The following is a 121,009-nucleotide window of genomic DNA, read 5'->3' on the forward strand; positions in this document are numbered from 1 at the left end:
TGGCACAGATGCCAAAAAGCAGCGAAATGTCAGTGTTTTCCTGCCTCAAAAATTGTGGAACTTACAAACAATCGTACCAAAATGGGTAAATGTTGTGTTCTCAAATATCTTAAATGTCTTCCCTGATCTAAAAAGAAGTTTCAGGCGTCTTACTAATAATTTTTTTCATCTACAAACTTTGAACTTTTTCAACTTTTGAGAGAAAATTAATAACATAATTTCAACAGATGAAGCAGTGCCAGATGACTTTGGTATAGATATTTATGTATTAATTTCCACTTTGATGTCTGACTGAAATGCTAGAGAAACACTGACATAGTCTATTTAAACAACGTGTCAGATTGTAATGTTGTGATGATACCATAAATAGTAAAAAAAAAAAAAAAAAAGACAAAAAAAGTTAAAATTGTATGATCTAAGTGTGGTACTGCATTTTTCGTCTTTGCCCTGTAGAGGTCAGTAGCGCTGTTTTCGAGAGGTGCGTGTGTTTCCTGTTTAGTGCAGAAGAAAAATAAGGAGGCGGAGCTGCGCGTTTGAAAGTGGCGGGCAGGAACTCTTCTTATATTTTGGTGACGGGAAATTTCCTGTAATATCAACGGGGTTTAAAACGGTGGACGGTGGCATTATCGTGTCTTATGTGACAGTAATCCGCTGTCAACGTGAGCTACCGAATGCAGTTATCGTCCTAAGTCCTGGGTAAAACTTGAAAAAGGTACGTTAATGGCAACGTCTTGCTAATAACTGCAGCTAGCTGTTTGACTTCAAGCTGACGCTGACTGTATATAGTTAGCAGACAGCGCAACCCAGCCCTGTTTTATTAATAACTCAGTGCGATGACGTTAATGTAAAAAAAATAAATAAATGAGTTAATTGTCATTCTCTGCCTCCACACCCCACAGTTTATGTCCGTTAACTAGTTTTTGTATTGACGTGTAAAAGTAAAACATGGAGTCAGCTGAGTGATACCTTGCAGTAATGTATTGTGACAGGTTTTTTTTTTTTTGTACATGAATCACATATTAAGAAAAAAGATATTATATAAAGATATAATATTAAGATCAAAAAGCTCATTCTGAAGTGGCCAGAGACAGTTTTTACTTTGTTGTCTTGAAGTGACTTGTTGCAGCTGTTTTTGGCTCTTCATTTTAACCTTATACGCAGTCTTCCACTCTCCTTTATCTCCACATCTGAGAGATTTTGGTGAACAAGATCCTTAAAGCTCAGGAAGAATGTGGGATGATGGAAAACAAAAAGACTAGCGACTGATAATATCATGCAATTTTATGGTAGAACATGAGAAACTTAACTTATGCCACAAGACTGTGCTGGGTAATTAACCGCTTGGATTTAATGTTCATTTCCCCTCTACATTTGATCAAATAAAGGGATTAGATTTCAAACAATCAGTCGGATTAATTGTGATTAATCAATTATTGAAATAATCTTCAATTGATTTAGTAAACAAATAATTGTTAACTGGAGTATACAGTCTGGAAAGAAAGGCCCACTTGCTGAAAAAACAACATATTCAGAGCAGTAATTAAACAAACTGTACAAAATATACATGTACATTCTGTATTTAAGATGAGAAATCTTCTTTGTGTGTAAAATGTTCTACCCAAAACTCCTCAAATGGACTAGTTTTAGCTTCATCTGGTTAATATTGTGCGTAAAAAAAAAAAAAGAGTTCAATTGTGGATAAAATGCTGTTAGAGATGTTATGGTTATACACTGCCTGGCCAAAAAAAAAGTCGCCACCTGGATTTAACTAAGCAAATAGGGACAAGCCTCCTATTGGATAAGTACTGCATAGGCGATTATCTTTCAGCTGGCAACAAGTTATTTAACCGCAGCTGATGCAATGAGTAACTCCTCATTTCTTAAACAACCATGGCAAAAGACACATCCTGTGGTCGTGGAAAAGACGTTAGTCTGTTTAAGAAGGGTCAAATCATTGGCATGCATCAAGCAGAGAAAACATCTAAGGAGATTGCAGAAACTACTAGAATTGGGTTAAGAACTGTCCAACGCATCATTAAAAACTGGAAGGATGGTGGGGAACCATCGTCTTCCAGGAAGAAATGTGGTCGGAAAAAAATCCTGAATGATCGTGATCGGCGATTACTTAAACGTTTGGTCAAATCAAATCGAAGAAAAACAACAGCAGAACTCAGGAGTATGTTTAATTGTGAACGCAAAAGCATTTCCACATGCACAATGCGAAGGGAACTCAAGGGGTTGGGATTGAACAGCTGTGTAGCCGTAAGAAAACCTCTAATCAGTAAGGCTAAGCAGAAAAAAAGGCTTCAGTTTGCTAGGGAGCATAAAGATTGGACTCTGGAGGAATGGAAGAGGGTCATGTGGTCTGATGAGTCCAGATTTACCCTGTTCCAGAGTGATGGGCGCATCAGGGTAAGAAGAGAGGCAGGTGAAGTGATGCACCCATCTTGCCTAGTGCCTACTGTACAAGCCTGTGGGGGCAGTGCTATGATCTGGGGTTGCTGCAGTTGGTCAGGTCTAGGTTCAGCAACATTGTGTGCCCAAAGAATGAGGTCAGCTGACTACCTGAATATACTGAATGACCAGGTTATTCCATCAATGGATTTTGTCTTCCCAAATGGAACGGGCATATTCCAAGATGACAATGCCAGGATTCATCGGGCTCACATTGTGAAAGAGTGGTTCAGGGAGCATGAGACATCTTTTTCACACATGGATTGGCCACCACAGAGTCCAGACCTCAACCCCATTGAGAATCTTTGGGATGTGCTGGAGAAGGCTTTGCACAGTGGTCAGACTCTCCCATCATCAATACAAGATCTTGGTGAAAGATTAATGCAACACTGGATGGAAATAAATCTTGTGACACTGCAGAAGCTTATTGAAACAATGCCACAGCGAATGCGGGCTGTAATCAAAGCTAAAGGCGGTCCAACAAAATATTAGAGAGTGTGACCATTTTTTGGTGGCGACTTTTTTTTTGGCCAGGCAGTGTACATGTTCTTTAAAAAAATAATTATTTAGCCGTTTCTGGATTTGAATACATGGACTAAATTATGTCCATTATACCAGAAAAAGATGTTAAAGGTTTGGCGGATCGGTTTCAGTTTCACATTATTAAGATCGGATTAGCTACTTTCCACTTTGTGAATGTGCTGTAAAACTGTATCTGCTTCAGTCACATCCATGTTTTTCAGCATGTTTGCTCTTTAAATGTCTTAAAGCTGCTGAGCGGAATCTTTCACCACGATGAATGAAAACGCTAAGCTGATCCCGGTGCGCGTCGCCTTGAGATGTCGCCCGCTGGTGCCAAAAGAGATCAACGAGGGATGTCAGTCCTGCCTCACGTTTATTCCTGACGAGCCACAGGTGCGGCGGGTTGTATTAAACTTGAATAATGGATTAAGATGAAGTTCTGTACAGTGTGTTTGTCTTTTACTCAGGTGATCGTCGGCACGGAGAAAGGATTCACATACGATTATGTGTTCGACCCCGCTGCCGAACAAGAGGAAGTGTTCGGCACCGCCATCTCACCGTTACTGTGCGGACTTTTCAAAGGTAAGGCCGCTTGGCGATGTGCATTTTTATCACACTTAATTTTTGAATGCAGTGTACTATCAGCTGCATACAATTCTGGTTATATTAGCAGTTTTTAGGAAAACAAAGTCAGGCGAACAAACGTTTTATTCTGCCAAACATTTTCTCTGTAAGGCTACCATGCCACTGTTTTGGCGTACGGACAGACGGGGTCGGGAAAAACCTACTCGATGGGAGGAACGTACACATCGGCGCAGGAAAACGACCCTTCAGTCGGAGTTATCCCCCGAGTCATTCGGAGGATCTTTGAGGAGAGAGAAAAGAGAGCAGACTCTGAATTCTGTCTGGCTGTATCGTATCTGGAGGTTGGCTGTTAACCAAATTCTTAGATTTGAAGATTTCAGTTTTGGAAAATTCTGTAATTTGTAGATTCTGCAATTTCTTTAAAACAAACAAACAAAAAAAAGATTGAAATCAGATCTGGTATGAAAAAATCTAAGATTATCGCCCCCCCCAGCCTTATTTTGTATTGTGTCAAGCATTTTGTAATTGCTTTTTTAAAAAAATTTTTTCCCAGATATATAATGAAGACATATTAGATTTGCTGTGTTCCTCTAAAGATAAACCAGCCATTAGCATTCGGGAGGACCCTAAAGAAGGCATTAAGGTGAGTGTATTTCAGCCAGCGAGACGTCACAGTAATGCTATACTGTGTATGTTTAAGGCTCTTTAAGTCTTTTCTGGTTTTACTTTTGAAAATGACACAATTTTTGCCCCCAGATTGTTGGGCTGACTGAGCGGCAGGTGTTCACCGCCCCGGAGATGGTGGGTTGTCTGGAACTCGGGAACTCTGCGCGCACAGTGGGGTCCACGGCCATGAATGCGGCCTCTTCACGCTCCCATGCCATTTTCACGATCACACTGGAGCAGCGGAGAGGATCAGACAAGTCAGCTTCTTACACTTCTCTTTTTTTTTTCATTTAATTTAATGTAATTTAAAAAAAAATACGAATAGCTCCTCAGCAATGTCCACAAACAGTTTATTAATATGCTCTCATTACAACACTACAGTGGAATAATACGTGGCCCTTAAAGATTCTGATTACTTTTCTTTATATGTATTCCAATTTCAATACTCAGCTTTTCACACATTTTCAGTTACTCAGTGTGATTTTTTTTTTCTTTCTTTAAAACACATTTTCTTTAATATCTGCTACTTGGCCTGACTCAGTGTTAAAACGTTCAGCAAAATTGCCACAGTTTCACTCTATTGACAGGAACTGAAAACAAATGTAGATCCTGACTGATTTATTAATTTTAAGCAAGAAAATAATAATAAAACATTGATTATTTAAGTTACAAGTGGTTCTCAAAGTCATCTTTTTAGAGCTGAGGACAACAGAAGTTGGACTTTTTTGGATTAACACAAATATAAAAAAAAGGTAACAGAAAAGAGATTTTAAAAAAAAAGTTATTTACTCATACCGCATGATTAGTTAAAACATGCAGCTTAATTATATCCTGCATTTTTCACTCAAGAAATACAGAATATCAGATTGATGTTGAAGGAAAATGAGCAGAAAAGGTCAAAATTGAATAGAACAGAATGTGAATTCTTAAGATTTCAAGATTCTTCTACATAAAATATGTTTTGGATTTCAGATTCTGTTCTCATCAGCATTTCTTTCACCCATTATGACACAGACAATACACTTTATTTATCCGAACACGCAATTAATTGCAAAAACTTCAACAGTACAAAAATTAATGTTTCACCTACTGTTTGTTGTGATTCTGACGTGTCAGCCTCCTCAAACTATTGTTGAAAAATTTGTTATAATAATTTTCCAGCAAGAAAATAATTTGAGCAAACATTAGCCCAATGAAGACAGTCTATGCAAACTTGTGTTGCAGAGTGGATTCGATTGTTTCAAAGCTGCACCTTGTCGATCTGGCCGGCTCAGAGAGACAGAAGAAAACCAAAGCAGAGGGAGACCGTTTAAAAGAAGGTAATCACAATACCTTTTTACTTATTTATTTACTTTTATACCTCTCTCTCACTCATTTTTGTAAAAAGGTTTTCAGACAGCTTACAGTGTTATTGGAAAAAAAATGTTTTTTTGTTTTGTTTTCTTTTGCTTTGGAGCAGTTAGAAAAAAAACAAACACTCTTTTGTTTTTATTTATTACTCCGAGCAAACATTGCAAGCCGGGGATGTCTAACTATTTGCATGCTATTTAATGCGGCGTCTTCCAGTGTTTAAAACAACTTTTCTTGGAGCACTTGTCTTGTGACGCTGTTTATTTTTATCCACAGGAATCAGCATCAACCGCGGCCTCTTGTGTCTGGGTAATGTGATCAGTGCTTTGGGTGATGAAAGCAAGAAAAACACCTTTGTTCCCTACAGAGACTCCAAGCTCACCCGTCTGCTGCAGGGTAGGCTTTGATTTAAATGTTCAAAAGTCCTGCTGGTCATTAGATCAGGGATAAATGCCGCTTTTTTTCTCTCTCTAACAAAAATAATCCCTTTTTTTTCTCCCCCAAACTTGTTTTCTGAAAGCATTTCATGCAGGTTCTTCTGCGTTTTAATTAATAAAGGATGAAGGCTGTTTTCCAAAAACAATGCAGTTCAGAAATGCGATGCACTCTAATTGCTTTTTTCATTCAAAAAAAAAAAAAAAAAATCAGTTCTTGTATGCGTTGTTTCTTTCCTTCAGATTCTCTCGGAGGAAACAGCCACACTCTGATGATTGCATGCGTCAGTCCTGCAGACTCCAACATGGAGGAAACCATCAACACGCTGCGCTACGCCGACAGAGCGCGCAAGATTAAGAATAAACCCATTGTTAACGTCGACCCCAGAGCAGCAGAAATGAGCCGACTGAAACAGCAGGTATTTAAAAATAATAATCAATATGAAGCTGAACGCTCCATATACATGTTATGTTTGAAGAATCGTTACTAGTTACTCTAATTTAGTTGGAAATCTATTTCTCTGGCAGCATGACTTTCTTTGTAACTATTTTGTGGTTTGTTTTTTTTTTCTGTATTTTCCAAGATGCAAAACCTGATTCTGGAAGTAGTGAACAAGTGAAAGCCTAAAGAATATTTTCCTTTCCAGGTTCAAGAGCTGCAGGTGATGCTCCTGCACGCGCGAGGTGGAGTCGCTCCTGTGCTCTCCGGGTAAGAGGTCGGGGGTCAAACCGGGAGGATGAGTTAATAGATCCAGTCAGAAAAACACGCGCGACGTGTTGGTCACTGCTCTCTGTTCCAGGCCCAGTTCAGCTGAGGACGTGGGCAAGCTGCTGGAGAAGAACCGCACTCTGCAGGACGAGAACAGCAAGCTGTGCCGAGAGCTGAGCGAGGCGGTGGGACAGACGGCCCTCATGTTTGAGAAGATCATCATGGTAAGTGGGACCAGAATTATCTCCAAAATGATATTTATGAAGTTTCAAATGGATCAATAGGGGGGATTATTGGTTTATTCCAAACTAAAGTAAACATTTTAGGTTCTCAACTTCACTGTCGACTGTTTTCTTTCGTTTTCAGACGGAACAAACTAATGAGAAACTGCAAAGCAAACTGGAGCAGCTTCAGCGCCATGCAGCGTAAGTTTTCAAAATGGTCTGATTGCAGTTGTTTCCTGTTCTGGATAAATATGGGAAAAATAAACATTTCAAAATATAAAGACTTCACTAATAACTTTCTAAAAAAAAATAGGTTGCTTCATCAAGTTTGCTTCTTGTTTTTAAACCAATTAGAAGCATAATTAGTGTCCTACTAAATATGCCCTTTTAAGTTCAACGGTTTTAAACTCTTTATTTCTTTCAGCTGTGCTGTCGATCTTCAGAAAGTGCTGCAGTCACTGGAGGACCAGGAGTTAAAGGAAAATGTGGAGGTGATGAAGAACTTGCAAGAGCTCATCTTGGAGCTCAAGGTAAATGAACCAGCTTTCATCGGAATGAAGCAAACAGCTTTTGCAGCTGCTGCAGTTGATGTGATGGGGAAAATGTCCATCTATTAATCTGAGAAACGCAGTGTGAAAGCATTGTTGCTTTTGGCAGCCATTTTAGTTTTAGTCTTAGTTTTTTTTCTCTCTCTCTCAAAAATGCGTCTTAGTTTTAGTCGTTTCTACGTGATTGTTTTTAGTCGGCAAAGTCTTTACTTCCAAAAGAGCCAAAAAATATTCTCTTTGCCATACATTTAGTTACATACTAACATTTTCGTTTCGTTTCGGTCATCATATGTTTTTTTATTATTATTATTTTCGTCAACAATAAAATGTTGTCATCGTTAACGACAAACAATTTTGTCTATCAGAATTGTTACCCCACACCTCTGTTATAGTGAATGTAATTGTCTTGGCTGACACTACAGGTGTTCATTGTTCCGTTTTTGCTTTGCCATGTGTTTGCTTCGTAAGAACGAGAGCGTCTGCATATCTGCCTCCATTGACGCCATGTCTGCGAGAGAGGAAGTACCAGAGGCGGCAGCGGGCGGCAGCAAAAATCCACCTGAGCAGTCTGCATCAGTACGGTTTCTGTGCAATTAGATGACTTCAGATGGTTTGTTGTGAAAGCATGAAATTGTTTTAAACAACACATATACGCTTTCTAACGTTTTTTTGTGTTTTTTTTTTTTTCCCCCGCGTCTGCAAAGGATTCCCCGGAGGCTTTCACAGCCAACCATGCTCTGAGACAAGCCCAGCTCTCCAAAGAGCTCATAGAGCTGAACAACGTGTTGAGTTTGAAGGAAGCTTACGTGAGGAAAATGTGCGAGAACGACAGCCAGCTGGAGCCCATGCAGTCAGAGCACCACGTAAGACGACAAGAAGAGCAAAAGAGCTCAGTGTTAGTTTGTCCAGGTCATTCATTCAGATCGACTTGTTCCCCAGAGAAACGTCCAAACTATGCAGTCGGCCGTCGATTCTCTGCAAAAGGAAAAAGAGGAACTGGTTTTGGCTCTTCAGTCAGCCAAGAAAGACACCAACCAGGCAAAGTACGACAACTTTATCCTCCCTGTAGCAGTGATCTGATTTAAAATCGTACAAGTACAAAATGATGTTTCCATCGACTTCTGACATCCATGAACTTATTGTAGACTCAGCGAGCAGCGGAGGAGGAGACTACAGGAGCTGGAAGCTCAACTTGTAGATATGAAGAAGAAGCTACTTGATCAGTCGAAGCTGTTGAAACTCAAGGAATCCTCTGTTCAGAAAGTCAGCAAGCTGATGCAGGAGATACAGGTAATTGGTCTTTTTAAAACATATTTTAACTTGAAGTGATCTGTAAAACTTAAGATGCCCATCTTGACTTTTAAATCAAAAACAAGTAGTAGTTGGTTGTAAATATTACTGTTATTTCAGTGTTTTTCCCCAGTGGATTATAAACCTGGCTGCAGTCTGACTTCACTTGCCCCCTCAGGCCAGCACTAGCTTTTTTTGCACTAGTGACGTTTTATTTAACAGTTATCAGACAGGAAGGAGGGAAGACTTGTGGTAAAAAAACCGAGGACGGGAGCCGGACTCGGTACAGCCGCGTATACGACTGTACCGAGCCGCGTGACGGCCCTAAATATTTTTTTATACAACAGAAACCGCAATAGCAAACTGGTCTGCGCAGTTGCCAACGTGTCGTCCTCGCTACCGCACGTCGGCCTAGGTAGTATGGCGGCTTGAGCTGTACCAAAGTGGGCGTCAAGTATAAAACCCTCGACTCACGCGCGACAATAACGGCTGAGGTATCCACCTTATTCCAGGGAGGCTTACTGGGGAAACGAATATGGGTCTTACTTCCCCAGTAAGCCTCCAAGGAATAAGGTTGGATAGTCGCGTTTTTAAAAAAAAAATTTTTTTTTACGTTGAGCGCTCAGTGAACAAAACAATGTGTGGCGTGCGTTTACGTCTTCTGCTTAATACATGTTCTGACGCGCTTTAAACGTCACAAAGTTTAAGCGTCATTTTCATCCAATCGGAGTGTACCTTGCAAATTTTGGTTAGGCTTGGATTAGTAACCAATCACAACCAGGAAATGAAAATATTGCACCAAACCGTAGGATTTAGCAAAGTAGAAGATAATTTAATACAATAAATACCCAAATTTTGAACTCCCAGGATACTTAGTTAAGCTTACAAATACTTATTATAAATATTTGTTATAATTTCTTTTAATTTATTTGCTTTTAAATGTGAGTTTTAAGGTCCAATGGCTCATTACTTAAGGATTTAATTGAAGTTCAAATAATTGATATTTATTTCCTGTCAACTTTTAATGATGGCCTTATCAGGTTTTCTGAGGGGAAAGCTGAACTTATTACATTGAAGTTACATGATCACAAACTGAAATAACCTGGTGTTTTCTCTTCCAGGCTATGAAGTCGCAGCGAATACAGCTGATGAAGCAGATGAGAGAAGATGCTGAGAAACACAGGCAGTGGAAGAACAAGAAGGACAGGGAGGTCCTGCAGCTGAAGGAGAAGGTCTGGAACTAATGAAAGTCATTTTGAGAAGCTGGAGAGAAGAGGCCATCCTCATGTGTTTGCTTTTTATTCCCCAATCGTGTTACAGGATCGTAAACGGCAGTACGAGCTGCTTAAACTGGAGAGAGATTTCCAGAAACAAGCCAACGTCCTGCGGCGTAAAACTGAGGAGGTTGGTTTCTTCTTCTGTTGTTGTGTTGCTTACTTTTGTTGTGCTGCTCCACAGCACATTAACCCACTTGTCATTTCGTCACAGGCAGCAGCTGCTAACAAAAGACTGAAAGATGCCTTGCTGAAGAGAAGCGAAGCTGCAGAGAAACGCAAAGATGGCCATAACCGAGGCCTGGAGGGAGCTGCTGCGAGAGTCAAGGTAGCTGACCAGGTTTCTGTTTCACTAAATAAACACTTATTCATGAAAGAGTTTGACTTAAAGTTGCGGCTCTCCCTGCATCAGACGTGGCTGCTGAACGAGGTGGAGGTGATGGTGAGCACGGAGGAGGCGCGCCGCCACCTCAACGACCTGCTGGACGACAGGAAGGTCCTGGCTCAGGAGATCAACAACCTCAAACAGCAGATAGAGGCCGGGGAGAGACCTGCTCCTAAAATCAGAGTAGGTGGAGACATTTGTGCGGGAGTGCCTAAAAATGTAAAAGAAATCCAGGAAAAAGGAAAGATCTTGACTCCTTTGTTTTGTGGGATATTTTAATGCAGCGTCGGACTCTGATCATCTCTGAGTTGGAGACCCAGGGGGCGCTGGAGACCCCGCTGTCCAAGCAGGTGGAGAACCTGGAGACAGAAATGGGCCTGAGGTAAATAAAACCGTCCACTCACAGCCAGTATGCAATAGCTCTTAAATCACATATACTTCAGACTCGACTCTCAGTTTTAAAACTTATGAACATGACTTTATTTTTAATGGGTTTTTTAATGCTTTGTTTATAATCTCTTGTCTGGCTAATGGCCTGCCTGCTTTGGGTTATTAATTTCTCTTTACCTAGTGCTAACGTAGCGCTAAGTGACACAAATACTGCATGCTAACTATCACAAACATGGCGGCGCCACCGTTCTAGGTCAAGTCTGTAATAACACCAGATTACATTAAGAAACAAAAGTTGTTACTGTAGAGCTTTTCATGTTGGAATTGCTGTTAAATTGAAATTGTCTTTAAATTTGATTTAGTTTTTATTCATATATCGCTAGCAAAAGGCAGGGTTTTTATTTTTACTTCACAGCCCTCATTTTCCTTTTTTGAGTAAAATATAGCAGACGCTTACTGCTGCATCCACTAATAAGTTGATGTTTATAAGAAAATTTGAAGCTAATAGTCATTTCTTAGGCGTCACAATGCAGTGTTTTACGCTAACCATAAAACGGCAGAAATATGACTGTTGTGCGACTGAGACTTGACTTGGACTTGCAAGAAATAACTTGTGAACATCTGATATTGGCAGCAAAACAATGTTATAAAACAATGTGATAAGATGTGCTAAATGGTTTGATTCCTCACAGAAACGCTCAGATCGCTGACCTCCAGCAGAAAGTCCTCGTCGCCGACGGCGAGGGGCGTTTAAAACAACGAGTCGACGGCCTCACCAGCATCGTGGACGCAAAGAGTGTGGTTCGGGTTCTAATGGCCGAGGTAAAAACTAAAAATAAAGCTAATTAAACTTGAATGCATTTCACACACAAACGTCACCGACAACTTTCATTCCCAGCTGGTGTCGGCTAAAGCGGCCTACTCCAAGCTGGAGAGCGAGCTGAAACAGGAGAAAGGAAACGCCCAGGATTTAAGAAAGATACTGGCCGATGAGCGGAACGTGATGTCCACCATGGACATGGAGCATCAGCAGCAGCTGGTGGAACTGGAGCAGAGGCACCAAGAGAAGGTGATGCATCTGTGAGGGGAAAAAATAAAAAAACAACTCCTCAAACGGGAGCGTTTTTCCCGGCGCTGTCCGTCGAACCCTTTCTGTTTGTTTTCTCTGCAGGTTCTTTACCTCCTCAACCAGCTGCAGAACAAACCCATGTGCGAGGAGCCGGAAGAAGCGAAGCAGGAAGAGGAGACGAGCTCAAAAGAGAGAGAGCTTCTCCAGCGCCTCAAAGTCCAGGTTTGTTTATTCAACATCTAATGTCTATTATTTATTTTGTTTTATTGTTTTACATTTTTTAAATGTTTCGCAAGTGTCTTCTGATGAAGTATTTAAGCTTGTATTGTTTTTAGGAGGAAGAGCTCGCAAAGTTACGAACATTAAGCGAACAGAACCAGAAACTAATGGAGCAGAACGAGCAGTACAGACAGGTAACATCCCTAATCTTTGTTTTTTTTTAAAAGTTTGTAGAGTAGATTGATGCTACATAAGATTATTTTAAAATAATTTCACTTTTATACTCGGATTGCTAGAGAAAATCAATTAAAGTGGATCTAAAGCCTGAATTATTTTCTTCTCATTGACCAATCAATGGTCAATGAGAAGGAAATACCACACTTTTTCCTTCCACTCAACCTTTCATGAATGTGGTGTAACCTTCACAATATTTAAACGTTTTGAGACATTTTATCATCTGTAAGCCATAATAATCAGAATAACAAGAAATAAATTCTTGAAATATTTCAAGCCTTTATTATGTGTAATGAATTTCTATAATATGAGTTTCAATTAACAGTATTGAGCTTTTTCATGATGTTCTAAACATTTTAGTTTTACTTGCTTTCATCTTGGCTGATTTCTTATCAATCAGAGATTTTGACACATTTGTTAAAGGTGGAAACTAATCAACTGAAATAATGATATTGTTTTAAAATATTAATCAATCTAATTTATATTTGACACCTTTTTACTAACTTGTAAATAAATTAAACAGAAAGCAAAGAACTACCTTTATTTATTATTCATTAATAAGGCCATTTCTGAAATGATAAATTAATTTTCAAAATATTATATAGGGTGGTCGCACATTCTTAAAAAGTCATAAATGAATGTATCTAATTTAAGGTCTTAAAACTGTCTTGAAATCATTATAAAAAGGTAAGTCAGCCTTAAATACATTAATTGCAGGTCTTGAATTTTGTGGTGGTAAAACTATTTTGTCCCGTATATTCTACTTAGTTTATTTTTCTCGTGGGACTTTTCTGTCGCACGCAGACATCTTCAATACGCTCCGTGACTACAGGCGGTTGAGGCTACCGCTAACTAGCTGCTAGCATGCCCTTGCTAGCTAGCTATCTTTTTTGCACTTATCATGGTGGGTCTAGCGTAAACCTAGAAAACCTGGACTTGTTCACTTTCACTTTGGAAATGTTTGCTCGGCGCTTTGGATTTTTGCTGTTTGGGGAAAAAAAATATGACAAACTTTGATGTATTTTGATTTTAAAATGATTAAGAGAAATCATCTGCTTGGATTAGAAACCCTTCTGGCTACATCTGAAATGTCAGTGATGACGTTTTAATAATGAAACATAATAAAGAAAATAGTAAAAGTTGGTGAAAACTCACATTTGTCCATACGAGTTGATAATTGCAGGTGTTTCATGTGTTCTTGCATTTGTAGTTTTGTATGTTGTGTCTTAAGCCAAAAAGATAATTTGACAAATCTAAATTATATTGAGGAAATGTACAGTAAAATAATCAGTTTAAAAGAAAACAAGGTGGCTTCATTACTTTTGTTGCCTGAGGTGAAATGGATTTCGTGAAAGCGTGACAGGCAGCGAGCTGAACGGGGATGAAATCCCAAAGGCAGCTAGCAGGAGTTGTTCCCCCCCTAATCTAATGAGGCTTTAAAAAACTTTTTTTTCCCACCATAGAAACTCTCGTTGCTCCACTTGGCAAGTGAGAAGAAAGTTCTTGCACCTGCCATCAAGAATGAAATGAGCCTAAACGACTCATTCGAGTACGTTCCTCCAAAAGTAAGTTTTTTTTAAAGATGTTTTTGCCATTTTGAAGTTTTCCCAGCCCACCTGAATTCCCAGATATTCCGGCATCTTGCCTCATGACTGCAGCTGCTTGTCGTCTGGCTCAATGTTTAGACTCACAACTTGTAATCCCAATTTGATTCTGTTTACTTTGTGTTCTCCCGAAAGCCCAAACAGAAGAGGCTCACCACCGCTAAGGCAGCTCTGAACACGACCATCAACGTGACGGAGCTGCTGTCCCCCAGCGAGGAAGAGGACGAGGACGAAGTGGACGAGTGGCTTCCCGAGAAGGGACCGAGGGCCTCCAAGAAACCCAAACTAACCGGGGTAAGACCAACCTGAGTTCTCCAAAACGGAGACGGGATTCACGATGTGGGAAACGCTAAATAAAAATGAAAACCAAGATACTTACTTTTTAAAAAAAATCAGCTTCTCAAAATTCTGCTAAATACAAAAAGAGAAAGAAATGAAAAGTGTCACTAGCAGTGTGTCCATATCTGAATAAATATGTAAAAATGGTTAGAATTTAGATTTTAATCTTATGCCTAATTTCTGTTGGCTTATTTCTCTTTTTATTGTAACTAAATTAGTTACCACATCACAACTTGATTTGCTCCCATCCACCAAATATTTTGATGAGTTTACTTTCCATTTTAATATAACACATTTAGTTTAATGAAAAGGGAAATTTCCATGTTTTTGTGGCTTTTAGCTCCTCCTGCTCCCACTTTTCTTGAAATGTATCAGGTTCAGAATACCAAACATTCACGCCTGTAGGCAGAGTTCTGCTCCTGGCTTTTTGCAGCTTCTTTGCAGTTCCTTTCATTATCTGATTTCACATAATTATTAACTGTGTTGGCTATTAAGTTAGCAAAGTTGTTTTTATGATTTGCTCAGGTCTTAAATTGAAGCCTTTAAAAATCTTACATTGAACTCAGTGGAATTAGTAGAAATCCTGGATTTATGACATCATTTCTTAATATGATGCAACCTTTCTGTGGACTACAACTCAGGCTTGCAACCTTCATCAATAAACCAGAAAGAAAGCACACCAGCTCTCGCCTAGCATTGCTTTAATCCAATAAACCAGTCCAGTAGTTCCTAAAGTTGAGCTCTGAGTCAGAAAAGTGTTAACTCCAAATTCTGTGCCTTTGTTCAGTGTGCGTGCAAAGGTCGCTGTGGCAACAAGCAGTGCAGGTGTCGCAAAGGGAAGATGACGTGCGGCGAGAACTGCCAGTGTGATCACGAGAAGTGTCGAAACCTGGACAGCCAGGCGGCGGCCGCGGTGAGTCCCTGCCACTCCAGAGTCCAACTGTGACCTCAAGTTGAACGAAAATGGTGTCAAACGTTTTTTGTTTGTGCCGCCATCGTTTTAAAGGCAAGTTTTTCCAGAGGTCTTCTAAGGTCAACCAGCTTATCCATATTAACACTATTAACTAGTAAAATACAATCAACCGTGCTACGTTTTTGCTGGTTTGTGTGGCAAAAATTTTCATTTGTGCCGTCATAATTTTTAGCATTTAAAACCAAAACTTTTCCAGAGTTCAACCTGCCCCTACACATTCACATAATCAAACAAAATTCATATAAATGATTTTTTTTTTCTGCGTGTTTGTGCAGCTAAAAACTTTGTAGCACAGTCAATGTGTTTAATTTTGTAAACGTGGGGATGGAAACTGGTTGATTTTTGACCTGTGGAAATATTTATTATTATTATTTTTAAAATGATGGCGGCACATGCTACAGTTTTTTGCTGCACAAACGTTTGACACAAGTTTCATTTGATTTGAAGAAAGTGCTCTTTATGTTGCACCCCAAAAACCAAGCATACAGGAAAGATTTCACATTTTCAGGAAAACAGGAAATGCATTGAAACACATCTGTGACGCGTAATAGATTTAATAATGGAACAAGTGACAATGCTGCACAGCTTTTTATTTGTTTACCTTGCAGCAGAACCGCTTCATTTTGATCAGTCCCAAAAAAACCAAACCTAAAATCAAATACCTTTCTAACGATGAAAAACGATGACCTCTGATCTCCGTTTCAGGACGGAAGCATCGCAGACGGCGCTTCTAGAGACTCTGTGTCCCTGCAGGACCCGTCCTGCGACAGCCCCGACAACGCCACCTTCTTCAAGCCTCCATCTTGCACCCCAACTAAAAAGGTAGCGATGGACACGGGCACAGCATTTTCCCGGAGTCGCAAACAGAAACTCTGTTCATGCATGTGCTTGAAATCCTTCAAAATGTTTAAACTTCGTAAAGGTGGTTTTGAGATTTGCACGGAACTTGATTCGGTATAAAGTGCTCGATATTTTTTCTGCACAGTTTTGTAATACACTTTGACAAGACTCTACAGAAAGTCAAATGATTACTTATATTGTGTTTAAGCATTTAATTTGAGTAGGAAGCTCATTTAACTTCACACAAACCAATCTGTTCAATGCTGTGAATGTTTTTTATTCCTAATGAACTTTATAAAAAAAACAACAACACTTTAACGTTTGTAGGTGCTGAAGGAAATTGGAGACATGGGCCAAGGCACCGCTGAGCTGAAGTTGCTAAGGAAACCCGCCTTGACAGAGGAGGAGGAAGGCGAGGAAGAGGATAACGAGGACAGAACGACGGTCAGCTTCCTCAAGAAGAAGAAGCGACTCCTGACCAGCTTCCAGAACAGTTTCTTCTCTGGCTGCACTCCCATTAGAGAGGAATCCTAATCCTAATAACGTCTGTTTTTTTTTGTTTTTTTTCATGTAGTTGTCAGTGTTTGTTTTTGCCGTATCTTTTGTCTATTTTTATGTCCTCTACTGTACCGTGGAAGTAGCTGTAGATTTAAACTCTTCTGTTGATAGAGAGAAACTAATGGACGATAAATAGTTTTGAACCACCGACTGGAATTCTTGCTGATCAAGAACGCCTGCACAGAACTTTCATTGTCTTTTCCTTCACTGGCGTTAAAAAAAAAATCCGCTGCCACTCATCGCCTTGTATGTGCTTTTAGTATCAGAGCTGAATAAAGTCTTAAAATCACATCTAGATTTGAACAAAGATGACTTTTCTTCCCCTTTTTTATTGTTCCAAAAATATTAAATTTCTAAGCATTGATAAAGAATATTTTTATTTATCCAAATTGTAATTTCATGTCCAGTTTTTCTTCTGTTCCAGAGACGTTTTTCATTGGAATCCGTTTTCAAAATCACCATTTCTTACAGTTGACTACATTAATTAATCCATTTCTTTCACATTAAGCTTGCACAAAATTAAGATAATTTTGTTTTTTCGTTATTAGGCAAGTTTATTCATCTTCCACTAACACTTTTAGATGTCCCATTTTCTAGAAGTTTTGTGTTTTAATTTTCTGGACTTCACATTGGTCATTTCTTTGACCCCGTCTCCTGGCGGACCTTGAAGCTCAGCGTCACCATTACTTGAAACCATTAATCTCATCACCTATCTGTGGAATAACATCATTTTAGAATGAATAAAATTGTAATACTTACAAACCTGTTGTGGTTTCTTCCGTCATACTTGATACTTGATTCAGTTGCATGATGGTGAATTTCCTAGCCTCTTAAAAACATTAGCTACAAGTTGCTAGCACTGTAAGGCTAACACCAAACGGACTTTGACTTTTCAAAGTTTTCAACCCAGACATGTTTCCTATTGGGTTGGAGACCCAATAGGAAACATTTGGGATGAATTGGAGGGGAGAGTGCTAGTTGGGTTTTCTCAGCCAACATCAGTGTCTGACCTTGCAAATGTTCTGTTGGAGGAATGGAGGAAGATTCTCATAAACATACGCATTCCCACTTCACATATCACTTTAGAGACATTTGCTGCCAATGCATACAGAGTGTGCTTATTAATGCAGTTATTTACTTTAATAATTCTGTAGAAATTTTAACCAATGAGTTTGGTTGTGGGTAAATATTTAAATGTTTGTTTGATTTAACTTCCACCATTATTGACACTTGTCTCAGAATGCACATCTATGGCCATGTTGAGTTCAGTTTTCTACTGTTGCTCCATATGGATCTGGAAATGTGTTGTTTAACAATATTGTTTGTCTTATTTTGAATGCATAATAGTAACTGAAAGCAGGTCCGGTACTCCTCTCTCTGTCTGCAATGTTTGCTGCCACCAGCAGAGGGCGAGAGAGGTCACAGTAACCCTAACCCAGCTGGGTGAAGCTCAACGTTTCAGCACAAAGATCTAACACATTTTTGTCTTTTTGCCACAAATTAACAGCTGTAGTGGCGAGAGAATGTGGGAGCATCATGTACACCCATTTTAAATCATTAATTTCTGTTTGATGCCGATGCTTAATGTCGCAGCAGGGAACGGTTTGCTGTTTTTCGCTCTGCTTAGACAAAAATGAGACAAGTGAAGTTGTAACATTAGCATCCAATGGTGTTGTCAGGCAAACTTACAAAAATGTGGGTCACTGGTAGTGTATACTTCTAAATCCAAAATTGCTACATTGGGTCACAATGTATGCACTAAAAAAAAACAAGTATTTCAGAAGGGCACTTTTTTGTTCAGAAGGAAAAAAGGGCAGTTGCTCTAGTAGCATGAGACAGTGTCTACGCCTGGGTGTTAGCATAAAAGGCACTGAACACAGATGCATAACCACACTTTTCAGATTTATTTATTTTTGCGGAACATTTGAATTTGGAAACCATGCGTCATCCCGTCACTTCGCAGTTTTAAACTCTGAATAAAATGCATTAAAGTTTTGTGTTTGTAGCGTGATTCGCGGCGGGGAAGAAGTGAAAGAGTTGATTCAGGACGACTTTTGTTAACACTTTTTGCACGGAGGGCCGTTTCCTCTGCGAATACAGTGGAAACGGTGGGCAGATCCCACTTCCTTGCTTCGATCAGTTGTTTCACACAAATTCTTTTGTCTCGAGCATCTCCCGTCACGTTCACCGCAACCAAACTGCAGTCCATGACCAATTTCATGTCAGGAAATCTTCAAAAAGCTGAGGCGGCAATCGCCATTAGGAACAAAACCTAGCTGCAGATAAAGAAAGGAGCCACAGGCATGCTCTAAACTTGAATTAGTCATTGAACTCACGGAATATACAACCCTAAAGAGTCAATCATTTCTGAACTCGGCTCATGGAGCGGGTACAGGCTGGGGGGCGTGAGGGGCCCGCATGTGACAACGTGCTCTGGGCTCGGCGAGCGGATGCAGCTATCTGATCTCAATTGCTTTCGGAGTTATCACGACCTTCGTCACCGTCGACTCCAAGCCGCAAAGAGAGGCTTTATCTGCACGGCAAGAACTGCTGTGTGGATATTCTCTCTCCTGAGGACACTGGACTCTGCTCTAAGGTGTACCGATCCCTCAGATAAGATAGCTCAAGTGTATGAATATAAAAAAAAAAAAACAAAACCAAAAAAAAGGTTAAAATGTCAGGTAAAAGGAAAAAAAAGAACCATAATTCATGCTTCTTCTTATTTAGCAAGCGTGTTGCGTTATTAAAAAAATTAGACAGTTTAAAAGAAGGATTAGTATGAAAAGGTGACAGAAAAACACAAAATTTATCTTTCTTTTATGGTTTTAGGGTCGTTTCATTGTGACTCAAATCAGAACAAACAGACCTTTGCCCGTTTGATTAAGAAGAAATAAGACGAAGAAATGCAGGTTATAATTCATGAAACGTTTTCGTGATACCGATACGAAACAACATGTTTCAGTATTTTATGATCAGCTTTTCTTTTCTGCGAGAAAATACAGATGGTTCTACATCTGTATTTTTATTTTTTTTAATAACTGTCGTACAGTTTGAACTTTTCCACATTACAGCCGCTAACATTTCATGAAAGGAGATCAGAGTAACCTCCCTAATTCTGATACCCCTAAATGAAATTCAGAGAATAGAGTTCGTCTCGGTACAGTGAAATGTCAGTGTGACTCCAGCTGCTCTGTGAACGCTGCAAAATGATCTTACCAAAAACTTTTGGTTTAGTTTCAAATATGTTGAAATAGGACAAAAGCAACTTTTTCAGCAAGATATGGGAGCTCGTTTTAAGCCAATAATTTCTCAATGTTGATATAAAAAGTAGTTCCACTGGCAGATTATTTCACTCATAATATGGGGAAAATATCTTGTTATAAGTGAAGTAATCTCCCAGTGGAAGTAAAACTTTTAAAAAAAATTAATATTAAGGAATTATATAAATATATTGAAAAATAGACAATATATTTATATAATTCCTTAATATTAAGTAATTATTAATTAATTGATAAAACCAAATAAGCAGTGAAAACATCAATAAATAGCTGTTCCTCCAAGATTTTGCGATTGCTTTAGTGTTTGGGATTTTTTTTGCAATCAAAATTACAGATTTTGTGGCGCCAACTTACAAATGTTTGTAAGGGACTTTTACGACATTCGCGCTAATGTATGATGTTAAATGTGACTTTTTATTACTCGTGTCAATTACAGACTGTAAAATCAAGTAAGGCTGAGGCAGCAGTCACTTAAACCCGTACAGTTTTTGACCAATTTTGAGACAATTTGCAGTAAAATCAGAAAACAAATGTGGAGATTTGTTGATCATGTGTGAATCTTTCAGATTTGTGGAAAAACTGGAAGGACTTAATGATGTAATTTGGAGTCTAGAGGGCCACATGAAAAGCTGAGGCGGGCCAGATTTGGCCCCCGGACCTTGAGTTTGACAGCCGTGTTCTAAGATGTTCCCAGATCTTTTTTCTACTGCAGCTGCCAGGCTCTTATTTTAGTCTGTGAGGTCTGCTGGAGCTTTAATTACAATTACAATAAAAAATGGATGAATTAATGATTGAATGAATGACCAAACACAAGGCAATCATTGGGGTAAAGACACACTAAATTTGGGTGCTAGGACTAAATTTGGGTGCTAGGACCTAGACATCCTGACGTGGTTTGAGCTGATTTGTAAAAAAAAAAAGAAAAAAGAGGGCAAATATTTTTTTGTACAAGAAAATTTGTTCAACCATCAGAGCAACATTTGACAAATCAACATGTCAGATTTCTATTTTCTTTATTTATTTGAAAGCCATGTGTCGTCGTCCTTCCACTTGGACATTTAAGCATAACTTTGTGCCGCATGAAATCTCAATAAAACACAGTTTGCGGTCATAACGTGATAAAATGCGATTAAAGTCCGCGAAATGAGTACTTTTTTTGCGACGCTCTGTAACCTGCTCGCACCAAAGAGGCCTCCACCAATCTTTAACGAAGCCTTTAACCTTTTATTGTATTGTAACGTCGTCTAATCGACAGAGATCAAGAGTTATTTTTGTTTTTTTTTGCTTCCTCATGTGAGATTGCTTCACACTTTTGAGTTTGTCTTCTGATCAAGCAACCTGTAGCTAAAGCGGGTTTTTTTATTCGTTCCAACCAAAATCAAGTCCTCTGTAATCTCTACATGTAAACGTCTATGAAGTAAAGGTTTCACCATCCACAGTTTAAGTTATCTATTTTTGTAGATTTTGATTCCAGAGGGCCATAAGTGGTGCTGAATGCATATTTTCTGCATGAGGGACAAAAGAGATGTACTTGAGGGCCCGGCCCCACCCTCAGTGCCACTCAGAGTGGAATCAGGATGTTGGGTTGAGGGGCAGGGCGCTCGGCCTGTTAAATATTGACAGCAGATGTAATAATTAACCCTCCAGCGACTCCCGATGACTTAAACTGGCCGCCGTGCCTCGCTGCCATTGCCATCGCCGTCTTTCCTGCTGCTCGCATCGAAACGCGGACTCCCCCTCCCCACTCTCTCTCCCTCTCTCTCTCTCTCTCTCTCTGTCTCGTTCCGGCCGATCGCCGTGGGCAACGCTCACGCCTGACCCGGTCCCGGCAGGTGGGCTTCGGGCCCCTTTTCCGGCCTTCACGCCCGCCCGTGGGTCATGACACCCTGCTGCTCTTCGAACCTTTGGCCTCTTCTGTGAAATCCGCCGGGCCATGTTGAAGTTGAAGGTGAGTAGAAGAGAGAAACAAAAACACCAAAATGGTTTCCTGACAGGTAAAAGCCATCTTTATCTTCTTTGGTGTTTATTCCCTCTTTTAGTACTTTATTGATCCATGACGAATGAGTTATATTTCTGTGACTTCTTTTTTTTTTTTTTTCTTGCAACTTTCCAAGCTCGAACAAAAACTACAAAATATCCCAAATATTCTAGCTCAACCTACAAAGCAGGTTAGTTAGCAAGAGCTTATGAAGACAAATGTCAGAGTGAGCAGGAAATGCGGGGCCTGCAGGTACACAGGTCAGACACACCCTTATACTCGCCTTCATTGTTGACAGCTGCCATAAAATCTGTGTTATCTACACAGGCCTTGGCCCTTTGGCCGTGCTGTTGGAGGAGTATGAGCAATGATGCTGTTTATACTTCAGGCTATAAAAACTGGGAGGAGGAAATTGTCAGGTCAAAGTTGCCTGGGAGCGGAGCAGCGTCGGCCGGCTACTAAATCTCGCTTGAGCTCTTAGCTTTCTTTTCTCTCTCTCTCTCTTTGAAGGGAAGCGGACGTGTGAGGCGATCTTCATCCTCCGTGCCACCGACGATCCCAGTGGTTGTCGCTGGATGTAACAGCAACTCCATGTGGAAGCTGCTGTCAGTTCCAGTGGAGGTGCTGTTACCTGCAGAGACCGACCGATTACCAAAGGTTGCCAAAGGTTGCCGTTGCCGATTGGAGAAAGTATTTATTTATTAATTTATTTTGACGCAATGGGCCACAAGGTGATGACCTATGAATTGACAGCCAGTGATTTCAACCATCTGCCTGTCAGTTCTGTAGGCCACTGCTGCGTTTGTTCCTCTGAGCCTTCACAGATTTGAAGCCGGTGACGTTTTAACTCTTTTATTTTTGTCTTTTGTTTTTGTGAACTTACAATAAATAAAATATACAGTTATTTGTCCACGAGTCTTTTGTTTGTACGTTTCCCTTTTCTTCATGCAGTCTTTGAATGATGACTGATTATTAACCTCAGAGGGATCAGGTGACATTAGTGGAAAAGGTCTTATCACATATGGGCAACCTCACAGGGCGTCATGTCCCACCGGGGGTGTCACAAGAAAAAAGATCCGTTGCGACTTGAAATAGTTTCCTATCTCCTATGTGAATGTCCTCTTAATATTAAACCTACTTAATGATGCTACAGCTGCAGATTGAAGGCTACACTAAAGGGTTTTTTCTCTATTTTTAAGTAATCTTGACCGTATTTAGTTCCTAAGACTATCTTGAACTTGGTTACTGTGCACTAAACTTTGATTCTTTCCAATACTGTTTGTTAATATAATTAATTTAGTAAAGTTAATTTTAGTTTAATTAAAAATATATTTTTAGCTTTGTCTGAGATAAGAGTGGGACCCACGGCACCACTCATGTAAGAACTGCCACCGGATCCTCCTGGATAGCACATTTGTTCAGTTCCACCTAGAAAAATCTCTCAAATGTTAACATCGAGGATAACAGAGTATTTTTAATTTTGTTTTTCTTCATTGGTGAAAGAGAAAATATGCTAACAATGATTGCTATTGTGCAGACAAATGTTGTAAGAACTGATTCAAAAGTTATCATTAAAAAGTAGCAAGATAAGCGTGAAAATGAAACTCAGTTTCGTATCAATTTTATGTCGTGTTCTCATAATATATGATGTGGTAATAATTCAGCTAATGCGCTCTTTCTTTTCAGCCTGCAAACAAATCTGCTATCTTCATGAAGCAGCGATGATTTATGCAAACCGTCGAGTTGCTGCTTTTGCCCTCTGTGTTTCAGAGAAAAAGTAGCCACTTTAAAGCTGTCACAACTTTATTGGACTGCTCAGTCATACTCTGGATTATTAATAAACTGTGGGCTTGTTGTGTTCATAGAGTGCTCTCTGCAATTACTGTCACCCCCTAAGCCTTAATTAAAATCCTGTTGTTGCAGAAGGAACACCTCACACTCTCATGCTGGGGATTTTACAAAAATACAACCTTTAATTTGAGTCCGTTTGATCAAACGGGGAGGTGTTCTCGCTTCGAGAACAAATTGATTCGTCAAAGTTTCTGCCATATTTAAGGTTACACTTAACAATTTCCACAAAAAAACAGTCATGGGAAAAAATAAGGACTTTTCTACCCTGTGTGATTTTCAGACATAGATGCATATTTAATAGAAATTTTAACAATTGTGCACAAGGACGATCTAAACAACAGGTGTCAGACTCCAGTCCTCAAGGGCCGCTGTCCTGCAGTTTTTAGATGTGCCACAGGTACAAAACACTGGAATGAAATGGCTTAATTACCTCCTCCTTGTGTAGATCAGTTCTCCAGAGCCTTAATGACCTAATTATTCTGTTCAGCTGTGGTGCAGCAGAGGCACATCTAAAAGTTGCAGGACAGCGGTCCTCGAGGACTGGAGTTTGACACCCCTGATCTAAACAAACATAAAGACATACTGTATGTCTTATGGTTTTTGGACAAATCAGTCTAAATTTGAGTTATTTGTACATCAGAAGAGATGTCATGTCTGGTATAAACCCAACACAGCAAAACAGGAAAAGAAAACTCACACCTGTGAAGCACAGAGGTGGAAATGTGATGGTATGAACTCTAACACGTATCACAAACCGTTCAAGGAAAACATGACCTTGAAACATGTGTTGGACAGGATCTTGTGAAGTGACTTGAAACCAGATGTTTAAGGTGAGCCATGTTTATCTGTCAGAAGTCTGAATAGGTTTCCAAACACTTTCCTGCATGATCAGCCAGTGATGGGTTGAGTGGAGCGTAGGGTGATCAAACCCTTCACCTCATATAGCTTGAGTGTGTGTTTAGCTGCTACCACCAACCTAGGAAACCTCAACAAATTCCACTTTCACAAACATTGGCCATTTTTATGGATGCAGCCAGCGAAAATACAGTTGTAATAGAGTTGTACAGTTGAGTATGAAGTGTGAAGGGAGGGGTACACTGGCCCCCAGTGGAGCAACTTCCGCCCTGCACCTAGATGAGTGTAACCTGCGCAAAATAATCAACCCGTGTTTTATTTTGGCGGGTCAAACTGACAGCACACTATTAAGTTCCGGGTCAGAGGTGAACTCGGATCTCTTCAGGAAAGCATAAAGTGGGTAAGTGGGGGATAGAGTGGGGTTTTAAATGTTCAGTTGAGAAGACAAAAGTAATGTTTTTTTACAAATAAAAAATTTGGGGTTGATAAAAAGTTGTATTTATATGGGAAAGAGTTAGAAATTGTTGACTGTTTTCGTTTTTTGGGAGCAGATTTTGATAAGAAACTAACTTGGGAAAATCACATATTATGGAGAAAAGTAAAAAGGTTCTTAACATTATGAGGGTTGACATGGGGTGCAAGTTTTCAATCACTTAAAAATGTTTATGTGTCACTAATTCGGTCAAGAATAGATTATGGGGGTGTGGTGTATGGTTCAGCTGCTAAAACTAGATAAAAAAAAATAGATGATATTCAAGCCAGAGCATTGAGAATTTGTTTAGGGGCAGTTAAATCAACTCCATTATGTGCTTTACAGACAGGCCATTATGTATCAGAAGGCAACAAATAACGGTTAATTATTGGATAAATTTAAAAGGACATAATCAAGATCATCCAGTTAAGAAAGTATTAGAAAATTGTTGGGAAAGAGGCATTAATAACTTTGGGTGGGTTGGGGACGACAGAGCAAAAACATTTAATGTATATAACAAAGAATTTAGTCCAACAGTATTGTGGCCTTTGAGACCTACATGGACATGGAAAAATATTAATATAGACAGATCATTAAGGAAAGAAATATAACAAATATTTTATAATCAAATGCAGAATAAATATAATGAATATTTGCAGATTTATACTGATGGTTCAAAAGAATGTGAACAAAATAAAAATGTAATATTATTTTGGACTCCTGCTCATGTAGGCATTTTCTGCAATGAAAGAGCAGATAGGTTGGCTAAGGAAGTTATTAAAAAAGAAGATGTTGATATGCCAGTAAAGTTATCTAAATCTGAAGGCAAAAGTATAGTTTGGAGAGAAAGCAAGAAAATATGGAAAATTAGGTGGGATAATAAATGGAAGGCATTTATATAGGATACAAAATGTAGTTGATGGTTTAAGGATTAGAGGAAAAATCAGGAGGGAGGAGATAATTGTAAATAGAATAAGAACCGGTCAGAGTTTTTTTAAATGGGACTCTTTTTAAGATGGGGAAACATCTTACTGGTTTATGTAGTTAGTGATACTGTAGAAACAATGGAACATGTTTTTATTAGTTGTAGAAAATATGTAAATCAAAGAAGATTATTAAAAACGGAGTTAGGTTTTAATAGGGAATTGAAATTTGAGAATGTGGTCGATCAGTTAAATAGTATTGAGAGGGAAAAGAAGATTTTTTCGTTTTTTTAAAAAAATACTGGGATCATTATGAGAATTTGAGGTATAGATGTTAGGGTCCAATAGATGGCAGCAGTGCAACAATAATGGATGCAAGCTGCTGTTAAAATCTGAAGAAGAAGAACTCGGATCTCCTGTGGCTAGCTGCTTGTGCTTGGCGTTTTCCAAAATCGTTGAAGAATACTGCTGGACCGAGCCAAATGAACACAGCCGAATGATTATATTGTGTGTTTTCTGACAACCTCTCGACGGTGAGTCGTTAATTTTACCTACTTTGTGTTTTTTAACAATAGAAATGCGGTAGCGACACGCCCACTCAAAATCTATGCATTGGCGACTTAAAAATGGTCTTATAGATTAAAAGATCATTCTCCTTTTCTTTATTTTGTGGCCGAATAGAAGATATATTCTCAAAGTATTAAATAAGCTATTTTATTTTTGTAAATTTGACCTTTTTAGGATACCTTTAGTTACTTTTCAATGATTCTTTTGAGGGCCTATAGAACTCTGGAATTGGATCATTTATTTGGAGTTGCGCAGCAAACCAAAAAAACAATTCATTGTTTATTGAAACAATACTGTCAGTTGTTTATTGAAACAATTGCCATTAGAGTGTAATTGACTCTAATGTCAGTTAAACTTAGATACAACTTGAAAGTGCACTTTAATTTGATCTGCAACTTAAAATTCATTTGAATTGAAATGCTTTATGGAATTTAGGAATTAATTTTATTTTGATGAATGTTTAGCTATTTTGGATAGCAGTAAAATATTTAAATGTGAATGCTAATTATGTTTTTTTTATTTTTTATTTATGACCTTTTTAGGTCAGGTTTTTTCCCCCCCACCACCTGTTTCAACCCAGGATGGCGAGCTACTGGATCACCGCAGCTTTGCAGTAGTACTTTATTGAACCAAACTACTTTTCTTGTCCGGACCTATTGCCTTGGGTCATGGACTTTAAAACATTCTGATTATTGATTGATGGACCATTAATCACCCTGCATCAAAAAGAACGGACTTGAATAAGAGAGAAAAAAACTCTTGGGTGTCATCAGGGTTTATTTTGTTGTTGTTGTTGATTTCTTGTTGTGCTTGTTGTTTATACTTATAGGAAAATATTATTATTGCAAAATATATGAATTTGAATACAATAACTTAAACTTACGTCCTGTCTGATGGTGTTTTATTCACACACACGGGCTCCTCAGCCGAACCTTTCGGACTGAATTTTAATGTATTTGGCCGTAGTCAGGTGCCTTGCCTTAATTGGCGTTACATGAGCTCTTATTTAATTATTTTTAATGTTTTAAGTTCTTTTTCCCCCAAAATTATTAGCTTGTTGTGCTCAAGGTTTATTCAGGAGACCTGGAAGCTGTAGATAGCTAAGATAAGCCCTAAGTAGTTCATCTGTATATCATATGGCTCAGGCAAAGGCTGGTAATTAAAACCCTCAAGTGCACATTTACCATTTTAAAGTCATTAAATCCAAATCAGAAGGTTTCTATTCCCGTTGGTTAGTGGCTACCATACCACTTGTCAGGGAAAGTGGTATATGAATAATGCAAACACAATTTGTCAAGAATAGTTATAAATAACCCAGGTTACTTTTGATGCACCACATTACTACTAAATTCATCAGTCTAAAACTACTAAAGCAACTTATTTTGCTTTTTAACAGAAAATGTTTGATATAAATGTTACAGAACTAATGGTGCCCAGGAATAGCTAGTGAAAGCTGGGGCTATTCAAAAATACAAACAATATATAGAGAAGATAAGGATTCATATGTAAAATGTCAATATGTAGCCAATACTGCATGCCTGCATGAAAGAACATCACAAAGAGCGGCCTGCAGTGGGCCAGAGTGTTGAATTAAGGTCAAAATGGAGATTTGAGCTGAATGACACAAGAAGAAGATTGTTCTGTTATCATGCACCCTAAATATCAGTGTGATGTCAAAGAGAAAGAGTCCACAAAGCTGGTTATAAGGATGGTTTTGGAGTGGCCTACTCAAAGTCCAGACCTAAATTAGCCTGAGATGTTGCTGCATGACCTTATAAAGGTTGTTCATGCTCAAATCCCTTAAATGCAACTGATGTAAAACAATCCTGAAAATGGAAATTGGGCTAAAATTGCTCCACTGCGATGTAAAATATATGTTAAAACACTTATAGCACCATTTCTCAGTCTTAAATGGTTAAAGCTCGATGATCAGAAACCATGAGGAACTACTGTTTATAAGCTTGCAAGACCAAATTATGAGTCTTATTACCAGGTTGGTTCTTTGGTATTTTGTGTTTTATTTGTTTTGTTTTTTTCATTAGTAGGTCAGACAAAAAGACAAGAATTCATGCTGTTATTCCTATGAAGTGGGAAGTGATTCATGAATTATCCTGGATCATGTGAGATGTGCACTTAAGGGACAGGTTACTGCTCCTCATATAGGACTTCGTCTATCAAGACATCACTGGAGCCCACAGGAACCTTTTGACAGAGCTGCTCTTTGAAAGCCAGGGCGATGGTGTAAGGCTTCCCTATAGGGTGTTCGCTGCAGCGTCTCAAATAAGTGTCGTAGAAGCCCTTTCCTCGCCCAAGACGTCCTCCGTTGAGGTCAAAGCCCAGGCCTGGCATCAACATGAGATCCAGCCCTCCTGAAGACAATGCTTCCTCTCTGCTTTTGCAGTCATCTGATGGCTGCCGGATATTCCAGGATGTCAGAGGCAACTTCTCCAAGTCCTGCAGACTGTTGATCTTCAGCATATCCATATGGGAGCTACTGCTCAGATATCTGGGTATGAAGCAGCTTTTGCCCCGCTTGAAGATGTCTCTGATTATTTCCTCAGTGCGCACTTCATCATCCATATTGAGAAACACTGCAACTCGCTGTGAGGAGATGTACTTGGGATGTTCCAACAGCTTGCGTGAAAGCACCAGGGACTGTCGCTGCTTCTCCTCGGCGCTAAGCGCAGCAAGCCGACCCTTCAGATCTTTCCTCAGGGCTTGTTTGGACGCTCTCAGCACAGCCATGCTCTCTATCAGGGACATGCGCTCAGGAAAATCCTCTGTCCTCATGTGCTGCGGGAGCTGATTTAGAGATCTACAGCTTGGTGTGCAATTCAGCAAGTTAAATATTAACAGGCACATGAACACCTAACGGGACAAGAGACTCTGGTCAAGAGTTCAACAACATGACCTTTTTCTTCCCATATCTCAGTGCCGAAGCAAAACAACCGGAAGTTGTGAAAACTGCGTCATGTAACGTCACATACCTTCCCGTTGCCTACTCGCGATATTTTAATAAGCTGATAATCTGCTAAAACTTAATATAATTACTCAATTACATACTTTCAAAGTCATTCACAGCCACTAGATAAAGGTATCGACAGAGTAAACTAAAAACGTCCAATAATAATTATTTTTACCCAGAACAATGAGTGAATTGAAGGAAACAGCGCCACCTAGCGGCGCAGGACGCCAGGACTTCCCGTGGAGCAGCGAGAGAACGCGGTAAAACGAGGAGAGAGGGCAGCATGGCGTCCGACGACAATATGGCTAACGTTAACGGCCAGGAGGCTGCCTCCCTGAACGGAGAGCCGGTGGTGAAGCGGCCGAGGGAGAACGTCCAGCAGGACGTGTCGCTCCGCGCCCCGCGGGAGCCCCAGAACAAAGTGACCGTGGTGCTCGGAGCGCAGTGGGGCGACGAGGGGAAGGGAAAAGTTGTGGACTTGCTCGCTATGGATGCGGATATTGTATGCAGGTGCCAGGTATCAAACCACACCACCGTGTTAGCGCAACAGTTTTTACTTAACGGCGTCTATACGTTAGCCCAATGTCGTTTTTATATTTGAACTAACAGTTATATTTCCACTCGTGAGTGGAAGTCGGACTGTTTTTGTGTGTGTGTGTGTGTCTCCTTTACATATTCATGACCGGGTTTGACGTCATCACCTTCCCTGACCTCCCGGATGTGGAAGGGCTAGTTTCATGTTAGCAGTCATTTTTGTTTATTTCTTCCTTTTTTTTTTTGTCATAGTCACGAGAACGACACGGTTAGAGAATGAAGCTCGTGACCTCCACACCGATAAGCAGAGCCACTGAATAATCCGTTATGTAAGGCATCGACCTTGCAGAAAGAAGCTGTCCCTGTTGCTCTGCACACTCTCAGCTTCAGAGACTATTACCCCAAATGTGATTCCCCTGCCTGTCGAGCAGCAGAGCTGCCACGGCCTTTTTGAGGCTTAATCAGAAAATGATATTACAGCTTGCTAACCTGATTTTGCAGGACTGTCTTGACTGAACGGCTGCATGTTTTGTGCTGTTTTGCAGGGAGGAAACAATGCAGGTCACACGGTGGTGGTGGATTCAGTGGAGTACGACTTCCACCTGCTGCCCAGCGGCGTGCTCAACAAGAAGGCCATCTCATTCATCGGTAGGCTTTTATTCGCTTTCAGGCCAGAAGATGGCGGGATGATAAAAGCATCAGTAACGAGGGCAGCATCCGAACTTCAGCGGGCCTCCTTTATCTTTTCCTCAGTGGCGCTTGAGGAAGAGATAAGAAAGCGCCGTAGTAAACAGAGGGCACTGAGCCATAGAGACAGTACAGGTTGGCAGAAAGCTGAACTGAACGATGACCCAGTTTACCTTGGGTGGAACTGATGAATGGACTCAACATACAAATGTTTCCCCACCTCCATGATGTCTGTTTTGGGCCTGCGAGTGATTTATTTATATATATATTTTTTAAACCTGGATGCACATTCTCAGTCGGATTGAGGTCTGGACTCTAAATGTGCTCTAACGTAGCAGTCTGTATTACAGAGGATGTGAAGAAGCCTCTGACTGAAGACACCCTTTCATGAAGAGGATGTTCAGGCAAAAAAAAGGTCAATTTTGTTTTTATCTGACCAGAGTAGGACTGTAACTAGTGATTATTATCATTTTTAGGGGAAAAACTGTGTCTTTAGTCAGAGGTTTTTTTTGAAACCCGCTGTAATACAGGCTGCTACGAAAGATTTTTCCTGCCCACAGCGTCGTCATCTGCAATAACTCTTTGAAAGATTTAGAATGAAATGAGTTACAGCAGCATTCAGTTTCTCTTTGGGATCAGTAAAGTATTTTTGAATTTGAATTTTAGTGATCGATTAATTGGATTTTTTAAAAAGTGGCGCATTCTTCAGATTTTTCATTTAACCACCTAAACATTTTGTACGCAATATAAGCAATACACACAAAAAATTCAAATGAATAATTCACCTCCTTTTTAAAGTAAGAAAATTAAACATGTTATACCCTGAAATGCATTAACAAGTTGTGGCTTTTTTAGCAGTCTCATAAATGCAATGAGTATTAATTTTGTAGGCTATTAGATGTATTAAATAATTTCTCCTCCTTGTTTGTAAACAGGCAATGGAGTAGTGATTCACCTGCCCGGTTTGTTTGAGGAGGCTGAGAAAAATCTGCGGAAGGGGAAAGGTAAAAACCGTTTCTCCAGTCAGATCAGACGGATTTGTGTAAAAACACACGTGAGTTGAAGTTTTCTCGGTTTCCTGCAGGATTACAGGGATGGGAGGAGAGGTTAAAGATCTCCGATCGGGCCCACATCGGTGAGTTTGCTTACTTCTCTCGTTCTCTTTCATAATTTTGAACTGGAAACATGTTTTTTTTGTTTTTTTTTTTCCTCACGGTTCACTCGGTCCTCTAGTGTTTAACTTCCACCAAGCTGTCGATGGGATCCAGGAGCAGCAGCGGCAGCAGCAAGAAGGGAAAAAGTACGTCTGTTAAGTTACCTGAACGCGACGTGAATGTGCTTCTCTGCAACTCCTCTCAAATTGTGAATTATTTCTGTGTTTTTTTTTCTTTTATCTGCTCTCCAGTTTGGGGACCACTAAGAAAGGCATTGGACCAGCCTACTCATCCAAAGCCGCTCGCAACGGTCTGAGAGTCTGTGACCTCGTCTCGGATTTCAAGGTTTTTGAAGAGAAGTGAGTGCCAACTGTGTCCCAAGTTCCAACCGTCCAGCCCAACCTTTTCCATTCGGAGACGATTTTTTTCCCCTCCTGCTGCTACAAAATAAAACCCAGCCAGAGTAAAATGTTTTATTGCAAAAAAGTAGAATAAGGTGAGCCTATCGATATGGAAAATTAAGGAGGACAGGGAATTTACTTTGTGAAAAGCCTGTTGTAGCTATTAATAGAAGATTTGACATCTAAATTTATGGGGAAATCTCCTAAAATGACAATTTTTTGTTGCATCCATATAGTGGTGGGCGTTTTATCGTATAGTTGATAAATTTCAATTAATGTTTAAAAAAAAATTACATCTGAATTGTTATTTTACTACTCTCTCCATTGTTTGTTCCACAAAACCGTCAGCAAATAGTATTATGAACTGGACTTCCCATTCTTTAAGAAATGGGAAGTTGTTTTCAAGTGCATTATTTGTGTTTCTGGTGCCTTGAATGCTGTTCCAGTTAGCTAAAAAATAAGTAGTAGATACTTTTTATCATAATTTTTTAATCCTTATCACAATAGTACCACAAAATATTGTAATAACATTCTAAATTCATATCATCCACAATTTATTTTAGAGCACTACTTTATAAAATCTCTTTTAGACTGGAAAGTCTACTTTTCAAGTAAATCACCAGTTTTATGAATATAACAAAAGGCTGTATGTTCTTTGGCCAGCAGATGGCAGCACCTCTCTAAAGTCTAGAATCTGAAAGAACCTTGTCGTCTCCCTGCTCATCTTTTTCCTGTTGTGAATTGAGTCTTTTTTTTTTTTCTTTTGTTTTTTTTCTTAAGATCTGCTCTGGTTGGGTTTGCAGGTTTCGAATGTTGGCCGATCACTTCCTGGCCATGTATCCAAACCTCAACGTCGACATCAAAGGGGAGCTGAAGCAGCTCAAAGTAACTTATTATGTTTTTCCCTTTTTACATTTATATTTAATTTTTAACCCAAACAAAATCATTTGAAATGATGCTCAGATGAATTTCTGAGTGCAATAGCAGCGCTGTTGTTTTGTAGGAATATGCAGAGAAACTGCGCCCCCTGGTGACTGATGGCGTGTACTTCATGCACAAAGCTCTCACTGGTCCCAGCAAGAAAATCCTGGTGGAGGGAGCCAACGCTGCTCTACTGGACATCGACTTTGGTGAGCGACAGAGACTCGACTCCAACACACGAGGAAGAAACGTCTTTTGTCTTTGTCCCCGTTAAAGCCCTAACAGACGTGTCTCTGTTTAGGGACGTACCCTTTCGTCACGTCTTCTAACTGCACCGTCGGCGGCGTCTGCACCGGGCTCGGTGTGCCTCCCTCGTACGTCGGCCGGGTCTACGGCGTCGTTAAAGCCTACACGACCCGGGTGGGAGTTGGCGCTTTTCCAACTGAGCAGGATAACGTGAGTGAGAAACTGTGACCCAGCTGGAGTCGCTGACAGATTTGTGGAGCAATGCTTCCCATAAAAGCCGCAGAAGTCACTGAGATGCTCTGCAAAAATAAGTCTGACGCCTCCTGATTCTCAGACACAGCTGGTATAAATATTCATTTGAGGCTTTTAATTATGTTTTTGAGTCGTTCTTCCACAATGCTGGACTGAATGTACACCAGATAGTTTGGATGATATTATAAAAATAAGATAAGTTTGAATTTATTGTAGATTTACTAAAATTTATACAAACACTCGCTCTAGTATTTGAATTAGAGCTGCAACTAATGATTATTTTAGTAATTGATTATTCTACCAATTAATCAGATAAAAAAGGCACATTCTGCAGATTTTTTATTTAACCACTAAAGCCTTTTTAAACAAAGTCAGAAATGCATTACAATATGGAAACACACAAGTAATTCACTTGCTTTTTTGAGTAAGAAAATAAAAAAATTTCAGCATTCCTTTAGTGAAGGCTTGATCATTTGTAACAAAGGAGGCATCTGCACCAAAAAAACCAAATGCTGCCAACATCAACATGTGAAACTGAAGGATTTATCTGCTAAATTTTGGAAGAGTTAATTAATTGGACATTAAAAGGTGCTTAGTAGGAGGTTTTGTTTTCTTTTACAGAATTTGAACCAGGTAAAGCTACCACTCGAGGAGTCCAGGACAGAAAATATTTACAGAAAAATATTTTATTTATTTATTTTTTTTACCATAAATGCAAAATGTATATATTATTTGTACAGTTTTGGATTAATTTCTACTCTTAATGTGTTTTTGAGTCTTATACTCCAGTTAATGATTGCTCAAACTAAATTAGTTGACAATTATTTCAGTCATTGATTAGGCCGATTAATCGTTTCAGTTCTAATCTGGATAAATGTTTCTTGGCAAGAAGAAAACCCCACTGGCATATTCCAGGCTGAATATTCGACCACTCTTCTTGGCACAATTGGAGTTTATTTTATAGTTGGTTTTCTGGCAAAAACCTGACTTTCATCCATTTTCGATGGGGAAGAGGTCAGGGGGCATTCCGGATTCTTCATTGTGAGACAGTTTTGCTCTTTCCAAAAGCAGCTTTAATGTCCAACCAGTAAGTGTTTGTGCTGTTGTGTCTAAGTTTGACTTACTTAACCTCTCCTAGCAATTCAAGAACCAAATTATTTAGTTTCGTTCTCAAAACCCTGAACGTGGAGCTCTCGACGCATCTTCTGGGTAGAACTTTATTAAAGGGGCTTCTGACCACAGCTGCTGTGTGATTGGTCAGAAATTTCAAGTGGGAGGAGCCTAAAATGACTCTCTTGAACTGTGTTTAATAATCACACCCAAACCAGGAAACCGGTCCGTTTAAAAAGATCGATGCCGTTTAGTTTAAAATCCAAAGTCCTTAGACGTATATAAACTTCCTGCTTCACTGGTTTAACTTCCTGTTGGCTTTGCAGGACATCGGCGATCTGCTGCAGAGCAGAGGGCGAGAATTCGGCGTGACGACGGGCCGGAGGAGGCGCTGCGGTTGGCTGGACCTGATTCTGGTCCGATACGCCCACATGGTCAACGGCTTCTCGGCGTAAGGAACCGTTTTGCTCCGTCCTCTCTCCGTCTCCTCTCTGCGGCCCCCAGCGCTCAACACAGCTATGTTTCGTTTGTGCAGAATCGCTTTGACAAAGTTGGACATCTTGGACACCTTGCCAGAGATTAAAGTGGGCGTGGCTTACAAGGTTAATGGCGAACCCCTGCCGAGCTTCCCAGGTGAGCACTTCCTGCTGCTCGAAGGTCTTCCTGGATTATCAGGGTTTTGTATCGGCTGCTTTAAAATCCTTGAAAATTCTTGAATTTCAAATAGACGTGAAATTCGAGGTTTGGAAAGTGCTTGATTTAAATTTGGGAAAATGTTGTTTACAGTTGAAACCAGATATTTACAGAATGTCTGAGGTTAAATCAGCCGATCCGTTTCTTGTTTTCGAATTAACAAAATCATTTCTATTTGAAATTTGGCAGAAAACTTGGTGAGAACCTTTTTAATTTTGTGACTTTCTCAGACCAATCAGGTGTCTAGACATAACATTTTTCATTATTTTAGTTTACTTGTCCTTGATGTAGAATGTAGAGAATACTATATTATTAATAACAGTAAAAAAATGATATAATAGTGAATTGAAACTGTCTTCTTTAGTTCATTTATATTAATGGAAAAGTTTGGGAACTTTGCCGGTTCTTATGTGTGAAGTAAATGCGATGTATTGAACTGAATTTTTACAATTTAATATTTAACTCCCGTAAAAGCCGTGAAGTGGGCATGTCTTTATCATTTATTCATAAATTAGAAGACACTTTATCTGTTGCGTAGAGATTCTGGGCCCTGATGAATAAACATGGTGCTGGTTTTGTTTGGATCAGCTCCTCCAGGCAGAAAGATAAAAATGACACTTAAAGATAAGAAACCCATCCATTTTCTGCCGTTAAACTCCTAAAAGAAGCTTTTTGTTTTTGTTTTTCTCCCACTTTCGCTACGATATCTGTCTCTCGCGCCGCAGCGAACATGGACGTGTTGACGCGGGTGTCGGTGGACTACGAGACGTTGCCCGGCTGGCGCTGCAGCACCGAGACGGTCCGGAGCTTCGAGGAGTTGCCTCCTGAGGCGCAGAATTACATCCGCTTCATCGAGGACTTCCTGCAAGTGCCGGGTTTGTAAAGAGATCTCCTCGGCTAATGGAGAAACCCGAGCCGGGCCCGCCAGTCGCGTCCTCAAACGCTGTTGTTTCTCATTTCAGTGAAGTGGGTCGGAGTGGGGAAGTCTAGAGAAAGCATGATCAAACTCTTCTGATCCCCAGCAGCAGGACGAGGAAGAGGAGGAGCTTCACATCAGCAATCATCATTTCACACAAAGTGGAGGTCAGAGGTCAGGGGGTAGAAACCAGCAATGCTGCTTGTGTGCCACAATAATAAAACATCTTCAGATCTAATTTATGCATTCCACATGCTGACCTCTATATATATATATATATATATATATAATTATATATAGGGTGTTCATTTTAAAAAGTTGAATAACGATAATAATGGTGCAGCTCTTCCCCGTATCAGTCCAGTTAAGCACAGCCTGTTTTAGCCTTTGAACGTCAATAAGCAGATCTGACATCTGTTTAATACGCAAGTCTATTTTTACATTTTAAGATGAGCAACTTCCAAATAACAAAAAGAGATTATATTTGTTACATGACGGGGAGGGGAAAACAAGCACTAATTCTTGGGACTTTTTTGTTTTCTGCTTAGCACATTAAATTTTAGAGTAGAAATGCATCTCAATTCTTAACTTGTAGATAATTTGTGTGATGTGTGAAAGAACAAAATTTAAAAAAAAGAAAAACTCCTGAAGATTGAAGGCAACACTAAGCTGTCTGAATCAATGAACTGCTTTTCACATTTTCACAGAGTCGAGCATTTGAAGTTTGTGTAAATGTTCCGATGGTGGGTGGTGATGTACTGAGTGCAGCCCAATGTGGCGAATGTAAAAGACTATTCCAGAGCTTGCTATTCATTAAAAGGAACCCATCACATGTAGTTTTTGTTCTTTTTTTAATTTACGTTAGATCATTTTGTCTATGAACCATTTTTGTGAGAACGTAAATTGTCCTCCCACTGGGTCGACGGGTGATTTATTGTTCCTAACGGGAAATTGATTTGGAGTCTCTCTACTCATCAAACGGGAAAAGAAAAACTGTATAGTCAAAGTCTGATCTGCCAGCATCAGCATAGTGCAAAAATACTTAGTTTTATGTTATTAAGGCTCAGGAATGAAGTTGAAAATCTATAATGAGAGGCTGGCCTGGACATAACATGACAGATGTAGGCGTCTCCAGCACATGCCTGTCGTAAAACCCGACACGCCGGATCCGAGTCCGCCCTTAAATCTTTGTGAGATTTCACAAAAGTAGCTGTGCATCCTGCAAATTGTTTATGTGATCTTGTGAAATTAACTGGGAATATCACAAAAACTTCTGTCAGATTTTGCAAAAGCAACACGCAATCAGATTTTTCTTTTTTTCTAGAGAGAGATCTTATAAGTTTTATTGTATTTATTCATTTACAGTTTAAAATAAATATGTCACATGTTGATATAAACAAAGGTTTAGAATGAAAAGAAGTAGTTGGAAGAAAGAAATCTTGTAGCATCTACTCTTTCTCTCAAAAATCTATTTACTATCCTATAAGCAACTAAGCATCAGTCAGAATGCATCCAAAATGTTTAATTTGTTGTTTGATCCGTACCTCTTGCATCAATAATACATATTTAGTATAATTCATAATGATTTCAAGGAACTTCATTGTCATACCAGCTCAAATTTACATGTTTATGCAACAAAATTCAGACTAAGTCCTAGTTTAAGAGGCCTAATGAAAAATACTTATAAAAGCACTTATAAGAGAGTTAAAAAAATAAAATGAAGCTAAAATTAGCTTTGCTAAATGCTAAAAATAGACCCTTTTCTAACCTTTAGTAGAAATGACGTTTAATTGTCCCTCAGTGGAGAAATGCAGGTTTAAAGCGACAGGCAAGTTGAAACATGTAGATTCACACAAAATAACAGTAAGTATAATAGACTGAACAGTGAGGACTAATGTACAGAATAATTTTTAAAAAATGCTTTGCAGCTCCAGTTTTCTGGGAGCAATGATGGCTAAAGTCTAACAGCAGCTGGGAGGAAGGAGCTGTGATTACGCTCCTTTGTGCACTTAGGACACAGAGACGGCGTCATTCTGTTAAGACGGAACAAAGATTTAAAGACATTTGCAAACATTTTAGTTAATTTTGCATCCTGTGTTTGTGATTACTCAACATTTTTTTTTTTATTCAATAGAGAAGATAGAAGATACTTTTGGAGTCTTTAGTTATACATTATGAGGAGAAATATCTGTTTTTTTTTTTTCAGGAAAAAAGATAATGTGCCTTTGTGTGTGGAATCGTGATTGTGAATAAAATCCAGAATAGCATTTCTAAAGGACATAGTAATGTTCCATAAAAATGTGTTCTGGGCAAATGAAACCAAGAGTAAATCTGAATCGGAGTCATGATGACCGAAGGACGTTTAAAACTTCTCATCGACACGACTGTCGTCCCACACCTTTACTCACCTTACTATAGTTCCTGCAGAGCGCTCCTTCCTTACTCATCCTGATTCCTTCTCAGTGTCTAAAAGCTTTCTCCAGGCATTGGATTAAAGTGTCAAGTAGATTCCTGGGCAGATCAATAAGAGGTGTAACAGGACGTGTCAAGTGCACACAGCTTCGAAGGTTTGGCTTTTCACTGTGCAGCTGCTGTGTCAGATGATGAGTAAAAATGGGGAAATGAGGTCACACTTATGTCCTTTCAGTTAGTACTAACGCGTACTGTGGTAGATGGAAGATAAGTTTGTTTTAGCACATTAGCTCACCTGTCTGCACTTTGAGTTTCCTGGCATTTTATTGATATAAATTAATGGATTTGCTTCAAAATATTGAAATGTGATTACACTGATTTGAATCCAAGCTGGCTAATATTTCAGACAACGTAGTCGGAGGTTCGGCGTCGTCATTATCGTAAAGAAAAGTCCAATATGAACTGGAATTAAAGGTGTGGAGTGTTCAACCAGATAAAGTACTCAGACGTCTGCAAACTAATGAGCCATTTTTTTCCTCAGTCCAGGAAAAAACATCAAATATTGCATTATTTTCTGAAAAAAGTAACTTTTTTCTTTTCTACAAATATCTACTATACAACATTTGCTGTAATTTCAAAAAGAAATTGTATTTTGGGTTGTTGTTTTTTTTAAATGTTTTCTTCTTTGGGATTTTGACATTTTGAGGAAAATTGTGTAAAAAAAAAAAAAAAAAAGCTTCAAACCTAATGACATGAAAACTTGATTTAAGACATTACTGATACTTTTAATGTCATTCTTTTGTGGAAATTCAACGTAATTATTCCAGGAGACAGAAAAACTTCTAAAACTTGGATTTGTTATTTAATCTGCATTTAAAGACATAATTTCATTGATTACCATTTCATCCAAAGTTATTCACATCCATTGTGGAAGGTCCTGGTCCGATTAGTCAAAATCATTTCTTGATGATTCATGCATGTAATCATGTATAAAAAAAAAAGACATTACTAGTTTTGGGGATAAGTAGTGATTTGGGGAAAGAGCAGCAAAAATTCTGAACAAAAACAAAAAGCTGTCCTTTGCTCAGTGAAACAGCTTTCTGCTGCATTTCTGGATCCCTCCCAGTTCTGTGAGCACTTAAATTAAATATGTATGCGATGAATAAGCAAATAATTAAAAGGTGTCGATGCTTTCCTTTTCTGGGTCAATTTCAGAGATGAGATATTTCCGTCTTTACAACGAGGTTTTATTAAGAAAAAGAAAATTGATTCAGGCCTACAGCTGCTGCTGATCACGTCATCGCTTTACCCTGTAAAACTTTTCACACGTTAAATACTTCCATGTCAGTGTTTCCCCAGAAAACTTGCTAAGCCCGGCCCGTCGTGTTTTTGAGTTAAAAAAATATTTAAAGTCGACAGGAAATATCTCTTGATAGCTGTGTGTTATTGGAAGATTTGAAGATTAATACCTGGACATCAACGGTAAAGTCTTAAAATGCAAACATAAAAAAAAAACAACTTAAATAAGCAATGCTTAACCTGGCGGGACACAAGTAAAGCCTGGTGGCCTGCCAGGCTTATAATACACTGGGAGAAACCCTGCATGTATACTGCAGGTACAAGGGATGCCGCCCAGGCCCCATTCAATCACGGGGCGCCACTGACTGAGAATTTATTGAACATTTTATTAAATAAGTATTGAACATTTATTTATTTATTTATATTTTACAAGATTAAAAGTATAAACATGAATAAAATAAAATGTAGACGCAAATACATTTTCCAGTTGTAATTCCATCTTCGTTTTCTGTCCTTTCTTTCATTTTGTCGTGTCCGATAACGCGTCTTCCCTCAAACGACCAAAGTTGCCGACGTTTGCGAACCACGCAGCTTCCAGTCGGGAGAAAGTCCCCGCATCATCAAAAGCTCTGTCAGAAAGTGAGCTCGCTGTGGAGGCACGAGGGCTTAATTGAAAATAAAGTGCTCATAATAGCAGCGTAGCTCTCCTCTCCCTCTGTCTGCTTCTGTTTTTTTTATTGCCGTCCTTTTCATGTCTACGGTAATTATGAGCGCGTCTGTCGTCAGGTCAATCAGTCTGAGCAAACTTTTGCTCCGGTGTGGGTCTCGCAGATGTTTTATTGGATCTGTCTCCACTGCTCCTGCTGGATGGACATATTTATCTGGCTGCAAGGAACAAAACGAAATCACTTCACTGGAAGAACATCTGGAGGTGTAGTCACTGGTCCACAAGAAGTAAGAGGAATTTCAATTTCTTTGTTTAACTCTTTGGTTTGTTTTACTGTTGGTGTGGCTTGTGACAGGAAAAAAGTTATTTTTTCTTTTGTTTTGCAGAATAAAATGCAGCCCTTCTCTAAGGTTTTGTCAAACATCAAACTTTTTCTTCTCTCTCTCACACACATGAAGTGATTTATGCATTCAAAGCAACGGGACACCTCTTTCGCTGCAGTTGGACAGAGTTCAGTTTTGCCGAGATTGGACAGACGGAAGCTCTCACGCAGATTGAATTGAAGCGGCTAAATGTATTTAACAGTTTATTAGGTGCAGTGCATAAAATAAATCCAATTCTGCCTCTCAGCAAGTCCAGACCCCAGTGGAGGTTTTCCCCGGTATTTGCGGGAAAAGACGGAGAAGTTGGAAGTCGGGTCCATCTCAGCTCATTTTGATGTTCCTTTGACAATAACAGTCGTAGAAACTCAAAGTTTAGCGCTTTTTGGCGCCGCAGCAGCCGTGTACAATCAATCGGCTTTGAGTGTCGCGTTTCAAACTCGGCGACCCCGGCGCTGAGCTGTGATTCATGATGCAACGCTTTTACAAGGACTGTCGTGGAAACATTATTAATCAGCGAAATGAACATCCAATTAATTTAATACAGAACTTATAGAGAGGCGTGTGGTAAAATGTACATTTTGACAGCCTTCAATGTGTTTTGATTTATTTTAATCTAAGGAAACACAACGTAGGCCTGTCACTCTAACCAGTTCTGATGGATGGATAAATTGTCCCAGAAATTATTGCAATCAATGATAATATTTTCGTTTTGACAACATTTTCAGCTAATATAGTAACAAAGGCACAATAATGAAAGGACCCGCTCTCAGACATCAATAAACTTTCCAAAGAACATCTAACACTGGAACTGGAAGACATTTCAAATATCCAAAATAAATAAAAGAAAACAGCCAAAACAATAAATAAAATGTAAGATGAAGAAAATCACCTTACAAAACATATTGATCATTAGGCTCAGACAGAGAAAACCAGCAAAAGTTCCTGGAGCAAAAAACCCCAAACTAACGGCATCGTACTGTATGTCAAATGCTTGCTGAACCTTTTCAAAATGGCGGCTGTATTAAATAGCAGCATTTGCTTTAAAGATTAGGCAAACAAGCATGCAAATGGAAATGACCAATTAATTGATTTGGTGCGTATTGTGACAGGCTGGACACAAAGTACCAGATGGTTTTACGTCGTTTTTAAACTGAAGTGAACGTCAAAAGTGTGATGCTCATTTGTATTCGCTCTCTCTGACTCAGCTCTTTGTAGAACCACCTTTCACTGCAGTTTCGTAGATTTTATATGAAATATTTACACATTCTCGGAGGCCAGGTCAGATTCAACCGAGAGCGTCGGTGAAGTGCCGCCGGGGGCAGAAACGAGAGGATCTGACGAGAGCGAAGGAGTGAATGAAACTGACTGATGCACAACAGCTGAAGATGTGTTGGTAGCATGGTAACCGGTATTTAGGGTGATAATCACTCTCTGATTACGGGGAACATGTTATCTGATGCGACAGAAAGCCACAAAGCTCGCACTGAAAACAATTGTCATAGAGACAAAGTACACACACACACACACACCAACACCCATATTGTTGTTTATATTTTTAAAGTCATTGTAGCGCCATCTGATCAGATCACGCACCATAAGGGAACCATCTGTCACAAGTGGGAGGTGGAGGGGAGGTTATGAATGCAGACAGACGTTCAGGAGCCAGACGGAAAAAGATGGATTTAACTTCAGGGAGGCTAATAGTTCACTGAACGCTAAAATCTGGGGAGATGGAAAACACACCAAGCTTCAAGGACCTTTGGAGGCTGTGGTGTCCAAACGTTTTGCCTCGACGGCCAAAAACGCCAAGTTAAATGTACTTGCCAAATATTTAGTTTTTAATCATTAAAATGGCTAAAACTATATATATATATATATATAACAATATTTTAATGTAATACTCAAAGCAGTCTAATTTCATAATTTCTGTTGGCGGCGAATCAAAATCTTTGTAGGTTTGAAACATGAAAAACTTCTTCCAGTTTAAAAAAGTAACTGCAAATCATGTTCCGTATTTGTGTGTGTGTGTGTGTGTGCGTGTGTGTGTGTGTGTGTGTGTGTATATATATTCAACAACAAGAACGGGGTACAGGATATGGCTCACTCTTAAAATATTTTGCCAAGTTTATGTTAAGAGCATTCCCAATTGTTTTTTTTTGTTTGTTTTTTTAGTAAAAGTCCCTGTGTGTGTTTGTGGCCCCCTTTTTAATAATAAATTAAATGGAAAGCAAAAGCTTGGATGATTTATTTATTTTTTTTAAAGATTTTACTTTGTATCTTCTTTGAAAAGACAAAGCATCACTTGAAATCACCCCCCCGGATGTCTTTATGTGTTTCTGCATCAACTGTCTGACCATCAAACCAAATTTAGGCCATTTCCATCCATTATCTAACACGTCACCAGTCCATTGCAGAACTTAAGCTACTTGTGAATTGTAATTAAGTTTTCACCCAAAATTGTTTTGAGGTTCCACAAATTTGAGGTTCCATTTTGGACGCTCCTGGGACATGGAGAAAAGAAAAGAAGTTTATTTCTCATGCGCACCAGATTCTCTTGGTAGCCAAAAAAATCTCCACAAACTCAAACTACTACAGAAAATGGCTGCAGAAGATGATATATCCAACACCCTGAAAGCACATGTATCTGACAATGTCATCCAAGGAATTGAGTACCTCACGTGAAAAGCAGGAGCAATTTTGCACCAAAAAAAAAAAAGAAAAATTGAGATTAATCCCAGAGATTTTCTAGAAAAAAAACATGGACATTTCTGAGTTTCAAATGTCGAAAATCTTTAGCGGCGCCCTCCACTTTGAGAAACGATGCTCTAGATCAAAACACACTCCTCATCAGTGTGAATGACCCAGTTCTAAATCAGAGAATCTGTGGCAAGATTTGAAAGTTGATGTACACCGAGACTTTTCATCAACTCTCACCGAGCCTGAGCTACTTTGCAAAGAAGAATGTGCAAAAAAATAAATAAAAAATCATCCTCTAGATATCAACAGCTGGTAGAAAAATACCTCAGAGGTTTTCAGCCCAAAGAAAAAAAAGCAAACACCTAATCATACGGCCAGATAGAGATTTAAAGAATAGCAGCAAAAGCAAATGAGGGGGATTAGCAGTGCTACTGCCCACAGCAACACCTTGGACTCTATGAAAATAATCTGATATGAGTTACAACATTTCATTTCCCTTTGGGCATAAATAAATTCTTACTGAATTTCAACTGCTCAACCTTATGTTGGTGTGTTGCGTTAAAACTCAATAAAACACGTTAGATTTTCTGGACTTATTATGGGAAAAACACTGAAAGGTCGACGAGTTTGAAGACTTTCCTGTTTGTGGGACTCCAATTCCCTCTGCGTGTGGTGACCTGCCAGCTATCAAAAGTGGAGAATGAAATTGAAGACCTATGAATGAAACTCTAGGTTGATGCAGATGAGCCAGAAATAGTACGAATGTAAGCATGTGTATGTTGGCCAGGTCTCACTGGGCTCAAGCACAGGAACTCAAAAAATCCTGGTATTAGACCTCAGGCTCACACATGAGGTCTAGTGTGTAAGCACCGAGGATCCTTCGGGTCTTATTTATTTACCTTATTTATAGGTAAATAAGGTAAATATTTACCTTATATAGTCTTTACTATATAATCCTATATAGTAAAGACTATGTAGGATTTACGTGAGCTGATAAATAAATGCGGCACTGATAGACCAACTTGCTATAGTACAACTCAATTCACTCCTGTTTTTTTTCTTTGGTAGTTTTGTTTTTTCTTTGCTTTTTGCAAAGTAAAACACAAATTACAAAGTACTGAAGCAAATAATTCAGTTAATCTTTCCTAAAATACAAATAAAATCCAAAAACTGTACGAGTTACACTGTCAAACCTCCATTCCTGCTCTCTCTTTAATTCCCTCTCTCGCTCTGTTCGTAAAGTCCGTTTGATTGAGCACCTTTTTTCCCTCTCTGGTGTGCTCAGCACAACCCGACCGCGCTCCTTTTCTCACACACTTGTCTGCATGCGGCTGCTTGAACTCCATGGGACGCGCCCCCCCGCCCCCACCCCCATCCCCGCATCTTGCCGCCGCGCCTCTTGTTGGATTCCTGAGGATCCTTCGGGTCTGAGGTAAGAGCACATGCCTCAAAGCGTCCGCAGCATCTGTCAGGCTGAAACTTATGGATTCAAATGGACCCCGAGTGGCAATAAGAGTGGATCCATATGCAGGGCTGCGTTTGCGATGCAGCAGCAGCAGCAGCAGCCCTGTTGGCACTTAACGCAGTGTATATTACACTTTCCTTCTGTCAAGTGTCTCGCAGCGTGCTTAGCATTCTGAAGTGTATATTCGCTTGGCAATTTCACATCGATTGGTCACAGAGGAGCTCAGTGAAGCGTGTAAAAGTTTAAATTTTGTCTCTAAATGTGCTGCAGAAAAGTGTTTAGTAATGATACCAGCACTGTGCGCCGGCATTATCATAAAAAAATGTGACTACAAACGAGCATCGTGTTGTGTTTTTAGTCTTTTAGGACGGCTTCTATACACCTATATATGTATATATGACTGAGATGTGCTCATATTTGCAAGTGGGCAGTACCTCTGTGCATTCCCAGCAGCTGTAAAACTGGTTAGAGTGCACGTCTGTTTGGCTGTCACTGTGTGGCAGTTTACTGCTCTAAGTTTTGGATGCAGACCAGAACAGATCTGCTGACTAAAGAGCTACAATCTCTGAACTTCAGGGAAATGTGGTGCTCCTTTATGCTGCCCCCTTAGCATGCAGCCCACTGCTTTTAGGATCGCAGCTTGTAACCCAAGCCTTTCAGGACGATAACCAAGTTAGAGCATCTCAAACTTTACTCAGCATCTGAGCTTCTGATGACATTTAGCTGCTGGTGGTCAGCTCTATCAGTTTAACTAAGGTGGACTTGTGCAGAGTCACACATCCTCTTGTTTTGGGGTTTAATAAAGTAGAGTGCCGTCTTGCTCTGAGCCAACAGTGATCAGCGTCATCCCACCCAACCTGCTCTTTCACATCTCTCTCCTCCAGCTGATGATAAAGAGCCAGAACCCCCCACCCCCACCCCACACACTCCTCAGAAAGCTCCACCTCGCTTCACTTTGCCACTAGTTGTAGAGATGGGTAAAGTCTGGTTTGATTGGTGACATCAAGGTGTGTGGAGTCTGAAGCGTCTTTCCCCGTGCAGTGTCCCCTTCCTTGGAGTGCGAGGGTGACGGGTTCCCCATCGACTACGGGTCCAGGGACACCATCATTAGAGCCGATGCGAAAAAGGAGCGAAGGCGCGGGCAGATAAAGAGGGCCGACAGGTGAGTTTGATCCGTCTGTTGCATTCATGACACGCATCATGGACGTTTTATAGACAGACACACAATGGCCTCTGTTCAGAGTGTCACCAGGCAGGCCAGATGACAGGTTCTTTCCCCCCCCCCATCTTCTTGTGTGTCAGCGGTACAGTAAAGCCCGAGTTGATTTAATGCCTGGTGCAGCTGATGTAACTGGACTGTCTGCTGCAGGCATGTGTGCAGTCAGGAGCCACTTTCAGACGCTGTGTGGTCAGAATAAAATCCGTGTGCTTCTGTGGTTGCTGATGTTTCAGCTGCAGCAGCTGGGATCGAGGCCCCGTCAGAGAGAGGCACCAGGCTGAGTTCGGACTGAGCGGCGGTGCAGCCATGCGCTGCTCCACCCTGCTGTTGATCTTCACCGTGGTGCTCCTCTACTTGGTGATGGGAGCGCTGGTGTTCCGCGCCCTGGAGGCTCCCCTGGAGGAAAAAGAGCATGCGGTGCTGATGGACCAAACCCGGGGTTTCCTGTTCAACAACTCCTGCATTGACCTGTACGCCCTCAACGACTACGTTCAGGTAAAGCTGGACCCGGCGAGGCGGGAACCACTTGTTCTGTCACTTATCCTGAGATAACTTTGTTTTCTGAATTTCTTTTTCTACAAATCAACGGATGTCGTGTCCAAGTCTGTTTTGAACTGCTTCTGTTTAAGTCTTATTTCATTGTCATTTACAGCAGCAGTACTTAGCTTTGTTATCCTTTCAACTCCATTTTAGGATGTGTTGGATTGTATAAAATTCAGTTTTGTTATCTTAAAGAAAATTATGATACTTATAATCATAAATATTCTCTATTTTAAACAACAACAAAAAATAGGAGTTTTTTATGGTGCTGTTAAACTTTTAGCTGTGTCTGGCACTTGCTTAAATCATCCAACTTAAATACAGCTTCATGTGAAATTATTTTTGGAATATTTTATTGCTAAAATGAATCATACAAATTTATTTGGCAACAAGAAAATTAAAAAGCTGCAGTAGTATTTTGTTGAAACCCCTGGCTGATTCATTCAAGCTGAAGTATTTTTAAATGAATTATCATTACATAAAGGTGTCAGTCAGGAGCAGGATACAAAAGGTTCCAGTGTTACAGCATGTGAGTGTGTGTATGGGTGTCTGCCCTGTGTTGACCTGTGACTGGCAAACTGTGTATCTGCCTTCGCCACTGGTGATAGGCACTGGTGCGTCACAGTCCTGGAAAAATAAGCAGGTGTAACTATATTATAATCCATAATATGAAATAAAACTTTTTTTTCACTGGCTGATTACTTCATTTGTAACTAGTACTTTTTCATCAATATTAAGGCATTATTGGCCTTTTGTGTTTTTGCAGAGTGGAAAGCAGAAGACAAAGAGAGATTCTAGTTTTTAGCATCACATTGAGTCTAAACAGACATTCAAATCAACAAATAAATGGACCTCTTGAGTGGAAATTCAACATTTTGGAATGGCCGACTAATAATAAGACCTACATTTGATGGTCACCTGAAGAGGATTCTAGACAAAATATGTTGCAAAAGTTCAATAGATTAAAAATGTTTGGATATTTTACATATTTGCAGATGTTGTTTACTCACTGCAGTACCGCGTCTCTATTTTGTGGATCTGGATTGAGACCCAGTTCTGTGTAGCAGTGCAGCGTTCCTGCGTAGCTCCACTAGATAACAGGTGGGATCTGAGCAGCTATGTGACGCTGGTTTTGCTGCAGGGTGCGTCTAAGTACAGGAAAGTTGATCCACTCACAGGCGGAGAATTTACACTGCTGGTTTGGCCACCGGGTTGTGATCCAAAGATGCCTGTCCTCGCTTCAGAAAGAACATCGTAAATGACTGTTTTAGCTCGCTATGCTATCTACATGTGCGATGGCTGACATTTGCGAAAAGGTTAATGTGACCGAAGGACGGAAGAGAAGTAACAAGTTTGTGAAGTGTTTTAGAGAGAGATCAAATGAATAAAGAAGTATGAAGTCTAACATTAGAAGATGTCCGTGTCTAGAGGGAAATTGAGATATGGCTGATCCAGTCAGAGTAGGATGACCTTTGGTTCGGGTGTAAACCAGTAGGAAACATTGCTCTTATGTTATTTCTACAATAATTCATGGTTTCATATCAGCAGACTGAATTTCTGCTCTACACTGCTCTGCTGTCATAACGGCTGTGGAGACGTTGGGTGAAGCTTTTGAGTCTTCAAAACGTCACACAAAGCAGAGCAAAATGAAGCAAGAGCAGAGTAAGTATATCAACATAGTAAGGAGGGAATAGCATCTTGTTCTAGCCTCTTTAACAGAACATTTCCATTAAATGTCTATTAGACAGGCCAAAGACCAAGTGGCTTGTCTGGCTAATTATAAATCACAACTCAAGCCAGTAATATTCACTCTTGCAAATAAAACCGGCACTTCAGAACCAAAGGAGGAGTGAAGTGGACCTCAGTAGGTTCGATGTAATGTCCGCATGGGATGTGACATGTCCCGTTCCAAAAGATTAATCACATAGGGAGAGTACGACTCCTTCCTGGAGGTGTGTGACAACTTTGACCTTTCCTGTGTGTGTTAATGGTAAGAAGTATGCCTGATGCACCACACCACAATGGTTCATCATTTGGTTTCTGTCTCAAATCTGCCAACCATCTGTGATCAATACATTACACCCTTGAACTATTACATAGCTTTTGCCTTGCTTAGCAGCTTAGAGGCGTAGCAGCAGCAGGTTGACTTCAACCCGTTTCATTCATCTGTGATTAGTTGTATCATGCGTGGGCGGAAATCTCGGGGAGTCTGAAGGATCTGGACCCGCTGAATTTTGGAAAAGTCTAGAATTGCCCCCCCCCCCCTAGAGAAATCATAAACGAAACCTTTGTATTTAAACAATATCAATATGAAAAGGCAATAGAAACGATGAACGAAATAAATCTGCTATGCATTTAAGAAAAAAATTTTAAAAGCCACAACAACAAGTCACACAATGTAGAAAATATGAGTAGAAAATTAACAGTTTATTCTGTGTTTTTATTTTACACTAACCATGCATTAACCAGGATGCAGATGCCTTTATTTTAAAATATGTTTATATTTAAAATATTAGTACATTGAAAGAAACATGAAATCAAAGTCTAATTCCTTTTTCTTTTTTTTTTTTAGCAATTTCATTATAAAGTTCTTCTTTATATGAGCAAAAAGAAAAAAATAAATTGCTCTTGGGTTCCCCCTGGTGGCCGCGGTAGGTCATGTTTCACCGGTAATACGAGCTGCCGTGTATTTCGTATTCAAACCTCCAAAGCACCGGTGGAAGATAAGCGAGCAAAACAATGTCGCAAAAAAGAAGGGAGACAGAACAAGAGGAAGAATAGAAAAAAGCCAAGGTGAAGGCATGTTTGCATGTCTCTTGGTAGAAGAGACAAGAAAATTAGCTTGATGGCGACCTTGAACAGTCCAGTTCAGCAGGCAAATATTTATGCTATGTTAGTAGAAATCACCCTACTTAATGTTTATAGTTATTCAATAGGACTACGCAGGTAATGACAGCTTACATAAGAACTGCTGTCCTCTTATTTATGGTTGAGTTGGCAGCCCTCGCAGTTATTCCTCAGATGTCGACCCCTGCCCCAAGTTGGTATTGTGTGTCAGGTTTCATTGAGCCACATGTTGGATGCTAAACAACTCTTTGGTTTAGTCAAAGTTTTGCTCCAGTATGTTCTAGGCCTAAAGCCACAAAGTTATAAGTAGAAAATCTTGGAACTGTGAGTGGATATTATAGGGGTTGTTTGTGTGTCTGGTGAGGGGGAAGATATTTTTGAACATATCTGCTGCTGTGATTGCAATCAAGCGAACAAATCATGGACTGTTTTTAATGTTGTGTTTTCCTACAACCAGCTATATCTCATTTATGTGAACTCTTACGAATAGATGGATGGGATAGTTTTGACGCTGGCCTTGAGGCATTAAACATCACTCTAGGAGATGAGCTCAAACAATCACTCTCCGGTGCAATTCTGAACTTCCAACTTATTAGATATAACGGTATCTTATGTTTGAGTAGGAGCAGAAAACAATACAGAACATAAATCTTAATTGAGGATTAAGATCATTAGAGCTGCTGTTGGTTAGGTTTTTATTGGTGAGCCATTATAGTTCTAGTTCACAGACCTTCTTTATATCAACATTGCATTTTTCAAAGCATCTTTACCTTTCTAATCTCTTGTGCTTTGTCCCTTCTCAGAAAGTGCTTGAGGCTGTAGGTGCAGGAGTGGACGCTGAAGCTGCTATACTCAATAAAACCTTTGCCACGAACTGGGATGTAGCTAGTGCTCTTTTTTTCTCAGGGACAATAATGACTACCATTGGTAGGTGTCTGCCAAAACATGCACCGTGTTTTATATATATAACTCTGTTGACTTAAATAAGCTGCTTCCTCACGTCTGGCATGATATGTACAGGCTATGGAAACATCTCCCCCAAGTCAGATGGAGGGAAGCTCTTTTGCATCTGTTTCGCCCTCGTGGGAATCCCAATGTTCGGCATCCTACTTGCTGGGGTTGGTGACCATCTCGGTACTGGCCTGAGGAACACTGTTGCCAAAATAGAGAAACTCTTCCTGGTCAGACGCTTTCATAGTATTTAAAACACTGTCCTTTCATTTTAAGTGTTTTTTTTGTCTTATACTATGTTATCTCACTTTGTTGACAGAAGTGGCGCATTAGTCCCACAATTGTGCGTGTGATCTCAGCAATCCTGTCCATCCTGCTGGGTTGCTTGCTTTTTCTTGCTGTGCCCACTTTGGTTTTTCAAGAAGTGGAAAACTGGTCCCTTCTGGAATCTGCCTACTTTGTGGTTATCACACTGACCACAGTGGGCTTTGGTGACTATGTTGCAGGTAAATAAACAGTTCTGACTTACCTGGCATACCTTAGCGTATTCTTAAGTAGTAGGAAACTGGATTTATTCTCGTTTGGTTTTTTTTCTTCTGATGTTTCACTTCTCTTTCAACATGCTTCTTTAGTTGCCTGCTACTTAAGTAATTAGGACTGTCATGTCTTGGATGACTGAGTAGCTTCCCTAGAGCATTTTCTCCCAAAGCGACACTTTTCCCCAAAAGATACTCCAATATGCTTTGATATATGTCTTTAAATTTGGCCATTGGACCATTTTATGGAAATATTAAAGCAACATCTCAAGACATGAGCCAGGAAGCAAAAGCATTTCTTCCAGTTGGAAAATGTTCCCATGCATACTGACATTTTTGTTTCAAATTTGCCTAAGTACAACGAAGTCAGTTTCTGTAAAGGCCATCATCTCAACCCAATAGAAAAATCATAGGTAAAGCTGAAAAAGTGCTTGTGAGCAAGGCAGTCTACAATCCCGACTCTGTTATGCCAGTTCTGTCAAGAGGAATCGGCCAAAATTACAACAAACTACTGTGGAAAGCTTGTAGGATGCCCAACATCTTAGACTCCAATCATACATTTTGAAGACCTTTCATCCAAATACTAGAGACATATGTAAACTTCCAAATTTGAAGAGAGTTTAAAAATATTCCAAAATAAAAAAAAATCTCTTGTTCATTATTCTGGTATTTGGCAAAAAGAAATGTTAATCCTAACGGTTCTAAAATCACACATCATTCTTTGATGTAATGTCAGACTGGAAAGGAACTCAAGTGAACGGAACCGTTCGACCATTTTTGATATGTTTTTGATGAAATTATTGATCTGTAGATGAGTAGCAATGTGACTTAATTAGTCATTCATAAATACATGTCAGTTGCAATGCATTAAGTTCTCTTATGCATAGACAGCATCATTAATTATTCAACTATTTTGTGCGAGGGATGAATTATTGATTACTTTGTCTCATATGGATGGATGGATGGATGGATGGATGGATGGATGGATGGATGGATGGATGGATGAATGTGGATAGATGGATGAATGGATGGATTGGTTGATTGATTGGGTAATTGATTGATTGGTTGATTTACTTAATTAACATTTTCCTTTGTATACTTTGTATTTGTATCAAAGGGGAAGGTGAATTTATGACCCGCATAGGAGAGAACCTTCTGCCAGAGTACTGGTATAAGCCTTTGGTGTGGTTTTGGATCCTCCTGGGTCTTGCATACTTTGCTTCCGTCCTGACAATGATCGGTAACTGGCTCCGGGTTCTATCAAAGAAGACCAGGGCTGAGGTACTTCCTTTCTCTGTATTTTTTCTGCTGTCTGTATATCATCATTTGTTTTAACGAGGGAAGGTACTAAGGTAGATGATGGTGAATGGTTTCAAGTGTTTCTTGGGTCTCTTTCCACCTACTATATGGACTACCATGAGCTACATCAGCTCCAATGTCTTGAGTTACCATTACCAATAACATTACAAGAGCGTTTTGGCTTTGAAGAGACTGTTATGCATGTAAAGCATGAAATAACTAAAACATAAGGGATTTCTTTTTAAAGTAGAGTTTAAAAATGTTGAGACATTCTGTACAGATTTTAAGATGATAAAGTTTTGTGTGTCTATTTCAGATGGAGGAACTAAGAGCCCATGCCACAGACTGGACCCAGAACATCCAGAACATGTCCGTGGACTTTCGTATTCCAGGAAATTTAGAGGACCCTTTCAAGCGTCGCCGGCGAAAGCGCCGCCATCGCAGCCATGGTCACAGTCACAGTCACGGTCACAGCCACTCGGCCAATGGAGCCCCAGGAGAAAAACAAGAGCAAAACCAGAGTCAGACCGAATCTGGATCTTACTCTTCTTCCTATTCATCTTCTGAATCAGAATCCGGATCAGAATCAGAAACGGACTCTCAGGCCACACAGACCGACCGGGTTCCAGCAACGGAGGCTCCTCCAGATCTTGTCCAGCCGCAGCCTCTGGACTACTTGGCGGAGAACCTTGCCTTCATTGACGAGTCCTCGGACACTCAGAGTGGCAAAATACAACTAGAACCTGTTCAAGAATCAAAACAACCCAACTCTCGTCAGGCAAAGAGGAGACGCCATAGGCGGCCGACGAATAGAAAAAGCTCTAAAACCAACTACTCCAACAATAACAAAAAGCAACCCAATGGAAACACAACACCTGTCCCAGATCTTCCAAAAAAGCCTCTGGACTGAAGGTACTAACACCTCATGAGACTCTGCCCACTGCTGACAGAGGAGGTCTCAGTCCAGCAGTTCCTTTCTGTGTAAATGCTGCCTATATACTGTCAGTTAAAATGAAGACACAATGCTGATGCCTTATAAACCTTTGTGTGATTTGCCATATAACTTTTCTCTTTGCATGTGAGTGCATATGCAGCAAATGAAAAGATTAAGATGCCATAGGTTCTACGACTTTGTGAGGAGCTACTGCTCTCTACTGGCCTAAAACGGTATTGCACTGATCACCACTGTGTCAAAATGAACCACTTTTTTAAAAAAATAATCCGGGTACTGCAACCAGATTTGTGTTGTCAGAAACTTGCTACAGCAGTGTGAAACTCAATTTAGAGAAATGTTACCTGAGTCCATTATCCTTGAATCCCGCCAACAATCAAACAGGTTTACTTTTTGGTACCTAAAGAGTTTGTAAAAATAATATGCATAGTCATCCATTTGCATTTTTGATGGTCAGATTCATCAGTGCTACTATTCTGCATAAGTGCATTAAAGAACTTTTCAAAAAGAAATTGTTGTTGTAAATTCTGTTCTATTTCTCAGACTTCCACCAAAACCCTCATACATGCTGCTTGATACAAAAAAAAAAAAAGGCAATTTTTTCCAATAGAACAGAGTCTTGCATAAGAATTGATGCACCTTTAAAAATTTTTTGTCATTAATCCATTGTTTACACATGCTGGTGCTTATCTCCAATGGTCACTGGACTGGTCTTCTGACTGTACGCTGTGAGCGCAATAATATCGAGGCCCAATTCGTTGTTTGTGCACATCTTGGCCAATAAATCTGATTCTGATTCTGACTAGAAAGAGCATGTCAACCCACACCAGGCCAAATGCTATTGAAACACAATGGCTTTAAAAGAGACTTTAAAAATAGGAGGAAAATATGCTGCTGACCATTTATAAGGCAACGTAATCCCAAGTTTAAGAGAGCACAACAGATAAACCTTCATCTCCACTAAGGTTCTTCTTAGCTTTTGTGCAGCTGAACGCAAATGAGATGTGTTCTAGTCTGGGTACAAATTAAAAGACAGTCAGGATAATTTTAAACAAGGTGAAGTTGTGAAAAAGATTGTTGACTGACACCAGCGTAAAGTTCGTTGCAGTTGTCTAGACATGTTGAGCTTAAGGCGCCTATTATTTTCTCCAAGTCATCCCTCAACAAAACTGAGTGTTTGTCAGAACTTGAAGAAAATGTATTTTTTGACAAGCAGAGCGGATCTGTTTATTAAATTTAAAATCGGAGTCCATAATTACTCCCAAATGTGATACATGCAATTTGATGTTCTCAAGCCAACCAAAATTATGAACCGAGTTACGTGAAGTACTATTAAATCCTACTTAATTTCCAACAAGACCTGAAATGACTGTTTACAGAAGCTTTCCTGAAGTCAGTCTTGCTACTGAACAACATGTTTTAGCTGTGGTTAAGAAAAACGTTCAGAATTCACCTTAGAAAATTTGACTTTAGCATTAGCACTATTGCAAACAAACTGAAGTTGAGTTATTTTGCAACAGGGAGAGATTCCGTGTCTAGAAGTGCGAAGTTGTTACAGACATATCATTAAATTCTTGAAGCTGTAATTTCAGCAACCATATATTACATCACTTCCACTTTATAAAAATATATGCTACCTTGTCCTTGTCTATTATAAATTCCCATAAAATGATGTTGGAGTTTATCCAGCTTCCAATCCAGTCCAGCTTTTTGAAAGCACTTTAAAATATAATAGAGGACCAAATGCCATACATAATAAAATTAACTAAAATGTATTAAAAGTATACAATTAGACAGGGGGGGGTATCCAGTAGAAAAACAGATAACGCCATGTCATGTTTCTACAGTCAACACTAATCTCCCTTTTCAAATTAAAATATATTTTTGTGAATTTTAATAGGGTTGGTCAAACTGTATCATGACCTCTATGGTTTCTGAAATGGGTTGGAATATTTTAAACATCGCAAAACTTTTTAACATTTTAAGACCAGGTCAGGAATATGGTCCCAAATTTCAAAAGAGGACATTCTATCTCGTGGAGGCACAGTGTGATACGCCTGCAGTCGTCGTCGTTTTAACCTGCATTGACGCTTTTCAGGTGATCCCCGTAAGTGATACTCTGCTGGAAACTCTAGCTTTAGTCAGTCTGAAACAGGCACCGGGGAAAAAAATGCTGCTGTGGCTGCAGATCTCTTATCTATTAGTTATTTTCAATTAGAAATACAGCTAGATGCTTATAAAAACCGTTTTACACAATTGCTTGTTAAAGACAAAAACTGCTGACTTTTATGCTAAGGCAACCAGCAGATGGCAGGCAAGATGCAGCAACACATTTAATGCCTTTGTGGTGCTGGAGTGAAATTTTAATCTACCTCCTGATTGTGGATTGGCATCAATCTTAATTATACGGCATTAGGCTATTTTTAATTATCCTATCTTTCCATCTAGCCTCAGGTTTGCCAAATAACAACATGAAGGCGAAGAACCATATAATAACGTATCCCTTGGAAATCTGAGACGGCTCTGAAGGACATTGCTAAAAGAAAAGGAAACGTTTGGGGACTGCAACCAAGGAATTCAGGAAGCAGAGATGATGTACAAAGGCAGTGGGTGACCTTTTACTGGAGGACACACTCTCAGCTGCTATAACGTCATCCACCGCAGCCTCCATCTGCTGCCACTAGAGGACGAATGGTGGGCAGCGTCTGAAGTGCCGAGGCACACTCCTGACCTGAATTCAATGGGAAAATCCGTACCCAATTTAGATCCAAATATGGTGCCTCTACAGTGCTGCGCATAATACAAGATAGAAACCGCAGCCTTTTTGACATAATAAGATAAATCTGGGGTTCCCACGGTCAGGACTTCTTTTTTTTTTTATTTAGTAATGATACAATACTAATCTAGATATAGAATCAACGAGATATCTGTGCCACAAAGAAGTTAGTTATTTTGCCAACGCAGCACTCCCTTGACTTGAGTACGTGTTCTCTGATACTGGTTCAGAAAAACAATGGTAGACCTTGACCTTATGGGTAATTATTACAACTTAACCTATGCAATCTGAATACAGTAAGTTAAATTTACATTAAAAAAAGCATGTTTATCTTGCACTATCCTTTTGGTGACCCAGGTTTGTTCTGGCTTCTCATTTCTGGCCATCAGTCAAGACCGATGGCCAGAAATCGTTCTTGGCTAATCTTCTTTAGCCGGTGTACCGATCAAACTAACTGTCAAAACCTAATCAGTCAGACTGGTTTAAAAATGTGTGTACATTTTATTTTGGTAGATTTGAACCAGTACATCTGCGAAGACATCATGTGAGTTTAAAAGTTAAACCAACCAATTTCTTAAACCAACTTAATTTTGGCTCATCAAAGGCAAACATTAACAATGGCTTTGTGATGAAGGCATACAATTTTACTGCTAAACTTTTAAAATATACTTTGTCAAGGTGAACTGTCAACATTTTCCTTGGCAAATGCAGCTAAGATTTGCTTCTCAGTCACAACAGTAATCTTGGGTTTTAAGAAGCCGAACTTGCTAGTGTGTTTGAGTTTTAGCTGGATGCAAACTTAAATTCTCTCCCTAACACAGAAACATGCTCAATAACAAATCTTGTGACGGGTTCTTAACTTTATTGACTTGATAATACCCTAAAACCTTGGGTACAAAACAACCAAAACATTTTCAGGCAACAACAGGAACATTTTGTACCAACCATAAATATTTTTTTTTAAACCAGCTTCGATGACTGCAGACTTACTTAGGTTTAGTTTTCTGTAAACAATTGTGGTTTTATGCCTCTAACAAGTAATAATAGCCTCCAACTGGAATGTGCTTAGTTACTTTAGTTTCAATGGGAAGTCATAATCTGTCATGTGTCATAGGGGAACTTCAATCAATGGGAAGTCGGCATAAGAAATATCAGGAAAAAATTGGTAATTTTATTAAAATACTTGTAAGTTTGAAGACCTTCACTATGCAATTTTTCAGGTATGAAATGGTGCCGGCGGCCTTGAAATGCTTTGTACTGTACATCTGGACATTTCCTACTTGTCTAGTGAACATGTGGTTCTATTCTGCCTGAGTAAATCTTAACATTTAGCACAGTACTTTATGACAGAAATACATAACTTTAAATTCAAAAGCTAATTTAAATTAATTTAAAATATCATTATTGTTATCATTATTATTCTTCATTTTTCGCTATAACCATTCATACCATGTGATATGGGAGGTATATGCATGACACATATTTCTAATTGTTGTTTGGGCTAAACGTCTAATGAAATAAGACACATTATGACCTCAGATCAAAGATATGAGTTTTTGGAGTCATATAACTACATTTCTAAGTGCATAGATGGTTGATGTGAAAACACGGCAGACAACATCTAAAAAAGCAAGATATGAAATTATCAAAGCTCTAAACATACATAATGAACCACATTGAATGGCAACAAGAAGGTACAAATGGTGATACGAACTGGTGGAAGGGCAAATTGACTTCATGCCAAATTTCACCATTTTTGAGCATTACACATTTAGAGACTGTGCATTATCGAAATGTATGTCTATTTATTAGATTACATTTAATACCCTCCACATTTCTTTTTATAGTGTAATAATTTAAATAAGTAGGTTGTTTGGTGTAAAGGTGAACAATGTTTTGTGTAATCTATGACTCACTGATACTGCGCCTTACTTGCTTGTGCACTACAGGCACAATGGCTCCTTGGTATTTATAAACCATATGAGCCTACACCTGTCTGAGGTCATGACCCGCACTAAGGAGCACCCTTGAGACCGCAGCTGGCATCCATCAAGCGTTCCTTACGCCCAGACCATAAAGTCGTTCTCCACCATAGGATACACGCCGCACTGACTTGTTAGAACATTTCACGAAGCAGTAAATCATAAAACAAAACCTGCTTAAAACACGTGTGTTCCCCCCCCCCACGCGACTGGATGCGGCGTGAATTCTTCTGCGTGACGGCTTTCTCGTCCGGGATAATGCCGACTCTGCAGCAGAAGGCTGTGATGCAGCCCCGCAGAGTTGCAGCGTCTGCAGCGCCGAGTGAGTGACCTTGTTCAAGGTCGCGCTGACAGCACCGGGAGTTTTTCCTCTAGTGAGTCGCGAGCCCGGCCCGCCACGCGCATGTGACCACATGGTAGATCCAACAGCTCCGACGCCGCGCGCGCGAGAGAGAGAGGGGGGGCAAAGCGAGCGTGACCGCGTCGGTTCCGACCACACAGGCGAACAGGGACCGGGCTATATTTAGAAGCAGATAATGGTGTAGTGTCAAGAGTGGAGGGGTATACACGTACCCAACTCCTAGTTTGAACAATATTATATTTATTTCCTGCCGTAATTTAAGAGCACGAGTCAACGTGGAAGGTTAAACACCCTCTTTTGGGAACTTTACTCTTCTTCAGTCTGGAGTCCAGCTGTACTGAGATGCGGATGTCTACAAAGTTTGAACAGAAAAAACAAAATCACAGTGAAACAGAGCAGCCCTACTGTATCCCCCATCTTAACCCAATTTCAGTGAACTTATGAGCCATTCTTCACTGAACTCTGTCCAGTCAGTGGTACGGTGGACTGAGCCCGGTCAGAGCCATGAGACCAGCAGCATGACAACATTTTCCATAGTGGTGTCCCGCAAGAGATGCAGCTCAGTCTTTCTGGAACACTCTATTATTTTAACTCAGAATAACCCAATAAAACATCTGCAAGCAGTTATATAAACAAAATATAAATACACGTAATCTGCCAAAAGATAAAAAAATATATGTAAATCCGTAATCCTAACTGGAGTGACTGTTTTATGAGGTGACACTACAGTACTGGTAAGTGGGCAGTACAGACTCCGAGAAAGTTACCGGGGCAACGTCACTGATTGAATTTATTTTATTTTGGGGTTGCAGACCCTTATTTTAACGCCGATGATGACGGTGGTGGAGGTGTTGACGGACGTAACGGAGAAACGGCGGACGCAAACCGAGGCAGAGGGAGGAGTGAGGAGCACGAGACAGAGGCTGCGTCATCAGCTCGTCAAGCTAGCGCGAGGAGAGGCGGAAGTTCGGCAGCCGAGCGCGAGAAAATAAAACAACATTTTCTGCTTTATTTAGTTAGATACAGACAGTTTTAAGTTTTTCGAAACATTCTTATATACTGACGTGGAGCTAAACATTTTCTAACGTTACTCGTTGCCTCAAAGCGTCAACTGCTCTCCGAGAGACGTTGCCAGAAGGATACAATTGTTTTATTGTTGCTAATTCTTACCGGAAGTTCTCTGTTTCCCCTCCATGTCTTGACGTTCATATTAAAACACAGCCTAGTTGTGGAAGCCTAAACGGGGAATTGATAACGCCAGTGTCCAGGAGCGAACAGCCGGGTGGAGCTTTCTGGTCTCCGGGTGGAGTTGTTGTTGGTTATCGCCTTATTGCGCGGAGAAACGGCTTAAAGGTGACGTGATGTGAAAAAAAGAAGTCCGGGCGCCATCGGAGCAGTCCAGCCGACTTTCCAGCGTTAAAGACTTGACTTGAGACTGAATAGGATCAACGCGATGCTTCTCCATCTACCAGTAAGTATACCATGTACACTTCCAGCGCTGTGGGTTTGAGGCATTATTGATGTTTTTTTTTTTCTTTTTTTTTTCTGGGCATGCCTCAGTGATTGCCTGACGTGCATTGCACGACTCGCCTGGCAGAGCTCTAAGTTCGCCTGACCGTGTTATTGGGCTAAGGGGCACAACTCGCTGAATAAGTAGTTGTACAAATTGTGTAATAATTTGCGGCACGCGCTTCCTGTCTGTCTTACAATCCTCTCATGTGATCACCTCTATGCTAATTCACGCGTTTGTCCCGTCAGTCTGTCTAATGGTTAATCCCCCTGGCTCCCATCAAACACTTCACGAATCTGCAAAATGATCGTATGAATGAGCACACACACATACAGTAAGCGAAGAATGCAGAGATTTGGCTTGGTTTTGTGCAGTGGTTATTTCTGTCCTTCTGTTTCCACTGCAGCTCTTCGCTAATGACACAAATCGTGAATATTCATAACACCCAGCAGTTCCAGAACTATATATATATATATATATATATATATATATATATCGAGTTATTCATCTCGATTGCAATGCATGGAACTATGTAAGTCACCGTGCTTGCTGGACCAAGATTGGGATCGGTGATCTGAAGGCATAATCCACTTTGGCAATTAACCTTTCACCGGTCCAAGATCAGTAGGCAAGGTCACCACTGGGGTGCCGCTCCGGCTCCACAGAGCGCCGCATTTGAAAGCCTCAAACTGAGTTTAATGTGCAGTCTGTGTGATGCACTGACAGGGACACCCCGCTATCTATAACTTAAACCATAACAAAAACGCTCTTTAACACTTTGCAGGTGTCTAATAACAATGAAAGCACAATTTGACTTAGTTGAGGGTGAAAAGCAAAATCTATTCTGTCCTATTTTTGTTTTTTTTTTTATGAAAGTGATCATTTTACTTTTTAAAATGAACAAGAATGCATTCTCTTTTTTTTCCCCCAGGCTAAAATTCGCCCTATCTAAACTAATTTTGGTAAAGATTTACCGAGAGTTGTAACCAAACTTCTGCCTACACGACTTCAGATGAATGAGGGACAAGGTGTTGGCTTTACTCTGTCTGTCCTTCAAGCATTCCTGTGACTGTGACCTTTGGAGTGTGTCATGCAGCATTCAAGGGGGAGGGTAGAGTGAAGATTTCTGCATAGACACACTGGGTGTATTTATATTTGAAAAGGAAGTTGTTTTGCTGCTAGTATATGCAAGTTTTTGGATTGAGAAACCAAGACTACTAATAGAAGGTATGGACTAAGATAAGAAAATTATTATGGTACAACAGTTTTGAATAATCATACCACAGTTGTTTTATATAATGTTATTCTAGCAAACACGTGTTGACATGGTGCAGCTGATTTATTTGATGCCAAAAAGCACCAGTGACTTCACTGAAAATATTTCCAAGTAGTCAAATTTCTCTTTCTGATAAGTGTGGGAAAGTTTTGGTGGGCTTTTTTCAGCCAGCTGACCAGCAGTGTGCACAACAAGTTTGGGAGGGGCGACATTATACTGCTGTAAACAGTCGATTTAAACCACAAAAACTATGACAAATCCAACTTAAGTAGTTTTAAATCTAGGAGAAAATGTTAAAATCTTGGTATATTTTGTGACTAGAAACTGACCAACATTAACTTGATGTATATCACATGAGTGTAATTGGTAAGCCTTTTACAAGTTGTGAAAAAATGAAAAGTTAATTTAACGTTTTAAAAGATAGCTATCTTCTTGCTTTGTGTGAAACTCAAAGCTCTTTGCTTACTTTGCAGATGTCCTGATAACTACAGACCTGCAGCAAGAACAAGCCAGCGATCTGCCGACCAGGAGTGAGCAATATATAGGTTTCAAGCTCCAGTTCACAAAACAGGTAAGCTGCCCCCACATTACCTTTTATGTTGATGAAATATTTGTCCACAAAACTATGCTTCAGTAAGGATTATAGATGTCCGGGTGAGTCACCGCTCTTCAATCCTGTGATGGACCTTCGGCTGACATTGTTAACGTCTTTTTCAAAAAGTAGTCACTCAGGCTAAAGACAGAAGAGAAATAAACAAAGTATGAAGAGTAGAAGAAGTTAGGTTTGAATTTCAAATCAAAAACACTTTAAGCAGCATGCAGGTCGAATAATTTGTGGAATATTGTATCGCTGTCAAGCACTTCTGCTGTCATCAAAGCCACAACATAGATCTGTCTTTTAGTCTTTTACTTCAAAGTTTATGGTATAAACTGTATAGAATGGTCTTTGATTACCCTGCTGATTAAAAAAACAAGTCAAGTGATGATCAAATATCAGCTTGTGAGAGAGAGGACGGTCTTTCGTCTAAGATTAGTCTAAGTAGCAAATCAAAAAGGAAAAACAACACAATAAAATATCTGTTTGAAAAAGTTGTTTGCAAGTAATAATGTTTGCCTAATAATACAGTTGAATTGTGGTCATTTCATCATCATACATTTCTCTTGGGTGTTTCGTACTCGACTGTTCTGGTACAAAATGAAGGAATCTTTTTCTCTTTTTTTTTTTACCTGCTTCAACAGCCTCAGATTTAAAATATTTTCAAATCATGTAATAGTCTTCTGTACGGAGAAATGGTTATGTTACTTCAATAATTAATATCTGTCAGCAGGAGGCCGTTCAGAATCATTTTATTTAGATCAATAATCACAATCTCTTATCATTTCATAACTAAGAGATCAAATTTTGGTGGAAGTATGATTTAATATAAATTTTCAGAAAATAATCTTCAGCTAAGTTAAATTATGTAATGGATTTTAGACTATTTTATATTAAAAAAAAAGACTAAATGATATGTAACTGAAGATAAAGGCAGAACCCTGTTTATTTCATCCCTTGAATTAATAAAGTTACAACTGGAACTAGAATATTTCTGCAATATCATAACTTTTGTTTTAGTCCCAACATCAGAAGAGAGTCTTAACTAGAGTTAACTCCAAGTCTCTGTTTTTTATTTTATTTTATTTTAATGTGAGTCTAGCTGCTTTAGAAAGACATCAACTTCCAGTGTAAAACCGGTTTCTTGTCAGCTCCCAGTGCTGCTGCTGGATCTAATGTGTTTAGCCCCAGCAGATCCATCCTGATCACAGCAGCTGTTGCAGAAAGCCGATGTGGCCCGGCCCATGTGAACACGCAGCCGACACAAGCTAGCAAAGGCTTGGCAGTCTGCTCTCAGATTCTCCTGTCCAGCCTGTGCCATGAAACCACACCGTGGACAGAGCTAACCGCTAAGTACTGTAGTGGTCGCGGCTGTACGGTAAGACGCCGACTTGTCCCGGGCAGAGTGACAAAAATAAACCGCAGTGGGAGAGAAGGAAGCCGGCCAGTCAGGATTAACACCAGCTAGCCAGCTTAGTTAGCTAAGGTTAGCTAACATACAGCTGTCATCCTAATGTTGACGCTAGCTAATGCTAACGCTACACCTAAAGTGCTGGCAGGGGTTCACGTCGCCGCAACACACGTTTTCTATGCTGGGTGAAGTTAATAAAACATTTATATCCGTGTTTAACTTGACACGAGTTTAATTATGTTTTAATTAATGTAGCTATAATGGCCTGCATGTATTCCATTTTCTTCAATGTTTTCTGCCAAAGCATATGTCGAGGTGGCCAGCAGTGCACATGGTTGATTAATTGATTTACTTAATCTCAATGCTGATCATGTAGATTTTTGCACAAGGTCTGTTAAGTAAGGGATTCTCTATGCTGCATAACTCAGTCCAACTAAGCTAAACTTTAAACAGGCTGGGTTTGCTGTGACCCCCTTTCTGCTTTCCAAACAGTCCTCTCCTAACCTGAGAGGGCAAACTCCAAAAAACGTGTGCCAGCACCTGTGGGTTTGTAAGATCCACTTTATCAAAGCAAACTTTGCTTTGAGATGATTGTTTTAGCAGCAACTGAAATCCCCTGTTGTATTATTCAGTCCAAGTATTCATGAAATTTTGCTTAGAAATTGACTCAGTTTTCCTAATATCTTTGTGTCACTGGGGGCTTCTCTAATTTTTCCTTCCTTAAGCAAGTCTCAAGTTTACACGTCTGATATTGAACAGCTCTGATCACCTTCACAACAACAGATTATGCCTGGGGAATAAATGAAAAAGTATTCAGCGGATTAGGAACAGCCGTGTGTTATCAGGACTGTGTTTGTGTAAAGGAGTGCAGAACACCGGGGTCACGCTAAATAAATGCATGTAGAGATGTGAGTCATATCAGACTGTAAATGTTGTCAGTAGATGCCGGTGCGTAATAGACATCTTTTGCAAGCAGTTGGGGCAGTTTAAACATGATAACAGAGTAAAGGCTTAATGCAGTGCGATAACAAACTAGACTTATCTATGAACCCATTATTATTTTAGTCTAGTTTAGAATTTATCATTGCAGTTTTCTACCCAAACTGTTGTTGTTGTTTTTTTCTTCATGTTCCGAAGCATGGAGTTCAGCTAAATGAATTTGGAGATTTGCAACTCTTCATAAATTCGTCGGCTGCCATGTGCTTATCTGGATGGTTGGGGAAAAAAAACGAGAGAAAAATGTTTTGCTGAAGTTGACCGCCACTGTAGACACACAGGCCAGGCTCAAAAGTCACAGCCAATTCTTAACTGGATTCAAGTTATTTAGGCTGCACAGATGCCGTTGCGCTCAACTCATGCATTGGGAGCAAGAGCGCCGTCGGTCATCATCGGTGATGATCTGAAACCTCGAAGCAGAAGAGGTACAGATTGGAGTCCGATAAATTAGTGCATGTATGGATAACCTGGCTTGTGTTTTTGTTTTTAAACATATATACTGTATATGTCTTATTTCAAAGAGATTGGACTTCTTTTAGGCTTATTTACGAAAGACTTCAGAACTAAGTTACTGGAAGCTGAATTACATTTTAGAAGCACAAGTTCACGTTGGGTTCCCATTTGGCAAAAAATATCTGGATTTTATACGCAATCTTAGATCCTCCATAGTACACATTTGGTCACCATTTTGAATGAATTAGTTAAAAATTAAACAAGGCTGTGTAAAGTATTTTACTTTTTGGATACTTAGAGGTGTGCTTTGTTACCTTTTCTTCTTAATTTCCTGTTTTAAATTTGGGGTTTGCACACAACCCTGGTCCCAGTCGCAGGTTACTGCAGTACCTTTACCGCATTACTCCAACATAAGTCATATCTCTGGATCTGAAGGAGGAGTGGCCAGTGTTTATGAGCACTGTGACCTTCATTCTGTCACCTTGGCTGTTTTAACGGCTAGAGACACGGCCGACACAATTCACACCGCGGGGATCGTCCGAGGACTCTAGAGTTTCATCTCAAAGTATTAAACGCTACATTTTGATCGGCAGGTAAAAATAATAAGCAAGGAAGAAAGAGCCACCAAGAAGGTGTCATGTTAGATTTAGGCAGGTTGAGCACCACAGTTTGTGTCGAGAGTGTTTTTTTTTTCTTTTTTCTGCTGTTCTGTTCTTTACTATGACGGTGTTTACAGTCAACTCACACCGCTTCTGTGATATGAGTTCAAACCTTAAACCCGGCAGATGTAAACGCTCGACTACATGGAGTTGAGGTTGGCTATAATTGACTGAGCTCTGTAGCTGAGATTAAGTTTTCAGCCAGTTTATTTAGCTTTCTCAGCAAGGAGAACATGGATCATTTTTGTTGTGTTTGCTGTGGTTTATTCAATTTTGGATATGGCATTGCTTTTGCTTTAGAAGTAAAAAAAAACTACTTTATTTAACAGTTGTATTAATAATTGAGTTGTTCAGTGTGAACATTCTCATGTTATAAGATGGCGCTCTAGAAGCACATTTCAAAATGTTAAATGGCTTTGATTATAATTTTTGTTGACATTAGGTACGGCCCAGTTTGAGAGTCTTGCAGGAAAAATCTGCATTTTTATTCCCACTAATTCACTCCTTGGATTTCCATAGTTCAGAGTGACGTTAGCCAAGATCTACCATCTTTTTTTTTATAAGAACACACAGATATTTTCTGTCATTTGTTCCTTTAGTTTTAAGGAAAAAGGTGAGGAGGGAAAATGTTTTTAAAATCAGAAATTGAATTTGGTATTAAAACTTCAGAGATTTTGATTTTCTTAAACCATATTTCCCAACCCTACTGGTTTCACAGTATGTACGCAAAAATTAAAAAAAAAGAAAAAGTGAATGACATGAGCCTTTATTTAACAAAATAATATATTTCAATTAATTTATTTACTATACGTCACAGTACAAGAACATACCAGCCGTACGTTAGTGAAAAAGAAAAAATGTACTACAGGTTAATGAGTGAATATGTATGACCATGTATTAAATTAACAAAATAATGTAATTCATGTAAGGTTACCTAAACATTTATTATCTTGAGATAAGTTTAAACCTGCTAAACTTTATATTAGAACTCAGCTGCTTTTAGCTGATCTGTGCTGTAGAGTAATGGCTCATATTAGCAACTCAGTTACTTGAGGTACCTGCTTGAAGTAGCTAACCACTGTTGGCATTTGCAGCGTGACCTTTAATATGAGCACTCTTTTTGCATTCATGCTGTAACACCTGTCTGTGTTTTTCAGCAGCTGACTTTCTTTCTAGAAGTTAAAAGAAGTAGCATCTTTATTTTTTTCTTTTCTTACAGTCAGCTGACTGGAAGTATATAGAAACATGTGGGGGAGGGTAAAGTTTAGTTTACTCAATTTAGGCTAGGAAAATTACAGGCACTAGTAAGCCTGTTAAATTAGAATGAGTTTGATTATTTTTATTTTGATAACTTCTTTTATTTAATGGAGATTTTGTTTACAGAGACATAAACCATTTTATTCATGATTTCAGTTGTAATTGGGTTTTTATTTGATTTTGTTTGTTTTTTGTTTCTTTCGGCTATTTAAAATATTTTGCAGTTCTAGTGTGAAGTGTTCTTTACAAAAGTAAAGCTTCTTGGTCTCTGAGAGGACGAAGTTGCACTATATATTAACAAAACGGTCTCCAAACAACATCGTTTATCGCAGTCATTTCTGGGACAGTTTATTGTGACAGGCGTAGAACTTGGTTTCTCTGGCAACAAAGATTTTATACCACAGGAATCGATCGTTGTTTTAATTGCGTCTACACCTGGAGCTCATTTACTAGGTATTTAAATAGCTAAAAAAAAAAATTCTGGTAAAAGTGAAACTTCCTACTTAAGTCCAGTCAGCTTTAACGCTCTTTAATGTGGTTTAATGTGCGGTAGCGTGCTCTGCACCTGCATTTACTTTGACCTTTCTTTGTTTTTGCTCCGTCAGGCATCATGTCTTCCCGGGAGCGCCGCTCTGAGGTCTACATAAAGGCGGAGCCGAGCAGCCCGGAGGGAGGCGGCGGAGGCCGTACCAGCCCCGGCGGGGTCTCCTCGGACTCCTCTCAGAGCGGCGGCGGGGGCACCAGAGGAGACGGCGCCAAGCGCTACTCGCCGCCGCTCTACACGCCGGCCCTGCGCTGCCATTTTAAAGACGAGCCCGGCGACGGGGCGGAGGAGGGCTCCGCCGGAAACGGAGCGGGGCGCTGCAAGTACGCCCTGAGCACGCTGCCCAAGAGGCTGTGTCTGGTGTGCGGGGATGTGGCTTCAGGTTATCATTACGGCGTGGCGTCATGCGAGGCTTGCAAGGCCTTCTTCAAGAGAACCATTCAAGGTGTGTGTATGTGTGGGTTGTGGTGCATAATTTCATAACACACCGACCATGTAATGTGTCACTGTAACCTTTAAATGCATTTATTATGCATTAATGAGAGACGGTGTCGCTGAGATGTTTACTTCAATGATCATGTTTAGTAGCTCATGCTGATCTAAATAAAGAATCAGTGATGAAGATGACTTCTATTTCACCTTAAACTTCTGTTTTCTCTCGTTAAGGTAACATTGAATACAGCTGCCCTGCATCAAATGAGTGCGAAATCACCAAAAGGCGAAGGAAAGCCTGCCAGGCATGCCGCTTTACCAAGTGCCTCAAAGTAGGCATGCTGAAAGAGGGTAAGTGTTTGACGTCGCATACTGGCTCATTTTCAGCTTTTTGGGTTTTGCACCGTACGTTAATTGCTGATTGATTGGCTTTGCTCTGAGCTATTTTAAGTATTTCTTTCTGTTTTTAGGAGTACGTCTTGACAGAGTCAGAGGTGGAAGGCAGAAGTACAAAAGACGCCCAGAAGTGGAGAACGCAACATATCAGAGCGCCCCTCTATCTCTGACGAAAGAGAGCGAAAAAGGTGAAATCTATCCTCCATCTATTTTTTGTTTTTTTCTTTTCACCTTTTGAGTTCAAACAGATTTATTTGTGCAAATAAGAACAAAACTTTTTCATTTGGACCTGATACTTTTTAAAAAACAAACACTAATGAGCTCAGTCTGAGATAAAGTGGGTAACTTGTGAAACACTTAATACCTGTATAACCACTATATGTAATGTAAATGGTATATTTCACTTATACCATAAAGCAATGTTTATATGATACATTAAGCTAGCCATAATCCAATGATTATTATAAGAAACATATTTAAGGGGGTCTACAATTTGCTCTGATAATTTATTTTATTTTTGTTTGGCTGCAGTTGCTTCTAAAAAAAATGCTAAATGTTTAAAAGCTAAATTGTTTAAAAAATAGAAGCCACACACAAAGGCACATTTTAGTAGAGCATTTACAGTGGAATTGCAAAAATCTTTTCCTTTTACTTTCCTTTGTGTTTGTGAATTGATTAAAACATTCATTTAGACTAAAAACGGCGCCCTCTACTGCTAACAAAGCCTCATTGTACTCCTTATGGTTCACAAAAGCTGCATTAAAATTTAACGAACCTTTCAGCTTTTGCTGTTAAACAAATCTAGCTGCTCCATTATCAGAGGAACAAATCTGGGTATAAATTAGTTATATTTCCGTAACTTATGAGTTTTCACAGGTTAATTAACCGTTTGCTTTGTGTTTTCATGCAGGTTCCTCCAACATCATCGTGTCCCACCTTCTAGTGGCAGAGCCCGAAAAGTTATTTGCCATGCCGGACCCTCTGCAGCCCGACACGGCCCAGCGGACCCTCACCACCCTCTGTGACCTCGCTGACCGCGAGCTGGTTGTGATCATTGGCTGGGCCAAGCACATTCCTGGTAAGTGATGGTGACAGAGAAAAGAAGTGGAGCTAAAGGCATCTATGGCATAATAGCAATGTAAGAGATTAAGAAGATCTGTTCCCACTGTATAGTAACGAGGTATTTTAAGGTGATTGGGTCATGTGGCTTCAGTATTCAGTAAAGGAGGTGTTTATGGTGTTATGACTGTGCTCACCTTGGAGCAGGAACAGCGGCTCCTCTGCTGCAGCTCCCCCTCTAACACACTTCCTTGTCATTTAAAAGGATTGCATTGTTATTTTTATAACCTGCCTATAAGTGTGGATTTACAAATACAGATTTTTGTTTTCTCCACCAACTGAAAATTTGTTGTTGTGCTACCTTCAGAAAGATATTAAGCACGCGTCTGCTAAGAGGGAATTACGTCATCATTCACAGCAGCATCTGTTGTGTGCATTTTGTATAATTACCTCTGAAACATGGATGAAATGAGATTCTGGAGGCGTCAATGAGTACAAATCTTTTGATTTCCTGTTTTTGTTTTCTCATTGAAAAGGTTACTTCTCAATAAGAATCTTTTTAATCACTCAGAGATTCATATGATATATTCGGCCCAATAGGATGTTCCTAGGTTATCTATGACAAACTTTACATATACCCTTATTTTTATTGTTTTTCTCTTCTTTTCCCATCCCAATAATTCATAATGACTTCCAAAAGTATTCATACCCCATATGGGTTTTAGAATACTTTTAAAAAGAATGTGGGGGATTTGTATTTGGTCCCCTATATTTTGATACCCCAAGTAGAAAGGAAGCTGCGTAAAGATGACCCAAAACATAGAGCCATAGCTGCAATAGAACGGTTAGCGCTAAACCAATCAGGCAGTCATTTGTTAAGATGTTATTTGTTTGTCATGTAGAGTCGGATGAGCAGCTCCCTACACCAATAATGTGTGAACCTACCATGTTCTTCTCAGACAAACCTTGTGGATGTCTTTATGCCTCTTGTGCCTCCTGCAGGCTTCCTGTCTCTGTCTCTAGCAGACCAGATGTCCGTGCTGCAGTCGGTGTGGCTGGAGGTGCTGGTTCTGGGCGTAGCGTACCGCTCCATCGGCTGTGAGGACGAGGTGGTCTTCGCCGAGGATTTTGTCCTCGATGAGGAAATGTCGCGCGTTGCCGGACTGACGGAGCTAAACGCCGCCATTAGCCAGCTCGCACGCCGTTTCCGTGCGCTAAATGTGGACCGAGAGGAGTTTGTCATGCTAAAAGCCATCGCTCTCACAAACTCGGGTACTAAAACTTGAATTTTTATGCACTAACCTCATTCAGCCTCATGATCTGTTAACTGTGTTCAACACCTCTGCATATTTACTTTTAAATCTTCTCATAGATTGACTGAATGGCTAACATGTACATAATAAACTATTAAAGTGCATTAGGTGTTTTATTAAGGTGAACAAATGTAGAGCAATAAAACAAGTGTCTGTTATCGGTGTTTCAAAAACGGCTGATTCAGCGATGTCCTTTTATGTTAAGGCTGACGGTTAACATAAGAGAAACTATTAGAAGTGATTGTCATATCTCATCCACACTGATGCAGTTTCTTCTGCAACAGATTGTTTGCATTGTACCTACAAAACAAATGTTAGTTGACAGTAATTGTCTAGAAAGAAAACCAATTTAAAACGGTTGCGTTACTCGCCATTCGCTGAGTTTTGCAGAATAATTGTGCAGCCAACAGGGAGAGCTTCCTAGTAGCTGCAGGTGTTCTCTGGCAACACCGGCTGAATGAATTAAACGGCACACATTCAATTCTATTTATACTTTAGAGCGAGGGGGGAAACATCCAAGGCCAATGAGGCTACATTAACAACAGTGGGAGAAGTTGTAGGAAAGTCTGCAGTCCAAGCTGCTTCTTAAAAACGCAGATTTAAAGACTCAGCGATGGGAGCAAACGCCAGAGAAGAATATATTGGCACAATCTGCATATTCTTGTTTCATTCAACTGGAACAAAAAGCTAAACTAATCTACGTTGTTTCTGTCAGACTCTGTTTACATCGAGGACATGGAGGCTGTGCAGAAGCTCCGGGACCTCCTCCACCAGGCCTTGCTGGACCTGGAGTGTCAGCGGCGCCCGGACGACCCCCAGCGGGCGGGACGCCTCCTTTTAACATTGCCGCTCCTCCGACAGACTGCCGGCCGCGCGCTCACCACTTTCTACAGCATCAAGACCCGTGGCGGTGTTCCCATGCACAAACTATTTCTGGAGATGCTGGAAGCCATGATGGACTCTCCCTAGAGTGTGGAGCAAGAAAAAGAAAAACAACCAACAACAGAGCTGGTCTACAAGACTGGACAAGTGTTTTCTTTTTTTTTTTTAAAGAAAAAAACAAAAACAAAAAGGAAAGTTTTTATTAGAGACCTATTGAGGGATTTATGCTTCTCATTTTAAGCAAGGAAAGTATAAGAAAATAAACTGTATTCACATTTTTTTAGACGGATTTTGCTTTTTACACCACGCGGTACCTGCCAAGCTCCAGTTAAAAAAAAAACAACAAAAAACTGCAAGTGTGACAGCGTAATATTTGAACTAAATCATGGAAGGCTTTTTGTTTTTTTTTATGGCATCAAGCTACGAATACTTTACCACTTCACTTTTAGGTACACAACAGACTGCAATCTGTGTAGCTTTTGAACTTTTTAACATAATGCTACATCTGCACATAAAAGCCATATTGAGACATCTAGTGTAAGGCTTGAGGGTCCATTGAGGTGGGGGGTGGGGGACAGGAGTTGTAGGCAAACCCGTAGGGGTTACTTGCAATATTTCTTTATTCAAAAGGTTTTATTGGCTCTGGTGCGCTTTGACAGCGCTCAGAGAGGAAAGTGGGTATTGAGAGAGGGGGAAGACATGCGGGAATCAAACCTGCGACGGCCGCGTCGTGGACTGAGGCCTCCTTACGTGGGTTGTGCGCCACCCCAGCGCCAACGCAGCACCCCCTACTTGCAATATCTTAAAAGCAATATCATCCATGACTTTCAAAATATAAAAACAATTTGCTTGTTAGTGTTTGTATCAGTTGTTCTGCATACTTTGGACCCCAAGTGCTTATTGTTATTTTTTTAATTCTATTCTCTTGTATTCTAGGAATACAGGATGTATGTGTGGAAAACAGGAAAGACTACAACTTTTTTTTTTTAATAAGAGGGTTATTTAACATTAAGCCACTGAGAAGTTCCGGATGGATTCTAAACGTTACGCTGTACGCCGGAGGATCGGGCATATCCATAGAATTTTGTCCTAGCAGCAAAAACCTGGCTTCCAGCAGCATGCGTGTCTGCGGTCGCGTGCAGCGGAAAACAAATGCGATCAGGGAAGAGGACAACTTTATTTATTTTATTTTTTTGACATTAAAGTTTTGGTGGCGGCGACAGTGGCTGGATTAGCGATGGATCCGCCTCATTTTGCTTGTTTTTATAACGCCATCCTTCCTACCCTCTCACCTTCTTCGTCCACTACAACCACACTTTGACCTCTGCAGCTGTGTCTAAAAAAAAAAAAAAAAAAAAAAGGAAATGAAGAAAAAACACTTCTTTCATACTGGGGCTGCGATATGTAACACTAACCTACATGACTGCTAATGCGCGCGGTGAGATTTCGCTGCATTTTTCTGCAGCGACGACGAACATTGCATAAAAGATCTCGGAACGGTTTCGGTTTGAGATCCTTCTTCCTCCTCTTCCTCCTCTTACTGTGGATGCACATGGTGAACTTGAACCCGCACCCTGGATCGGTGCTCAGGGCTACAAGACGTTCAGCTTATGCAACATCTTTCTTTTAGATGTTGAAACCTTGTCTGGTTAACGTGTCGAAGGTCCTACTCTTTATTAGAATTATTTGTATAGTCACAGTGTAAATGATCATTTAGGTAAGCAAAAAAAAGAAATCTGATGTTTAAGAAGGAAAAAAAAAAAAGAAGAAAGAAAGATAACCAGATCCCTATAACTAGAGACCAAAACGGTCAATTCTCTTTTAGCTATGTACAGTTCCATTTAAATAAACAAACATGCAATTTGTAGTGGAAGCTAAATAAAAATAAAAAGAAAGCCAGCAGATGTAATACTAATTCCCCCCATTACAATGTTTGTGCAGCTTACTATGTGCTGATGTTTGTAAAAACTTTAAACTTAGTTTTCATATAGTTTCCCTCTTAGGATATAAGGGTACTTACATTGTGACTCTGTTGTGGGTTTGAAATTTTCATGCGGGCTTTAATCAATGTTGTTTTTATTTTTTGGGGGGGGGGAGGGGTTGTTAGTTTAGGGATCAATTTCAAATGGCACTATAAATGCAGTGGCTTAGTAAGGCTACAGAAGGCTACCTCAGGAGGCAGCATCAGCCACATGGCCAACTAACTGTGGAGAAAACGATCAACTTGCATATTGGATTTAGCGAATTCGTTGAGCCCGAGTTTGTCTCATTTTTGGTTTTTAAGATGTATCTGACTCAATAATCCTGCTTGAATAGTTGGTGCAGCAGCAAAACTACACTAGCAACATCAGATATCTGGCAGAATGTGACCCTGATTAGCTGCTGTTATCTGACGTTTTTGTTTATTTTTTTTATTATTTTTCATTTTATCTCTGATTTCTTTGTTACCGCGCAGTTCTTTATTGCAAAGATGGAGTGGTTCTGTTTATGTCTGTGTGTTTTCGGTACAATGGGTTTCGGGGGGGATTGGATTGATCGCTTGTGGTGTCGCTGTTCAAATTATACAGTCATTTATAGGTTCTATTACTAATGTGCACATTAATATAAATGAGCAATACAACAAATTACCAAACCTCACACATTTCCTTGTATAGCCATCGTGTACATTTAACATCACCAGTTATAATTATTAAATAAATAAAAAAGAAAAACAAGTTAATGTTATTTAGAAAATTCAAATCAATGTTTGTATTTTGAAAGAGTATTTAAATGATTAAATTCTATTTTTTACTCAATTTACTGTCGTTTGTTGACACTGCTTTAATTTTGTGTGCGATACCGGCTGTAAATTTCTGTGTAGGCTTTTTTTTTTTTTTTAGGTAAACAGTTTGATGTCCTTGTCTAAACATGTTCACATTAAACTCACTGTGACATAGAAGAAGAAGAAAAAAAACCCCAGATCTTCCACTGTCTGACGCAGCAGGGAGTGGATTATTGTAGGTGCTTTGTGTTGTGTAATAAATGGACACACCACCACCACACATCATTGGACTCATATCTCTGTGGATGTGTTATCTATACGTGTTGTGTTTTTTACCATTCTCATACAGACGTCGACATCGGACGCCCTCACTGTTCACGCAGCTAACGAGCAGCTAATCCTTTTAAAGTAAATCAGCCCATTCATTTAAATCAATTTGGCTTTGGTTGGCGTCCATCTGTTTTTCCTCTCACCTCTAAGCAGACCTTAGATAGTGTGATAGTGTTGGAACCCTGTTCCTCGGGTACTAAATGCTCTCCGTTTAGCATAATTAATCAGTGTGCTATGGCTTGTGTTTTGAGAAGAGTTGGGGAAAGGAATCACACAGTGACTTATATAGTCAGAGCCTTTGAACTTTTTCACGTTTTGCCATAGTTGATGATCTTTGCAAAACGGCAAAAGCTCAGCCAGATTGGATGGAGAGTGTTTTGACCTTCAAGTCTCGCCACAGACTCTCAATTGGATTTAGGTTTGAACTTTGAGCCACTTACTGTTCCACTGTCGCTCAGGCTGAATGCTTGGAAGGTGAACCTCTGCTCCAGCCTCTAGCATGCTCTCTGTCATAACTCCCCCGTTTTTAGCTGCTTCCATCTTACCATCACCTCTGACCACTTTCCCTGCCGCTAAGTAGAGCATGATGCTACCACCGCTATGTTTCACAGTAATGATTCTCTGTTTAGGATGATAGGTGAATTTTGGTCTCATCTGACCAGAGCACATTTCAACTTGATTTCTATGCCCACTGCTGTGATTGTAGGAAACTGCAGATCGTGGAACTTAACGTTCCTTTTGCCACTGTTCCATATAGGCCAGTTTTGTGGTGTGCATGGCAAGTGGCTGTCTTAAGATGCCCACACCTGAGCTGGGAATCTCTGCAGCTCCTCCAGGGTACAGCTGGATCTATACTGACTTTAAATTGCATTGTCTACGTAGCTCTATATCTTGATCACACTGCATTTTATTTAGGGGTATCAGCGTGAAGAGGAAAATAAATACATTTTTGCATGTATTATTTTCCTTCCATTTCACATATACACTACCTTGTGTTGGTTTTTCCCAAGTTACAATACGACCCAAGTTAATGGTTGTAACATGACAAAATGAGAAAAGGTTCAAGAGGTTTAAAATATTTTCAATACAGACATAATTACCCCGCTTTAACAAAGGGACAGCTGTGGATACCATGGCCACGTTCCCTTTAGCAGAGACTGTGGCTAAGGAATAATTAGCTCTACAAACAAACCTGTATTAGCATCACTATTAAACACTATTGAGGCTTATAGCTGCTACTAGCAGATGGCGCTGTGATACAGATTTAGCAGGTCTGAACCTGAAAGATAGGTTAAGTCCTCTCAGACAAACTCTGGGTGGGACACATCCACGGGCATTTGGAGTGAATGTAAATAACAGAGTGGCCGTAAAACCAGTCTGACGTGCCTCTGAACACTCCGGGCTAAATACACCAGTCGTGACGCAGTCCTCAAGGCTAGCCCCGGTTAGCTGCGCAGCTACAGCGGAGCCATTATGTTTTCCCTGACGGGCTCTCTCCTGAAAACCCCCCGAGTCTTCCGGTGCGTCAGACTGCTGCGCTGTTCTCCAGCCACCAAGATGCCGATTAAGGTAACAAACTTTCAGATAGCGTTAGCTTTGATGAACGCCTTTGACCTTTAGCGAATGGGATAACAAGTATTGCCCTGCCAAAAAAATAAATGTATTTACGTTGTTTTTGGGGTCTGGCTGTAGCTCGCGGGGCTCTCACGCTGTCGCCATGACAGCCGATTAGCGCATAATGTTCTGTTAGATGTAATTCAGCAGCAAGTTATGCTCGACTTGGAGCTATCGACTGAAACCTAGCATTTGGTAATAAACGGCCTCTTTAGTTAACACTACTTCTTTGTGACTATTTTTGGAAACCATTTTGCTCATTAAAAGATATTCCTGGTACAGAACAGAAGGGATTTATTCACATATAAGTCTTTTCGCTCTTCATTCTCCTTTGTCATTGCTGTGCTTGTATGGAGGTGAAATAATTACATGTGGATGAGTCAACCTGTGTTTTTCAACTTTAAGCGTTTACGTTGGGTGCACACTTTGAAAATGTCAAGAAAATTAATTAATAAATGTATAATTTATGAGTATGGTGATTTGTCTCCATCTAGTGGCCTTTAATCGGCGTTCGCATATTTTGGAATAACCAAAATTTCTGTCAGTAAAGATATTTATCTTACCATTAAAACAAGGCATAAAAGACAAAAAGCTGCTTATTATCCCATGTAAGATCCGTGCAGTTTATGTATATAGTCTAGGTCATACAGGTTTAATATAGTTTCTATTATATAGAGTCCAATTGGGTCCAAATTGAGTTCACTTCATTCTAATACTATGAAATAGTCAAATGCAGATCAGTCTTCCTTTGTGTTCATATTCATCTGTGCTCCATAAATAGATTTATTTGAAAGTTGAGAAATGAAAAGATGTTTATTTTAACAAATCAAAATGAAAAATTAGTTCAAATTTCAAAATATATGCTACTAGCTGGAATGGGAAAAAAAAATAAAGTGAACATTTTAAAAGACCGGCGTTGCTCTAGCTCAATTTTTAATCATCTTTCTTGTCCTGATCTCTGTCAGGTTGGTGAAGCTCTTCCTGCAGTGGAGGTCCAGGAAGGTGAACCAGGAAATAAAGTGTCTATGGATCAGCTGTTTAAGGGGAAAAAAGGAGTCCTCTTCGCCGTACCCGGAGCCTTTACCCCCGGCTGCTCTAAGGTGAGGCCCCCTGCCGTTGACTCCACTTACCGTCTCCTCCACACACTGACCTTTTCATCAGCCGCCCTCATTCTTTCTCTGCTGTTGCAGACTCACCTTCCAGGCTTCGTGCAGCAAGCCCAGGAGTTGAGGAGTAAAGGCATACAGGAGGTGGCGTGCATTTCTGTCAATGATGCATTCGTCATGGCTGCATGGGGAAAGGAGCATGGAACAGATGGAAAGGTATATATCGGATGGAAATATGCAAAATGCGAGCTTCTAGTGTGGAGAAGTGTTGATTTATTTGTTTTCTTTTTTTTCTTCTGTGTAGGTTAGAATGCTGGCTGATCCCACTGGTGCATTTGCAAAGGTAAAAATAAATGTCCCCTATATGCCAGCTTAGTTCAAAGTCTTTGTACTCATCAGTTCTTCCTGTTTGTGTTCATTAGGCGGTCGACCTGCTGCTTGACAGCGATACGATTGTGCAGGTTCTGGGCAACAAACGCTCCAAGAGGTAAGCATTGTTATAGTTATGACTCTGATTTTAATTTCACAATTAAATAGCAGTTTAATTTAGTTCTGAATGTTTATGAACTTAAGGTATCTTTATCTTGTCTTAATAAGGTTGCATGCCCTTTACTGTTGTTACAGTTTTTTCCCCTTATGTTTTCTAATAAATAGTAATCCAATGAAGTTGTTAAATTGGACCTAAAACGACAAAACAAATCAGTAAAACCGCTGTGTTAGGAATTTAATGAAAGTCAAAAAAGTGTGGTTTAAAACAAAACTGATGTATCTTAGACTATCACTGTTAGATACTCTTTACTTGACGACTACAAGATGTGTAAAGTCATAAATATAGCTAATCGCAAAACATTTAAAATATTTGTTTTTGTGAATGTACCGAAATAAATCTGGAAATTTGATTGACTTCCATGTCTAAAGTTTTTAAAACTGTAATTGTGGTTGTTTTCAGAGATGGCTATTCACTTGCTTGTGCAGATTACGATCTAAATCCTTCGTATTCTGAATAATCTGCTTCAGATACGCAATGTTGGTGGAAGACGGAGTGGTGAAGAAGATCAACGTGGAGCCGGACGGCACTGGGCTGACCTGCAGCCTCTCCTCCAACGTTCTGGCTGAGCTGTAGGCTGCTGCTGTAGCTTATTAAGGCTAGCTCCTCTCCCTCAGCTACTGTGAAAGTTGTACTAACGGAGCTCGCCTCCTGCCGACTCGACTTTGCCTCTCTTCCCAAAGACGGATGCAAACGCCGGACACAGGTGTCAGGAGGAAGGTGATTAATGCGCACAATATTGACACGAAGAGCAATCCCTTGCACAGCCCTTTAGTCTTTGTATACTCTTACTTAAAAGTTAATAAACGTCATTCTTTTCCTCATTGTGTGTGTTTTTTTTTAAATTAATTTCCATTAAGAAAAATAATTTCTCTTCTGAATTTTATATTTAAAACTCTACACCTGCTTCAAACATTTCACTTTCAGTTCCAGAGAGCTTTCAGGCATTTCTTCACTCCATAGGCAAAACAAATTTATGCAGATTGGTTTGAAAACTCTCCACCGGTGTGGGATAGTCTGTGATAAAAACTGAGCCTCCAGAAATGGTCGCTTTAGCATCCTGCAGGGTTAGTGTTAAGAGAAAGAAAGCATTCATCTTTTATCTTAGACTCTGCTTAGCGTTCCAATTAACTGTGTGACTCTGTTTTTTAATCTCTATAAAATGGGATTGTCTGGTGAGCAATTCTGCTGTTAATGCAGATGCAAAACCTACAAAAGGTGGAACGGCTTTAGTTATTTTTGCTTAAAAGACACGGGTTCTACAGCTAACATTTTCTCGTGGCCATTTTCTACTTATTTTCAAGAAGCTTTTCTTTTGAAATTGAAAACACTGGGTACCTTTTGGCTTGTTCACATCGGGTATCTGCAACTTTTACAAACCAGAGAGGCATTTTCACCCTGAGTCCAACTGAATAAAGCTAACTTAGACCAGCAACTATTACCTGACCTTTTGGGAAAAGGCACCTTATAATTGTTAAATGCCTACTGCAAGAAATGTCTTATAGAACCATCATTTTATTTCTGGGTTTTGGTTTTAAAATAAAGAAAAAGATGAAACTTTTGAAAAAGGAGCATTGGTCCATTTTCTTCTATGTGGAATATAATTTGTGCAGATTTATGTAACAACAACAAAAAAAAGCACAGTTTCTAATGTAATGACAAGAAAAATAGATCTGCAAAGATATTACTGGTACTTTTGGTATCAATTTAAATGCAGTTATTCCATGAAAAAGCTAAAACCTGCATTTGGTATTATATAGTTTGGTATCATTTTTTTAGTAAACGCCATTGTGGAAGGTCCAAAAGCCAGTTGTGGTTCTTCTGCGTAATTAATGTCGAAGCAAATTATTTTTACATGATTTAAATTTACTGACTAATTTATAAATTAAGGGACTGGATTCTTTAGAAGATATTCTTAGACCCCAAGGAGCCCCATTTGTTACCAACATGGCAACAAAAAAGGATATTCTTCAAAGAAATATCTAAATAAGAAATGAGTAAAGGTAATGTAGACAGATGTATGGAACATAAACATTACACGATGTAGAGATACATCGCTTTATAAGGTTCTGTCTTTCCTGTCTCTCCAAGAATGCTGCAGTAAAGGGGAAAACAAAAATAATCCTAAAGCGCTTACATCAGGCCATCAATCAACTAACTCTTATTTTTCACATTCATTTGATTTGGCTGTAATTAAAAAAAAACTATTCATAATGTATCTGTAAGCTCAAAATCAACGATACATCCCTGTGTTAATGACGACCCTCTGTCGAAGTCACATCAAAAGCTTTTACGTTTTAATGTCTTGCGCCTGCCAGGTCATGCGCAGGGCAAACAGTTCCCCCTCAAAGTAATGACGTGTGGCGCGGGCGCAATGCATTGTGGGTGCCGGTGGAAACAGAAACCAAATAGCTGCTCAGTTACGGTTTCACTTGTTTTGAACTGCACGCTGAAAGGTACGTTTTTCACGCCGTCCCATCCTGTTAGCTGTAAATTTACTGTGAGAATTACAGAGCCGTGGATTATAGGACGCGACAAAGAGAAGGAAGACAAGCTGAGAAACGTTGTTGTTGTTGTTTTAGTCTTAAGGCGCCTTCAATTTGAGCTACATCATGTCTCAGTAGCGCTAATTTCAAACCTGGAGCTTCCTCGGGATATGTTTTTTTTTTTTTTTTTTAATGGATTGCGCAATGTTTGGTGGTGGCTCGCACCCTCTGGGCATGCAGGGTTTCTGGGTCAGAGGATTTTTTTAATGGAATGTGAAGCTAGCAGCGAACCCACGGTCATTGGGACACAAATGTTGGTGTTGCGCGCCCATTTCACGGCTGTCTCTGGAGCGCGAACTTTCTAACAAATACACGACAGATTTTTCCACTGTGATAAGACTAGATTCCATATTGCGGGTCAGGAACGAACATTGCTTTCATTGCGTGAAGCTTGCAGTAAACTTCACTCTTAATTTGCTGTACCACGCTGAAAGCGTTTGCGTAAACCTGATTAGAAAGGACAATCAGAACAATCTTGATATCGATTAAGCTCCGATTACAGTTTACTCAACACGTGTTGGGAAGTATTTATTTTAATTGGAGTTGAATGCATTTGTGTTATATAGCTGAAATAATTTGGTGCAAAGAAATACCTTGTCATACCAGTAAAATATTATTGACCAAAAAAAAAAAGCAGTTAAAAATGTAGATATGTTTTTAAAAAAATAAAAATGATGACCATTTGCTATTGCCCGAATTATTTTGTGACCCTTCATGTTGCAGCTCAACCCTTGAATCTTTGACACAGCCATGTCTTCAACATCCCAAAAACATAAGGAGTTCGTGGCGGAGCCCATGGGAGAGAAACCTGTGATGGCTCTAGCCGGCATCGGAGAAGTCCTTGGGGGGAAGCTGGAGGAAAAGGGGTTTGATAAGGTGCGTCTTTTATTTCTTTGTACATTTTGAAAAAAGAAAAAAAAATATATATATATATATTTCATATCACAGTTTATGGAGTGAACATAATTTATACTGGGTGAATTGATGAAGGGTCAGAGGTCAGCGACCTGTTTTTGTTTGAGGTCTGACTTGCCTGTCTGGATTTCGACTGATTAAATAATTTATTGTTAGTGCTATATTATAAAGCATATGACCCCTAAGCTTTATTTGGTTTTTGACAAAAAACATAATAAAACAAACCACTGGGTTAACATAACAGGAAGCTGCGCTCCAACACAGAACAGACGACTAAGCTCCAGATTTTTTTTTTTTTTGCATGCCTTTGCAGACCTTCATTACAGTTTCAGTTTTATTATTTTTGATATATTTTATTGAATTTCCTGGGTAGTGACAAACCAGTTTAATGGTGAAAGAGTCTTGTCTTTCATTTTCTGTTTGATACAATGTTGGTAAAACGCCAGCTAGCGTTGCCTTTCCGCTGCCACATTGAACAGTCTGCTAACACTTGTTAGCAGACTGGCGAGGATTGATGGTAGCCAGAGCAGCTTTTGGAAGTTCAGCAGCTTAACAACATGTTTCTCTCTATGATAAAAGATTATTGCAGTTTTGTTAACCAATAATTTCCTCTTCTCCTTCTTCTTCTTCTAGGCCTACGTTGTCCTTGGGCAGTTCCTCGTTCTGAAGAAAGATGAGGAGCTTTTCCGGGACTGGCTCAAAGATACATGTGGAGCAAACGCCAAGCAGCAGCGCGACTGCTATGGCTGTCTTAAGGAATGGTGCGACGCCTTCCTATAAGCCCCGTTACCAATCATGTTGTTTTTCTAACTTGTGAGGTCTGAAATGTACATTACCTCTTCAGCAGCCAGTTCAGTCACAAGTATTCAGTAGTTTTCACAAAATAAGTAAAGTGACATGCGCTCTTTTAAATGCCATTCATTCAGATTAGAGCTCATTATTTCATGACTTTTCTCATTAAGCTTGTAAGCCATACAATAATGGCAGCTTGCGATGTCTACTCACTGGTAATTTCCTTATTATGCAAAACTAATGGATAAATTTCAGCTGTAAAGAGCAGAACACCGACTTTTTCTCCTTTTGCTTGTGGGCTACTAATAAGTCAGGTTGCATCTGTGCTAGTTTTGCCCTAGCTAGGACCTTTTAAATGTTATCACAACTGTGTTTTTTAATTATCCGAATAAAAGATCTGTTTATGAATGTCGACCTTTAGCCTGATCACTTGGTTCTAATATCCCCAAATGTAAATTCAACTGACAATCTGCTGTTTTACGCTTTATATTCTCACATCTAATAGCCAAAAAAAAAAAAAAAAATGCTTTGCTCTACTAGTTCAGTAAAGGTTTAGGGTTCATTTTAGATGTCATTTTGCCTCTACTGTTCAGGAAACTATCTCTATTCACCTCCAATTCTCAGCATACTCGTTCCATTTTCTTACCAACGTTGTGCTGTAATCCACTGCAGACTGCGTCGAGTTTAAGGGGTTCTGCGGAGGATGTAGCATTTTGCTGAGAATAAAACAGATCCTTCTTATTGTAGTAATGTAGAAAATACGTGTAGAAGCTGCTGTTCCTGGAAATGAAGGAACAACATCACCATTAGGTTTCACCGGATCTGACTTAAGGTCTCTCTCTGGAGCTGAAGATGGGAATGTACATGGTTAAAGACGCCGATGCAACAAACCTAGATGCTGTTGAGATGTAAGCTACATTACCAGACTTCTAAGTAAAGTGTGTTGCTGTGCTTTTTAGTGATTATTCACATCCGCTTTCACGTTTCATCTGTATATGGAATCATCAAATGCCTTAAAGCGTGCTGTTGTATTTAAATCTGATAACACCCTTGTTCTATCTAATCTGTATCATGAGCAGCTTTGACCGTAGTCACTGCAGTTCCTCTGTTAAAGAAACACTGGCCCACGTGTTTTCATCCGAACTGTGAAAACGTCCGCTTTTCTATTGTGTTTATTATAAAACAATAAACTGCACGTGTCACATTCAAGCATATCTGTCGTTTTATGTTCACTTAAAAAAGAAAAATCACAAGAGAGTTTATCTTTGATGACAGGAAGTTTTATTATTTCAGTGCTTCATTTTCCAGGATAAGATTTTCTGCCACATTTTTTTTTCCTTTCCAGATTCGATGTTTGCAAGGTACCGACAATGCAAGGGGATGGTCACAAAATTCCAGATGCCAGAAATAATTTTGAATGTTTTTTTTTTGTTTTTTTATGCAGGGATTTAAACACAAGTAGCCTGTTAAATGAACATTAAAAACACTTTGGAAGAGGCGGGCTCTCTGCACAGGAACTTCTCTCATCTAGGTGGCCACACACACCTGTCTGCAAAAGTACGTCGTAACTGCTGTAGCTATTTTGTGCTCTACAGAAATAGAAAAGTATTCACACACGACAGTTAATGTAATAGCTGATTTTCGCTTCTTCGAGTTCACGTCAAATGTCCTTAAATAATCACTGGAATAAGCGGCAATAGGGTTGGTGTGCTATCGAACTATAAAATCTCCAATTTACAGTGCTCAAATGCTTGGACTTGTTGCTTAGCTTTCACAGTAGCACCTAGCCTTACACACACACACAAACGCTTCAACATCCACTCCACGGCGATACTATAAATGAGCGTACCGTTAAATCTTGACAAAACTGATAAACAAATTATAAGTTGACGTTCATAAAACAGCTGTTGTCTTTAAGTGGTACAAGTAACTGCCAAAATACCAAAACATATAGCTTGACCTTCTGGTAGAAAAAGCTCAACATCATCAGCATACATGAGAATCCACTAAAGAAAAACGAATTTTTAGGGGGGAAATGTCAAACTTCACCTATAATTTCTGAACATATTGCACCACGGAAAGCTATAAACGGAATTATGGCGTGTTATCTCCTTGTTAAACGTGTTACAACAATTCAAAAATAATACTGGATGAAGATTTTGTCCATTTTAGCAGTTACTTGTAGCTTCTTCGAGCATGAGACATACGTGTTTGAAATCAGATGACGGCTTTTTCGCTTCGAATTTATAGCATCTTCACTAAACAAATGTTCACATTTTTGACTCAAATCCTTTTTTTTTTTCTCCCTTTTGCAGAAATTTGCCAGATATACTTGCCAGTTGTACTTTGAATCAATAACAATCCCTGATTTGTCTCAAAGCAGAGCACAGAAGAATTTCTTCTCCCTGAAAGGGTTTTCTGAGGTGGGCACCGGGGTGATCAGGGGGTCGTCGCAGGCGTGCGCGTCGCAGTACGCCATCAGGTCGGCCGCTGCCTTCGACACCTGCAGGCGGAGACGATTGGAACATCGTTAGAACTGGAAAAGTCACTTGTTGGCTGAAAGACGAGCAGGAATGGGTGTGGCATCGTCAGAAGTGATTTCGGTCTGCAGTTGGAACGTGCTTGTGGGCAGGCAAGATTTAAAGAAGGTGCTCGCGTTTCAATCAGCTGCATGTGGGAGTGAAGACGTGGAAACCAGGTCATCTAGCTAAAAAGAAGAGATTCCCAACACCTTTAGGTGGCCCACTAAAATGCCACAATCAAAACAGATTAAAATTCTACTTGAGGAATTCGACTTGAGGTTGTTTTTCTTGTTGTATGAGAAAAGCAAGAATCTATAATCAGCCTGAAGTCAGTCAGTTATTCCCGTGGCAGCAAGGACTGCTCGCTCAGTCACATGTGACGCGTTCATTTTGTGTTGGAACAGTTTCCTGAAGCAAAGACTAAAGATGAGTTTAGGACAAACAAATTACAGCCAGCTAAATGACAATTATTTAAGGCTAGCTAGCAGGACAAATAATAAAAAAAAGACATCAACACTTCCACTTATCCACATGACCTTTACCCTTTACCCATTTTAGTTCCTCCGTTTTGTTTGAGGTTCGAACATTTCTGCAGAGCTCTGCTAAGATAAGGTCTCTTGTCTCGGAGCTTCAGCAGGGACTGTTCTCCGTCTAACGCCCTCGATTTCTTTCCCTGAGCTCTGCTCTTACTTTTTGAACCATCTTGCGGTCGCCTACTGTTTGAGGAAAATGTACTCATCTGTCCGTCTCCATCCGAGGTTCACCACGCGTCATTTCACACATTGTGTGTATGGCCCTAATAATAACTCGGAATAATGAAAAGCATCAATTCTGGAGCCTCGTTCTGCCGGCATCCTTGGCTTTTCATGCTGGATTTTTTTTTTTTTTTTTGCTCGCATTACGTGGCACAAATTTGGCTCATGAAAAGGCAGCGCTTACTTTAACCTGAGCTGCACTCATACACACTCATTCAACTATGAACATAGGGGAATGACTGCAAGGGGGAAAAAACACACAATTTTCTTGTTAAAACCTCCATTTTTGCTGTGGGTCTTTTATTAACAGGATTTTCACGTCGATGTTAAAATGTGGCTCTTCTTTCTAAGTTGAAACTCTGTATAAGAATAAGCTCTGGTTTTATAAAACATAACAAAGGTTGGTGAAATCATTGCATTTATTTTGGATTCATCTGTGGATCTTATAGTTCTGCACTTATGGTTTATTATTTTAAAATGTCCTTTTGAGCTAAAACCATTGAAAAACATTCCAGTGGGCTGCTGTGTCTGCCTTCCTCAAATTAGCTCATAACGTTTTACACTGACATAGTGAGTCGAAAAAGAAAAAATTCCCCTTTCAGATTTCTTCAATTTTTTCCCCCAGATTTTAATGTTTCAGATTATTAAAAAATATTGTGATTTTTATCTAATAACAAAAAGCTTTCCAAATAAGTCTGACCGGATGCGGAAAATATAATTGCCCCCTAAACCGATTAACTCTTTGGTCAACCTTAGATCTGCCAATACGGCTATGTTGTTGCTGGTAGCGAGTCTTGAGGATTTGACTTTGACTAGGCCGCTTTTCTGTTTCTTCAATGCTGTGCATAAAAACAAAAACCCACTTTCGTAATTCCACTGAATGTTTTCCCAAAAAGTCTTGGCGATCATCAAGATGTTTTGTGGTAAATGCCTTTTACTGTATGTTCAGTAGCGGTTTTGACCTTGAAACTCGCCCAGTATCCTGTTTTTTTGTTTGTTTCATGAATCATGAAGCTGTCAATTCCTCAGATGTTCTTCAGGGTTCCTTTGTGAGCCTCCACATGTGCCGCCTACAGAGTTCTGGTGTAATCATGGATTGACCGGCCACTCCTTTCCAACATTCACTGCTGTTCTATCGTTTATCCACTTGCTGATAATGGCTCTCACTGTGTTTGACTGGAATCACAACGCCTCAGAAATGGATTTGTAATGATGTCAGTAAGTTAGTTTCTCCTCTGCTCATGGATTTCTATAGATCTGGGCCTACTTCATGTTGTCAGGCAGACTCTAGGGGTTTTCTTAACTGTACAGGTGTAGCTAGCGAGTAGGATTGCTTAAGAAAAAAATCACATTCGTTACTGAGCAAGTTCAATTTTAAGATAGGACCAGAGTGACTGTTTGTAGTTTCTATTCACTCGCTCTATAACCATCTGATATTAATTGACAAAATAAAGCAAACATAGAAGAAATCTGTAAAAGGCAGCAAATATAAATGTATATGCATATATATATTTTTTACAACATTGCATATGTATGGATAGCAAGTGATTTTACCTTTATCCTACAGAAACTAGCCTCAATCTTCAGCTGCTCCACCAGCTTCCTGGCTTGGCCGACACTCATGGTGCTGTTCACTGGGGTGTCTCCTTTCATCCTGGCCACAGAAACAGCAACATTTGTGGTTTGGCTCCATACATTAGTCTTGTTAGTGCCCTGCTGCTTGCTTTCGAGCCAAATACACAGTGATGCACGATTATGTAGCTGGCGATATCTTACCGAAGAGACAATAGAGCTAAATGGCTCTGGTTGCAAAGCGAGCTTCGACCCTGACCGTCACTTATCAAGAAGAATGAATATCTGTCAGTATTGTGTCACAAACTGATCACAGCTGATTTGTTATGTTATTTTACACAGTGACAAAAGGCAGCGTCTTTCTTTGATAAGGCAAAAGGAGCATAAAGTGGGCCAAGTGGGCAAGTCTATACGACATGGCCCACTATTTCCCCCCCCCAGTCTGTGCAGGAAAAGCCGTAGAGATGAAATGCTAGGAGCAGATGACTGAAGCCATGAAGACAACTACGAGACGAGGACTTTGTACGAAATAAAAAACAGAGATCAAGTCAGATGGGTTATGAACAGAGAACAGAAAAAAAAAAAAAAGCCGAGCAGAGGAAAGAGCGAATCTGCTTCCTTTCCTCATTGTCTTCTCCTCTCTCCTTCCAACCATCCCCCCTTTTTTCTCCTTACCCGTATGATATTCCTCTTCAGGTGCAATCTTCCCCCCTCTTCTCTCTCTCTCGCTCTCTTTATGTTCGCCTGTCTTTTTCCGCCTCTCCGTGTTCTTCCTCTGTGAGCTCCTGTTTTTCGGTGGTATCAGTGTAGCCGAACCCCACCCCTCACAGACTACCAGCCTTGGATGGCACCCTACTCTGTACAGTCCAGTGCACTGCAATTCTGCCACTAGATTTGTGGTGGATGGATGGATGGGATCACCCCCCTCTCCTCTCCACCCCTCAGCCGTGAATGGTAGCTACCAGACGGAGGTGTGGGTGAGGTGGGGGGTATGCCACCAGTGGTGGTTCTCCTATGTGGGTGGACTGCACCATATCCGTGTACTGGATTCTCTCAGATTAAAATATTCAAATAAATATCAGAGGTGACTATATTTTTTATTTGTGTGTTTTTTGTTTGTTTTTTTTACCAAATAAATTATTGTATGAAATGAGCCCCCCCACTCCTCTCCACAGACCTGATTGGTGTTGTGTTCCTGAGAGATTTGTGATGCCCACCCTCTCCTCCGTTGCCATGGGGACTGCTGCTGTCTGCCTTTGTGGCTTGCAATCATGTTAAAGATTCGTAGGTTTTCACCGTTCTTTAAATTAGCCGCGTCTGGGAATAAAATAATATCTTTTTTTTCCCCCTTCCTTTTGGCATATGAGGGTGATGGACGAAGAATAAATAGAACCGCAGAGCGGGTGTATGTTTTCAGGATGCTCTCAGACCAAACACCCTGTACAGCAAAGATGTCCGCAGGCACACGTCGATACGTGTCGCTTCTTTGTCGAGGTTAAATAAATGTATTTGAACGCGTCTGGATTATATTGTTCAATAAAGAATTTGCTGTAAATTTTTACACAACAGCAAAGCCGACAGGGAAAGCCTGGGAGACGAAAATACGACATTATTTTCCGTCCGAAAACTGTTCGACGCCATCTTTGTTTCCTCTTCTTTAATGGCGCAGAACTCCCGACCTGCACTCCGGTTTTCCGGCGGAGGGATATCTCCTCCTTTTTATCGTCTCTGTGTTCCGTTTGCTTTTGATGCCTGCCGTAAATTGTCAATGGTGTAAAGGGGGGGGAGGTATAGTCAACGTTTCAAAACATGCTGTCGCTTAGACTTTTAGCCATTTTGTTACGTTACATTCACAAAGTGTAGCACCTTCCGAACAAAGACAGACCAACACAGAACAGCTCAGAAATAAGTGGAAGGAAGTCGATACAGGGTTTTCAAACTGTTTACAAATAAATATCAGAAATATTTTGTATTCAACCTGTTTTACTTTAACAGCATGAAATAAATCTGGTGTAACAAGTCATTATAAAAGAAAATATGATTATACAGCAGTTCTTATGAGATTATTTTTGGAACCAGCAATTATAAAAAAAATATATCTTTCAGCACCTCCTAAAACTTCAAATTATGCCACAACTGAAAAACTACCAAGGTGTTCGGTTGTAAAGCGTAATGTAAACATCAATTTGGTTTATGCTGAACCTTTCAACTAATGAAACACAAATACACATTTTATTTCCCATTTTAAAAGTCCTAAACAGTCAGGCCCGATCAAAATTTTTAACAACATTGAAAGCTCTCTGGCCAACCAGCCAGTTTCTCCTTGATGTCCCAAGATCAAACCTAAATCACAAAGATGATTGAGAGTTTGCTGTTAAAATATATCCACATACCTCGGAAATATTCCTGTTTGCTTTTAGGTTCCGGCATCAGATTTAGCTTAAAGGTTATGATTTTATTTGAAGAATTTGAGCATTTATCTCATTACTCTCCTTGCTGCTGATTAACTTAAGCAGAACAGAGCAGAGGGTGTCAGTGGATGTGAATGGCTGCAGTTGTAGGACTCCATCTGCTGGCAGGCTTGAATGACTCCTGTGCATAAGCCCCAGAAACAAGCTCTATAGATCCATCCATCAGATGAGGTGACGCATGTGCTCCCCGGTTTTGACTAAGGTAGACCGTACAATCAAATAACCACAGTTCTGATTATGTCTTTTAATTATTACTATTTTTTTTTATTATTCTATCGTTATTGGGAGTAGCAGATGAAGGGGAAGCAGAAATGAAAACCTTGAAGTAAATTAAGGTGATTTCCAGTTCTTCCTGAAGTGGATATTTCCTTTTCTAGGCTTGGTTATGATGTAATACAGTCATTTCTTCAGGCATGTATACGTTACCAGCATACCACACTCGGCTGTACTTCTTACTCTGTGCATTTATCCGAGCTACCTAATGTGCCATGTGAGAATTAAACAGTTAATTAACATATCCTAATTAAGATACACTTAATTACTGTAGCAGCACATAGGGACCTTTGAGTCCAGAGACACTTACGACTGAGAAATCTGGATTTACTGAACACTGATTTCATGCACTTTACTCAGAAAATCAACTACAGCCTGTGGAACAAGTAGAATGAGAGTCAGGAAAATTAATAATCATGCAGAACTCATGTGGTAAATATGTCAGAGATACACTTAATAGGTGAGCTGCTGTTACAGCCCTCTGAAGCACAGCGCAATCTATAATAAAACCTGTAGAATGTGCTTCTTATAAGTCTGAAGTTTTGATTTTGTAATTTACCGAACTGCTGTCTCTGTCTTGTCATTCTCGATGTGACAAAAGGTTTTCATTGGAACCCATTTGGGGAATCGATTCTGTAACTGGACTCAGACACCTCAAAGCTGAACGTGTTTCAAGATTAACAGTAATTGTAATTGTGAAGATTGGTGAAGATTGGTATATATATATCATTGAATTGTACAAACTAAATGCTATTGCACATGGGAAAACAATTTCTATATTATTTTGTTGCACAATTAGGTTGCTGTTGGGGGAATATAAGATATTAAATTTGTTGACTGTAAATTTTGTGTATATCTGTTAATGTCACTTTCAAAGGATTAAAATAATATGGTACAGTTAAAAACCACTACATTTCAAAATCCAAACCTTTTTTTTTTTTTTTTGGTTTGCTACTCATGTAAGGTTAAAAGCAACAGCAATAACACCACTGACATGATGTAAGCTAATTACAAATAATGCTAATGATAGCAGGAATGTTACAAACATAGAGGGACTTAGAAATGTTAAAGAATCTAGTATTGACATATTGGGGCCCCGAAAAGCCTTGGGCCAGCTCTGTTCATAAATGTATGAACATTTTTAAAAAGTGTCGCACATTTGCCAGACGCTGAACGCCATGTTTCTTCCCATCAACTCTGACTAGCTTACCCGTCTCTCTCTAAGAAAAATGTTCCAACAACATTTGAGAACTTTTTGAATAATTTGAATGAATATGACACACACCAACATTTAATTTTACTTTGGGATCAATCATTTATTATTATTATTATTATTATTATTATTATTATTATTATTATTATTATTATTATTATCTGAATTGAATTGACATGTTCATGGTGATGTGACATGTTCCTTTCCCTCCACTCAAAGTGTTCAGCATGAAGACCAAACAAGTTCATTCTGGTCTCAGTGCAGATCACCTTTCTCCACGTCTTGCGGCGAACTGCAAATGGATCTTTTTGTGAATTTCTATCAAATATGCCTTTTGTCGGTATGTTTCATGTTTTACCATACTCTGGATGCAAATGCTACTTATGAGAATTTTACATGTACAAAAAGAAAATGTTTGATAAGCAAGTCTCAGTTTTCTTCTTCGCAATAATTCATGTGCTTGTTGTGCTCGTCTATCACATAAAATCCTAATAGAGTAGTGAAGGTCATGGTTGAAATGTGACATAATGTGAAACGGTTTTGTGTTTGTGAATACTTTCACAAGGCTCACTCAGAATAAGTGGAGTGTAAATATTTTACATCACACTAAGCTGTATGATGTGTCATTATTCCACCTTGGGTCAAAAGCATCAAAGCCTAAAACCAATAAGACAGTAACGTGTATTTTAAATAACACTAGCTCTCACAGGCAGCAGAGTTGGTACATTAGAGCTTGTTTGAGGAAGTTACATCAGGCGGATGCTGAGTCTGCCGCTCTCATCGATCTGCCCTGCGGCTGCGGCAGCACGCTGCTGTCATTCACAAACCGTGCTGACGTAACGACGATGAGCGAAGCAGACGATCATTCGAATCATCGGCCGCAATCGTCCATTTGCATCGACGGAAACATAAAGACTCGATACTTTCCAAATAGACACTGCTGGCTTCATTCATAGAGCGCTGATGATCTGCTGATAGTGCCAGCCTATCGGGTTCATTGCATGTTTTCGCTCAGAGGAGCTTTCAGTGCAGTAACACACTTCATGCCAGTAGATCAGAACCTCAAACATCTTTATTTTATGTTGTGTGTCCAAGCCGTACTGCAGATTTTATGTGATTGACCGATCAGGGTAGTGCATTAAGCAGAAAGAATCGGAAAATTGTGCTTTACTTTTATATTTGGCGTCCTTTAACTTGATATCTCTTAAAAAAAAAAAAAAAAAAATCAGTCAGAAGTTAACACAACCCTCATAGTTTAAGTCGTATTTGACAGAAATGTTTAAAGTCCACTTGGATCACTGTTTGTCAGCTACTGAACTTCTAACATGTGAAGCTCCTCTATATGGAGCTAAATTGGGGCCATAAAGTTTGCTAAAAAAAAGTTTCTTTTTGGAATAGGAAAAAAACAACCTTGAATCTGTAAAGTAGTTTTGAACTTTTTTGTTCAAAACTACTTTATTTATTGTATTTCAGTTCGAAATACAATAAATATTTCGTTTTAGTTTCTAAACATTTTTTTTTTTTAGCACACTTATGGCCCCAAATTGTCCCCAATTTTTATGGGCAACTTTGTTCTTAGTTTGTAATTATTCTCATTGATTTTGTTGCTGTTTTTGCTGTACAGCATTCTAATGCAGCCCTTGTTTTTAAAAGTGCTTTATAAATAAATTGACACTGACATTGATGGGACTTATTCCTTTCACCAACGTCAGGGTTTTGGAGCAATGCTCAACATTTCGATCCTCTGTCATTTCTAGTTAGAAATGAATTCTTTCATCGGAGACTAATTCGTGTCAAGTGTATCTAAAACCTGGAAGCACATGTCTGACGACAAAACAAATTGATAAACGTTAAATCAATGAACAGATGGGACGCCAAGGCACACACACACACACATCTGCATCTTTATTATCCTTTGCAACATGTCATACAAATCTTCTCAAAATCTCAGTATCCGCATGAATGGCTCAACAGTATTTGAATGCCTATATATTAAAACAAAACGAATTGTATTAAAAGTCTAAATAATTGTATCACATGTTGGGCTTAGCGAGGACATTCAGTCATAAATCTATCACCGGTTAGAGAGAATATTGACCAGAATCACTAGTGCTGCAGAAAAGAAAGCAACACAACAGCTACACTTTGCTTTCTTTTCTATAATACTTGCAGAGGAAGACCACCGTGGACAGCTACAGATCCCCGCGTTTGTGCATTTCAAGCTGGAAAACGTTAGCGGCAGCACATGGATTCCAACTGAAACAAATCAAGCAGGACTCCCCGTCACCAGCCCGTCTGCTTGAATGTAACCAACATACTCACAGTCTTGATATAGCAGCATCGTGTTTGTCACAGTGCACCTCAGAAGAATTATGAAGAGTATAGTCGGTACATGGAGGTAAAAAATGCCTAAATACAAGGACCAGATGCTACAATATGAAAAATGTTACGATTGGTTAAAGAGGAACAGTCCATTAAGAAAAAAAGGGGCGGAGGGAGAAGGAGGAGGCAGCGCTAGAGGGAAGTTTACATGAGTTTCTGGGTCTCTGGTTGGAGACGGGATGGAGAAACAGCACAGCGTTACTATGACGACGTCGTACCTGAAGAGTTCTTGCCCTCCCATCAGGATGGAGGAAGGGTGGTGCTCTGTTTTGATTTCTCTTCGTCAGCTGGACCATAAATAACTTCAAATTCAGAATTTGGTACAGAAAATTATTCCACAATGTTTGAAAGTAACTTTCCAAAACAGGGATAACTTGAGTTCCCGGAAGTAAGCGAAGATATACAACGTTCCCAGATGCACAGCAAGAAATAACCCGATTTTTTTTTGTGTCCAAGAGCAACAGACAATATAGACACTCACTCACACACACAAAAAGAGGCCCTTCAGTTCCCATAAATTAAAGAATTTCCTCCAGAGAGTCGCTCTTGAGGTCAGCAACAACCCCGCTGCGCAGCAAATTCACACAGTGTGACATTAAAGTAATTGCTTCGGCAGCCATTTTGCATATAGAGTTCATACAAAAATCTGGTAGCAACAGCAAGCCAGCGAGTGAGCCGCCTCTCTCTCTCTTTTTCTCTCGAAGGAGGAGTGGTTGGGCTGACGTTTCTCCAGCTGAAAGAAGGTGAGACGTAAAAAGAAAAAAAAAAGAAAAAAGAAAAGAAATGAGCAAAACACGAGAGCGTCATGTTGACCCTCGTTCGCCAACATCCAAACTGTCATGGCAGAGTTGGAGGAAGTCATTCTGTCCACGTAGACCTTCATGTTTAAAAAAAAAAAAAAAAAGTACATGTAACAAACAAAGAAAAAGAAAGAAAATAAATATGGCTGTAGAAAAATATAAGAACTATAATAAAGTCAATCAGTCAGAAAATAAATCAACCAAGTAAAATTCGGGATTTGTTCACCCAGTTTCCACAGCAGCTGTGTACCAGTTTACACAAACTAAAGGCATTTTGGTTTTTTCAGACAACTGGAGCCAGGCCTTACGTTAATCACAGCTCAAGAAAGAAAAGGGTTAACTGCAGTCAGAGTTGAATACTTGAGAAGAACAGAGGATTCTGGTGTACTACTGATTTTTGATCTGTCACATACACATACTTTGCTACTGTCTGGACTTTCAAGTCATCTGTGAAGAAATGCGTCAAAAAACTGCAGACCTAGCCCTCCGCCGCCGTCAACAAAAACTAAAGCCGCTGCGTTTCGGTTTGTCAGGTGGAGCATCAATAACCGAGTTCACTTCCAGTGAAAGTTTGGACCATTGGATGATGCCAAATTACAATGCCTTGCAAGTATTCATACACCACATTTGCTCACACATCCATAAACCTCAATTGGGTTTTTATTGGATGGATTAAGAAAAAAAAAAAATCTGAAAAGCGGGTCCTATGAATGTGTTTAGCCCCCTCGACTCTGATGCCTCTAAATAAATAAAAAATCGGAGCCACACCACTTTGTGTTGGTGTGTTTAATAAAACTCCTCTAACATACATTAGCATCTCGAATTAAATGAATACTTTTGCAAGGCAATGTTCTGTATGCACTGCTGTTAAAGACACAAACATTGATTTCATTTGAGAGAAATCCACACCAACAAATAAAAAGACATTACATCCAGTTAAATACAATGTTTTAAGTCCTGCTAGCTGAAGATCCGTTGGAACTACAGCACTTCAATTCATCATCTACTTGTCGAATAACCAGTTTTTTGTTTTATTGAGTTATAGTGAGCTAATTAAATTGAATGTAATCCTCCTGTAACCGATTTTATTCTCTCGCGCGGAGTCTGAACCACTCTGGAAAATAGTTCACAGTGAATCAAGAAACATTTTCAAACCAAACTCCTTGTTATCAACACAATGCATAGTAATGGAGAAGGTCAGTAAGCCACATGAGTCGAGCTCAGTAATAATAATATTAGGGCTGATGATGGTTAATGGTGTGAAAGAAATTCGAAGATTTTTGGCATGAAGACTGCAAATAACTTAAAATGCATCGGCATCCACATCTACTGCCATGTAAAAAAAAGCTCAAAACATTCAGCTTTTATTACAGTAGCAATTTCTGACAATCAAAAAAATGTATATGAAACATTGTGAATATAGTTGTTTAGTCCCATGTTATGAAATAATTGGTTTTAAAACAGTTATTAGTGCCTCTAAGGACACATTTAGCACAAATGTGACTTGAAGCATTTTGTAAGTAGTTCTTTCATTTTTAGGAGTTTTTTTTTTTTTTGGCTCTCCTAATTAGGAATCAGTAATGATTTCATCATCATCTGGATGCAAACAGGTTGTTTGGGACACGTACTGGCAAAAACACTAAAATGTTGGGATTGCTAAACTTTACTTGAGCTTTATTGGGCACAACAGAAGTGCCACACTTCCATCAGAAATGATTAACAAAGAAAAAAATAAATAAATCGGCACCAGTTTTACTGGAGAGCCATTAACTCTGAAAGAATTTACGTTAAAGTCTCCAAAACCTTTCTCCCCATTAAAATAAATGTTTTCAAATTAAAGGTTGGGTTTTTCCAAACGTTCCAGTGTGGAACTACGCTACTGCAATAAAAACAAATGGATTTGAAGACTTTTTAAAACATCTTTAACAACACTGTGCTACTTCAAATGAGCGAGTGAATGTGATATCACAAACTGCAGCGGGGTAGATTTCTTTTTTTTTAAATGCAGAAACAATTTTATGACCCAAAAAGCTTTGCAGGACCTTAATGTCGCCCATGTGCTCTTTTGATTTCTAGAAAAGACTGCAGGTCTGTTTCATGCTACATATTAAACTAAGCAGGAAACACAGAAATACAACGTAACATAGAAAGAAAAGAAAGAAATTAGGTTTCAAAATTTGAGAAGATTTAAAAGAACATTGCAACAGCAGGAACCCATGCCATCAACCCAACCATCTACTCAGCTGTATGCTAGGAAATGCTATTGTAGTGGAATAAATGCATTTATACAGTTGTAAAACCTGCATTTCTAAATGTTGGCATTGACATTGCATGTTAATGCACCATTTAAACTCGAGTTTGCAAGATTTAACCTCTGAAATGGCAAAAAAACAAACAAAAAAAAAAACAACCTTTCCTTTCTAGGTCCACGCCTCAATGTTCCACAGTTTAAACTAAAAAAAAAAAAAAGAAACTGATTAAATGAAAGCAAAGTTAGTGATTTAAAAAGAGTAATTGAGCTTCTATCTCATCTTTCTGATAACAAATGAATGGACAGTAAAGTGCATTGCGCTGCTACATGTGGTGGAAAGTAGTAAAGAGCTGTTGCAGAAGAATGATTGACAATGAACCCTTTCCATGTTGCATTCAGGTTCTGCATGCATTTATGATTTTGGGCAAGAAAGTCACTCTTCCTGCATGAACGTTGACTGTAAACAGGAACAAAAAGGAAGAGGTATTAGATTTTAAAAAAAGATATCTGAATTATGTCGGAGCTGTACAAAATATTGGCACGTTATCTTATAAACAGTACACTGGATGGGGATCAAATTGTCTAACAATTAAACAAATGAACCCTTCAGTCCTCTGTCTCATGTTTCACAGTATTGAAAGTGCACTATTTGCCAAACCCACCAAGATTCTCCGGTATTCTCTCTCGACCTGTCGCTCTAAAAATGTGCTGCACTCTTTTTCTTTTTAATGCCCGTTTAATGCTACCCAGTCCTGACCCTTGACTCCCCCCTTCAAACCTGCGTCTCCACACCATTTAGTTTAGGCATCAAGATCCGAGGAGTCACCCCGGAGTTGAGGTCCCTCTCAAACTCCAAGAGCTGACCCATGAAGTTCAGGTTGGGCGAAACCACGGGCCGACGGCTCCGCACGTACTTGTAGGCGTCCGTCATTGTCATGAGGGTGTGCTTCATAAGGTAGGCGATGACGATGGTTGCAGAACGGGACACACCTGCCTGGCAGTGAACCAACACACCCTGTCCACTCTGATATGCCTCCTCTGGGGATGAGAACAATAACTTAGTCCGCTTTAGTATGTGAAATGTGACCTTTTTCACTGTAACTTTGACATTAAAGTAGAAATACTACAAGAATACAGAACATCTCTTTGCTTATAAGTGGTGTATTTTGGTGTATGAAACCACAAACACACACAGCTCTTTGTCTGGGCGCCTCCAGGATTTGTAAAGATCTTTCAGCTGGACCTTACAGCAGCCTTTGCTTTACCTTCGTCTCGCCTACATGACTATGTTGGTATCCATGGCACGGTCTTGAAGTGGTTTACCTCTTACCTGATTTAGAAAATCTTTGCCGTCATGCTCATTTGTTCCCCCTCTTTATCTTCTTCTCTTTTGCGTGGGGTGCCACAAGGTTCTATGTTAGAACCTCTGCTTTTTTTTCCTTACACATGTTGACACTTGGATCAATCATAACCCAGCACAATGTTACATTTCCTTGTTATGCAGATGATTTGCAGATTTATTTACCATTAAGACCAGAATTAAATAATCCACAACATCCTCAAAGAACAAAACTGATTTCATCTGGTGACAAAACTGCACTGGAGTTCTGACTACTAAATTAATTTACTGCTTTCTTTTATCTGCCTTGATTTTAAGCGGCTTTTTAAAGCACTTTGATCACTAATGTTATGCATATGTGAAGGACATTTTAATAAAAATAAATGATTAATTAGTTGATTGACTGAGCTGGTTATATTCACTTGAAATTAGTCAAAGGCCCAGTCTTACATATTTACGGTTGTGTAAAACTGTTATCAAACTTACAGTATTTTGCTGTTTTTGTTACACTGAATCCAGGCAACAAAGGTTCTTTCAAGCTGTATTTCGAATTGCTTTCTGGGCAAAATCTAATTTTGATCTTTTTTCCTAAATGAGAAAATGTAAAAATATCCACATATTAATAAGTGCAGCACCCAAAACCTCACCATTACAGAACAAAACCCCTGGTAGCGATTGGCCAGTTACCATTATAAAGTTATACCAAAGTTTTAAAACGCTACTAGATCTACACCGTTAAAATCTTAATTCACACCATTCCTACACTGATCTTAGGCTGTACTGAGAATAATAATAATAATAAAAAAAACACATTCTCCTGGACTTGTCACTGTGCAGCATCACATCTGTGGCTGAAAGAAGAAGATCCAAAAATAACCAAATTATTTTTGATTTCTAACTTATAGAACATGAAGAAAAACACTTAAAAAAATACAATAATTTAAGACTTTCTTTATCTTTTCATTGAGGTCAGAAGTTTACACATACTAAGATTTCTATGCCTTTAAGTCATTTGAGAGAGCTCAGATGATGATGTCATGATAATGACATCACAACATTTCATTATAGCCAGATATTGCTCTGGGGACTGTGTGAAATGACTTGAAGGTAAAAGTCAGTTTGTGTCCAGCATGTGTGGGATCACCAGAGATGTTCCCTGTTAATTCTTGAAAACAGTACTATAATGGAAATGTAGAAACCATTATTATAGAAAAAGGGAAAGCTCGGAATGGTCATTTCTTTAACCCTAACCAACTACAATGAGAGTCAAAATTTCCTAGTTCCTAGTTTACTTTTACTTAACTGGATGCTGAAGACGGTAGCAGACCTGCAAATAAGCTAATTCCCCAATCCAAAACACAACACTGACACCACATACACACAGACACGCATAACAAGACATTAAGGTTATAGAAGCTGAATTCTCACCAATAAACTCAAAAACCTCCTCGAAGTACTGCCGAAGGTTTTGCTTGCTGTTGTCAGTGGCTGGGAGCCTTTTGTAGTGCAGTCCCGCGTTGGTGTGGTAGAGAGGCAGGTGTGTGGTCACATTTACCACATAGCCAATGTTGAGGCGTAGCAGCAGGTCCAGGTCCTGGGCGTCTCTCTCGTTCCCCAGGAACAGGAAGGGCAGGATTGGGCTGATGACAGCGTTCTCCGCATCGGGAGTCATCACAGTTTCATCGGACAGGGAAGCAGGCAACGATGAGGAGAGTGGCAAAGACAGCCTCACTGGGGAATAACAAGGAAAGTGTGGACATGCATTGGCAGAGTGACCATAAGACTCAAATTCAAACAAAAGCATACCGACTTCTGGTCACTGCTAAAAAAAAGAACGCCATGCTGGACATTCATTGTTGGGTGTAATTTCGTGCTAGCAACATGAACATTATGTAGCTACTTTGAAATTTGTTTGATGCTCTCAAATGTAACTGTCAGGACACATGAAAAGACATTATTTACCATTTCAACTATTATAAACATTAAAAAAATATCCTCAATGCAGGGTTAGCGTATGGTTGGTGTTTAGACTTCAGACTACCAGATTTTTTTGTGTGTACTTTCAGCATTAATAAACAGAAATGACCTGCTCTACTCGGCTGGACTGCAATTTAGTCTTACTTCGGTTGTTCTCCTCATCTTGCTCTCTGTTAAGGGAGTTCAGGGCCAGGTGAAGGGACTGAGCCGACGGCAGAGAGTGTCCTCCCTCCCTTTCTCTCTGCCAGGGTTTGGGTTTGATGAGTGTGCTGGGGGCTGAAGGGGGAGGGGAAAAGGACACGGGTGATGGCGGAGACACGGAGCGGGGAGGGGGCGATCGTGGATATACTTGGCCATGCTCAGGACTGTCACTCATTCCAACATCTTCTGCTTTATTCAAGAGCCTCTTCAACGAGTTACGGCCATCATCGTAGCTAGATCCCAACCTACTGCCTACAAAACCAAGGGCAGCCATTTTGCCTTGCTGAAGTCGTCGTCGGCCAGCATGGTCTGTGAAATTAGTCTGAGCGTATTCCTGAAGATTCTGACAGTCCAAGAGGGCAAGGCCGGGTCCATTACTGCCATTCTGGGTCTGGCTAGAACAGCTTTTCCCAACACCCATCCCAGCATAGTTGTTCTTTTGAGCTTTAGAATGGGTCATTTTCTTGGCCAGTTCGTCAGGCCAGATGGTGCGAACACTGTAGTCATCATCGTCAGCTTGTAGCATAGCCATTGGGTGAGTCGGTCCTATGCCTCTTCCAGGAGGTTTCCCCCGGCGAGGGTTGAACGTCACCACTATTGGGTCGCTGCTGCAGTAGCTGCAGGAAGAACTGCCAGTCTGAGATGCTTTGTTGTTGCAACCAGACACACAGCTTTGGATCGCCCGCAAAGGGGTTGAAGACGACAGAGAAGTACAGGGAAGGCATCCTCCTACTAGCTTCTTCCGAAGGATAGCAGGACTCTCAAAGTTTCCAGCCTCTCCGCCGCAGGAGGCACAAGGTAGAGGTTTGAACAGAGCTGCTCGACAACCAGAAGCAGTGCTGTTAGATGAGGAAGTGTTTGATGTGGAAGCTGTGGAGAGACAGCCACCCAGATTCTTCAGGCCCATGTCTTTACTTCCTCTCTTCACTGCGCCGACATTGTGGCCACAGGAAAATGAGGTAGAAGTGCTTCCTCCACCTCCTTGGTAACTGGAAGAGTCTCCTTTACATCCTGTGCATCTTACCAACCTCCAGCAGCCACAGTTGAATGGGTGCGTACAGTCAATGGTACAAGTGTGGTCTGGACTAGGGAACCCTCCGACACGGGAGGAGCAAGGGGACAGCGGAAGACCGTGAAGAATGTGAGGGCGGTGATCCCTTGTGCGAGGAGGGTGAGGTTGGTTAAGCTGCTGAAAGGAGACTGGGACATGAGTGGTTTGGGATGGGGGAGACGAAGGATAGGTGGAGTTTAGGATGGCGGCATGGGGAACAGGAACAGAGTGGTGGTGGTAGGGCAGACTGTGGCTATTATGGCTTTGATGAACAGTTCCCAGCTTGGAACTTTTCCTGTGACCCAAAGAGGGAAATTCCTGGTCACCTCTGTAATGAAAACTAGAGTTTTCTTTCTCCTTTTCACCCCTGAATGTATGCTGATTTGCCTGAGCAGGGACAAACTGGAGGATCCCTCCAGGGGACGACGACAGCTGACGGACTTGTTGTGGCTTATGCTCAAATCCACAGGGCCTCCCAAAGCTTCCGGTTTTTCTCTCACATTGTCCTTGATCAAACTGGGAAGAGACGCATTTCCCTCTGCTACCTTTTACACTTCCAGCGCGCCCTAATGAGTTACTTAATTCTCCCCATCTCCTTTTGTCCACCGATACCTTGATATCAATAGTATGTGTGTGGGAGGGAAGCCGTGGGGCTAGTGTTACTGTGCCATTGCTATGGCAGTGGCTCGGGATGTGGAGGACATCTGCTGGGATGACAGGCTGGTCGCCTTTGAATCTCTGCACCCGGGATGACCTGCGCTTGCATTCCACATTCACAGATTTACACGCGGGTGAGTAAAAACGGGAATGAGAGGCGTGGAGATGCGAAGGCTGGAGAACCCGTCCATTGGTAGAGGTTGATATTTGAGAGGAATGCTGTGGGATGGTTTGTGGGGAAGCCTCACACACGTTTTTGGGGCGCTGAATGACCACTATGCGCTCGTCAAGAGGGAGGGGAGGCATCTGGGTTTACGCAAAGCTGACCAAAGAGAGAGAAGACAGATAGAATCAAATCAGTCAGGGGTATATTGGAATTATTGCAAAAGCACTTTACATTTCACTTGTTGTAGCAAAGCCCCAAAAACTGCTGTCATACATTTTTATATCTTAAAATGTGGAGTTATTTATTGGAATAAATAATATATTTGACTTCGAAATGTAATAAATATATGATTGGTACCCTTCAAATCTTCTAAAATTTTAAAATGCTATAACCACAAACATTGTATTTTAGATGGATTTTATGAAAAAGACCAACACAAACTTGTGAAAATTTTTGAAGTGGAGAGAAAGTAATGTTGCAAATCTAGAAACCAAGGTTTTTTCCCCCCATTTTTCTTTATAAAGTAAGTCATACTTTTCAGATTTTTAATGAAGACATAAAAAGCAAAATCATGTTTCGTTTTTGTTCCACTTCACAATTATGCACCACACTGTGTTGGCCTGTGACATCAAGTACAATACATATTGTTTGTGGTTGTAATGTGACAAAATGTGAAAGACTTTAAGGACATTTTGCAAGGCACTGTTAACTCTTAAAATTGGTGACACATATTCACAGCAAATTCATACGTTTTGCATTTGCAAGTCACTTGCAGTTTGTTTGCACAACAATACATAACTGTTAAAATAAACAACCTCTGATGTTAAACGTTAGCTTTGACCTTGCAGAAATTCACATTTGCATCAACAAAAGGAGAAACATCCCAACAAAAACAGGTTAATTTCAAGTGCATGTTTGACTGGGATGGATATTACAGTTCATGTATCCATTCAAACATGCAGCTTCCCAGTCTGGCCCTGCTTATACCAAGGACAATGATGCTTGTCTGTAATTACAGTTTAAATTGTTCCTCTTGTCATATCTGAAGGTGCTAACCTGATTGCTGTTGGCAATGCATAATCCCAGCTAATCCTGATGGCACTGAGGGTTCTTAACAGCTAAATCCCAAAAGCTGTGATAAATGAGCTGCAACAACCGTCATCCCCTCTGAGGGGTCCTCATTCTGAACAAGACGCACTCATTTGAAATAATGAGCCAAGTCATGGCTCATGGAAAAAACAGCTAAAGCACTAAAATGTAGTGGCTTTCAAAAATGTTTAAAAAAACCCAGGTTTTTGTGATGCTAAACTTTTTCCACATACAATGCAACATTTGTTCTGTACATTTCAGATGTAAAAAGCCCAATACTAGAGCCAACTCAACCAAAGGGGGATGGTTCAATGAAATCTGACTAAATATGTGGGGGTCACCTGAAGAAAGCTGCGAGTCAGGGTGTTGTGATGTCCTCACAATCTGATTCTAATCCTAATTTGATCTGAAGAACCTTTGTGAGGCAGAGTTGACAAATATTGTGCAGACCAGACATTGGGTGATTGGAAAAATTTATTTTGAGTAATTCTGAAGTTAAATCAAAAGGTCCATCAACAAACCTTTTGTTTAAGGTTGTGCACACTTCTTATTTTATCATGCCATTTTATTTTATAATTCAAGAAAATGTATTTGATCTTCAGTTAATTTGTAAAGAAAAAAAATTATTTTTAGCATCATTTATTAATTTCTTTTTTTTTGATGCCACAAAAACCTGGTAATGCAAACACTATTGAGAACCAACAAGCATCGGCGAACCTTTCATGTTAAATCTGAAGAATATGTGAAAATGCCTGTTTTGAGATGTTTAACCAAACGTTTTGCTATGTATGGAATAATTACAAAAGAAGGACAAGCTATAGCTTGTCAGCTGGTGTAACTTGAAGCAAATAAAAACAAAAAAATCTATTTGCATTTGTTTCTGGTCTGCATTGTGAAAGGAAAACAAGAAAGTGACTCATGTCTAGTAGCTTAGAGCATTTCTTTTCTTCAGAGGCTGCTTGAGTGCTGGAGAGTCTTGTGATCATCTGAAATGAAAAACTTCCAGCCTCTATTTATCGTATTTGTTCAGCCTGCCTTTGCTACAGACAGAACAAACCAGCTAATTTCTTTGGGCCTGCCAGAAACAAGCATTTGTCATTGCCGCGGTATAAACAGGGAACCCACATACACAACACAGTGCAGTTAAGGAGTAATTTTTCATTTCATTATATAGCAAGAAAAGATGATCTGAGTGTTGCTCATATGCAAGCATTTGTGCAAAATAAACACGATAGCAGCTTAAATTGCTTCTGTGATTAATGCTACGTATAGCAAGTTGCTATACTTGTTACATTAGTTTGATATTAATATTTCTGCAATGCAGTAAGACATTAGGATGAAATATTACTGCCATTAAAATGAAAATCCACCCTCTTGATACATACACGGGTAATTATAATCCTCCATCTTTGCTTGATGAAGTGCCTTAATTTCCTCCAGCAACACGGCTCTGTGGGTGGCAGCACTGGTCAGCAAGGATGATGTTAGCATGCTAAACTTAGCATCAAGTTCAAGTTTGTGTTGGCTGAAAAGGATCAGAGGTTTTCTCAAGGAACACAAACTCAACTATTACATTTAAGGTTGTTTTAAAGCGTTCAGTCTTTGTTGCTTGATGCAAGTAGAGTAAATACGAGCACATTCTGCTCCACCTATATTTTCAGCTTTGCTAGTAAGCTACATGTGTTATGCTATTTTCCCCCCATAAATAGTGCATGCTAATGGACCTCAAACTTTTCACTGAAACTACGTGGATGGTTAGTTAGACACTTAGAAATGGCTGGAACACGTTCAGCAGCATGTTGACAGTCTAAAGTTATCTGATTCGGGCTCTATCCACACGGGAACATTTCTTTCTTAAAACTGGTTGCCAGTTTTAAAGATACTCGTGTCTACACGAAGCCTTTTCCAGAAATGTTTTGTTCCACACAGAAACAATAAAAAACAGCCCAAAATGCAGTTTTTAAGTGGTGCTAAACTTGAAAAATTGGACGTGTGCATAAAGCCTCCACATGAGGTTAGTGGTAAAAATAACAAAAAAAAACTACAGTTGAAAAACAAAGAACAAGTGGAGTCATTTGTGTTAAGTGAAAGTCACTTTGAATTATTTACCTACAAAACTGCAAGACGAACATATAATCCCTCAGTGTTGCTGTTATGTATGACGCATTTGGGGGTTAATCACGTTTTCACAAAAGAGGCATGTTTGCTATCCACATGAAAACACAGGGGGCGAAATTTGCACTAAAGAAAAATTGTTTAGTTGATTGGTCACTCTCAATCAACTAGGGTGGACTTAAGCAAACTTTACCCAACCCACAGCCTCTCCCTCCCATTGGGGTGGATTTTCATTTCAACTCAACCATAGTTTAAAAAAAATAAAAGACTTTTGGGGAATGGAAGACCATTGGGAAGACCTGGAAGTGCCCGATCCTGGCTGACAGTAACAAAAGTGGGCAGAGATAAATTTACAGAGGGACAGATCATACTGATGCACCATAAACCACAGGCTACAGGGAGAGGAAGGAACATGTCAGAACAATTGTGGGGACGGGAGTTCAACCCCAACACAACACAGTTACCAACCCATCGGGAAAGCAAACCGTGCTCCAGTGTCTCCATGTTTAAGTCCTCGCGCAGTCTGGTGATGGTATCCTCATCTCTTTTCCACCCCTCTCTTTCAGCCTTGCCTGTAGTGGAGGGGGGTTGGGGTTACACTGACCCAGTTTTATCATGGTGGAAGTCACTATCACTCTGATCACTTTCCCCTCACAAGCAGAGTGTGTGACAGAAAGAGCGGGCTGGCCGCTGGCATTTTCACTCAACCACAGTTACAGCTTAGGCCACACAGAAGTTAAAAATACTCGGTGGTAGTGTCGCTGGCTTATGTTTACACAGTATTTTACTGGGAAAAATACAGGAAAATGAGCAAAAGCATGAGCAAAAGCCAGTGCCAGGGGCAGAAGCACAAGCGCTAGCGATTACAGAGATCTGATTTGCCATTTCGTCTGACAGCGTGATTAGGTCAAGCATTCTGCCTGATTTGCTTAATAGGTCTAATCTCGAATCGGATGTTCTAAAATAAGACACATAACGTAAAAAGTCATACTTTTCGATCAGTTTTAAATTCTTTGAGAGTTAAAAATTTACAACCTAAAAAAATATTTAGTTGAATTCCCTATATATGGATTATTGATGAATCTCAATGTATAGATTCACTCAAATCAACAGATAAAGATCCGTGTTGGAAGGTGTGTGAGGGCAACAAAACACAAATTTATGTCAATGCATTTTTTAACCATCTCTATCAAGGATGTCAATACTTCTGGAGGGCATTGGCAGAACTTTGCCTGCTGTGCATATCAGGATCATCTCAACCTGATTTTCATATTAGAAATCAGTCCAATCAATCAATCAATCAATCAATCAAAAAAAGAAAAAGATTACCAGATTATATTGAAATGCATCTAAAATCTCTGATATAATTATGTTGATAGAAGCACTCAACTCCTTCCACGTTATATTAGGCCAGTTCTTGTACCTATTGTTGACTCTTTTTTGAATTACATCACTTGATCAAGTCTCTTCTAACATTCCACTCCAAAAAATAAGTAATAAAAGTATGTATGACTTTTGCTGATATCGTATCGGGTCGTTATCGGATCGGCCGATACGCAGCAATGCAATATTGAGTATTGGCGTTAAAATTCCATACATACAACTGGTATTATTCCAGATGTTAACGTCTGAATTCAGAGAAATTATTAAAACTTACTGATTTGGTGAGTTTACAAACAGCGTGTCTTATTTAAAGCACAAAATCAACAGTTACCAGAAAAAAAAAAATCAAAAATTGTTCTCAAAAGAAGAACGATTTTATAATTTCTGAGGGTAAGACAAATTCAAAGTTTGTAAGATCAGAACCACAGGGAGTTTTTGTGTTGCAGTCTGTGGTGTAAAACCATGGAACAAAATCAATGCCCAAACATGAACCAATTAAAATTTTTGTATAAGGAAATGATTTACAGTAAATATGAGAAACTGTCTTGATGTACTGTGTTGTTGTTGCAAAGCACTGTTAGCCTCAACATTATGGTTACTTTGTTGTTAATATTAGAGTTATTATTAGTATTATTAGTAGAACTTGAAAGTAGAATGAAGGTATTCTGATGCAATATTTTCAAACAGGATGAGATTTTGTGATGTTGCTGGAGAAGGGTTGGGTTTTAATAGGTTTACACTTCTACCCACTCCTTTGAAGGTTTATTGTTTGCATTGCTGTCATTTTAATTGCAACTTGACGTGTTCATTAAAATAAAATAAAAAAAGATACATTAATGCATCATTTCCATTTAGCATTACACACATTCTTCTACCAGCCGCCGTGTCTTCAGGGTTTTCACTTCAAAACTGATGGAAAATCTTCCAATCTGAGCTAGAACAACATTTGATGTCCTGTCATGTCTCTGCCTTGTTTTCTCTGGTCCAGAAGGCGAAATGCTTTGGGACAAAAGTGATCTAAAACGGTCACTTTAGGAGGTTAATCAAAACTGTGTTTAATTAGCCTGGTTTATGTGAAAGCACTTCTGTTGGTTGATCCCAATTAGTCACAGAAGCTGATGAGTTACCAAGTCCTGTTGCTCTGCGCACTTACATCCGTCCTGAAGCTGCTTTACTTAAAACCTACAGCCAAACAGTACAAAGAGTTTAGGGGCCTGTCTGAAGCTTGTCTAACATAAAAACAAAACAAAACACTGTTGCGCTCGTGATCAAAGAACTGACCTGTTCTTTTCTCTTGGCAGTTTTTTCATTGTGGTCCACTTGTTAGCCGTTTAAACTGCCAAACAGCAGATTGCCTCGGAGGTGACAGCCAAGAAAGAGAGAGAGAAAGAAACAAAGAGAGAGAAGTAACGGGAAGCACACGACGCCGAGCAGAGTGTTACTGCACAGTGGAGGAGTGCAGGCACAATGTGGCTCGGTGCTGACTGCAAGAACGCTGAAAAAGAACCTCTTCCATCAATTTAATAGCTCACATCGAAGCGTTCCTGACTCAGGGCCATCAGACAGCGTGTAGTGGCAAACTCACGGCATTATTTGTCTTCCAAAGAAATCACATGAAGCATAAATCTATACCTGCAGATCACAACAAAGGGCACGATCAGATCTTCTTAAAAGAAAGATACCTGAATGCCGTGGGATGATATTTGTGGCAAAGCTACTGCAGAATGTGTCCACTCAGGTTTGCAAAAGCTTAAGAAAGCTACGCTATGAAATCCCTTCAGCTCCGTCTGAACTGGAGCACATGAAAGAGTGATTTAGAATTGAAACTCACAAAGATGAAAAGACACGTGTTAAAAAAAAAGAAGATGGGAAGCAGCACACAGGCCTACAAAGCAAGAGCTCTAAATGTCTGCAGGGGGAGTTCATGATGGCCTCCCTCGGCTCACAACACACCAGCAGAGGGAAGATTACAGACAGCCAATAGCCAGGAGGAGGACGGAGCACATGTCAATGTTTTGTCAAAAGATTTCACTCCCATAAACACCCAACACTGTTATGCACATAATTCCAGTATTTAGGCAGATAAGGCTTTGTAAAAGTATGCTTACTCATTGATTAACAGCATGCAGCAACTGCAAACTTCACTTTAATTTATTGAGGCCATTAGATCAACACAAAGTATTGCAAAATCATGAAGTGGATTCTATTTTTTTCCCCATCCTTGGTTACCATGGGGTTAATTAATAAACACATGTGTGTGTAACTTAGTCTCAGCATAAATCCAGCTTTTCTGTGAAGGACTCAGAGTTTTTTTTTTCTCCCCTCCAGGGGGTCGTTTGTGGGCTCTAGTGTCCCTCATATCAAAGTAGGCTGACAGGAAAGGGGGAAGACATGCGGCAAATGTCGCCGGGTCCGGGAATCGAACCTGCGACGAGGACTCAAGGCCTCCAAATGTGGGTCGTGCTATCCCCTACGCCACCACAGCACGCCCCGACTCAGAGGTTATTTTTCTCTCCAGAACAAACAACAGAATGCTCAGGGAGAAAGTTGTGGAAAAGTAAAAAGGCAGGTTAGATTATAAAACTTTAATCATCTCACTGAGACGACTGGCCAAGGACGGAGAGCATTAATCAGAGAAGCAGCTCCATCAATCCAGCCAGTTAGGAACAAAGGCAAGAAGAAAGAAAAAGTCATTAAAAGTCTTGTTTGCAGTTTGTTATGGAAGCCAGCGCCCAGGCTGATAAAAAGCATGGTAGCTGCTACGAACGTTGCAAACAAAATAGTGAAAAACAAATCCTTCCACTTCACAATTATACATCACATTTTGTTGATCACCTAAATATTTATTTTTGTCTTGTTTTTTTACATACATTTTGTGGTTGTAACGTGAGAAAATGTGAAAAAGTTTAAGAAGTGTGAACACTAATGGAGGGTATTGTAGCTCTTTACCTAAATCATATGACAAAGAAACATATTTCTTCATCATCTGATAATGACAGCGCCTGGTATTTGCAAAGTGAGATCACAGAGGCCTCTGATTCTCCTGCAGGCTCTCCAGTCTTCAACACCTGGCCTGCATGGGGTGAGCAGTTCTGCTCCAAATGGAGAGGCGGTGTATTTGGTGCATTCTAGATGGTTCTTTGAATGTACAAGATTGATGAAGAGCTCTCCGTTCCCACTCTCCACCCCACTTTTATGCAGCTACTTCATCAAAAAGCGCATGACAGAGCCAAACGCCCACACAGTAGAGAGGATGACATCGGAGAAACAAGGTGAAAATGATCCGCATCGGCTTCCAAATTTAAGACCTTCGTCCAAGGTCTCAAATTTGAGTTTTGCCAACTCAAATTTGAGACTTTTTAAGTTTCTATGAGACTTATATATATACACACATACATATATATACATGTGGGTATGTGTAAGAATCAAAAACTATGGAGGAAGAAATGGTACTCCTTGTGAGATTAACCATGAGAGATTTTCAGATTCTTACTCGAGATGATGAGATTAATTGCCATTTCTTTTAATCAACCAAAGACAGCCAGTGGTGACGACGAATGTTGTCCAACCTATTGCTGATAAATTTGTTCTTACCCACAATAGAAGAAGTTAGCTAGCTAGCAAGGGTATATTAGCAGCTAGTGGTAGCCTCGACTGCATCGACTTACAAAATGCAATGATGTCTGTGCACAATTCAAACTTTTGCCAGACAGAAAAGTACCGCGAGTAAGGCAATAGAAAAACAAAATTTGAGACTTGTGATTAATGTGTTTAATGCCAACTTGCTTTCTTAAAAATAATTTAGGATATATTAAGGCCTAAATTTTAGATTCGTTCATTTAAAATCTTTTAAGGATGCGCAGACATTGTCGCAGCAGGTGGAGGGTTTTCATCTGTGTCGGTTGTTTACGGCGATAGGACGGCCGTTCTGTTTGTTTTCGTGTAACCGTTGAGGTATGGACTCGGTTTACAGTAGAGCTGCTGCTGTGACAGGAAATGTTGCATCCTAAAATGTAAACCGACTGCTGTCCACATTGCTGGACACCTGATAGTTGCTGACTGAGGCTGCAAATCTCAAAATAGGGACATCACATAGTTGCTCTGTTTACATTTGATTCACAACTTAAAACTCAGAGCAATAGTCCGGCTGTTGATTCGAAAGGAATATGTAAACCGTGTCAGCTATCCGTCAGTACAAAAGAATAGTAATAATGCCAAAATATCTATACATGTACAAACATTTTGGACAATCTGTTTTAATAAAACAAAAATCGAAAACGGTTCAAACTAAGCTGTTTCAACATACTACAGAATGGATAAAGATATTTTCTCTTATTGAAATCCTTTGCCGTTCTAATTTCCTGCTAAAAAAATTCAAACTTCTGGGTCATAGCAGAACCAGCTGATGCTCCATTAACTCTGGCCTGTAGCAGCTATTGGCTGTCCCCAGTGAGCAGCAGTATTTAAAGCTTTAGACAAAATGAATAATACATCCAGTGAGTTCATTATTTATCGTGTTCATGTATTTCCTATCTGGGTAACATTAGTGTCACAACTGTACGTCTTCTACACTCCAGTCCTGTATTATTTACAAGCATTGCTGCTATTATCCTTCAGTTTCTTTTCTTTCTTTCTAATGAAAGAAAATTCAGACTGGAAAATTCTCTTCATCTCATCATGCGCCTCCTTCCCAGACTATCGGCGCCGGTCTTCTCCTCCAAACAGCAGGCATCACTATCTTCAATATTTCTGGCGTCCTCTCTATGCTCCTCGGCCGAGATTCAACACAACTCCACCCCTTCTCCACCTTCAGCTCTTGAAATCTTCAGCATCCTCTCCACCACCAGCGGGGGGAAAACGTCTCTAATCCTCTCTGACGGCGGTTACAAGCGTCACGTCTTCTACCGGGCTCAGAGCATCAAAGATTATTATTTGTCAAATAAACTTTCTAAGAAGATACTTTCTTTATGTACGAGTCTTTTCTGGACAAAGCCATAAACTGATATATTGCTGCCAAAGAAGGTTGCGTATTTCTTCACTTTCATTTTCTTATAGGAAGTACAATCAGAAGCCATTCTTCAGTATTTATCTGAAAATGCCATTGACAAAACATGTTGTACATTCCCAAATTTTACTCTAATAGAAAAAAAAATACCTGATTTGTTCTTACATGTTGAGCTAAGTCTCTATTATGGATAAAGTCATTGATGCCATTAAAAAAAAATTACTCTTTGCTTGTTTCTCCCCAATAGAAAGTTGTCATGACTTATTCATTTTCTCTTTACCTGGAGGAAGCTCCATAGCTCCATAAAAGCCAATAATGGAGATATTGCTGCCATTAACTTTGTGTATACTCAGGATTTATTCTTCTTGAAAGTAACCCAGTGCTTCAGTGTTTAGCTAGGACTCTTTCCAGAATAAAAACATTAAAGACATTACTGCCATTGACATAGTGCACTCTGTGGTTTTTCACCCTTTATTTCCTTTCCTGAAGCAGCCAGTCGCAGCAGATCAACGCTGAACTTTGTCTGTTAAAAGTGAAGCATTCCTCTCCACTGCTGCCACATGGCTGATCAGAAGGAGGGACTGCTACAGTTTTCCTCAGACAACGTTTTTTTAAGCAACTAGGATAATAAGATTATCTGAATTTAGAGTCTGACACACTAAATTCAGATTCTAGTGGATCTGATTCTGACTGAGCCGAGTGCATTAGCATGAACTGAATAAGAGTCTGTATTTGAACCTGCTTATTTTGAGATTTGCTGTGAGTTGGCTCTACATAAATAAGCCAAACAGAATTGAGTTGCTCTCCTAATCCTTACATAAGGCTGCACAAGAAAAGGACATCAAACCGTTTCAACCGCTCAGTTAACTACAGGGAGCTAATCAAGGAAATACATGCAAGCTGCTCAATTTGTTTTGATGCAGCAGTAACATTTACAGGAGTGTGCAGAGATGTCGGGTCCGTTGGACAGATTAAATGCTGAGACATGCAGCACAGTTTGCTCAATTAGTCCACATAACAAGACCAAAGAAGACATGCGCAATGAGAAAATGTTTGCAAGAGAAATAGCGTTAGACGTTCACATCTGGACGAGGAGGTAGAAGAAAATAGATTTACTCGTGTTCAAGCTAAACGGAAGAAAATAATGCACTTGGGTAAACATCAGAGGAGATAATTAAATATACAAATAAGTCTCGAGTCAGGCCTATTTGTTAAAAACAAAGAGGAAACAGTCAGCAGGGGATCAGAGGGAGCCTTGATGCTGATGTCACATCCCTCCGGCGGCCCAGTGGGGCGTAGTTCTGAGGAGGCACACACTACAACTCCATACAAACAGACAGGGAATGAAAATGACAACATTAGCCGGGTCGGTCATTATCAGTAATGAAGGAGTAAATAGCTGGTCGTTTATAGAGTGTAGCTCAGGGACGCGACTTAAAAAACAAAACAAAAAGAAACGGATAAGGAGCTAGATCTACACACAAATCAAATCAAATGACTGATGAATTGTTCAACCAAGTGCAGTGAATGAAAAGAAAAAGAAAACCTACAAGATGACTCAAACTCCGTTCAGGCTTACGTTACAAATCTAATGATGTCACACGAAATAAACAAAGCGACTCAGTTCAGCACGCCGCCCGCCGTGACTCAGTCTCCCAAATTAAAGCGTCGCGTTAACACTGACGTTATAATACACCCCGATAATGATCCGCACCGTTTGATTTAGATTCGTTTGGATGAACTGGGGGGGGAAGCAGACGCAACTGCACGTTTACAGTTAAAAGGCCCTTCCCAGATACGCGCTAAATTCGCCCGTCCGTCTCGTCAGACCTCACATCACGTCAGGCGAGAAGGGGGCAAGTCAAAATAATTACATCACTTAACCTCCGCAGTCAGCAGGCAGAGTGATTGAAGCTGCAGAGCGGAGAGGAAAACCAGCGAACAGCATGATGGAAAACATGCAGCAGTTTCTTCTTCTCTTCTCAGCCTGACGGATTTACCATGTGGACAAACCTGAGTGGACATCTAGCATCAGAATCCCCGTCTGAGATAAAACAAAAGGGTTTTTTTTCATTGTTTGAAAGAAAGTTTACGATTAAGTTTATAGAAAATATGTTAAACTAAGCCAGTTATAGGCCACTGAGCTGCTCAAGCATTAAAATACGCAATTGAGAGTGTGATCTTTCAGAAAGTTGGAACAAAAAGCCTCCAAAAATAGAAATCTCTGAAGAGAGTTCGCTTGAAAAGAAGGTTTTGTCGTTGGCTGAGATTTGAGCCCTCTGACAGGTGAAGATAAAACCAACTTTAATCTGCTTTGAATATATTTTAAATAATCTTCTCAAAATACAGACAGACTTAGCAAAAACTGAAACCTTAATGGACCTCAAATGGAAAATGTTCTGGCTTGGATAGAGCCTCAGAGAAGTATTAACCCCTCTTGCACTTTATGTTAAAGATGAGAACTCCATCATGTCTTATGTGACAGGGTGACACAAGGTAGAAATACCAAAAAGGAGGCAAATAAAAAGTATGTTCCATGTTTAAATTGAACTCTCCTTTGCTCAGATACTCCTAATTAAACAAAAGTAGTTATAATAGGAAACAATACGTTTGTGAGGCACATTATGGTATGTATGAGAGTAATTATTTCCACTTGGGTTGACCTGAAGCAGCGTGGCAGCTAGCCTTTAAATATAGCCTCTCCATTCTTCAGGTACACAATAACCTTTGGCGCAAAGAGAGTCCCCCAAACCATTTCGTTTTCAGCTCTGCCTTAGAAAATAACCCAAATATAATATGTGAGACAATTCATTTTGACAGGAGTCTGCTTGACTTGAACATAAAAAGCCAACAGTGACATCTATGAGCTGAAGTGGCTAAAAACAGAGTCTTTGTTTTCTCCCTTTGGAATTAGCGCCAGACGGTCTTCAAGGAAAAGCAACGAAAACAACAATAGTGGAAAACTCACATGACCTCAGACAGCCTCACAGCACACACAGAAAAAAAATTACTTTTATCACTAAACTTGGGTTAAGTAACTCTAAGGACTATACATTTTGGAGAATAGCGTGACCCCAGAGAGCCAAAGTTTAGGTGCATAATAAACTTCCTTGAATCGATCAGTCAGGAGTTTGTCTTGCAGATTATGTGAAATGATAATTCGTTGAGTTTTGTTTGGGTTCGCTATTTCGTCACCTGCTTTCTTATTACATTAGTAAGATGACACGAAAAACCCCACATGGGTTTTTGTAGGGGCATAAAAAGATCACAATATTAAAATGTGACAATACAACCACCAGTTGCTGTCATTTCTGGCTGTCGTCTGGACAAAATAGGTTTAATAATCCGCTGATATTAGGGTGAGTGCTTTAAGCGTGGCGCCCTCTATCTCGGCTAACACTCGCATAGAAATCATTTCTTTCTCCCAGGCCTGCATGAACAAAATGACATCGCTCAATACTTTCATCTCTGGTTTTGGACGTCTTGCATTTGTTTTGGGGCAGAAATATTTTCTTGCAGGGTGTTGGACAATTTAGAAGCTACATTTCCTGAGATTTCTTCAGGAATAATCCCATTTCACTTTGGGTCCATGTTTAACACACCCAAATGAGCCACATATTATCTGACTGATCATAAGTACAGAGATGATACTCAATGTCAAATTATCGAAGAAGACTAGAGAGAATAAATGTTGCTAAGCTGTGGATTCGTTTACATGAGACTGCTGTTTGGGAACTTTCAACATTTTCAGATGTTAATTGGTCGTTTAGACGACACCTTGAATCCTCGTTGACTTTAAGACATAGTTTGAGATTTGAGAAACACTGGCACAACAAAACATTTTTGTGAACCAAAATGTTGCGTCTTCTCATTAAGCATTTAGCTTCCCTAATAACTTAGGACTAAAACATACATGCAGTTCTGGTCAAAAAAGATGTCAAACTGAAAAATGACCAAAAAAAACAGTTAATATTGCAAAACAATCTATTTATATTTAGATCTGACGCACTGAGGCATTCAGAACAAGCCTACCTGAGGCCGTCCGTCCCCCCTGTGCCGATTATTCATGTGTCCACACCAACACCAACCACAGCCAAACGCACGGCGTTGTCCTTCCATGTTTCGCCTCGTTCCGCCTCCGTGAACATATTATCCCTCAAACACCCCAAGGGGAATTTTTGGTTTTGCTGCAAGTCTTTCACTTTGGCTGGAGGACGGAGCGATTCCTTTAGGTGTTAAAGGTCAAAGCTTCTAAGACCTTGGAAAAGCGTTAAGTGAGCCATGCTTCACTGTGACATCATGATGGGCTGCGTGAAGACTTTGTGGCTGTTAGCCGACACCGGCACTTAGCGTCAGACCTCACATTTGGTCAGTTTGAAGGGTTATTATCATAAAAATATAAATAAAATACATATAATTTTGGATCTACTTCTGGTTCACAATGTTGACAAGAATATTTGAGCGTACAGCCTACATACAGTACATAGAACTGCACAACAGAGATAAATTGATTGATTTTCACATAGCAACGTGGAACAGTGGACTATCCATGCACACAGCAAATAGTGAAATGGCTCTATCTAAGCACACAGTTCTGAACTGTAGAGCCGGGCAATTAGAAGTAAGTGCTAACTGCTCGTAGAGAAAGGCCGTACCTGTCTTATTGTGAATGATCATTCTCAAGCCAGAGTGGCATCTTTCTTTTCTTTTTTTTTTTTAAAATCCCCACAAGCATCAAAAACTTTAGATTTCATGAGCAAAGCACATTAGCGAAACATTTCTCTGTCACCAACCAGGGTTCCTGTGGTTTTATATAAGCAGTGAGTCAAGTCTATGGTGTGTGAAAGCAGCGTCAAGCTGTGCTGCTGAGTGATGACTCTCTGTGGGGTGATCAATAGGCGTGACCCTGTCACAAAAAAAGACTCGTGCTGGCATCTAAAATACATACAGTGCAATAAATGCCTCACGGGAAGTTATGTTGTTTTTTTTGTTTGTTTTTGCTTAACTTGGCTTTTGCACCTCAATGGTTCCTGTGTGTTTTATAACCAGTCACATTTTCTGCAGACTAGTTTCTGTCTAAGCAGTCCTTCAAAAAAAAAAAAAAAAAAACTAAAACTAATTAGCTCCAATGTAAAGAGCCTCCTCTGTTAAAACCATTAATCCTTCACCGATGCCGCTTGCACCAGCAACAAAAGGCTCAAATGATGGTGAGTAAATCAGCTCTAAAATCTTGGCTGTTCTTCCTCCACCTTGTTGTTTTCAGGGCCACTTTGCAGGTCAGTGATGGAAAAAACACACTCTCTCCTGTTCGGCGGCTAGGTGGCGCACTGCCCGCTTCCCCCCACTGTATGTTTTATCGCATCTTTGCGGTCTTGCCAACCTTTACCATGATGAGAAATAAAGCTGATGCGGGCCCGAGCCAGCAGGCCTGTCCCTTCACTTCTTCACCCTGCTTACATCTGCACTGTTTACCCAAACAGAACCGATAATTATTCTGCATATGCCGCCTTCTCGTGGCACTGGGTTTTAAATCAAAACGAAGTGGCACGCGCTGCGTGTTGTTGCACGTTTGGGCCAGAAGTGAACAACACGTTGCTATTGTAGTGGAAACCATCGGGGCCACGCAGGTGGAGATTGTTCTGCGGCTCTTTGTTAGAACCTGCTGCTGCTTGAGGCCGACACTTTACTATAACATCACTGAGATTAAACACGACTTACATCAAGAGTCCCCGTTGTGTGTTCATCACTCACGCGCAGCCGAGCCACAAATCCTCACGCATCACGCCGTGGACCCCGAGCGGAACGAGCCGGTGGGTTAAGCGTGCCGATCCAGATGTGTGACACTTTTCTCCGCATGGAAGCGCAGCGAGAGAAGAGCGCCGGTGTGAGTGGCAGACGCTCGGCTCGGTCGGGCTCCGGACTGAACCGACACGGCAGCGAATGTCATCAGAAGTGCTTGGCTCACTCGGCTGGCGTCACGTCCGAGCGTGTGTCACGCCGAGCTGCGGTGCGCGCGTGGCGAGGAGACACTGACGGGGGAGGTGGGCTCTATTGTCTCCGCTGTGGATGACATCATCCCACACCAATGGCGACGCGCACGAGACGAGCGGAGCAGGGGCGAGCACGCAGCACGTGCGGGCTGGTGGTGGTGGGGAATTAAGTGGGCAAATGGAGGGATAATAAACACAATGAAAATAAGAAAAATATATCAAACGTTGCGTAATTTGAGCTAATTAACCATTGTTTTGTATGATAAGCAGTTTAGCAGGTGACACAATGTTAATTTAGATTATAATAGAGCATTTAAGCAAAAGTATTCCAAAACAATATAAAAATACATAAAATTCAACACTATTATAATCAGTGTTGTCTACATTTCCAAATTTTCTCCTCCTTTAATTATGCACTTACTAACACAAAGTAGCATATACTTGTGATGTGAAAATTATACTTGTTGCTTTTACACATATTTTTTTTATTATTATTTACAATGAAAATATTTAAGGCTGAAAGAACAACACACCCTCTTTTTTTTTGAAGGGGTGGGAAATCATTGTTCTTTGATGGACCACCAACCCGGTCTGGGATCCCTGCAGGAAAAAATAACAGATTTTCTTCCGGTAAGAAAAATGATGAATTAATTTTCCACAACACATACAGTAGTGTTTGGCATGTAGCTTAAAAAGTGTTTGCTGCAGGCGCTAGCTTGTTGCAAACTGCAAACAGGACTTCTTTCCTTCAGCTTTAGGTTTTTTCTTGCCAGCTAGCAGTGATCTGAGTGCCTGTCGGAATATTTTTGTGTCGTCCCCGTACCTCTTAAAGCACCGCTGTGCAATTATATTTTTGTAACTATGTTGTCTGATTTTTAGAATGAATTTGACTTAAATGAAATAAGCTGAAGACCTTGTAATTTTAAAAAAATGAAATAGTTATTTTTGCTTTCTAATGACCTGCTCTGTGGTTTAGTTGGCATAAATAGACAAACAGGTTTCTTCTCAATGATCCATCTAAAATATTATCATTTCAACCAGTTTTGAGTTGCATTTTGATCACATGTTTTGGTTATAAAAAAAAACAAATCTTAATAACATGATTATTAATTTACAAATACATACTTTCATATAAATTTCTGATCATTTATTTGTATTTTTTAACTTCCACATAGAAAGTACCGTTTGATGGCTAGCATCAATTGAAATGTGTGTTTCAGTTGAATTGAAAGTGCCTTGAAACAACGTGTGTTGTGAATTGGTGCTGCGTAAATAAAACTGACTTGAACAGAACCAAATTATTTCCCATTCAGTTATTTTTAAAACATGCAGTCGACTCTTTTGCCGCCTCTGTAATGGTTTCTTTTGAGGCTTTGTTATCTTTAGCAGGACGGCGTCCTATTCCGTTCGTCACAAGAAAAGGAGATGATTGGCAGGGATGTCACACTGACCAGGAAATTGTTTCCTCACTGTGTGAAAAAAATCACAAAAAAGACTGGAGCCACGAGTTATCGTCTAATTTTAGCCGTTAGAGCAGCTTTAGCTGGCACAGCTGCGAAAAAAGGCTGACAGTAGAGACACACTGTGTCTATAATGGAAGGTCATATTTTATCTTTACCCTAAAAATTGCACAGCGTTTGACATTTTAGTATAAATCTTAGCTTAATTTAACAGCTGTACAGCAGCATATCTTTACCTTCATCCATTCAGAGCCACAATGCATTTTATATTAGCATTTCATTTCTTCCTGTATCTCCTAAAACACATGTTGCACAGTTTCCCAAAGAGAAAAGCAATCTCACCTACTTCAAATTATGCCTCGGCGATAAATCCCCTGCCAGCGCCGGAATCACTTTATCTCAGCAACCCCCAGTCACAGCTGTGATTTTAATGAGTGAAGTCTTTTACATTTGCAATTTAACAGCATGAGCCAGACAATAGTTCACATCCCATTTGTGAGGGACTTGGCACCTGCTGCTCATGATAAAATAATGATGTGCAAATCTGCTAATTGAAGAGATTATAACATTTGACACCTGCACTTTATGTGAGTCTACGACTAAAGCTAAAAAAAAAATGTGGATATCACAAAAAAGGTCAGTATTTTTGTCCCTCATTTCAGAAAGTGAAAATTATGAAATATATCATTTTTTAAAATAAATATTTCAAGCTTTTATTGCTAGCAAATTCAAAGATAATAGCTTACCGATAAAGAAAAAACAAAATTTGGTGTTTCAGAAAAGTCGACTATTATGTGAAATCGACTAAAAACGGTATTTTTTTTTCATCAGGCTTCGTTACTCCATAGAGGCTCTTGAAGTCCTGACTTCAGCCTCTGCCCACTCCTTGTGAAACTCCCTCATATCTCTGAAAAGATATTTCTTGACGATCGTCTTAAGCCACACTTTTTCCTTCCACTCAACTTTTAAAGGATATCCACTGATGGTTGTCTAAGTCCAGTCCTCTGGAACTACTACCCTGCAAGTTTTAGATGTACCCTTCTTGAATGGCTCTTTTACTTTACTGTAATATTGTGGGCCGCCGAATGTTGGGTCGCCATCATCTGTAGGCATTAGGCCGTTATGTTTCACTTTATGCGTAATGAATCTACACAAGTATGAGCTTCACTTCCTGAAATGAGCAGCAAAAAATATGTAACTTTTTCCACACTATTCTAATTTAGAAAAATACAAAAGGTGTAAATACGTTGGTAAAGCACGGTGTGTAAACAAACCGATCTAAGTAGTGAAATCTAAGATGAACCGATCTAAGATGCCTCTGGCATCGCCTGCTGCTGGAGGGACCGAAAAATAAAACACAGACACCAAAATAAAACACACCTTTATTTTCAGTCTCCTCTGTCTGAAAAAATAAAACTTACCGACTCCTTTCTGTGCAGGAAGCTGAAAACAAAAGGCCACCCTCGACCAGTGCTTTTAGGAAGTTAGAGAACATAGTGCCTTCAATTTAGAGCCATAATCTGAGACTTACATGAGTTTAGTAGAGAACTTAGACGAGGGGTGTCCAAAGTGTGGCCCGGGGGCCATTTGTAGCCCTTGAAATGATTTTGCTCGGCCCCTGACCAAAAGTCCAGGATGATAAGAAGTTGGCCAACAACATAGGAAACCCCCAAAATTTGGAAATTGTCTGTTTGTTTTTTTTAATAAGGCAACATTAATTCCTGTAAACCCCCAAGCCTAACCCTACGTATTGCCTTGTTGCTGAAAATGTGGTGTATAAATAAAACTACCTTTACAGTCTGAAGCCTTTGGATCTTTAATGATAGACAGATTTCATAAACAAAAATGTCGAGCAGGTAAAACTAAAATGAATTATTATGTATTTTATTTTGAGTTTGAACATTCGTAACTCTTAGTTTTCTGTTTATTCCTCCTGAAGGGTCAAAGAACCCGCAGCACCACGAATCGTAAAGTATGGGCATTTTACATTCAAATATTAGCATTTCAACTAATTAGCCCTTTTACAAAAACATTTTTGTACGTAAAGGAACGACTTGCATATAAAAACTGAGGTTATTTTTCATAAA

The 121,009-nt window shown here is 39.8% G+C and overlaps 9 protein-coding genes and 3 long non-coding RNA genes across 17 annotated transcripts; 8 read left to right on the forward strand and 4 right to left on the reverse strand.

The window, feature by feature from the left end:
- The first annotated feature begins 517 nt into the window (after positions 1–517).
- On the forward strand, positions 518–17,429 carry kif4 (kinesin family member 4). Its single transcript, XM_032575863.1, has 31 exons — positions 518–712; positions 3,225–3,369; positions 3,444–3,558; positions 3,712–3,902; positions 4,115–4,204; positions 4,318–4,484; positions 5,452–5,546; positions 5,854–5,973; positions 6,255–6,430; positions 6,659–6,720; positions 6,812–6,944; positions 7,087–7,145; positions 7,369–7,474; positions 7,961–8,068; positions 8,197–8,355; positions 8,432–8,535; positions 8,638–8,782; positions 9,904–10,014; positions 10,103–10,186; positions 10,271–10,384; positions 10,469–10,624; positions 10,726–10,823; positions 11,524–11,653; positions 11,730–11,900; positions 12,003–12,122; positions 12,236–12,313; positions 13,817–13,918; positions 14,093–14,251; positions 15,084–15,209; positions 15,975–16,091; positions 16,437–17,429. Exons 2-31 carry the CDS (start codon positions 3,250–3,252, stop codon positions 16,641–16,643), a joined length of 3,723 nt encoding a protein of 1,240 aa, XP_032431754.1. The 5' UTR covers positions 518–712; positions 3,225–3,249; the 3' UTR covers positions 16,644–17,429.
- Positions 17,430–21,628: 4,199 nt separating this feature from the next.
- LOC116728090 (uncharacterized) lies at positions 21,629–22,827 on the forward strand. The gene is made up of 2 exons (XR_004340942.1): positions 21,629–21,893; positions 22,434–22,827. It is a non-coding gene; the product is annotated as an uncharacterized LOC116728090 (long non-coding RNA).
- Positions 22,828–25,786: 2,959 nt separating this feature from the next.
- LOC116728088 (uncharacterized) lies at positions 25,787–27,473 on the forward strand. Its single transcript, XR_004340940.1, has 2 exons — positions 25,787–26,557; positions 27,134–27,473. It is a non-coding gene; the product is annotated as an uncharacterized LOC116728088 (long non-coding RNA).
- Positions 27,474–28,583: 1,110 nt separating this feature from the next.
- On the reverse strand, positions 28,584–29,567 carry mthfs (5,10-methenyltetrahydrofolate synthetase (5-formyltetrahydrofolate cyclo-ligase)). Its single transcript, XM_032575868.1, has one exon. The coding sequence runs from the start codon at positions 29,451–29,453 to the stop codon at positions 28,737–28,739; it is 717 nt and encodes a 238-aa protein (XP_032431759.1). The 5' UTR covers positions 29,454–29,567; the 3' UTR covers positions 28,584–28,736.
- A 209-nt stretch (positions 29,568–29,776) lies between these two features.
- adssl (adenylosuccinate synthase, like) lies at positions 29,777–37,306 on the forward strand. Its single transcript, XM_032575867.1, has 13 exons — positions 29,777–30,073; positions 30,636–30,738; positions 31,713–31,781; positions 31,862–31,912; positions 32,011–32,077; positions 32,183–32,290; positions 33,136–33,217; positions 33,336–33,462; positions 33,555–33,709; positions 35,188–35,312; positions 35,397–35,494; positions 36,280–36,429; positions 36,517–37,306. Exons 1-13 carry the CDS (start codon positions 29,840–29,842, stop codon positions 36,567–36,569), a joined length of 1,422 nt encoding a protein of 473 aa, XP_032431758.1. The 5' UTR covers positions 29,777–29,839; the 3' UTR covers positions 36,570–37,306.
- Positions 37,307–39,284: 1,978 nt separating this feature from the next.
- LOC116728089 (uncharacterized) lies at positions 39,285–57,860 on the reverse strand. The gene is made up of 3 exons (XR_004340941.1): positions 57,849–57,860; positions 48,719–48,722; positions 39,285–39,392 (listed from the first exon to the last, which is right to left on the reverse strand). It is a non-coding gene; the product is annotated as an uncharacterized LOC116728089 (long non-coding RNA).
- On the forward strand, positions 39,610–54,249 carry kcnk4b (potassium channel, subfamily K, member 4b). Of its 3 annotated transcripts, XM_032575865.1 has the most exons (9): positions 39,612–41,135; positions 41,235–45,360; positions 46,435–46,555; positions 46,846–47,107; positions 50,803–50,926; positions 51,020–51,180; positions 51,270–51,456; positions 52,604–52,767; positions 53,102–54,249. In XM_032575865.1, the coding sequence occupies exons 4-9, from the start codon at positions 46,919–46,921 to the stop codon at positions 53,693–53,695; spliced, it is 1,419 nt and encodes a 472-aa protein (XP_032431756.1). In that variant the 5' UTR covers positions 39,612–41,135; positions 41,235–45,360; positions 46,435–46,555; positions 46,846–46,918; the 3' UTR covers positions 53,696–54,249. The 3 variants fall into 3 exon arrangements, with proteins under 3 accessions (XP_032431755.1, XP_032431756.1, XP_032431757.1); XM_032575864.1 differs by lacking the exon at positions 41,235–45,360 and having other exon boundaries at positions 39,610–41,135; XM_032575866.1 differs by lacking the exon at positions 39,612–41,135 and having other exon boundaries at positions 41,193–45,360.
- Positions 57,861–60,052: 2,192 nt separating the features above from the next.
- esrra (estrogen-related receptor alpha) lies at positions 60,053–74,678 on the forward strand. Of its 2 annotated transcripts, XM_032576377.1 has the most exons (8): positions 60,053–60,327; positions 62,116–62,213; positions 67,619–68,002; positions 68,224–68,340; positions 68,460–68,573; positions 69,296–69,463; positions 70,447–70,716; positions 71,473–74,678. In XM_032576377.1, exons 3-8 carry the CDS (start codon positions 67,624–67,626, stop codon positions 71,724–71,726), a joined length of 1,302 nt encoding a protein of 433 aa, XP_032432268.1. In that variant the 5' UTR covers positions 60,053–60,327; positions 62,116–62,213; positions 67,619–67,623; the 3' UTR covers positions 71,727–74,678. The 2 variants fall into 2 exon arrangements, with proteins under 2 accessions (XP_032432268.1, XP_032432270.1); XM_032576379.1 differs by lacking the exons at positions 60,053–60,327; positions 62,116–62,213 and adding an exon at positions 63,162–63,615.
- Positions 74,679–76,007: 1,329 nt separating this feature from the next.
- Positions 76,008–78,821, forward strand: prdx5 (peroxiredoxin 5). The gene is made up of 6 exons (XM_032576380.1): positions 76,008–76,299; positions 77,310–77,444; positions 77,535–77,666; positions 77,755–77,793; positions 77,873–77,937; positions 78,468–78,821. Exons 1-6 carry the CDS (start codon positions 76,204–76,206, stop codon positions 78,571–78,573), a joined length of 573 nt encoding a protein of 190 aa, XP_032432271.1. The 5' UTR covers positions 76,008–76,203; the 3' UTR covers positions 78,574–78,821.
- Positions 78,822–80,329: 1,508 nt separating this feature from the next.
- On the forward strand, positions 80,330–83,459 carry banf1 (barrier to autointegration nuclear assembly factor 1). The gene is made up of 3 exons (XM_032576429.1): positions 80,330–80,453; positions 81,267–81,419; positions 82,092–83,459. The coding sequence occupies exons 2-3, from the start codon at positions 81,294–81,296 to the stop codon at positions 82,236–82,238; spliced, it is 273 nt and encodes a 90-aa protein (XP_032432320.1). The 5' UTR covers positions 80,330–80,453; positions 81,267–81,293; the 3' UTR covers positions 82,239–83,459.
- A 128-nt stretch (positions 83,460–83,587) lies between these two features.
- gng3 (guanine nucleotide binding protein (G protein), gamma 3) lies at positions 83,588–89,585 on the reverse strand. 2 transcript variants are annotated; one of them, XM_032576431.1, is made up of 3 exons: positions 89,493–89,585; positions 87,082–87,181; positions 83,588–84,753 (listed from the first exon to the last, which is right to left on the reverse strand). In XM_032576431.1, the coding sequence occupies exons 2-3, from the start codon at positions 87,178–87,180 to the stop codon at positions 84,625–84,627; spliced, it is 228 nt and encodes a 75-aa protein (XP_032432322.1). In that variant the 5' UTR covers position 87,181; positions 89,493–89,585; the 3' UTR covers positions 83,588–84,624. The 2 variants fall into 2 exon arrangements, with proteins under 2 accessions (XP_032432322.1, XP_032432321.1); XM_032576430.1 differs by lacking the exon at positions 89,493–89,585 and adding an exon at positions 87,775–88,051.
- Positions 89,586–92,938: 3,353 nt separating this feature from the next.
- LOC116728695 (dual specificity protein phosphatase 10) lies at positions 92,939–117,545 on the reverse strand. 2 transcript variants are annotated; one of them, XM_032576975.1, is made up of 4 exons: positions 117,191–117,545; positions 99,950–102,036; positions 99,257–99,559; positions 92,939–97,527 (listed from the first exon to the last, which is right to left on the reverse strand). In XM_032576975.1, the coding sequence occupies exons 2-4, from the start codon at positions 102,018–102,020 to the stop codon at positions 97,262–97,264; spliced, it is 2,640 nt and encodes an 879-aa protein (XP_032432866.1). In that variant the 5' UTR covers positions 102,021–102,036; positions 117,191–117,545; the 3' UTR covers positions 92,939–97,261. The 2 variants fall into 2 exon arrangements, with proteins under 2 accessions (XP_032432866.1, XP_032432867.1); XM_032576976.1 differs by lacking the exon at positions 117,191–117,545 and adding an exon at positions 105,553–108,814.
- Positions 117,546–121,009: the final 3,464 nt, after the last annotated feature.

This window comes from Xiphophorus hellerii, chromosome 11 (assembly GCF_003331165.1).
Source record: "Xiphophorus hellerii strain 12219 chromosome 11, Xiphophorus_hellerii-4.1, whole genome shotgun sequence".
Lineage (NCBI taxonomy): Eukaryota > Metazoa > Chordata > Actinopteri > Cyprinodontiformes > Poeciliidae > Xiphophorus > Xiphophorus hellerii.

What these genes read in the sequence shown, in the direction of transcription:
- kif4 (XM_032575863.1), top strand. Translation starts at nt 3,250, where the DNA reads ATGAATGAAAACGCTAAGCTGATCCCGGTGCGCGTCGCCTTGAGATGT. An exon ending in ACCCTAAAGAAGGCATTAAG is followed by an intron (nt 4,205 to 4,317) that starts GTGAGTGTATTT and finishes TTTTGCCCCCAG; the next exon opens with ATTGTTGGGCTGACTGAGCG. An exon ending in TCGAGTACGTTCCTCCAAAA is followed by an intron (nt 13,919 to 14,092) that starts GTAAGTTTTTTT and finishes TTCTCCCGAAAG; the next exon opens with CCCAAACAGAAGAGGCTCAC.
- mthfs (XM_032575868.1), bottom strand. Translation starts at nt 29,453, where the DNA reads ATGTGCCTGTTAATATTTAACTTGCTGAATTGCACACCAAGCTGTAGA.
- adssl (XM_032575867.1), top strand. Translation starts at nt 29,840, where the DNA reads ATGGCGTCCGACGACAATATGGCTAACGTTAACGGCCAGGAGGCTGCC. An exon ending in CAGCAGCAAGAAGGGAAAAA is followed by an intron (nt 32,078 to 32,182) that starts GTACGTCTGTTA and finishes TCTGCTCTCCAG; the next exon opens with TTTGGGGACCACTAAGAAAG. An exon ending in TCTACTGGACATCGACTTTG is followed by an intron (nt 33,463 to 33,554) that starts GTGAGCGACAGA and finishes GTCTCTGTTTAG; the next exon opens with GGACGTACCCTTTCGTCACG.
- kcnk4b (XM_032575864.1), top strand. An exon ending in GACAATAATGACTACCATTG is followed by an intron (nt 50,927 to 51,019) that starts GTAGGTGTCTGC and finishes TGATATGTACAG; the next exon opens with GCTATGGAAACATCTCCCCC. An exon ending in CAAAGAAGACCAGGGCTGAG is followed by an intron (nt 52,768 to 53,101) that starts GTACTTCCTTTC and finishes TGTCTATTTCAG; the next exon opens with ATGGAGGAACTAAGAGCCCA.
- esrra (XM_032576377.1), top strand. Translation starts at nt 67,624, where the DNA reads ATGTCTTCCCGGGAGCGCCGCTCTGAGGTCTACATAAAGGCGGAGCCG. An exon ending in CTTCAAGAGAACCATTCAAG is followed by an intron (nt 68,003 to 68,223) that starts GTGTGTGTATGT and finishes TCTCTCGTTAAG; the next exon opens with GTAACATTGAATACAGCTGC. An exon ending in CATCGCTCTCACAAACTCGG is followed by an intron (nt 70,717 to 71,472) that starts GTACTAAAACTT and finishes TGTTTCTGTCAG; the next exon opens with ACTCTGTTTACATCGAGGAC.
- prdx5 (XM_032576380.1), top strand. Translation starts at nt 76,204, where the DNA reads ATGTTTTCCCTGACGGGCTCTCTCCTGAAAACCCCCCGAGTCTTCCGG. An exon ending in CCACCAAGATGCCGATTAAG is followed by an intron (nt 76,300 to 77,309) that starts GTAACAAACTTT and finishes GATCTCTGTCAG; the next exon opens with GTTGGTGAAGCTCTTCCTGC. An exon ending in AGCATGGAACAGATGGAAAG is followed by an intron (nt 77,667 to 77,754) that starts GTATATATCGGA and finishes TCTTCTGTGTAG; the next exon opens with GTTAGAATGCTGGCTGATCC.
- banf1 (XM_032576429.1), top strand. Translation starts at nt 81,294, where the DNA reads ATGTCTTCAACATCCCAAAAACATAAGGAGTTCGTGGCGGAGCCCATG. An exon ending in AGGAAAAGGGGTTTGATAAG is followed by an intron (nt 81,420 to 82,091) that starts GTGCGTCTTTTA and finishes TTCTTCTTCTAG; the next exon opens with GCCTACGTTGTCCTTGGGCA.
- gng3 (XM_032576431.1), bottom strand. Translation starts at nt 87,180, where the DNA reads ATGAAAGGAGACACCCCAGTGAACAGCACCATGAGTGTCGGCCAAGCC. An exon ending in CTAGTTTCTGTAGGATAAAG is followed by an intron (nt 84,754 to 87,081) that starts GTAAAATCACTT and finishes CTCCGCCTGCAG; the next exon opens with GTGTCGAAGGCAGCGGCCGA.
- LOC116728695 (XM_032576975.1), bottom strand. Translation starts at nt 102,020, where the DNA reads ATGCCTCCCCTCCCTCTTGACGAGCGCATAGTGGTCATTCAGCGCCCC. An exon ending in AGATGAGGAGAACAACCGAA is followed by an intron (nt 99,560 to 99,949) that starts GTAAGACTAAAT and finishes GTTATTCCCCAG; the next exon opens with TGAGGCTGTCTTTGCCACTC. An exon ending in GGAGGTTTTTGAGTTTATTG is followed by an intron (nt 97,528 to 99,256) that starts GTGAGAATTCAG and finishes TCTCATCCCCAG; the next exon opens with AGGAGGCATATCAGAGTGGA.